Below are 124756 nucleotides of genomic sequence, written 5' to 3' on the forward strand. Positions count from 1 at the left end.
TGCTCGTTGGTCTTTGGGAGACAGTCCTCTGTCCCTTACAAAACATCTTGGAACTGACCTTGGCGGTGTTCAGCTTCCTGTATAGCACTCTGGTCGGGGCCTCGGTCTTCCTGTGGACGCCATGCCTCTCGGCTGTGGAGTTTCTGGCCTCCCTTGGCCACATCTTTGTCAGCATTTTCCTGTTGAATTTTTATGGACTGTTGTTCACGGTGGGTGTCGTAGCGAGCACCACGATTTACCTGAACCCCGAGCTGTCAAGACAGCAAGCCAACCGCCTCACCCACTACATCAGCACAGTGCCCTCCCTTCGACATCTGCAGGTGCCTATCCATCGCTTGTACGTGCTAGAGAGAAACCTGCGGCAGAGGGTGGCCGTGTGGCACGGCAGCCGCCACCGCTTTGGCCATCGGGCAGTGCGGACAGATGGGGACGGGGATGCGGGGCAGCCGGAGATACTAGCGGAGCAGAGGGTGCCTGCTGGGAACGCCGCTGGTGGTGACGGACAGCCCGCGCTGGGCCTCGCACGCCGACCCCTCGCTCACCAGCCCCCGCCACCGGCCGGTCACTCTTCCGAGCGCCTCTTGCCGAGCTCCAGCACGAGCAGGCCGCTGCAGACGGCAGACGAGGGCAGCAGCCTCAAGCCGTGTCCGTCTCCAGAGGTGGACTCCAGCCTCCTCACCATGCTGCAGGAACAGGAGGAGCGCAAGAAGTGCGTCATCTGCCAGGACAGCTTCAAGACGGTGGTGCTGCTGCCCTGCCGCCACCTCTGCCTGTGCCGCAGCTGCACGGACATCCTGCTCACCCAGCCCGTGTACCAGCGCAACTGCCCGCTCTGCCGACACATGATCTTCCAGACCATGGATGTGTATCTCTGATGGACCAGTGGCCTCGGCCCGCTTTGCTTTGCGTCTTAATGCCAAGCGAGATCTTGCTGTTGAGAGCTTTCTAGGGTGTCGAGTAGCAATCTCAGGCTATCAGCTGATAGTGCAGGGGCTTGATGAGGATGGATCACACACTGTGGATTGTTGGCACGTCATTCTTGGCCTTTCCGCACTGTCAGTATGAGCACTGTCTTATTTGAAACCAAACAGACGTAAATGTAAACAAACAAACAAACAAAAGAAAACCTATGGCCAACTTTGTATGATGTGAATCTAGCCTACATATTTTGTACCCATAGTAATGCTTGCAATAGTTTTATACTCCCTGCGTGGTGAAGGACTGCATGAATAAGGGTCAGTGTGAGTGAGAACTACTCCAGTGCATATACACTTCCAAACACATATGCACAGAGGATTTATTTCTTAATTTGTGCTTCTTTCTTACAATGGCATCATTTATTTTTGATATTATGATGTGTTAAGATATTCCACTGTTATGCATTTGTTTTTCTCAACAATCAGATTTTCATGTCACATGAACGGGTTGACAGAATGTTGGAAGTGGTTTTGTATACCTCTGATCAAGGTGTTGTTGTTGTAGGGAACACGGCGACTGTGAAGATATAGTATAAGTATATATACTCTTGGTGAAATGCTTTGTTTTCCATGTATGTCCTCTCAGTGCTTAATAGTATTCCTACATTCTTTTGAAAAATTATCAAAAAGGTGAAAAACAGAATATGAAATCAGCTGTTGATATATGAATATGAGAGTGAACCTGTTAGCCGTTTTCATTTGCCTTAAGAAGCATACGCTACCTGACGAGCAGACAAAAAAACATGCTATCGTGGCCTAGCAGTAGGCTTTGGTCGTTTTTACTGCTTTGGTCAATTCCAGAAATTGAAGTTCACGGTTCCGACTCGCAAACATCACTGGTAATTTAAAGTGGGCAACCCTTGTTTACATTCCGTTGCAAGAGACAAAATGAAGAAAAACATTTTTATTTTAATTGTTTACCTATCTTGTGTACTATAGACAAAGATGGACATATTGGTGATCAAAAAATGTTAAAATGAGAGACATCCATGCTTCCAAACACTATCTAATACCAGTAGTAAACACTATCTAATACCATAATTTCTCCTTGAGGTATGGTTTTATATAGTTACAACATCATGTTCATTTCTTGCTTAGTGCCTTGACATTGTCAGACATTTGAGGGATCATAATTGTATATCTGCTTCTGGTGATTACAATGACGGGTTCAATAAAAACAGAAGTTTGTTTTCTGGGATCAGGGACCTTGAATACAGCTTTGAGCTGTTTATGTATTTTTTTGTATTCAGAAGGTGTGAAGATGATGAGAATGTAAGTGATGTGAGAACACTCAATAAAACATGTCTAGATTTCAGACTGTTTGTACTGCTTTCCTTGCAGCCTCCACATTAGTCTAGATTATTAGATGGGATTACAAGTCAGTTAATCCTTACTGTACATATTCCAATTGAATGCAACAATGGCTGTCTAAAGACATACATTTGAGACGGGTTGGTAGCCTACTTGCGCATACTATAGCAATTTGATGTAGCAGATTCACATAATATTATTACAAAAAGACAACACAAAAATGATTAGATTATCTGTGAAGATGGCTATGTATATTTTGATTGTTCAATATATTCTTCTGTGTAGAGCCATCAGTAAAGTTTTATTATCTGACAAATGCAGAGTAAGGATGGATCCAGGGAGCAGGAAAGGGGTTGTCTGGGTGAATGCGTAGACATTACATGACATCATAAACGTACAGGAAAAGTTTTAGTCTGATGTGTATATTACAATGGAATACAGCTGCTCAACAAATTAGACACAATAACTTGTCCAGTCATCGCAACATTGAGAGTTCCCCCTAAACACTCATCTTTCCATTTACCACTTTCTAACAATATCACAAAAGGTCTTCTCATTAAAGTAACATGGGATTATTCAAGGAAATGATGTGAATACTATTAGCTACACTTTATTAGCTCTTATGACAAGTCATTTGTGAATCGGCTGTAAAAACAGTATTTTAGTAGTGAATTCAATAACAAGATCAGGGAACTGACTAGAATATGGTTTGACAGAAGAACACAATTTTCAGGTTGAATGAGAGAGAAGCTTCGCATATGCTACTCTGTGTCTACCAAGTATTAGAATTACAGACATTGTTAAGGTTTTACAGCTGGCAATTATACATCCACCCTCAATTGCTTTATTGCAGTGATCCTCACTATTTTTTTCACAAGAGCCACATTGGCAGTGCAAAATCAAAAGGAGAGCCACTTTTACGACAACATACTAAGTCACCTTTGCAAATGTGCATTTTTACATATAAATTGGACATCCTACAAAAAAGAAATAACACAGCCAATACATTTTCATTTAAGACCAGATTTACTTTAATACTGGGATGAGCGGAAGCTGGCATGCATGTCTTTGACTTTCTTCATGCTGTATTTTTAGTATTAGTAGTAGCAGGTTTGACAATACCCCAATTAGGAAGCACCATTAAGGCTTAATAACTTCATTTCACCTTCAATACTGTATTTGGGTGAAGTATAATTCAGATGTTTGCGTTTTTGTAGTGCAATATTGTATGTTTATGAAGCACATTTGAAACAATGTATTGACTGTTAACACATACAGTGAGTCCCATTTAGAAGTGGCCACTTCATTCGCGCTTTTCGTGATTCATGCAGCTGTGTGAAATGTATTACAACTTATCGCCACAAGGTGGCAGTTTAAGTCCGCTGTAACATTTGTAAACAGGGCAGCGGATTGCATTCAAAGGCGTTGCAGTGGCAGTGAGATACTGTAAGCAGAACGAAACTTAAGATCACCTCGTTGAAGTCATACTGTAGACTAGGCTAAATCAGAGCCTACTTTTGTTTTTATCAAGCTGGGGCCAGAGATGATGGCCTTTGGCGAACAGTTTAGGCCTACTCAAAATGAGTAAAACCAAATTTGGCGAAATCTGCGAGCCACCAATTATAGCTTGACGAGCCGCATGTGGCTTGCGAGCCGCGCAATGAGTAACACTGCTTTATTGGCTCGATTTCAAGAGTGCAGCCAAACAGAGCAGTATTTCAGTGTCTCTTCTTGCATAACTGTGGGATGGAACCAAGCCAACTTCAGCCTGCATGTCTAACTGACCACCAGTGATCCTCTCAACATGTCTTTCTGCATGAACATAACAGGAAGTGTGAATAAAAGTGTTCAAACATGACCATGGCCCAGCACTGAACTGTATGTTTTGGCCTTGATGTAAACAAAAAGCTGTACAGTACAAAGATAATGGCAATCAAAGCATTTCATTGATTAAATTGAAAAGCTGTTGAGTGATTAACTCACTCGAGTTATCTCCAGATAATGTTTATTCTGACCTTACTTTGCTTTCTGCAGTCTCATGGTTTGTGCCTTTCAAGTACCTTTGAAACAGAACCCAAAGATGTATGATCACACTCAGTGCCAAAGTATAGGCTATAACATAAACTGACACAATAATGCATAATTGTCAGCCAATAAGCTATGCAAACACAGCCGAGTTTTTCCAGTCTGAGTACACCAAGAAGCCTGTGAAGGTGCTGTCTGTTTTGGGACTGGAATAGAAGCCGTTGTATTCTCCCAGGGCCATCTGAACCCAGACTTTATCGCCAGGAATCAGGTGCGTCAGCGTTCCCCCCGACAGCGACGCCGGTTTGGACCAGTTCCCAAAGAACTGAAAATAGGAGGCCAGCGCGAAGCCGTTCTTCATCAGGTCGAACTGCAGGCTGGCGCGGTAGACCGTGGCGTGGACGGTGAAGTAGTACACTCCCGGGACTCGGCAGGTGAACACGCCCGTCTCGGCGTTGTAGTCGCCCTGCTCGTTTAGCACGATCCGATCGAATCGTATGGCGTCACTCCCTGCGACCGGTACCGCCTTGGCGTCTGACAGCTTGGCGCTGAAGGCGGACTTAGGGGCCACAGCACACTCCCCATCTTTTCCCTGATCGCCTTTGGGCCCCGGGTCACCATGGTCCCCAGTGAGGCCCCTGGAACCAGTCTGACCTGGAGGACAAAGGAGACAGTACAGTCTCAAATGGGATGGCATGAGCGTAACCTGTAATAGCCTAGTGTCAATCACAAATAGAAGATACACCTGCAGTCGTTATGGGAAGGTTTAAGAGTAACATACAAATAGCCTACTGTCAATCACAGATATTAGAAAACAGACCTGCAGTCATTATGGGCAGTCGTTATGGGAAGGTTTGAGAGTAACATACAAATAGCCTACTGTCAATCACAGATACTAGAAAACAGAGCAGCAGTAGTCATGAGTGAACATACTGCCATTCGCTGATGCAAGAGGACACACCTGCAGTTATGTGTTAGCCTGGGGGCTGTGTGCTTCTGCCATTACAGCGTTATTTATACTTGACATCTGTGTCACAGCGCCAATTCCTCCTCCAGTATACACAGGCTTTTGCTAAAATGACTTTGCCATCTGTCTTGCTTGGGTGCTGCAGTTTTATGGGTTTATGTGTTGGCAGTGCGGCGGCCAGACGACTTCACCTGGTTCCCCCCTGTCTCCTTTCTCCCCTGGTGCCCCGGCTTGGGCATCACGCCCGTCTCTGCCATCCCTCCCTGGCACACCGGGGCTGCCGTGCATCCCGGGGGATCCTGGGATACCTGGACTACCAGAACACAGGCTGGGGATCTTGTTGTCGTCAAGCTCGTGCGAAACACTGGCCAGCAGCATGACAAGCAGAGAGAGTGACCACTTCTCGGAGGGCGACATCACTTGTAAGCTCCAGGCGTTGTCTGTAGACTCTGCAGGAAAAGGGACAAGGAGCATGTGGGGGGAGGGGGGGAACATGAATCATTTGCAGCTGTTGTTTTTTAAAGTAACCTGACGAGTTCAATGTTCATGAGTGCGCTTGGGTTGAACCAAAACAGACTTCAGTCAGTCTGGGAGTTAATTCTCGTGCAAAGCAGTGGTATGCAGTCAGCTGATGATGGGGAAAGCACTCAGGATGTTACATAAGCTCATATCTATCCTATTAGTAAGACCAAACCACAGGGGAATTCAACAGCCAATAACAACTAACAATCAGGAATATGCGGCAATGATCCTTCTCTTGTCATGATCGTTCCATCTTGATTAACTTTGCAGAAGTTTATTATTAGATTATTAACTCTGCCTCACACACTCGGCGGGCTGGAAGGGGATTATTAACTCTGCCACACACACTCAGCTGGAAGGGGCACTGAAGGAGAAATGTCCTGGACCGTCCACATATGAAAGTAAACACATCTGTCCTGAATGATTCTTAGATGAGAAAGCGAGAGCTCACACATTCACACACACACTCACACCTTTGGCCTGAGGCAATGCATTTCTCTGAAGTTAATGCCTCCAGGAAAATCAGCTTTCCTTTTAAGCTACATTTATACTTTGAAAAACAGCTGTCTTTTCCCCCAAAGCTCCTTTAACTGTCTGACCAAAACGACTCCATTCCCATCACCAGAAAGGGCCGTGATTTGGTGCCCTTGTTTACTGGAATAGCTTTAACATTATGCTGTTACCTGGCTCCAGAAGCACTGGACTCCTTCAGCGTCTGCATCTCTGCATGAAAATGTCTGACTGGGGAGTTAAAGGAACCGCTCCCCTGGGGAATGTGTGCGGCGCGCAGACTAAATAGCACTCCAGCACGGGGCCATCTGTCTGCTGCCGGTCTGCCTGCAGTCAGTAATGTCCTTTCACCTCTCACTCATCTCTTCTCCTGCCCATCCCCACATTACCTCCCCTTACTGTCCTCACCTTCGCCACTTAAGGTCTTACCGTCTTTGCTGAAGACAGATGTAACCTTTTCCTATACTGTAAAGGGCTACAACGGAATACATCTAAGGTTAAGACACATTCAAAACAACAGAAATTCAAGTCACAAACTAACTCAACTTCTGTGTTTTTTAGTCCCTGGTGTAGTCTGAACTAACTCAACTTCAGTGTTCTTGTAGTCCCTGGTGTAGTCTCATTGTAGTGAGCTCCATCAGTCATGTTTAGCGGATAGAGGGCAGTAAACAATAGAGTATGCAGTATGAACCTCTGGTCTTTGTTCTTACTTGCACTGTTCACCCAATCAACTACTTCCAATATTTATAGTGATGTGAGCCATGAACTCCAATAGACTGATAGATTCTGAGTGCAATAAACATAGTAAAACCAGACATAGTAAAGCTAGAGACAGTAAACTAGATGTAGAAAAAGTAAATTAGATATGTGGGTTTTAAAACCCATGGTTTCTATCACTGCCACTTGAGCTTGAAAGCTGGAGAAGTTAGATTTAGCAAAGCTGGAATGTAAAACCTACCTGTACCAGTTCTGAGCTTCACTGAGGAAACAGCTCAGGTCCGTCCAGGGCAGAAAATAAGTGTAACGCTGAACTTTTCTCGCTTGTTCAGGGAGTCTGGGAAAAAGTGATACTCCCCGTCTTGGAAGGAAATGGCAATGAAAGCCAATTAGGGAGCAAGAGAGGGGGAGAGAGAAGAGGGAGGAGAGGAGGAAGACAAAGGAGGGAGGAGAGAAGGGGCAGAGGAGGGAAGGAGGGATAGGGAGGCAACAAAGACGGAAGGACCAGGAATATTTGATGCTCGTCCAAAGAGGATAAAAGGTGAAAGGCGAGCCTGAGAACAAATAACAAGCGATACTGGTGGAAAAGGAACAAATAGTAAAGCTTCAGTAGAAATATGTGGGGAGTGGTGGCGCTCGGGGAGCAAACAGCTGCTGAAGGAGACGAGGAAGCTCCTGACAGGGAGCCCATGTTGTGAGGGAGGGGGGACGACAACTGTGGTCAGAGCCTGTCCCAAACTCACACAACATCAAGGAGGAACAGCTCTGTGCAACCACAGCCTCAGCTTCAAAGCCAACTGATACAAACCATACGCGTACAATAAACACGGTCTCTTGGACAAGACCCTTTAATAGCCTTTTTCTCTTGTGGAGGAAAGAAAAGCCTTAGTCATCAATATAGCTGCCCAGATGGATATTCTTTTGAATAATGCCACTAAAATAAAAGAAGCAGTTCTGTTTTTCGCACAGTACCACATATTGCTCAATTTACTTTTATAGCTCTAGATGTCCTTAGGCTGCAAAGTAGCTGTACCACTAACTACGGACAGCTGGGGTTTCAAACAAGGCATTTCTAACTGTAATGATCAAATTAAACTATAGTTTCTACATTAAATGAAATAAAAAACAATTGATAGCAAACTGTAAATAGTCATTTGCACAAAATATACATTCACAACTTTAAGACATTCAGATAACATATGCATTGCTTTCTCTGCTTTGTGGTTTAAAGAGTGCTATTTGTCTGGTGGGGGGTCTATAAAATTCCCTCTTCTCTACTTTTACTTCTCATTACTGGGCTGCCAAGCGGCCTATTAGTGCACCACCAAAGGAGAGCTGGGGGCCTCATGCAGCCTCCCAAACCCTGGAGGGCCACGGCTAAACATGTGAACGCATCCCTGGCAAATATTAACACATTGTGTCCTTTTCCCTGTAATTCAGGGTAACCAGGCCAGCCACTTGTGCAGGCAACAGCTCTAATCATTTGAGCAATTCAAGATTGATGTAAAAGCTCTTAAAAACATAATGCCCCTCAGCTGTACCCAGTTAAGTGTAAAGATATTAGGACACTGGAACACTGGAACAGTGACGGAGTCATGTGATGGAGGGAAAGTGGAGCGGGTGGGGGAGGATGGGAGGAAACTGGGCCTGTCTGTTGGACTTTAAAATACAGATTGTAAGTGTAGCTACTGTAATCCACTGGGCCCCACCACACACACACACACGCACACACACAAAAATGATGCACCTGAGTCACTGTGAGGAGTAAAGGAGACATGTTTATTACTTAAACTATCACTTAAATAAAAAAGGTGCATAGAAAATAAACATGATTAGAAACTTTCCTTTTTACACTTATGTACAATTGTATTTTTTTTCTCATTATACATTCATCCTTAGTAGTTTGTGGTTTTGCGATTGTAATTTAACTGTTTTGTTTTCCTTCATTTCTGTGATATTGGTGAATACTGGTGGGCAACTCAGACAAGAGAAAAAGAAAAAAAAGAAAACCGACTTTCTTTTTTCTTTTTAGCGTCAGTATTAAAATGGTCATTACTGTCTGTGGTTTTCCGTTAAGTGCAGTACACGTGTCTGTGTCCATATCCTCCCAGCATCATCATCTACAAGTCAGTGGAGCTCACACACACACAACACTCCTCCTATTACAAATACACTCCCTTCAAAAAGGGAAAAAGGCTTCCAAATGCTGATGAGGCATTATCCCACCATCTTGACTTGCGCTAGAGAGGATGAGGATGTGGACATGCAGATCATTATTTTTACGGATATGCCAAAGTTACATACAAAATAAATAAATTAAAAGGATTAAAAAATCACTATCACTTATTTAAAAAAAAAAGTCAGAACAAGAACAACTCAAGCTTCAAAATGTTAGAGAGAACAGTACAGGACACTTGGGTGGGTGAAGAATAAGAGCATTATTCTTTTCCTGGCCTTGACAAACCTACTTCTACCATCAGTCCAAATCCTGCTTCAGAATGTACAGAGCAAAAATGAAACACTTTCACTACAACGATAAAAACACAGGAAAATAAAACATTTGACCTCAAGAAGTTTACAACTACAGAATACATTTACATTTCGCATGATTATTAATATTGTTCCTTTCTAGAGAAGAACAAAAAAGAAACGAAAAGGAAAAACGGCAATGCACGGGCACAAATTAACAGATACTGGATGCACATTTACAAAATGAAGGTTAGTTACTCTGAAAGGTTTCTGAAACTCAAAAGTTATTATTGAGTACATCAAACATGATTATTAACCATTAAGAATCTGTTGCTGCTATTGTAACTAAGTTTGTCTGTCCATTCCATATAGTGAAGATATTGACTTACAAAATGTACTATTTATACATTATGCTCCTGTATGCATGTACATGTGTATGTATATATTGGATACTGTAATTACATGTCAAGTTGTAATACCACTGAGAAATGATGTCACGGTACGAAGTCCAAGGAACAACTGAATTGGTCTGCCTCTTTTGAGTTTTGACCAACTAACTAACTGATTGATTGACTGACTGACTGACTGACTGACTGCGTTCACCTGTTTCGGAAGCGTCTCATTCTAAACTAACATGAAAAATGGAAAAAAGCGGCAAAGCCCTTGGGATAGTTATTCCTCATGTCCTTGTTTCTATTTTCTTCATCACCGTTCCAACATATTATTTTTCTGTGACAAGACTTTCCCTAAACAACTCATCCCAGCCTTTCTTAAAATACTAACATTAACACCAAACAAATGCGATAAGAGTCAATATAATTCATATATATATATATATATATATATATATATATATATATATATATATAATGTGTGTGTGTGTATATATACACACACACACACACACACCGGTGTATATATATATATATATGAATACATTCAATAAGGGCCAAACTGCGGCTGAACTGCGGGAGTTGACCCAAACGTAATCTTTATCCCTGAATTAGACGAGAGGCCACAGGCTTGACAGGGCCCGGCAATGTGTGTTCTTCAGCCGACCCCCACCTGAGTTCTGTCCGTACTGACCGCCGTGTGTGTGTGTGTGTGGAGGGGGTGGGGGGGTTAGGGTCAGAGGGCGCAGTAGAACTCTCCAACCTAGAGCTAGAACTTCTGGATGAAAGAGGGAAAAAAATAAGTGAGATGTGTGCTCAAGGTGCCTGTCCTGACCTTTGCTGGGCTTTGCTTCCAAAGATAAACTGCTCTAGTCTTCCTCCCCACGACCCTAAGAATGTGTTGGTCAATTACGGTTTTCACTGACCAGCCAATGGAAGGGGGTCAGGGCTCAACTGCCTTGTGTTTATACTGTTAGACGGCAAAATAAACTAACAAACAAACAAGTCAACATACAAAACGTACAGAATATGAATAAAAAGTACTGGCCAAAGCGCTCTGTCTCTGTAAAGAGTAATTCATTGCATACAGCAGCAATCTAGAGTTTTTGTTCTGAAAGATATGCATAGTACCCATGTCTCTTACAAATCATCCAATTGCTCTGAAACCGACCCGTCTCCTCAGCCACGAGAAGGAAAAATAGAGATTTTTGCCTGTTTACTTTGGGGAAAAGGGAATTGAGAGGTCAACAACGGGAAGCCAACTGAAGGACCGTTGATCAAAAAGAAACCAGCAGACCCAATGCCATTTGAACAAACACCCCTGTATGCTATAGTCAGTGTTAAGGCCGTCACATCACAAAGATGAGAAGGTACACCACTGGTAGCCACTTGACCATTTCTGCAACAGCAGGTGGATGTGGGTAACTGCTTAGGCCCCGGTCCATTTGTGAAGTTAACGCTGAAATATCTCAATGTCAGATAAGGCACCTTATTCCTACTAACAAGGACCAAAGAGCATTCAATGGGATATTCAATGGGGTGTCTTGTAAGTTCAAGCTCGATATTTCTCTGTGTCTGATAATATCTGGTGGAGTGAAACTATCCAGAGCACAATGAGCATGGGGTGGTGAAATGGAAGCAGGTAGGCTGTTCAGTGCCTGGGTAGTTAGGAAGTCTTGGAGCAGTAGTGCTTCATGAAAACTCTTGGACTGGGCTAGCCTTCATAGCCCTGGGGTTTTACAGTTACTTTACGAAAATAATTCTTCGTGATAAAAAAATACACAGAACACTGGGGCATTTGCTTCATCAAAACTTTGGAAATCTTTCGGATATAATAATAGTCTTGGGTTTTAAAAAATAGAATCGAACGAGACCAACTAATACAAGAGAACAAAGACAGAACTATGCTTTATGTCTATGAAAATAGAGTCAATGAGAGACCGCATACTCTGAGGGAATTGGCGAAGGGGCTGGCTAAGGGTGAAATAAGCGCATATTCACTCCCGACCCTTTACAGCTGACCAGCGCTACAAGTGGTCACAAATACAAAAGACGCTTGCTTCAGAGTGGCAAATAGGAGCTACTGGTGGACTGCACTCTCTTGAGACAGTAACTGCTTCAGTCTGAAGTGTTAAAAATGAAAAACTAAACCGAAAGGAAGGCAGCTCTACAAATGTCAGACCAAGCATTAGTGTTGTAAACCTCTTATTTCCTACAAATATGTTGTTAAAATAAATACAATGTTTTATTAAAAATATAAATACCATCATTAGGTGCTATTCACTAGTGAGTGCTTTTCAGTCTTTCGTATATAAAAATATACATATTATTTACATATTGAAAGAAAACGCCTGATATCGTAAAAAGATAAAACTTCCAACGCAAAGCAGACATCATATTTGTTTTACTCAATTGCCAACATTAATTATTAAAAGCAGCAACGGGAGGATTTTTCTCATATTGGTCTAAAACAAGCATAAAATAGATCAACATATCACGTTTGCTCAGCTCAAGTCAATTATTTATCCTTAAATCCAGTCATCATGGACACAGCCATAACATGCACACACGTTTGACTCTTTCTTAAGAAAGGATGGCTCTGCAATCATTTTGTCCTCCAACGACCACCTCACAACAGTTACCAGACCTACTCTCTCTTTCCACGGACTCGGACAACCAACCGCTCGACCACTCTACTGTCCCTCAAGTTGCCAGGCTGTCAGTCCACCAGGATCTCAGTCCTAGCCAATCACAGGCCGTCTCCACCCCACTCTGGACCAACTCAGCATAAGAACACGAAGCATAGGAACGCTTACAAATATCAACATTACTGCAATCAAGTTTGGAAAAACAACTGATGAACATAATCTAGTCATCCCTACTGAGTCAACACAAGATTGCAGGATATTTACAGTGTCTCGAACATGGACAGGCTTCGCCTCAGTAAGAGCTAATACGGCTGTCTGAAGGCTTCAGTATACATTCAGTGATGGAAAAGATGTGTTGAAGAATGCCATGCTTGGAAACAAAAATACATAACAATAATAATAATAAGGGCTTTCATTGATCACTTTCGTTATTTCAGTTTGAGCCTGATTTTTTTTTAACCCCTCCCCTGAAAGAATTGCACTTTGGTGTAAAATGGATCTAACAACGTGGCTCTTCTTGTTTGTAGAGATCCATCACATTCTGGAAGCAGGGGCAAATGGGATTGAGCATTATCAAACAAACAGTATCAGTATCCTTACAGGCCATATCCTGAAAAATTAAGGTAAAAGTGGTGATGTAGAGATTTAAAACCTATGGGGAGGACCTACACAAATGTCTTGGGCACTAGTTTTTAACCATTAAGCTAAAAGAAAAAAACAAAATCAACAAAAAAAAAAAAAAAAAAATCAACCTTACATTAAAAAAAGGCCTGAATTTCCCCAAATGAATTGCTCTCAGATGATGACACTGAAAACCAGTCAACGAAATGTAACAAAAACCAAAGAGGCACAGTAATGTCATCCTTCCGGAAAACACAAGCACACACTGAACAGCTCTGACGAACAACAGAAGCCCATCTCAACGCATGCTACCTCTTCAGCCCTGTAAGTGTCCCACACTACAGGAAACGTGGAACTGCTGTGGGTCACCCACAGCAAGGTGCTGCCGACATCGCCCTGAAAAGTGCTAGAATGCCGGAGTTAGTTCAGGAACTTGCGGCACTTTTTGGCTCCGCAGTTGCAGGGCAGCTTATTCCCAGGTTCCTCGATGGGGAACTTGTAGTCGTAGGTGAGTTCTTCTCCTCGGTAGACCTTGCGCAAGGCGAAGATGACTATGTGCTTCTGACTGTCCACAATGATGACACGAGAGAAGCAGTTGGGCTCGCAGGAATGGTTTATGAAACGCGCTGCGTTGCCATGCATCGTGGCGTCCACCACCTCATAATCATCGATGCGAAACATGTAACAGCCAATCCCCTGGAAAAGATGAAAACCAAACTAAACTAAAACTCAATGGCAGGGAATGTATACACACAAAAAAAGCATATGTTCCTACAAAACTATAAATCATATCTATCTACCAACCTACAAATCATATCTTTCTACAAAACTACAAATCATATCTATCTATAAAATTACAAATCATATCTTTCTACAAAACTACAAATGATTCATCATGAGTCATCCTCACCTTCTCGTCATAATACTTTTCCCGTTTGTCAGTGAGGACCGAGCGGACGATGGTGCCAGAGTACTCGATGATCATCTCTCCTGCGTCAATGTTTCGCTTGCAGAACAGACCTCGTCCGTGAATGGCTGACCTGGAGCGGAAAAAAACAGCCCAATCAGAAAAGATGATGAAATCTTTTTAATTCTTTCTTTGCATGGATTTGAACCCCACTTCATGTTAATTATTCTTGATGTACAAGAAATAATATGTGTACCAAGTATGTGCAACACACACTGAAATAAAACTACAACTACAGAATCAGGAATAGAGCATCAAAGGACAGTGAATAACAATGTCTTTAATTTTGCCCCTGATTTATAAGTATCTTAGCTCAAGTACCTATACACGCCTACTGTTTCCCAGGAGGTTTTCTTCAGGTGTCGGAGTCTCTTGGACATGGGCAGGTCCAAGCTGATGGCACGGCTGTGAAAGGAACAGGACAGAGCGCGTGTGAGAGCCCGCAGGCACAGGGGTGATGAAACACGCATGCATGCCACATATGCAGAGACAGCTTGTCCTACCGAGCGGACTTCAGCAGCACCTCCTCCTCCTCCTCCTCCTGGGGGTTGTGCTCCGGAGGCTGCCGGTGTTTGGAAGCCAGGAAGTTGAACATGTCGAAAACGGACCTCCTGCAGGGGGTGGGTGGGGCAAACCGCATGTAAAAACAGGATTTGTGTCCAAGGATGAGTTAGTTACGACAAATTTCTGATATGAAATTGTAAGGGATGTCTGGCAATCCTGTCCTATCCATAAAATGGACTCATTTATGACAGTGTATGTTCAGTGCTTAAAGCTCAACAGCAAAAACAAATATATAAGTGAGATGCCAACAATATCTATTCAAGAATCTTTCCCTTTTTAAAACAATAGTCAATAGTGACCTAGTGGTTAAAACAAACATACGTACAGGGAAAAAATAAACTATTTTTGAGAGCTGTCCCTCACTCCTTCACTACACGGGCTACTCTTTAAACTGCATTAACTTGAGTATTATGGTACTATAACTCTGTGGCTATGGCTGTGGACAATGTGGAATTAATGGGCTAGTCTAAATGTATGAAAGCAGCATATTCAGTCTTCTTAACATGTTTCCAACTGATGAGTTTCAGTGATATCAATATAACTCACTGCAGGTAAAGCCCTTACACAATCAAGTGTTTATTAAGTAAGGGATAACGGCTGCCGATGTGTCCTGTTATACGGAATTAATGGACGAGGGCGAGAGGCAAAGAACTCCCCGACGCGCCGTTTATTAATTCAGTATATAACAGGACACCTCAGCGGCCGTTAATCCTTACTTACTAAACACTTGATGGTACCAGATCTACTTCATAGGTGTCCCAGAATTAATAGCCACCCCACCAGCCAATCAGAAAAGAGTATTCCTTCTCTCTGGTTGATCATCTGCATTAATACACACTCATGCAGATAAATATATATTTCAATTACTTGCGCAGAATTCAGAATACTTGTCATTTAGAGAACAAGACGGTTGACAGGGATTCTTTGAACACTGGTCGTTTAGAGTACAAGACGCTTGACAGGGGTTCCTTGAACACGGGTCGTTATTCCATACCTGTGGTGCAGCTCCACTCGGGCGGAGCCGTGAGGGTTGATGGGGGGCTCGTCGCACTCCTTGGGCTTATGGAAGCGGAAACTGTAGTTCCGGCAGTATTTGGCACCACACAGCTGTTCCAGCAGAAACACCACGGTGTGGTGAAGAACGCCGAGCATCCTGAGCCCGTTAACTCCTGAGGCGCCAGACATAACGACGAGGATGGCAAGAGACACACAAACATATTAACAAACAAGTTAACAGGGGTTTCTGTGTGTGTGTGTGTGTGTGTGGGGGGGACACCTAGATGAGATTCTCACCCTCGAATGAAAGTTCCTCGAGTTTGGCGTTCGACCGTGCCTCCTTGACTTTATCAGTCAAAGATTTCCAGGCCTCTGTGGAAGAGACAGTTGCAGGGATTTAATAAATGACGCTTGTCAAAATTCAGCCTTAAAGTCAAAGATGCGTCCTTTGTTGGATGATAAAACATAGGAAGTAACTAGTAGTTGCTGAAGCATGCAGTGGATAGGGAGTAACATTCAGATTTTCCCCGTCTTTTGTACCTTCAATGCTCTCACAACGGATCTGAAAGCCATCATCACTGGATATTTCAAACATGAGGCCTTTCTTAGGCTTGTAGTGAGAGAGGAAGTCCCTGCCTCCCTTGTCATCCTCCTGCTCTGATGAAGCCAGTACAGTGCCAGATCCTTTCCCACTGTTCTGAGTAGTAGGACCTGAATGAATAACAATGTTAGAGAAGAAATCCTCAAAGGAACCACTACTGCTAGTGAATTATTGTTTGGTTTTGTTTATGTAAAGCACATTGAATGACCTCTGTGTATGAAATGCGCTATATAAATAAACTTGACTTGACTTCCAGTGAATTTTGCTAAACTAGGTGTCAGACTGGGTTATTGCATGCATAGAGAAGAGAAGGGTATGTATCCTCTTATCCAAGTAAGGGATAATGTATAGAGCGCCGGTCATTATTGGGAAAATAATATAATTATTTATTACTTATTTTCCCAATAATGACCGGCGTTCTATACATTATCTCGCTTATTGTACGGATACTTGCCAAAACGAAAAAATAAACTCCACGATATGTCTCTTTACATTTATTTGTTACCGTTTCGTTGTGGCTTTTGCTGAGCAACAAATAGTTCGCAACACACACTGAACTTGAATCAATCGTTCTTTAGAACACAGCTGATCAACCGTCTGCCTTCACTTTTGAATGAGATGAACAATGGAGCGTTCTACCTGCATTGTGAAGAGCCGGCAAATAAGCTAATTTGCCATGTTCCTTTAACATTATTTAGTGAATGAGATAGGAGGTTTTACCCAGGTCTAGGACACTCACTTGTGGCTTTAGACTCCTCATCACACAACTCTACTGACACCTGGTTGATGGGGGACGCTTTGGTCACAGGAGCATCACTGCAACTACATTAGGAAAAAAGAAACATATCACATGTGGATCAATATGATTTATTCAGCCCTTCATGAAAAGACAGACCGCACTGGACATCAGCCAAATATTACTCATAAAAAAAAAGAGGTGATTTTTAACAACTTGGTCTGTTACCTTTTATTTGAATCTTTTTCCATTGGTTTTCCTGTGTCCATAGGCTCAGGATTGACTGGCTGCTTAGTCCTATACAAAAACAAACATAATACTATGAATATAACAAAAAGCAATGTATTAATAATACAAGTCTGTGGGTTCAGAAACGTTTGCCAAGTTCTTACCCTGAGGATGACTGCTGACCAGCAGAGCTCGCATCTCCCTTGGATGATAGCGGAGACTCTGCCTGCAGTCCCTTCGGTTTCTTCCCGCTGGCCTTCTCTGGAGTCGACCGAACCCTTTTGGCCTTCTGTTTCCCCTTCCCACCTGCTGTGGGTGGTGCAGCGGACTTGAAAACTTGCTGCTGATTTGTGTGGAGGGTGATGGGTGTTGTCCATGAACCTTGGGTAAATACCCCAACCACTGGCTTGCTTGGGTCCTGGGCCATTAAGCTTGGGGCAGGACCTATGGATCCCGCAACATTCCCACTCTGATCGAGTGCTTGTGGTTTGTCTGCCAAGATTCGACTGACTTGCTGGCGATGCAGGGCGCTCTCTTGGTCCACTTGCTTGCTCACAGACATGCTGAGTGTTTGCTGTGGTGGAAGAACGCATATACTACTGGCGATAGACGTCTGCACAGGGTGAGTTAGCTGCGGCATCATGGCCCCTCCGGAGTGGAGAACCATCTGTTGGTCTGGAATGGTCAGATTATGTGGGCCGGCTTTGAAGAGCAGATTGCTGAAGGCCCCCGTAATCTCAGTGGAACTCAGGAGTCCAGGTGTGCTCAGAGAAACTGAACTCGCGCCGAGAATGTTGCCAGCTCCGCTAGGTGCCACTGAGACAACGTTCAACACCTGTTGGTTTGGATTGAGCCCTGAAACAGTACATGGCAACAAGTGGGTGGACGTGTCCTGCCCCAAGATGCCAGGCTGACCGCTGGATGTAATGGGCATAGGCTGTGGCACCAGCATTACCCCTTTTGGTCGTTTAATGATATTGGGGATTTTGCGATGGGACGTGGTAGTGGCTGTGGTTAGGGTGCCCAGTTCAACTAAACCAGACTGAGTGGAAATTCCAGCTGTGATTTGAGGAGACGACAAGTTTATAAGGGTCATGTTGGGTGCCACTTCTGATGGCGCTAACGGTGGGTGGCTTCGGGAGCGAGGAGGTTTTTTGCTTTTGCGTGGCAGAAGCCGGGTTATGGGCCGTTTCTTGCCATGTCCTGAGGAAAGCACAGATGAAGAGGGAGACAAGGATGGTGCACTGGAGACCATCGTGACGCTGGGTGCCAAATCAGGTCTGCGTCCTGCTTCAGACACGATAATCTGGGAGTCATGGGAGGGGATGCCTATGAGGAGGCCTGATGTGGTGTTGGGAATGACAGGTTGGAAACTGGCCTGAGTTGTATTAGTAAGAGTATGAATTTGTGGGTGGTGAGACATGGGTAATAGGCCCTTTCCACCCGCAGGAAATATGGGCTGATTGGGGAGACCTGCTGTGAGAGTCATGGAGCTCAACACAGAGGGACTAGTGCTCATGACCCCTGTCGTACCAACTGAAGGTGTGATTTGTATCTTCTGTGTCACTCCATTGGGTAGAGTCTGCAAGACGTAGAGAGGCTGCATTCGCTGATTCACAACAATCAATTTTTCCGGGGCAGGTTTGAGATGAGAGGAAGGGGTTTGAACAGCAGTGCTAGCAACCTGAGAAGGTCCAGGGCTTACAGCAGTGACAGGTATGTATTTCTGACTTTGTAGAGGCAGCGTAGGAGAACTAGGTAATCCTGGTGTCCCAGAGGTCCTGGCAACGTCCTGGTTATCTGGTTCAATCACCTGACTGACTTGATTGGAAATATGCTCGCCCTCGATGCCCGTTATGAAATGCTTGGGTGTCAGCTGATCATTAGTTACCTGTGAGTCTCCACCTCCTTCCTCAGACACCTCGCTCGTCCTGACCCCTGGCTTGTCTCCAGCTTTCTCCACAGTTTCATCAGTAGTCAATGACAGTATTGTGCTCTCCGAAGCTTCCGGAATGAGAGTGTTGTGATTCTGGTTGCTAACGGAAGCTTCCGGAATGAGAGTGTTGTGATTCTGGTTGCTAACGGAAGGGCTCCGCGTGGTCAGAACTGAGAGGTCAGAGGGCAGGCCCAGCTGCAGGCTGTAGGACTCCTCGACGGAAATAGTCGAGTTGCTCTCCCCAGGCTCAGTGCTAGGCAGTGGTATGTCAAAGAGCAGCGCAGAGTCTTTCCTCCGGTTGACGTCGACCCCGTACCCTTCACCTAGCAAAAGTTCCGGAGAAGATGACTCTGGCTGTTGACCCAAGGCCTGCATTGATGGCGTGTTCAACACAAAATCCATGATGTCAGAAGGCAGGATGTTGCCACAGTCATCACTGTAGTTGTTGTCAGAATCAGACTTGAGCAGGTCTGTGGTGAGGGACAACTGTGCCTCCAGAGGGTCTTGCCCCTGTGACTTGACGTTCCCCAGAGACAGACAAGACTCCTTCTGGTTCTTCCTGCTCTCTCGACTGCTGCCATTCCCCCCTCCAGCGCTGCTGTCGGAGTCTTTCCCTGAGCCTGCTGCCATCCTCTCCGCCCGACTCTCACGGCTCTTCCTTTTCCCAGAGGTTTTGTGGGTAGTGGACGTTGTGGCAGTTGTGGTGCTGCTGGTACTCAAGCTGGCGTCGCTCTCAGAGCCATCATCGACGCCATCCAGCTGGCCAATTTGGGGACGGCCCAGACTCAATGGTATGGCTCCAGATTCCTCCATGTGATCTGTACTCTCTCCTGCATCTTCGTTCAGAAACCTGCCAAACTGTGACCCTCTTCCCACTCCCTCAGGGTGTAATCTGACGTTACGGTTGATGATGGTGCGTGTAAAGTTATAGTAATAGGAGTCTTTGTTTGGACACGGCCCCAGTCCAACCTCCTCGTCTTCCCCACTATCCTCTGACAACGAAGTGCTCATATCATCTGCCCCATCGACTTGCCCCTCGGCAGAACGCTTGCTCATTCCGGACCGCTTTTTCCCAATGACCTCTCCGCCGCCATAGAAGTCGATGTCTTCCTCGCCATAGGAACGCACGCCATAGAAAGGCGTCAAACCAAAGATCATATTGGCGCGAGCCCGTGTACTACGCCGCGGGTACCTTCGCTTGGCTGACCCCGAACCGTCGCTGTCTTCCTCGTTGTGCTTGTCGATGCTGCCTTCGTCCTCCATGGAGGGATCTTCTCCGTCCTCAGCTCCCTCTCCCTCTCGCAGATGTTCTTCACAGTCCTCTGGGTGAGCTTGGCTCTCGGACTCTGAGCTTTCTGAGCTGGCAGATGGCGAAGAGAAGAGGACAGGTGGACAGGTGGACCTCCTCTGTGGACCCTGACTGACCGGGGTAACTGCAGTCGACAGATTTGTATCCGAGCCTGTACTGATCACTTTGGTCCCATTAGGATCTATTTTTGGAGATATTAAAGATGCTTTTCCTGTAGGCTTCTTTTCCCTTTTGATCAGCTCCTTGCTTGCTTTGGTTTGATTGAGCGCAGCCCTAATACCTGCATCTGAGCCCGTCTCTGGCTGCATTCCCTCTAAACTGGAGCTGTTCTTGCTCTCAGAACTGAACCTCTCCCTTGACTTTAGTGGTCTATTCCCTCCTTGACTGTCATGTTTATCAACCGCATTTGTTCCGGCTGCTTTGGTGTTGCTGCTGTGTACTGCAGATTTGTTGTTACTGTTTTGAAAGTTTTGGTCTTGGCCGAGTGTTTTGATATCACTGCCCTTTTTCTGAAGAGGGGTCTTGATCTTTTTAGTAGTTTTCTCCCTCTCCTTCGATGCCTCGATGCTTCCACTGAATCCCATTTTGGAGCATGTCTCTTTGGTGCTGGAGGTCCTGCAACTCGCGGTTACTGCTGGTGTTGCCTGAGAGCCGCGTTTAATGTCCTCCTCTCCCACGGTAGCTCCAGACGACCAGCGGGGTTTCATGGCAGCAGCAGGGGCAGGCCCCGCCACATAGTCATGTGACTTCCTCCCTCCGCTTTTGTGGTATGGTGGCTTTGGGGACCCCGGTATCCCTGTGTCTTTTGCGGCTGGTGTGCCTTCCTGGATGGGGTTGCCTCCATCTTTGGGTAAAGCAGCTTGGGGCTGACAAGACAGGAGAGTTGATTCGGCTGGAAGGTCTGAAGTGTCTTTCATTCCTTGCTGCTTCCCCTTCTCGCCCTTAGTGCTGCTGCTACTCCTCTGGTGACTCGTAAGGACGGCCGTTCCCAAAGGTGGCGACACCTGGTTCATCCCCATCATCAGCGGAGCAGACAGATGCATCGCCTCTCCCTCGGACTGCTTTCCAGGTGGTTCTCGGCTGCAGTCACCTTTTTCATTGACACCTGACTGTCTTTGCTGAGATCCTGGACTTGAGGCGCTAACCTGACAGTTCTGGGACCTCACGGAAGCAAAGGGCCGACCCTTTGTGCCGGAGTCCCTCTGTGCGCGGTCCCATGTGTAGGAAGAGAGGGATAAGGGAGTAGTTGTAATGGAGGAACTAGAGGATGCTGTGCTTTGCGGACTGAACAGATAACTGCTCTGCGCTGTGGGTACAACTGTGTTTCTGGATGATTGAGGTGAGAGCGAGGAAGTGCTGTGTCGCCGGGATCCAATTCTTCCGAGACAGGAGCTCAGCAGAGGGTCACCCACAGTCACAATCTCATGTGCTGAACTGGTGAAGCCTCCTGAAAAAGAACAAAAACAGGCTGACTTATTTCAAATGAGTTAATTATCTCCATTTGTAAACGGTGTAGAGGCACAACTGAATCATTCACAGAGTATTGTATTTTGGTATCTTTTCAAGTAACCGACATTACATCATGACAAATTTCAGGGGACATAAGACACATTGCTTAACTTCAAAATCTAATAATGTTTTTGAATAACACTCAATTACTGCTGCACAATTCAACAGCCTACAGGCCTTAGTCACAGCACAGAAATGTTATGAGTATAATTCAGAAATCTTTGAATTCACTACATATACTGTAATAGCATTTATTTCCAAAACTTAGACAATCCTCCACATGCCTTAGTTCTGAGATCTTTAAGCCATGAGCTTTGAAGAGTGTAGATACATGTTTATTTATGTTTTTGTTTGTTTATTTGGCTGACCCTTTTATCCTGAGCGACTTACAGATGTCAATTAACCCCCTGGAGCAACTTAAGTGCCTTTCTCAAGGGCCCAACAATGGCACCTGGGAATCAAACTCACAACTTTTCAGGCTACTGCATGCAAACTCTTCTCCTAATCCATTTCACTACAAATTGAAAAGCCTTCCTATAGTACCTGGAGAGGGAAGTGGTCTGGAGATGGGAGACTTGTGGCATGGTGGATAGCTGGGGTGCCTGTTTCGGAAGAGCATCTTTGGCCTGGAAGCTGCAGCCACTGGCTTGGAACAGGACAGCTTTGCTGAATCCACCAGCTGAGAGGATGTGATCATCTCCATTTCTGTTTGAATATTAACTCTCATCAGGAAAAGGTTTTCACTCAGACTCAACTTCTTGGTGAGATTAGATCACACATCAAGAAGGTTCAAAATAACATTTGAAATATTATTGAAAAAAGCACAGATAGATAGATAGATAGATAGATAGATAGATAGATAGATAGATAGATAGATAGATATCAGGAAGGTACAAAAGTTGGAGGAGTTTGTGGCTGACCTGGGACTGTGGAGGGGCTGTGAGCAATGGTAAAGTTCTTCTCACAGGAGACTGTGCTGTCAGTGACTGTTTCTACCACTTGGGGGCGATACACTAAGATCCTACAGGTGTAAACACACCGCTTGCGAGCATCAGTGGTGCTCCAGTAGACTCTCGAACACCTGCAGGAGTGAGCAGAAACAGCATTTATTCAACAACACCTTTTTTTCAACATAAACAATGTCATTGCATTTTGATTCCATTCACAAAGTTGCTGCATAAACATAGGTCTCACTTACTGGTAACCGATTGGGAAAAGATTCCTCTCACAATCTGACAGGTCCGTCAGCATTCCAAGACAGTCTATGGTCATTGAGCCTACGAAAAGTTAAAGGACACGATTCATCTTCAAAGTTCCAAATGAGCAACATCAAAGTAAATCAGCAGTAGTTCAAATGGATTCACAGTACAAACTGAAATGATATGAAAGGTCATGAACTCTGACCTATCATCATATGGATGTTGTCAGGAGGAAGCCCATTGATGAACTTCCGCCGAAGGCTGATGCCCTCTAGGTCCACCAGAATCCTGCGTGTTACCTCAAACCCAGAGTCTGATATCACCTGGTTAGCAAAAAAAGGAACAAGAATATGTATTTAAGTAACGAAGTATTCATTTATATAGCTTACTTATATGTCCACATTAATTTCAAGTGAACAAGTGATAAAGTCACAGAAGCTACATAGTGCACAAGAAAAGCTTGTTATTTATAGAACAAAATAGAAGCTACACACACACACACACGACATAGTCCATGAGCATGAAGCATAATTATGTCCATCATAATATGTGTGTGTGCAGTGTTTCAGGTTCAAAAGCTTTTGACCTCTGAATGCATCAGTTCTGTGCATGGGCATAAGGCAAGACTGGTAATCAAAGAGATGACCTCACTCTCAGGACCTGCCCTTTCCTTACTTCTGGTTGGCAGTGGCCAAAACAATACTAATGTGATGACTTTACACGCCATCTTACCTCGCCCTTGATCAGGTCCTTGTGTCTCTGGCAGTAGACCTTCTTGTCCTCGAGGAAGACGCAGCGTCGCTGGCGGGCGCACATGAAGTGGTAGTTGCTGTTGCAGGTGGTCAGACAGCAGCCCACAGTCGCTCCAGGTCTCTGGCAGTTCTCACATCGCTGCGAGGGGCACAGAAAGACAATAGGGGCTAGTCAACAACCGGGTTAGAAAACAACAACAACAGGGCCTAGTCAACAACCAGGTGGCTACTGGTTAGCGCTTCGCACTTGTAACCGGGGGGTTGCCGGTTCGAACCCCGACCAGTAGGCACGGCTGAAGTGCCCTTGAGCAAGGCACCTAACCCCTCACTGCTCCCCGAGCGCCACTATTGTGTGCAGGCAGCTCACTGCGGCGGGATTAGTGTGTGCTTCACCTTACTGTGTGTTCACTGTGTGCTGAGTGTGTTTCCCTAATTCACGGATTGGAATAAATGCAGAGACCAAATTTCCCTCACGGGATCAAAAGAGTATATATACTTAGTGTTAATTTCGTCAGACGAGACGAGAGGAAATATGTTCATCAACGACCTTTTTTTTTCATGACTAAGACGAGACGATGACGAGACAGCAGTAATGTCCTGAAACACTGACTAAGACTATCTTAAGATGCATTATTGTTGACGAAAAAAGACGAGACTAAAATGTTTTGCACGAAATAAAAACTAAGATAAAATCTCTCTTCATTTTCGTCTACAAAATGATAAGACAGAATATCTAGCTGTTATGTTTTCAAAATATTCCGAATGAGTTCGTACGTTCAGCTTTCCTGTAGGCTAGTCTACGTACTGTTGCTGCAACCCTGTGGCTGCAACACGAAACTACATGGAACAAGAACACTGCAATTTCTGCCAGAGTTAGCAAGCTAACTACCTAAGCTTTATGCCACAATGCTACATACCCAGAAGTTGAAGCTTCTCTCATACAAATTAACATCCCCCAGAATGTCCATACGAAAATGTTCATCATGTAATGTCAACTATTTAACTAGTTAGACTGATGATGCAAAGTTTGCTAGCAAGTAAGCTAATATGGAAAGTTCGCTAGCAAGACAGCTATGGCCAGAGCCCGTCTACGGAGAGCCTTGCCACTCCGTATTAAGTCCCATTGTACCGAATTTTGGATGCAGTTCCACCAGAGTTCCACTGGGGGCGATCGCCATGAGTGCAGAATGAATGGGAGTCAATGGAGCTAGACAGCTAAATTGGTCTCTTTCACCTGATTGTCGTTGACAAATCTCAGATTTGATTGTAGTTTGTATAACTTCAACAAGGGTTATAGGTCAAAAGTTGAATGAACGAGTACTAATGTCCTTTTGATTTCTTACAGGTTGGGTCGTTATTGCACATAACACGCTAGCATTGTGCTAATGAATGACGTCATTGACACATTTGAAAGGCTTTTTAGAACAATTAAGTGACTTTAAAAAATATAATACTCAACCAAGTGTATTTTCTTTGCCTCCCCTTTCAAATGCAATACTCAAATTACTTGAAAAAAATTTATATCCCAAGAAAAGTGGATTTTGAGGGGTACAGCTCCATAGACCTCCATGCATTCTGCACTCGTGGACGAGCGCCCTCATGTGGAACCACAGAAGGAACTGCAACCAGTTCAGAAACCGGAAGTTTTCTGAGAGTGGCAGTTCTCCCCTTATTAGACATTCTTTGCTATGACTAAGATGGAGAGTCTGTTTGGGGAATGTGTTGTGTTTGGGCGCATATCACCATCTAGCGAGGCACACAATAAGCAAAGTGCAAAGACAATAAGCAAGGTGGTTCAGTGAGTAGGCCTATTGTGTAGACTAATTACAGGCGTAGACTAAGTGGTCCTGAAACTGAAAAAGTTTGAGAAACACTGTCATAGGCCAAAGTATTGTGCTTAAATCTGGTTAGCATCATAACCACGCTGCGCTAATTTGTTAAAAACTGTTGCATTCAAGTTAATTCTGCAGACCTACCACCACAAATAGAATTAAATTCTGTGGGAAACACTGATGTGTGTGTGTGTATATATATATATATATATATATATATATATATATATATATATATATATATGATTTGCAGGTCTTACTAAAGTACTTACCAACTGTTTGCCTCTTATCACTGCCATGTGCACATTCTTCAGGGAGCCGTCGTCATCCTCAAACACTTCAGCAGACCACAGGGCACAGTTTACATGAGTCCACTCATTCTGGCCAATGTACAGGAGCCGTCCGCCCTCCTGCAACATGGATAGATCAAAGACCACCAGTTTAAATCAATAATATCTCAATGAACTGACTTAAATGGCAGAGAAATGAGTTTCCCTTAGCTCTAAATGGGTATCCATTACCTTGACATTTGACAAAAAGGGCAATTCCTACACTTTGTCACTGATAGTCTTGGCTAAATAGACATCTATAAATACATCTAAACAAACAAAGTAAATCGAGTCTAATGTATTGTCTGCTGTATAAGTTTCTTATAACTCTGAAGGTGTGAAAATGTTCTGCCTTTTGTGCTTTTCATACTGTATATGCCATGTGTTGACTTACGTTGGTATTCTCATCCCCATACTTGAGACAGAGCACACACTGCCTGTTGTCTCCTAGACCAGGTGGAGGGAGCTGCTCGGGACTGCCCTCGGGAGAGAGCTCTGAGAGGAGATAAACAACAGTCAACAAACAACAAACAAACAACTGAGGCCCAAGGATCTGAAACCATCAGCCAGGTAAAAGCACAAGAGAAACCCAACAGACCCCTCGGTCCACTGATCTTTGTGTTGAGAACCTCAACCACAAAAACCTTCTGATCTGAAATCACCTCTTACAGAAACTATTCACTTAATTCAAGAAGTTTTGCAGAGACAAGTCTGAAATACACTCAGACTGCGCATTAGGGAAGCATTTTATAATTACAGAAGTGTACACAAAAATCCACATGTGCATACAAACCCTAATCCTCTCAAACCCCACACAAACAGTACAAAAACCTCTTGTCATTCTGGCAGGGTTCTGAGAAGTTAAAAGCATCTCCTTAGTATGCTCACCATGGATGACGTGAGGGGGTTGGGAGGGAGGCGTGGCGGGGAAGTCCGGCTCCCCTGGGGGCTTGTGGGTCGGGGCAGGGATGATCTTCACCAGCGGAGGCCGCTCGGCACTGCTCTGCTCCATCCGGTCCTGCCACTGCGCATAATTATGATCCAGGAATGGGGGAAGCACTGCGTTGGGAAGAAGCCCGCTACTGCAAAGTGAAGCATGAAAACTTGCAGTTAGCCGATTAGAGGGCACTTTCATGGTCGGGTGAAGTTGGATATTCTCCATTTGCTATCCAGTTCCCTCTAATTTCAAGCTTCCCCCTCAGCATAATTAATGCCACAACCTCCCTGTTGTAGACTAACAGTGTGACTTCACCATTTGAAGTTTCCAAAAGACAACAAGTAATAAACCCAAAGATGTGCAGTCAGGATGGTAATGTGACAGACAGTGCAGCCTTTTCACTTTCTTTTTAAACACAGCGAGGACACCTGCGGCCCTTCTTCCTTATCATGTTTGTAGCATCACCACAAAACTGATCCTCCAAACAGCCGGGTTGACCCTATGAATATTTCACACTAACAAATTATGCGGACCCACAGTCCAACCGCAAGCCAGCCTCACAAGCTGTCAAAGTTACGCTTGAGAAACGCGACACCGCTCGTGCTGCCGCAAACAGCCCAACGGCGCTGAGCTGCCCGATCTTTCCATTGGAAATCTGATCGTGTGGCACACAAAGAGCCAGGGGCAGATGTCCAGCAGCTGAGGGTAAATCCACATAATGCCCCCGTCATTCGCTCACGCTGCTGGGTTGGCGTGTGGCTAAGTCGGTTGTGAGCAAAACAAACAGTCTATAGTAATGGTTGATAAGGAGTGGGGCCCTTAAAGGGCGGCGGTGTGAAAAGCTCTGTAGGATTGGAGTTGTCCTGAATGTCTCTTCCATGGGGCTGCATTCAATTTGATGCAAGTCCAAGGATGAAAAGTCATATTACCATCCTGATTGTATATCTTTGAGGCGCAAAGTGGTAAAACCTGTGGTGGATATATAGAGAGACGGCTGGTCTCAGGCTAGTTATCATATTAACCTGTGGTGGATATATAGAGAGGCGGCTGGTCTCAGGCTAGTTATCATATTAACCTGTGGTGGATATATAGAGAGGCGGCTGGTCTCAGGCTAGTTATCATATTAACCTGTGGTGGATATATAGAGAGACGGCTGGTCTCAGGCTAGTTATCATATTAACCTGTGGTGGATATATAGAGAGACGGCTGGTCTCAGACTAGTTATCATATTAACCTGTGGTGGATATATGGGCAGCACAGAGCATAGGCATCTTAAAATGGCTATTCCTTCACATTCTGTTGCCATTTCATTTCAAGTCATTTTTGACTGTTTTAATTTAAACTAAATAAAATTAAATATAAATAAAACCCCTTTAAAACTGATGTTGATACTTACTTTGAGCCCTTCTGTGCCTCCCAGAATCTCGACTCCTTCACCTTGAACCAGGGGAACATGCGCTCCATTTTCTGGGGGTGGGGGCAACAGAGAAAGGTAGTTAGCAGCTGAGCTAGCAAGCTCTGGGGAAAACCTCAGTGAATAGCATGCAGGCCTTGTAATTCCACCCACCCGGATGAAGAAGGCCTTGACCATGCTGTTGGCCCTCTTGTTCTCTGGTTGCCCACCGTCTGAGTTGATGGCGGTCTGTATGATCTTGACAATGTCATCACTGAACTCCAGCTGAAACAAAAGAGCAAAAGTGAACGTTTAGAAAGGCACAGCAAAGCCATACTCGGCCGTAATGTGCTTTACATAAACATAAGCAATAGTAAATAAAAGCATAAATGTGAACATTGTTTGTTTTTTTATTTATTTATATTTCATTTTATCTAGCTGACACTTTTATCGAAAGCGACTTACAGACTACAGACACAGTCTGAACAGTCACCCGACAGCAACTAGGGGTTAGGTTACTAGGGGTTCACTCCCCTCCCTGAAGGACATTTACACCACCCACCTCACCCGCAAGGCGACCAAAATTGTGAGTGATGCAAGTCACCCCGCTCACAATCTGTTTGATCTACTGCCCTCTGGGAAGAGGTACAGAAGCCTGCGCTCCCGCACTACCAGACTCACCAACAGCTTCATACACCAAGCTGTAAGGATGCTGAACTCTCTCCCTCCTCTCCCCCCTCCACCCTCAGCTACATAACATCCTGGACATTGGACCCACAATGGCCGCCTGCACTACTCCACTTGCACACTTGCACACTTGTACACTTGTACACTTCACAACTTGTTGTTGTTGTCCTGAAAACACAACACTTCTGCTGCTCTTACATAACTTGCACCACTATGCCACTTTCTTTCTTACTTCGGTCAAACAGAACTACCCAAGCCTTTTATTGGCCTGACTTTGCACTAGTATTTTATTGACTGTCTATGCACAATTTCAACCAAATTTTGCTGCTCTTATTTTTTCATTATTATATGTGCCCTCTTATTTACTTACTTTTTTGTTTACTTGAATGTTATGTTTGTCTGTGGACTTAAATTGGTAAAATATGTCTTGTCTTCACCGTGGGATAGTGAGAAACGTAATTTCGATCTCTTTGTATGTCTGGAACATGTGAAGAAATTGACAATAAAGCTGACTTTGACTTTGACTTTGACTTTGAGGTGCCTTGGCCAAGGGCACAGCCGTGTAGCCAGGAATCAAACCCACAACTTGCTGGCTACTGCATGCTGGCCCAGTTCCTTAACCACAACACCACAAACATCCCCACTAACTGGTCAGACTAGAGTTGTCCCCAAAGGCATGTACGGAGGCTCTATAATGTTAGTATAACATAAGGCGTGTGCTCAGGCTCTATAATCTAATATAAATTAAGGATAATATAAGGCGTGTACTCAGGCTTTATAATCTAATATAATGTAAGTATAATATAAGGCGCGTACTCAGGCTTTATAATCTAATATAATGTAAGTATAATATAAGGCGCGTACTCAGGCTTTATAATCTAATATAATGTAAGTATAATATAAGGCGGGTACTGAGGCGTGTAATGGAGCGCTATAATCTCACCACTGATTTGTAGCGACCCAACTCCATCTTTTTCTCCACGGACTCAAGGTCTGGTGGCGAGTCAGCGTGTGGTGGAACCTCGGTCAAGACAGGTGGGTCAGGGCCTTCAGGAGAGCGACGAGAGGGCAGGCTTTCCTCTGTCTCTGGGTTCAGCTCGGGGGGCTTCATCACAGGCTGAGAGAGAGAAAGAGAGGGAGAGAGAGAGGGGAGAGGGAGGGAGGGAGAGAGGGGGGGGGAGAGAGAGAGAGAGAGAGACAAAGAGAGAGGGAGAGAAGGAGAGATAGAGAAAGAAAGAGAGGGAGCGAGAGAGAGATGGAAAGAGAGAGAGAGAGAATTTTAAAAACACTAAAACTATTAACAAACATTCAAAGTATTTCCAGCCCTTCCCTTTAACTTCTTTTGACCCTGTCCAGGTGGGCTTACCTGTCTGTAGCGGAGCAGGTGCATGGAGGTGCGGGAGTTGAGCAGGGCGGTGAGGACCTGGTGCACGGAGCTCTGGAGCTTGTTCTTCAGCGCCGTCCTCCACTCCGCAGGCTGCTTCTCCGTGCACTTGGTGCAGGTGTAGGCCACCGGCAGGTTGGGCAGGACTTCATACATCTCATCTTCACAGAGGGAAAAGAAAGAAAGAAAGAAAGCTCCCTGGTAAACTTTCTGTCACATCCGCAACTACCTACACATCAGAATATCCTTGTTTTTAACAAACATGTTGTGTAGGAGGGAACTCTATTACACCTAAAACACACACACACACACACACACACACACACACACACACACACACAGACACACACACAGACACACACCCCTTGAAGTGGAGATTTTGATCACAACAGTGCTCCTTGAGGCCTCTATATGATATTGCAGTGATTATCTGAACCGAAGGCTGTATTACCAGATTAAAGTGCTGAAGTACTTCCTGTATTACCTGTGAGGCTTTCACATTTGGCATGCACCCAGCGCCTGCAACTCCTGCACTTCATCATCTTGCTCTCATAGTCCTCGTCATCATGGCATTTATCACAGAGGGGGCAGGAATTCCCTGCAAGGAAGCACAATTCAGAGTCAGTTTATTCATTCATAGTCACTCACACTCTTTCTCTCTCTCCTCCAACATCTTTGTATCCGTCTCCCCACATTTTTCTCCACCTCCTCACTCTCTTTGCACCTCTCCTGCTTTATTTCTCTCTCTCTCTCTCTCTCTCTCTCCCTCTCATTTATCTTTCTCCACCTCCTCCTGTCTCACACCTTTTTGTTCTCCTTTTCTCTATTTCTATTTCTCCACCTCCTGTTCTGTGTACTTGTCTCTCCGCATTCTTCTCTCTCTCTCACTCCCTTATTCACTCTTTTGCTGGCTTGTTCTGTCGCTCCCTCATTTCTTTGAACAGCATGTCCAGTCCAGTGAAATGAAATCCACACTGACCTTTAGCGACTAGTTTGGCACAGTCGTGACACAGCGAGAAGTCGTGTGACCACTGGGCGTCCCAGGCCTTGCCAGGTTTGGTGGCCCCACAGCTCTGACAGCGGACACATTTAGTGCAAATCTGAAGGGGGGAAACAGAAGGGATGATGACCAAGCTTTTGGTTGAACTGCATTCATGGTCTACTATCCAGAAGTACATAATATGCCTTCAAGACTTTAATCCCATTTCACAGACAGACACAGTTTAGCAGCAGGTTAGCATATGTGAATCTGTGGGGAAATTGAATTGAGAGCATGAATTGGTTTCTGATTTCTCACCCAGTCGTATACAACACGCCTATACATACATTTAATCACACTTACAAAACATTTCTCTGAATGGGCATTGATTATATCAACCTCCAAAAGGATCTATAGATGCTCTCCCGCGATCACATGACAACAAGACACACAGAGGACAAAAGGCCTGCAAGTGGCCGAGCCCATACGCACCCAGACTCTCTTTTTCTGTGTGGGTCTGGTGGGGTGATTAGGGCCCAGGCATTCAGGGTGATAACTGTTCCGGCATTTGTCACACTCCAGCAGCTGCTACGGGGGAAGGGATGGGACAAACAGTGCAAAAAGACATAAGCTCGGTGAGAGAGTGACATAAGCCTCAAGTCCTGTTGGGCCACCTTTTCAGTACCTCTGCAGGCTCTCTCTTAAGGCAACGCAGGGAGACCAGACTTCTGTGAGGGCCGTCCAAACAGGATTAGTCACAGTAGTTTTTCATTCAGAGCTGTCTAGATATGGCCACTTCAAGATGACAGGGGAGAAACAAATGCTACCACAGAAATGTTTTTGTTTTAGGAGTGGACAGCTGACTCACTCCAGAAACATGACTTTCCCATTAACGTTTTTTGTGATTACAAGTACAGTTTTCAGTGCACTTTGCTGGACGCATTGAATGCTTTTGATTAAAGTCCTGCTTATTTTGCACACTTGCCGTGTTACTCATAAGAATGTAATGTGTACTGTACTTGGTGACTCTCAACCACAAACACAGATGGTTTCTTTTACCAAAAGGCGGCACGCTGAGAGTGACTCTTACTTTGGTGTTTTGGTGCGGGTGTCCGCAGATGTGGCAGAAGCGGCACCTCCGGCAACACCAGTTCTCCAGCTGCGCCTCTAAGGGGCGCTCCGACTCCCCCAGGCAGAAGAGATGGAAGGCCTCACAGCAAACCTGGCAGAACACAAACTGGGATGGGGGGGGGGGGGGGGGTTATCAGTGAGGGACTCTTGACTTCATGGGTTCCTTATTATCTCAAAGCTGTCAGCCTGCAGTCCTCTTAAGCACTTCAGTGCTGACAGCTGATTTGGACAGAGCCAGAGCCACGCCTTAACCGTCTGCTGCAGTACAGAAGAGTTGGAGGCAGTGACAAATTATACACACGTCAAGAGATTCACATTAACATTTATCTGAAGAATAATTGCCTGATCTCAGTGAGTGGGTAGCGTTTTGCAGGCAGTATTTGAAAATACAACAGCTGAAATATTGATCAAGGCCCCCGGATGTCACAGAGAAGGCATACATCCAGTCTGGGACGGGAGGGAGCGAGACAGACATGCCGTCAGAGGCCCTTATGATTTCATGCAGCAGTCGACAGAATATTCAAGCACTTTTCAGGGCTCTTGATAAATGCCACGGACTTGAGTCCTTGAATTTGTTTATCTAAAAGTCAAGTACTTTCCACACTACTTTCAAGGAGCGTAGAAAACCACTGGTCTGTTTAATTCATTGCAGTCTTTTAGGCTTTCAAGCTGGATCTAATGTGATAAACTATGAAGACTGTTTGAAGGCTTTCACTAATTCCTGATTCAAACACAGGTGCCAATCCACAAACAGCTGAACGGCTGACAGATAATACCTGAAGAACGCCTATTTGACTGTTACGGAAATGACTGCACGTCAACATACGGACTATCATATCTCTTATAAAGCTCTGATATGGACAAGTACACAGGGTGAGAAGACGACCAAAGGCCAATTCAGGTCAAAAATTTGTGACAAAACATGTAAACAAATCTAAATCTGGAGAGTTCCCACCGCTGGGACTACTTACAACAGCACCAATGCTGCCACGACAACGCCTTTGTTACACCACTCATTGTAACCAGGAGGAGCCATGAGAATGAAATAAGTTTCAAAATAAAAGCGATTCATTTTCTACCACGTGTGCCTGAAGAGACACATACTTGTCCTAGGGTTAGGACATCTTTTAATGATATCATGGCCTCTACAGACACCAACTGATGGACATTCATCGTAGCGACGGAGAACTTTAATCCCTGCGCTGACCACTCGGCGGCCAGCAACGTGAGCGGCGGCCTCACCTCCACGTTCCCGCTGCTGGCGCAGAGGAAGCACAGCACACGCGGCGTGATAGGCACAGATGTGAGGACGCTCAGGCCGCCCATCTCCCACACGTTGTCGATGTCATGGCTCTCCTTGAAATCCACTCTGATGCGTCGCACTCCGTCGCAGGGCGCCGTCTGCTGCTGCTGCTCGGTCCGAACCCCAGTCGAGGGAGTGCTCAAGGAGTTTAAAGTACCGCCGTCCGGTTTAATGGCTACCTGCTTCTCCTGCTGGGGGGGTAGTGGCAAACACAGGACATCCGTTACAGTGGAAAAGTCAACAGAAACTTCCTCGAGACAACAACAGTGGCTCTATGAGAGGTCAGAAGACGGAGAGCAAAACTCAAACCCACCTTCTCCTTTAGTTTGGGCTTGGGCGCTGGTGCACAGCGTGCAGCGAGTTTCTTCAAGTGTTTTGTGTCGGGCCCTGAACAGGTGAAAAGGCAGAAAAAAAGAGTGGATGAGACATTAAAGCAAAGATGCTTTCACTCACATCATGATCATTCAGCTCAACAGGGTCCAGGCGCAGGAGCCAGCACTGACCTGTGTCAGGCACAGGAGGCTGGGACGCTAGCTGCTGCTGGGGCTTTTTGCCATCAGAGGGGGGTTTGGCGAGCGGCTCCTTCTTGGAGTGGGGGGGGTTCTGAGGGGACCTCTGGGGGGGTGTCTGGCCTGGGGATTGTGACGGGGTGGGAGGCGATGGGGAAGGGTCTTTATGGCCGGACTGGGGAGACGTGGTGGCCTGCTGCTGCTGCTGCAGTTTCCGATCCTTCCTGGAGGGAGCGCTGCTGAGCAGCGGGGGCTGCTTGGACTCCTCGGGTGTGGGGGTGGAGGGTGGTGATGAGGGATCCTCCTCCTCGGGTGGAGGACTTGGCTCAGGGGTCGGAGAGCAGTCCTCTTCCTCCTCCTCCTCCTCCTCTTCCTCCTGCTGCTGCTGCTGCTTCAGCTTCTCCTCTGCTGCCTTGGAGGGCAGAGCATCGCTCTTCTTCTGAGAAGGGCCCTCTCTCAGCGCAGGCTTGGCCTCTGGGGCAGCTGTGCTCACCGAGTAATGCAACTCCTTTTTTTCAGACATTCTGTTCTTCTTCTTGTCCTTTTTACCTACAAACAGAAGACATTGGGGGGACAATACAGAGTTAAGACATACGAATGGATTGATGTCCAATCTTTGGATAAGAAATTAAAGAATTGGGGGATTGATAAAAGGATTGATTTTTTCCCCCGACACAGACCTTTCACTTGCTTTTGGATAAACATTTTTGAAGGCATCCACTGCAAGTTCTGGCACTTCCTCATTCTGCAATGACAGAACCAACAACAATGACTTTCCAACAACAATCACAACTACAGTCAAGAACAACAACAACACATTGCATCTATATAGAGCTTTTCAAGGCACCGAAAAGCACTTTACAGTAAAAGGGGAACCTCACAAACCACCACCAGTCACACACACACAGAAAATTAATCAATCAACTGAACAAAACAAAAACATTCATTCTGCTCCAGATCAAAGTTAATGCCTGCCCTTCTACAATCCCAGACGGAGTAAGACATGTACTGAAGGCCTGAATTAAGGAAGAAAAATATATTTAAGATATTATGATACTTTCTCCTTCAACTACACTTTGACTAGCACTTAAAACGGCTGCACTCTCATCCTCTGGTAATAGTATTGATTGATGTAGTATTGTTTGCTACCTAAGGTCTCCTCTGTACTGCAGCTTGAATGTTATTCCTCATTTTGGATAAAAGAGACTTACAAAAAAGCGTTTACTAAATGAATACATGTAAATGTTTATAAGAATCTGCAGGTCCAGGGGACCCAGACTCACTTGCAGCACTGTTTCTTGATGTTGCGTCCACCAAACTTGGGCTTGTCCAGGCAGTTGGTGCAGACGCCACAGTCCTCGGGGACCTGGCATCCAGGACACTGCCCGCAGCGCCTGGACCGCCGGCCCTTCTTGGGCTGGGCTTCGTGGATCGGCTTTTGCCTCGTCACTGGCTTAAGGGGAGGGGTCTGTGGCTCAGCCTCCTCCGAGCCTGCCACTGACGATTTGTCTGATAGCAAACAAACAAAAACAAACAATGTTGTCATGGACTGAATGGCTGCATATAGTGATAGGAGTGGAGGCATGTGCACTGTTGGTCATGTGGCTGGTGTAACGAGGGGACTGTGAGAGAGAGAGAGAGAGAGAGAGAGAGAGAGAGAGAGAGAGAGAGAGAGAGAGAGAGAGAGAGAGAGAGAGAGAGAGAGAGAGATGACCACTGTGTGTGTGTGTGTTGTGACAGAATCACGTTTCTGTCATGTAAAATATTTAATCCACCCAAATATATTTATTTACTTATTTTCACTACATCACACTTTTATTATATATTACTTCCTCACTATTGTCACTTAAAGTAGTTCGCTGGCTTAGTGACCTTCTAATTGACTAGTAAATCAGGTGTGGTGGAGGTCATGAGCTGGAGTCTGGCTTTAAACAAAATAGGAAGTGAGCTGTCAAACAGGCGGGGAGTTGAATGTTCAGTCAATGCGTTGTGTCGGAGGTTGCGGTAGCTCGGTGGAAGTTTGGAAGCGCTTTGATGGAAGTAAACTAAAACCTATGGACCTATTGGACTACTGGAAGTAAACTAAAATCTATGGACCTATTGGACTACTGGAAGTGAACGTGGATTTTTGGAACAGACGTGTGGATTATGAAGGTACTGTGCTATTGGATTAGTGTGAAGTGTTAGGCTATACCTCCCTAAACCTCCTCCAAAAACTTTGGTTTCAACTAGGCCTCCGTCGTTTTCATCTCTTCCTTGCTGCTCTCCTCCCGGGACACACACACGCTCATATAGGCTACACACACACACACACACACACACACACACACACACACACACACACACACAGGAACACTTGCTTGAATTTCCCCTGGGGATCAATAAAGTATCTATCTATCTATCTAGCCCCTCCTAGGCCGCTCGTTTTCATTTGTTTGTTTTTTGGTTATTGTTTTGTTTGTGTGAGTCACCATAGACGTAGCATTTTGTTAGATTTATTGAACTGTTGTCGACGTGGCCGACGTCCTGAACTGAATGCCATTTTGTTTAATACACGGCATCACCTGCTTGAAAACCATATGCTGTGTTGTTTCTTTTGTTGTCAACTTTAAAATGGGAAGGGTGACGTGGTCTTAATGACACGGCAGATTTAACACTGCCTGGCGCCCGACATAATCATTTCCTTTTCTTGTGTCAGAGACCACCGTTACAGTGTGTGTGTGTGTGTGTGTGTGTGTGTGTGTGTGTGTGTGTGTGTGTGTGTGAATTTGTGTGTATTTAGCTTTTGCCAGCTAGATGTTTTGGTTTTGATTTGCATTGGGAGTATATTGATGAGTTGGTGCATTTGCTAAAGGACTAAAAGCAAGGTCATTTTGATTGAAATTTGAATGTGTATATAGGTGATATATTTTTTTTCGAAGTAAATAGTTAAACGTATTTGTGTTTGCCTTTTGAATAATTCATGTTGGTTTGGTAATTGCTAGTGCACATGTTTAATGACTTTAAAAGTGATGTTGCATGAATATTGCATATAGCTTATTTATAAGGTTGATTATGCTAAAGCAGTGACCTGTATTACCTCCAGAGATACAGTTAGTGTTAAGTGCATAGTTCACACAGAATTTAATTTTGACAAGTCTTATTAGTTGAATAGGCCTACAGTATTATACTAGGTCTTAGTTGGTAGTCACTTGAGTGATATAGCCTAGTGTATTCTGTTAAGTGTGACAGGATTCATTATCTGTTTAGTACAATTTAAAACAGTGGTTATAACAGAAGTGTTTAAACATTAGTGATAATTACCTATTTATAATACTGCATTAATTAAACCTTAGAGAAAGAGATTTCTCGCAATTTAAAGAATTCGGGGAGCGCACTCCAATTAACAGCAGGAGAGGTGGGGGATGCTACATGTGTATGGACGTGTGTGTGTGTGTGTGTGTGTGTGTGTGTGTGTGTGGGGTAGGGTGAGAGAAACACCACTTCTATCCCATGTCTCACCATCGTTCCCCATGGAAGACAGGATCTTCTCCCTCTCCTCCCAGGGCAAGGCACTGAGGGTGGGCATGTCGTCTGGGAACACGGCCCGATGTCGGCCCAGAGCGACCGCGGCACGCCGACACACATGCTTGATGCGGGGACCGCGCACAGACGTCTCCGAGGAGTCACTCTCCTGACCCTTTCGGAAATAGCAAGCAAACAAACAAACAAACATGGTCAGGGTCAGAGATCAACACACTATGACCTCTAACTTTCCAAACACACAGTAATACAATGTAGGAAGAGACACTGCACTACAAGACAATGTAGAAAAAGCACACTTCATATCTGTGAAAGCAGCAGCATTCAGTAACCCTCCCCCATTCTGATCTCACATCAAAGACTAAGCTGAGAATTCCCCTGGTGCTGTGACACCCAACTATGGACTTTCCCAAATTTCATTTTGAACTTTTGAGAATGTATTTTATGTGATAGTGACTCATTTCATGCCTTTCGACAACACTTTTATCCTGTCTTAGCCGAAACCTTGTGCTAAGAGGCAAAAGACCCATCAGAGGGGGAGGCTCGTGCTACACTCTGGGGGCATGAACATGGGGGCTCATGAACAATGCCCCCAGAATGTAGCACTGTAGCTGCCTGGCAGCTCTAGCTGTTGGCTGCAGCAACTTGAGCAAGGTAGAACTATGAGAGATCTATGTGAAAAATTCTCCTTTAAGACTTTTTAAGACCATTTTGAGACTATTATGAAGGACATTTAAGACTGATTTCATTCCCATACTGGTAAAACATATCTCAACATACTGGTAAAACAGAATCATTTGCAAAGTAAATGCAACAAATACAAGCTACAAGTAACTTTTTAAGGCCAAAAATTAATATTATTTTAGAATTCTTTACATTTTTTAAGACCATGCGGACACCCTGGGGAGATGTGCACCACCTCACCTGCACTTTCGGCTGCTCTACTGGCTTTAAGGACTTCTCAATATTATGCAGCTGTGCTTTCGCCTTCTTCAGCAGCCCGGCCAGTTGCTTGTCGGCCACCGGTTGTTTCTCTGCACGGTTCAACACGGACTCCAGTGTAGGGTTGGTGGTGGGGGCTTTGCCCGTTTGCCCTGGCGGTAGCGGCATACTCGTCTTCTCTTGATCCTCCTTTTCTCCTCCTCTGTCCGCGTCTGCATTCCAGTCAGGCGGCCGGTCTTTCTTGGAAGGCCGGCCGTTGGACGAGGGCGTGCTGCTGACAGTGTTGCTATCAGCTGGGGAGGCCTCAGCCCCGGAGTCGGCCGACACAGATTTCTTCCTCCCTGGGGTCTTTCTGTGGGCAAGCGTCGGGACTGACTTTTCCAAGTCCTTCCCATCCATGACGAACAAGCCGGACGCCGAGTGGGAGGACGTGTCCTTCCCCTTGCGCTCTCTGTCCTTCCTCCCCTCGCGCTTGTTCTCCTTCTCTCGCTCGCGGCTCCTCTCCGACTCCCTGTCCTTCTCCTTGGTGGACGCCTCATGTCCGGCTGAGAGGTTCCTCTCACGAGTCGTCTTCCCGCCGCCCCCACCCCCGCCGGGCCCGAAGAGGGGAAAGAGCTGTGACGGGGAGGACGATGACGAGCCAGCCGAGTTGCCGACGCCGCCCAGGCCGCCCGGTGCCGCCGCAGAGGAAGCTTTGCGTCCATCGGTGCCACCGTGGCCGGAGAGGCCCGCAGCGCCTGAAGACAAGGTGCTGAAGGGAGGCTGGGTTAAGGCACTTGGAGCGAGTGGGCTAACGGCCACCCCCGTCAGGGACGTGGAGTTACTGGCGTTGCCGCTCGAGCTGCCCCTGTGATCGGAGGGACTCTTGCCCATCTTGAAACCCGGCTGACTGCTCCTCCGGGTCATGGAGTGCGAGGGAGACCGAGGTTGTCCGCTCACCGGTGCTCCTAAGGTCCTCCTCTTCCTGTGGCGCATGCTCCTACCGGACGGAGAGGAGCCTTGCAGGGGGGATAGCGAGCCAGGACTGCTGCCGGACGACGCGGGGAGGGTGACCGACTCGAAGATACGCGAGTGGGCCTCGCTGGGGGTGAAGCGCGGGGCGCGGAGCAGCGGGCTGCGTTTGGGGTACGAGCCCTCGAAGCGGGAGGAGGTGTGCTGATGGTGGTGGTGGTGCAGTGGAGAAAAGAGCCGGCTGCTCGATCCAGCGCTGCCGCTGGGGGAGGCCGTGAACCCGGAGGGCGGCGCGCCTCCGGAGACCGAGCCGGGGACCAAGCCCACGTCCTCCGCGGTCAGCGGCGGGGGCCGGAAGTTGTCGAAAACGGGCTTGCGGATGAGGCCCTCCTTGGCGTACTTGGCCGAGGAGAAGCACTCGGGTTTGTGGGAGGGCGCCGACGACCAGCGGAAGGTGGGCTCGCGCAGGATGGAGCGCCGCTTGTCGTGGCACGCCGCGTGCATGGCGGGGCCGGAGAGGAACGGGGCGATGCTGCGCGGCATGATCCATGAGGAGTGGGGGTGGTGGTCCCCGCCGCCCGCCGCACTGGACGAGGAGCCTGGCGGCGGGTGCAACTGCTGAGGGGGAGGAGGGGACGAGCCCGAGGAGGCCTGGTGCGCGCCCACCTGCGAGGACGACATGAGGATGCCGGTGGCTGGGCTGATGATGGTCTTCTTCCTCGGCCCCATCAGGCCACTTCTGCCCCTGCCCACCAAGCTGGCGCCGCTCCTCACGCCCTGCCCACGCCGCCCACGTCGTCCTCTCTCCAGCCGCCTCGTGTGCTCCCGCTCGTGCTCGGACGGCGGCGAGGTCGGGCGTGAGGAATGCATCAGTGCGGCCTCCTCCTCCTCCTCCTCCTCCTCCCGCTCGTGGTCGCCCTGGGACGAGCCCGGCGAGCGGTCGGGCTCCTCGGACAGTGCCTGCGTGCCCTCCGAGGCCTGCGAGTCGCAGGACGAGTCGTCCAGGCTGGGGCTGCTGGAGCGCGAGGACTCGCCGGACGAGAGCTGCGAGGAGTGCTGCGAGACGGCGCTGGAGCCGCACGACGCCGCGCTGCTGCTGAAGCGCCCGCCATTGCTGTTGCTGTTGTTGCAGCTTCCGCCCGCCGCTGCGGCCATCGCAGCGTTGTTCAGGAGACCCGGGGGGACGCTGCCGCTGTTGGTGGGGACAACGGACACCACGGGGGGAGGGGGAGGGGGAAGACTGTCCACGGCGGCGGTGGTGCCGGCGGCAGGACCCGCAGACGCGGCGGACGAGGGGGAGGAAGTGGCTGCCAGCGTGGGGGAAGGCGCCGCGTTAGGCTGGGAGGCGGCCACTGTCGCCACGGACGCCGAGACGTACACGGGCGTGTCCAGGCGGGACACCTTCTGGGGAGGTGGGGCGCTGAAGCTGGTCTCGTCCTCGATGAAACGCTTGGGCGTCTTAATGATGCGCCGGGACACGGTGCTCACCACGGGCATGATGAACTGCCGGATGTTCTTGAGCGGGGTCCTCCGCCGGCGCCGGATACCCGTGTCCATGCCCGGCGGTCCACCGCTGCCAACGCTTTCCTTCTCCAGGAGCTTCTTCTTCTGGGCACCTTTCTTGGCACGCTGCAGTAGCTGCTTGGCAATGGTGGCGTCCGTGCGCTTGGAAGGGGGCACGATACGCACGGGCTTGATGTGGCGCGGGCTCTGACGCAGCCCCAGGGGCCTCCCGAACTTCGAGGAAGGCGGGCTGTGGGGTTCCGTGGGGCTGTCGGGTTGCGAGTCGGCGTGGGGAGCCCTGAGCTTGGCATGTTGCTGCTGCTGCTGCTGCTGCTGCTGGGCAGCCTGGAGGTCCAGCCCTCTGTCCCTGCCGCGCACCCTGAAGGCCTTCTGTTTGACGGTGCGTGCGTCTGGAAGGGACAGCTCGGCGAAAGCAGTGGCAGCGGACGAGCCTGAGCGAGCGGCAGCTGCAGCGGCCTCCGCTTTCAGGCGCTCCGCTGAGGGCGGCCTCCCCCTCCGCCGCCTCGGCACGACGGGCACCGGCACGCCCTTCCGAGCCACTGCCTTGAGCCGCGACTTGAGCGGGCCCATCTTGGCATCCTGCAGCCTCTTCAGCTTGGGCACTTTGCCCAGCTTGGACATCTTACCCCCCTCCCGCTCGTCCCCTGCGTGCTTGCCGTGTTGGGCTGCCGTCGGACCGTGTTCGTTTGCGCCGGCCACGCCTCCGGCCGGTGCCTCGTCCGATGACCCGTGGCCGCTCTGGTGCCAGCCCCTGTGGCTAGCGGAGGCTGGCGGGCGGCCTCTCCTCTTCTCGCCTGACCCGGGAGGCCTTCCCGGAGGCCGCTTGACCTTCTCTGTGTGCGAGACTGTGGCATCTCTGTGGGGGAGAGAGGAGGGCACAGAAGGCGCAGGCACGGGGCCAGTGGCGCTGCCCACTCTGTGTGTGGCCTGTGCCCTGGGCGGACGCCCCCTGGGCTTCTTCTCTGGAGTTGCAGGAGCTGATGGTGGGACTAAGAAAAAACAAACAAACAAACAAACAAAAAACAAAATAGAGAAAAAAGATGCAGGTTAGTCATCAGTATTCCAAGAGAATAATCTGTGCTGATTTTTTTTAACTGGTTAATTAGTCAACCTCACTAGCGTTTGGCTCACCTGAAAAGGTCCTTGCAGGACTATGTATTCTTCTGCCTTCACTGACTGTACAAAAGCCACCGAACGCCTCTTCCTGTAAACAGAACAAACGTGCTCATAAAATCCATCTCATTGTACGACTACAACAGACATCGCAGCAGTGTGACCACTTTTGGAGTCTCTCCTTCCTCCCCAAACAGTCATTCTCAGACTGAAAGGCACTCAGGACAGAACCCTTTACTCATTTAGTATGATCATTACGTGCATCATAAAGGTGCTTGACACTCTGGGACACCCAATGTGTTTCACAGCCTCTCAAATTGAAACCATAATTAGTCACTGAATACATTAAGTGCAAATGCAGACGATAATGAGGCTATTGCACTTCTATTCGAGCTGACTCTTCTGCTGAAGAAGGTGTCAACACTTTCCACTGAGTGGCGTAGTGATTTAGAGAGCATGACAAAAAAAGTGTGACAGAGAAAAGGGGAAAGGGGAGCCAGAGAGAGAGAGAGCCAGAGAGAGAGAGAGAGAGAGAAATTCTCTCTCTCTCTGCCACCACATCCATTAGCCGCATGAAATCACCACTCACTACCTGCCACTATTCACAGGCCTGCTGCACTGAGCAGGTAGAGACACATTGAGCACATTGCCTTGAAGGTTTCAGGAAGAGGTGAGTCACTCGTATATAAAATGACCACAGGTCCACTTAGGAGCAGCTGTTCCTGTGTTGCGTGACATGGGCCGAGTATTGATGCTATTGTGTGTGTGGTGGAGGCTAGTGATAGAATCCAAGAAAGGTGTTCTGACTCATTTGACCCTGTGGGTTTGACTGATTGCTTAACGTCAGAGAGTCTGACTGGGACCCCCGAGGTGACATAACAGAAACAAGAGACATTACCACTTCCCATCAGAGGTCAAAGCCATCAGGGGCATTATGGGAAATTCACTTGTGACACATTGTGTAACTTTCAGCCCCTGTGCTTTTCCCCTGGTGAACTGACTCCTAGCCACAATTTGCAAGTTTCTTCCCAGCAGCAACACGACCACATGCGTTCACTTCAGTAGACGCTGTTATTAGGCATTTATGTTGAAACATACCATCAGCATCAGAGAACAAAACTGGGCCGGAAACACACTACAAAAGGTACACATTTCAAGGGTATAGACGCTAACGTAGATAAACAACATGCAATTGATGTTGCAAACTGTCAACTTCACAAGAAGGTCAATTGCTACTGACCGCTTTTTCATTTCCACTCACGAGATCCAGCAGCATGATTGGCCTATCATATCCCTTTAACGTATGGATCCAGCAGCATGATTGGCCTATCATATCCCTTTAACGTATGGATCCAGCAGCATGATTGGCCTATCATATCCCTTTAACGTATGGATCCAGCAGCATGATTGGCCCATCATATCCCTTTAACGTATGGATCCAGCAGCATGATTGGCCTATCATATCCCTTTAATGTATGGCAAAGATAACAGATATCGGACCACACAATTGATGAAAATTACAGCACAGGCGGGGATAGCTTCAGACACTATTGTTATCAAGACAACCCAGTGGTTGTTTCAAAGACTGAAAAGTTAATTTACATTTCATGTTTCTCTGATGCAGTTGCCACATCTGCTCCTGCATCTAAGGAGGTGACTAATATCTATCCTGGGTACAGTACTACGTATGTGTCTAGATTGAGCGTTGTGTTCTCTAATAAACTGCACAGGCAGTGTGTGTGTGTATGTGTGTGTGTGTGTGTGTGTGTATGTGAGTGTGTGTGTGTGCACGCGTGTGTGTGCGTGCACGCGCCTGGGAAGCATCCCCCTGTGACGACACGCCCAGAGGCAAATCTGACGAGAGCGAACGCCGCGTAGGTGTCCTCTGAGCTGTTCTGATTTGGCACGAGGCACTGGAGGATAAAACTTCACTAAAGGAGTGTGTTCCATGTGTGTTTCTCTGCTTCTGCCAACGTTGCATTACATACAGGTTAGGACCAAGGTTGTATGACAGGCCCAGGCTTGAGTTAAGGCTGGATGAGGGGCATTTGAATCAGGCAGCTCTGAAGTGAGCAGTCTGGGCCACCGTAGGCAACACTGAAGTGAGGGCTCAATGTGGGATGTTCCAATACTCCTGAAACCTAAACAGCACTGATATGCACCTAATGACCACAGCAAAGTTACCTGTATCCACCAATGGTATCAACAAGCATCATCCTTTCTATTCTCACAGCTCGTCCAGGACCTTTAAAAACAATCAAAACTGTAATCAAACTGAGGTCTATGATCTAATCTATCCAGTGAGGAGTAGGTGATGGGCCCATGTGCAGCAGGTGACATCAGCTGTGCTCCACAGAGCAGTGTGTTTCCATATGGATGGGGGACGGATGATGGAGAGAATGGACAGCATGCGTGAAAGGGCAGCACTTCTTTTGCCTCTAAATAGGTCAGGTGCCCCACCTGGCCAACCCAGCCACCAACCACCCGACCCCCCCCCCCCCACACACACTGAACGGGGGGGAGGGGGGGCACTACTTCAATGCTGCTTTCAGCTTTCTGTTTTTAGAGATGCATTCTAGCAGTTTATTACACCCATACGTTTTTGGACCAGGATTACTTCTGTAACCTCATAATGCAGGTGGACAGTGGTAGTGTAGTGGTTAAGGAGCTGGGCTAGAATGCAGTAGCCAGAAAAGTTGATCGGGGGACAATGTAACAATGCCGTTGTACTATAATTGACATAAGTCGCTTTGGAAAAAGTGTCTGCTACATTAACACATGTAAATGTAATGCCTGAATCAGCCCACCTGGGCTGTGACTGATCGGTCGAAACGTAGATCCGAAGTAGAAATCTTCAGCAATGACATTGACTGCTTATTTCACTCATGATATGTCTTATAAAACATAGCAGACACATTAAAAAGGTTTCATTTTTTGTTTATATTTCAATGTTATCTTCCACATTCAGTATTAGGTGCTTGGCTGGATAGCTATCAGCTATAGCTATCTATCACAAGAGGAGGTAGAACCAAGTCTGGCAAAACTCATCAAAAGGCCAATCGTTTGGCTCTGAAGTCATCGCGTGGATAACTGCACAGTAGAACTCAACACCCCAGCTCTGGGGAGCACTCTCGTTCACACACTCCTCTTATTTGCATGCGTAGGTGACACCCAAACCCCACCGTACAGGTCAGGACTGTACAGCAGACTCGCTTCCGACATGTAAACAGCATCCTGCTAACGTCAGAGATCAAGGCAAAAAAAATAAATGCAAATTGTAACATTCAACTCCGTGTTGTGTGCTGTTAGGGCAGACATTAGGGTGTGTTAACGTTCAGCAAGCTTTTTAAAGCTGGGGCGGCATCCGTGAATGGCTCCTCTTCCGTCCAACTGTGAAACACATGAACACATCCCACGCCACCAGGCAGTGAGGCATGCAAACCCCAGGTTGTTAAACCACATCCTGCACTAGTTCAGAGCTCCAGGCCGTGTGCATCATGTAAAGAACATCCCACAGCCTTGTCGAAGAGGGAGTCCCTAGCACACGAGAACACCACAGAGAAGCCACAGAGAGGGAGACACTCCCACATTCAAACACACAACAGCAGGTCAGAGAGAGAGAGAGAGAGAGAGAGAGAGAGAGAGAGAGAGAGAGAAGGAGAGAGACAGAGGGAGAGAGGGAGAGAGAGAGGGGGAGAGAGAGAGGGAGAGGGAGAGAAGACCCTGCAGCATGTCAACATCAACATCTTGTGATGCCTGGGAACAGTGTGGAGCACACAAAATGTAAACAACCAACTGCTGCTGATCTGAGACTGTGATCATCGCTTAAAACGGAAAGGGGGGAAAAAAACACATCAGTGAAACAGCACTCACCTAACATGTCAGAAAGAACCCATTTAATACAAACCACATCCTGCACGGCGCCACAGAGTGAGCCACTAAGACATGTAAACAACACCATCAACTTGTGCTTAGTCACAGAGAACAGTGCTGCATCGACATGCTACCGCTGCATAGTCTTACTGCATTTGAAGCCATGAAGATGTGATGTCTACTGTGATGTAAGAAAGCAGTGGTGAGAGAGTATACTACGTAGCGAGAGTGTACTGTAAGTACTACAGAGCAAAGTGTAAAACAAAAGTAAGTTGGGGAAGTAGCACTGCACAAAAGAAAGACAACAGGAAACAAATCTGAGCATATTTATTTTTAAAAAAGGACGAAAGACTGTGTCTATGCATGTGTGCAATGTCTGTTACAGCCCTGAGTCATTCAAGAAAGCTTGGAGGCAACAGGAGTGGGGGGGAAGAGCAGACACAAGCAGAAACGAAAGAGACGGGGAAAAACTCTGATCAGATCACGGAAAGACTCCTCTCTCCTCTCTGCATCACAAAGGGCCGGCCAGCTCTACATGCCTTGGCCAAGCACATGGCCAGCACCTGGGTCACCAAACAGCCTACCACTCAGAAAAAAGGGACAGGAAGGGATGGGGAGAGAAACAAAGCTTTCTATCAGGGTCAGTCATCCATGGGGCTCGTAAAACAGCAGCATAGTCTACTGCAGAATGGCAGGGCAGGCTTTTCTCACACTTTTCCTCCTGTAAAGTAAATGAGCCCTTCCACTGAGCGGATTCAACCGCAGCAAAGTTGGTGGTTTTAGCAATAAATCTAGTTTATTTTGTTTAATTTAGTCCATTTTGTTATGGTTTAGTTACTTAATGTGTAGTAACAGGCTTTAATTTGTTTTTGTTTTCTTCCGCTGGACCAAACGGCTATTATTCCATCAGTGACCTTTGTGGGGACTGTTTGAGTACACCTTTAAAAGCATGTGTACAAACAAATCGAGGATAAAAGCAAACAACTGCTCTACACAAACATGACCATTTGCTGGGATGCTGGGCGTCTGGTGCGGCGGGCGGCGTGCGCCTCAGAGAGCTCCACATAAGAGACCACCCCTTAACCATATCAAAGAAAGGCCCACGGCTGCCTCGGCTCGGCGTGGTTTCATAAAGCCATAATAAAGCCCTGTGGATGGGAGGGCCCCACGAGTGAGCCAGCCTCCCAGGGGAGAGGGGTGTGTGTGTGTGTGTGTGTGTGTGTGTGTGTGTGTGTGTGTGTGTGTGTGTGTGTGTGGTTGTGAAACTTGCCCTGCACCCTTTGATATCCGCATCTGCGCCAGGATAGCCAGCTTGTGCCTCACAAGCCGAGGAATAAAAGCAGACACAAAGCTTCCTGCTCCTACCCCGTGTGCCGTCTGGGAAGAGGAGGAGTGGGGTGGGGGGATGTGGGGGGTAGGGGCTGGAGCTTCTTTAGAGAAATGGGGCAAACACCTGCTGGACTCTTCTCTGCCGGCTGAAATCAGTGGGGCAGAGCAAGCATGTGCTCCATCTATTCAGCGTCTCTGCCCCCACCCCCCTTCCATTTGCATTTGCTACTGATTATGATCCTTTGAAGAAAAGGGAGATCCTTTTAAGATGTGCAAGCAGATGCCGAATTGTAACAGTAGCCTAAGCCGCAGGCAGACTCCATACATTTCCTTGCATTAGGACAGGGCTGAATGCAACAGCTCCCAAACAAATACAGTTGATTTTAAAAAGAATCTAAACACTCAAGTTGGTCCGTAGTATACCAAAGTGTTCAAACCTAATCATTCAATCTTTTTTACTTAAACTGATAGATAAAACTGTATGGATAAAGCTGTTTAATCAAGTAATAAACAGCTAATAATTTAAAAAAAGAGTTGTCCCAATCTTTTTGTCTGGGCAACGCTTCCAGGACTGAGCCTAGCAACCACAAGTTCAGATTTCCCAGCCCCGGCGCAGGATGCTCAACTGTAAAAACCATCTGCGAGACCAGACCAGACCACACAACACACAAGTTCAGTCAGCTTTGTGCTTTCCATGCTCGTCAGCCACTAAGGAGGGGCGCTGCACACGTTGGCCTCAGGATGCTCCCTGAGCTCAGCAGGCTACGATGAGCCACACAATCCGACCCAGGCGCAACAACCCCCTCTGAATGAAATCACAAAGCTGCGTCTGCAACTTTTTACAAGCTGCAACTTCCATGAGGATTTTGGACTGTCTGTGCCCTCGCTTTGCAGTAGTATTCATATATTTCGGGTGGCAAACTTACTTTAGATAGATATAGATAGATAGATACTTTATTGATCCCCAAGGGGAAATTCAAGAATTCTTTAGTTTGGGGACCGGGGTTTTTATTTCAGACCACAACTGTAGAAGTGAAACTTAGCCCTAAAATGAGCCAGTTTTCAGTGCAAGAATCAACTTGTTTCCCTCTACTACAGCCTGGCCTATCCATTTAGTCCCTTTTCACAATGTCCTAACACATGACTGCTCAGTGTTAAGGATGCTTTTTACATCTTAGCATAGATTAACAAATTCACAAGTAGTTATCTAAATTAATGGAATTCTATTCTACAGCCCTTAGTTAAAACGTATCAACACCGATTTATAAACTTTGAATCATCTGCAGTAAAATAACCTACACATACTACAGGTCAACAAAGTAACTGTTGCGCACACGTGCTTGTTGGCTGTCCTTTATTACATAGAAAACAAAACACGTTTACAAACTGTCAAGAGGGACACCTTCAGAATAAGCGCCTTTTTAAAATAAATCCAGCGTATTTTGTTTCACTATTAACATCCCTTAAAGGTTTGGATAACCTCACAGTGTATCCTCATAAGAGATACAATGTCAAACAGCACCGCCTTGTGCTCCTACTACAGCGTATGATGGCGAGAAGGGAAGATGGTTGTAAGCTCAGCCGTAACACACCCCCACATAATTGTGTCTCTCAAACGGCGCGGTGTTATTGTAACATTGACCGTCAGACCGCTTGCTTTCAAACTACTGCTTTCATTTGTCACAATAAAAAACGTTTCCATCATAATTTCACGCATATAGTAATAGTTTACATGCCTGTAAGACGATTGCTCATTCACATTCTCCTGTGTGGCCATCTCTGAAATTATTTTGGTACTACGCACTGAGTGAGGACGAAAAAAACATGTCCACCTCCCATTTTCCTATGCATCAGCAATAGCATGGTAGCTAACAGTTGCTACGACACTTCGCGTGATACATAACGGTCCTTAAGAATGGGCCAAGTCTAAGGAAGAAACCGCAGAGGAAGCTTATTAATCATACTCAAAATATTCACACTTATAAATACTCGCTATGTATAACAAAAACGCAGCGAGAGTATTTCATAGTAGCAGATTGCTAGCTAATGATGCCAGCTAGCGCTGTTGCCCGTAACTCAGAAGTCATTCTGTCGATAGACCTAGCTATCTCATGTTTATAAAGACACATTTGCTTGAACTGCTACGCGGTGGCAATATTAAAGCTTTAGAAACATTGTGGAATAAACACCCGTGGCAAATATATCTACCTACTCCAGGCTACTCCGATAAAACCAAGTTAAATGTGACATCAGCTCAAGACTAAACCCCAGACAGTTTGGCACGCACATATAAACAGCATACAACTGTCACGGACATATTTCTTAATAACACAATTTTCATGTTCGGAAACCTAGTATTCAGTTATCTGGAATGTTTTGCGTTGAGTGACTTCATCTGACTAGGGACACTTCTCTGAAGCGTACTGTAGCTAGCTGTGAAACTGAACACGCAGTCCCTGAGTAGCTTGTTAGCCAACTTAGCTTACGCACATCAGGTAACACTTCCAGCTCAATCACATTTCAGAGGGTAACGTTAGGTTTCTCTATCAGTTGATCACGCAAAGCCATAGATGCGGTTTATACTACGATGGCAGATGATCTACCACAAACTAAGTGGTCAGTTAGCTAACTTTGTTGATGCATTGCATAAGCATGATTAGCTCAAGACAATGCTGTCAAAATCAAAGCACTGACAAATAACGTTACAGCTTTCCTAATAATGCTCTATCGCGTGCAAGCCAAAGAATCAGTGTCAAGACAAAGTTTTCATGTTATGGTATGTTAACTTGGACATACATATGTAAGTCTAAAACGAACTTACAATTTAACTTACTATAATATTAGTGAACCTGAGGGTAATTTACTGTTCTTCGAAGAGAGCAGACCTGTCCTTCATCAACGTAAGTTAAGCTAACGTTACACGATAACGTCGGTTTCATGTTATTCACTGACTGTTAACCCTCATCGCTATCATAAAGCTAACATTATTACCAGTGTTAGCCAATATTGGCTAGCTAGATAGGCAGATCTTGCTTAGTAGCAAATCAGCCAACGTTGCTTTGCAAACAGCCCCAGTCCTCACTGAGCAGAAAAACAGCACATGGATGAGCGCATGTTACTACATTTATGGTTACGCTAGGAAGGTAAAGCCGCAGAAGTTGTTACAAGGTAATAAAGCGTTACTGCTGACAAGACTGTGTCCTAGTACGCTATGTATCTGAATAGCTATGTGAAATAAAAATCACAAGTCAGCTAACGTTGGCTAGAGCTGTAGCTAGCTTAGTTAGCTGGGGTCTTGCTTACCTCCCCGCTGCTGGACCCGCTTGACTCCCCCAAAACATCCCGAAATTTCTGCAGGTTGCTCTCGATTGCAGCGGAGACTTGCACCGCCGCATCGAAACCGGCCTTTGGCCCAATTGAGTTCGTATGAGCCCCAGTATCATTTCGGAGGGACGCGGTGACCCGGATTCGGCCCGCTCTCTTCCCGGTGCCCGAGTTGGTGCTCCCTCCGGGCCGAGCAGGGAACCGCCACCGACAGCTGTGCGCCATTTTACACTCTGCCTGCCTGTCCGAGGATCAGGGAACTCAGTGGGCGTTACCCGAAACCTGCACTTTCAAAAATCTGACACAACACTCAATACAAAATTATGATCTATCCATGTTTTGGGGTGGAAAAAGTGTAAGCCCCGACTACGAGTTTCTTCACGCTCTTGTTCCAAAGTACTCTTGCTAATATCATATACATGTTCCAGGGCAAGGCCCGGGAACAAAGATAGAAGTGGCAATATTGTAATTTATAAGAGCGAAATTATTTGCGTGTAGCAAAGTAACGTTCAGATCAAATGTATCATCATCACTGCTACTGATTAACAAAGTACCTGAAACACCATTCATGAAAACATTATTTATGCTATTTTTTCCCACTACATGCTACAAAGTATTTTCTTTTCTTTTTTTAATTATTGATTTAGATATTTTTTTCAGTCTAACTTGCTGTTTACAGCAGATCATAAAATAGGCCTAGACCTTAAAAAGAAAAAAGGCTTCTAGTGGATGGAGTCTGTAAATAAATTGTAAAACTAAATCCAGTTGACTGAAATCTGTAGACTAATCAAACTTATTATAGTCTAATCTGGAGAGTTTTCAAAATAATCAGAAACGTGTGTTACTTTGTATGTGAATGCTTTTTCCTACTGCATCCTACTGTTGGTTGCAATGCTGTGTCATGACTGGGATTGTGCTAGTGAAAGTGCATGAGATCATAGGTGTTAGTCATACTTAGCCATTGTCTCTGATCCTGGCACAGTTGCATAGCCTACATTATAAATGTCCAAATGTCCATGTCAAAAATGCCAGTGCCTTTGGTCCCTTTTCATTTTTTTTCTCCAAATCATGACACTACAGTAATCTTTTATGAATTTTATTGTGATTTACATATTTCAAATATTTTGACAGCTGTTTCTTTCCCTCCCTCTCTCTTCAATAACGGAATCCTGACTCAACCCAAAAGGAACGGCTGAGGACAAAAATGCCATTATAATTACTTTACCTGTACATAATTACTTAGGCCTATGTCTCTCCCATTTGATCTTTCTGCCTGGTGCAATAACTAAACTTACATGTTAAACGTCCCTTATTCATTTAAATCATTCTCATGTCAGCAGCTCAGGTATGAAAGGCTGTGGCACAGGTGATGATCTCTTTGTACCTGCATTTTTCCTTCAGGTGGTTTCTAGTTTGTTTGTTGGTAAATGTGGTTTTGCTTCAACCCATGCGGTTATAAAGACATTTAACTTCTGGTGTCTCTGACTGTTACATGTATTTTCATGTTGGTTTATTAAAAGGTAATTACAAGATCTATTCATTTGCCATTACAATTCATTTGTATTGAGAGCCTTATAAGATCTCTGAATGTACGTGTCTGGCCTGCGGCAAATGGTTTAATGAGAATTTGATGTTATACTAACAATAGAGAAATGGTTTGAGTCCTCAGCTGCTAAATCAAATGCTAGACAGTTAATGTTGAGGGATTCTGTTAAAAAGTATCTTAGTATTGTGAAGTGCAGCACACAGGGCAGCACAGTAGTCACTGTGGTGTGATAACCAGGGATGGACAGTATTTATGATACATGTATTTAAAATACGTTTTTCATATTTGGCTTTGTATTTTGTAAGCAAAATACTTAACTCTAAAAAATGCTGGGTTGAAAACAACCCAAACTAGGTTGTTTTCAACCCAGCCGCTGAGTAAAATGGGGTCCAACACAGCATTGGGTTATCTTAACCAAGCAAATTGGGTTACTAAATTTAACCCAACAACTGGGTTGAAATTTAACCAATATGTTGGGTTATGTTGACACAACTGTTTAGTGAAAGTTACGTAATGTTTGGGTTATGTAACCAAATCCCCAAAAACTACTGGTTGATTTTTAAAATACTCTGCTGTTACAAACTTTTAATAACTCAAAGTTTGTATTTACTTACTTGAAAGAACACCTTCTGTTAACAGCTTTAGCCATGGTATAAACAGTCTATCAAATGGCCATCAAAAGCCATGCAATGAAATAAAACAGTTCGACACAATTATTCATTTGATAGTTTTCTTTATTTTTGAATAGATAGCCTAGTATAAAATGCATGTGACACTTCCACGAAGGCAGGCAGATTCCAAAGTCCGTTTTGGGGGTCAGCCCTGTCAATCAAAGAAAAAAAGAGTGCATTTTAATCACTGTTAGCCTACAGCACTTTATATCAAGCATAGACTGTATAGAACTTCTAGTTCTATATATACAGTCTATGATATCAAGACTTGCATGAACCATTACCAGTGAATTATATTGACAGACATAAAAATCCACCAGGAGACAAATTATTAGTGCAACACACTCGGAAACCATGACCACCTAATATTACAGAGTTGTTTTAAACATAATACCAGTAATAGCCTACAAAACGTGCGTTTATGTCAGATGAGCTTGATAACACTAACATTACCATTCGCTTAACATTAGGCTGACAAACACAAGTTCAGCAGTGCTAACGTTAGCTAGCTAATGTTAACACATTATTCAGTTAGTGAATCCAAGTTAATGTTACCACCAAGAACCACCCAGTAGGTTACATGGCTATAATATGAGGCTACCCTGAATGATTTAATAAGATGTTTTTTGGCATGATTATTATCGTAAGTTACGTGTTGTGAAGAGACTACTTCGACTGTGTTAGCTAGTAGACAAACGTTAGCCACGAAGCATATTTAATTAGCATAAAGTTTCCAAGTCTGCTAACGTTACCTACCAGCTGCTGGTCTGATAATTGTAGTTCTATGTAAAAGTTCGTTTTGTTTCTGTTCAACAGTTCCTACCCAGTGAATACAGAACTATGTTTTTATGAGTCTGTACTTAATAGTAGATTAGTAGATTTAACATTAACAATAGCTAATATTAGCTGGAATGACCCCTGCTAACCTGCTTGAAGCTGAACGAAATGGAAGGCATAATATTCCTTGATATGACAAAGGGTATGTCTCTGGGTGGACTTTTAAAATCCGTCTGGATAAAAATAAATAAATAAAAGCAGATACATACCTTCCGAAATCACCTGATTTCCATTGCATTTTGACAGCTGCTGGACTTGACGGTTGAAAGAATATGCCTGCCTGCCTGCCTGACGATTTTTTTTCTCAACCTTCAAATAACTATGCAGTGTTGAAGTCACCCTGGTGCTGGGTAGTGTACTCCACGTCAGGTAGGGGACAGGAGGGAGCACAGCCCTAAACTATCAACCCAGCAGTGATAAACTATCAACCCAGCAAGCTGGGTTACAGAAATGACCCAATATGAGTAAAAACAACCAAACAAAATGACCCAACAGCCTCAACCCAGCGTTTGGGTTGAAAAAACAACCCAGCATTTTTTAGAGTGTTATAGGTATGTATTTTAAAGTTTAAAAATACATACCTATAAAAATATAGGAGTTTAAAAGTACTGCCAATTTGTTTTGGTAAAACCAATACTATTGGTGATCATAAAAGTGCAAAACAATGAATGTAGCCTCTGACAGGTGCTGACTTAGTAATTTGCCCAGACTTTGTGGGTTGTGATCAGAAAGTGCTGATCCAGTGCAAGATGAGTGACGTGCAGGTTGCTCACACACACAATACACTCACTCTCACACCAACCTCAAGTGTCTTGAGAACTTTAACCATCAGTTTCTTGAGAACTTAATCAATTGGAACACAAGGAACTGGTTATGTTGTTGCCCTGAAATATTGCTCAAAAAGTTGCCCCTGCATGTAACACCTAAAGCAACACATTGAATAATTCACCATTTAGCGCTTACACAGTAACTGTACCCAACTAAAAGGGTCATGCTCTTTCCTGATTAAAAGCGTTACACAGTGCAGTATCAAACAATCCTGGCGAGCTTTAACAATGTCAGGGACCTGTCTCCACTTTGTACCACTATGACTTCTTATGTTCTTTCTCACCAGCCCCTCACACTCTCCACCACCGATGTGTGTGCGGCACTGAGCAGGACTAATGCACATAAGGCTGCTGGTCCTGATGGTATCCCCGGACGCGTACTCAGGGCCTGTGCTGTGCAGCTGACTGAGGTTTGGACTGACATTTAATCTGTCACTAGCCCAGGCAGCTGTCCCCACGTGTTTTAAAACCACCTCCATCGTGCCGGTGACAACGCACTCGCCGGTGCCGGTGACAACACACGCAACAAGCCTAAATGACTTCCGTCCAGTTGCACTGACCCCCATCATCATGAAGTACTTCGAAAGGCAAGTCCTGGCCCATCCCAAGACCTGCTTACCACCCTCACTGGACCCCTTCCAATTCACCTATACCGACAGAACAGGAGTACGGAGGATGCCATCTTAACGGTCCTTCACTCCGCTCAGTCCCACCTTGACAATAGCAACACCTATGTGAGAATGCTGTTCATCATTCAGTTCAGCATTCAACACCATCATCCCCTCCAAACTGATCACCAAACTCAGTGAACTGGGCATCAATACCTCCCTCTGTAACTGGAATCTGGACCTCCTAACCAACAGATCTCGGTCTGTTAGGTTAGATTACCAAACCTCCTCAACCCTTACCCTGAACACCGGTGTACCACAGGGTTGTGTGCTGAGCCCTCACCTTTACTCCCTCTTCACCTACGACTGCACACCTGTACATGGCTCTAACACCATTGTCGAAGTTTGCAGACGACAACAACGGTGATTGGTCTCATCCCACACGCAACGCAACAACGCAACAACGATGAGAGTGCCTAAAGGGAGGATGTCCAGCACCTAACAATGTGGTGCACCAACAACAAGCTGGCTCTCAACACCAAAAGAACAAAGAGCTCATTGTGGACTACAGGAAGTCAAAAGCTAGCACACACACCACCATTCTCATCAACGGGACTGAAGTGGAGCTAGTCACCAGTTTCAAGTTTTTGGGTGTCCACATCTCCGAGGACCTCTCTTGGACCTTAAACACCACCCTGATCAAGAAGGCTCACCAGCGTTCCTTCTTCCTGAGGAGACTAAAGAAGGTAAAGCCGGAAAGCACTGTAGAGGGCGGTGAAAACTGTCCAATCTTCACCGCTTCCTCACACCCCTCCATCCAGGACAAGCTTCTTCCCTGTAGCTGTCACCCTACTGAACACCAACTCTGCACCTCGGTGACAACCAAGCAACTAAAGGGTACTACATACTCGCCACTCCCGACCGGTAGTGTGACAATGTGACGTCAAAATTGCGTAATTTCCTTGTGCAAATTTAAGCCTCGCGCAGGCAGGTTGTGCACAGGAGACCCCCCCCCCTTGCCTGTTGAGCTGCACCACGACCAAGGAGCACTTGACAGGGTCAACGAGGAGGTGTCACTGCACTACCCTATCCCACCCAATAGCATTCTATTTATTTTACAAAATGTGCATACTGTAACTACACATACATACCAATATTCTACTGCTCTTATAGTGTTAAAGTTATCATACTTTACAGTATACTCACACTTACTTGTACATATCTGTACTGTTAACACTGCCCATAGTTATTTTTACTACACTTATGTTACTGTTAATATGCTGCATACCTGTACATATCTGTCTATATTGTCCATACTGCATATCAATATTTATTCATGCTCTTATAATGTTATTGTTAATACATTGCACATATCCATACTCTGAATCATGTCCCTAGCTTAACTGCATACTAGTGTTCACACTGCACTATTATGTCATTCACTGTTTACACTGCTCTACCTGTATACTGTTCACATTGCACTATACTGTTTACACTGCTCTACCGGTCTATACTGTTCACATTGCACTTTTCTGCATTTTTGCACATCTTGTTACACGCTAACTGCATTTTGTTGTCTCTACTTGTACTTTGCACAATGACAATAAAGTTTAATCTAATTTTTTTTTTTTTTTAAATCTAATCTAGTACAGATAGCTTTTGGACTTTGTGATTGTGGAATTGGTCCAGGATACAATATATTTTTGAATTGAAAAACAAAGACAACCACCAGAGTATATTATACATATCTTTATTCCACTTAATTCATGAACAGTTACTTTTTTTACACAACACAATTCAGACAGTTTAAAAGGGACGCCCAGAATCAATCAACCAATAACTTTGAGATGAAATGTAAAAGAACTGCCACCGAATTGCACAGGTTAAAATAATTAGATCATAAAGTTAAAGGGCAAATTGTATAACTTTAAATACAATTGACTTTGTGAGCTTAATTTCAGACAAGAAAATGCTGTTATGGTACTCGCTGTGTTACTCTGCCTACAGTCAGTAGGTTCCAAAAGATTAAATGAAAAAGAAAGAAAAAAAAACACTTACTCAATGGATCTTCAAGCAAACGTACCCATCTTTCTGCTAAAAAGACATTTCTTGTTAAAATTACTGTTCTGTGGTACCTAACGTTGCTCTCGTGTTTTGAAGAGAAGTCACATTTCATATTCAAATCCACAATCCAAATGTTTTTGAGAGCACAATGAAGCATAACATGTCCAATTTCCAAAATACCTACATCAAAAAGAGACAATTCAAAACTTCAGCATCGCTTGGGCATTTAGGGAGAGAACTAAAATCAATTAAACCGCCAGATCCAAGTGTAACCAAATAGCACTTGATGGGCAGAATGACTGATTTCAATCAATTCAAAATATGAACATTACAAATTCATTTCCATGAGCATTTCAAGAGCATATTGCTAATAAAAAAACCCTAAACCAAACTAGTTCTGCGAGTTATAGTTCCCCCAAGTTCTCAACACCGTCAGTGGGAGTTGGACTAACCAACCATTTGTCCTGTCCATGGTTCAATACTTTTTTCTACATTTGTACAGATAAATTAGCCAAAGAACATCCCTATTTTATTGCATGTGTAACAGCATGTGTAAGTGTTGCATGTTAAAGTGGTGCAGAAGTAATTATTGTACACATTTTAATTTACAGAAATGGGTAGCTGGCAACTGCCCTAGAAACATATGCCATTTTATTTTCTTCTTCTTCTTCTTCTTCTTCTTCTTCTTATGTTCAGTGTATGATCAACACAACTGTAATTCATAATGGGGAAAGAAAACTCCAAAGGCAAGAAGTAACTCTTCAAATGCTACTTTCTCCAGAAGCACTTGTAGTGGCTTGACTAGGCAGACGGTGTTTTTCCATGGCAAAAAAAAAAAACATTCAGGCAGTTGAAAGTTGATGTGAATCCTTGTGTTCTCCTTACTCCTCACCGTGGAGGTGGGTCTCCCTTTCATAAAAATCTGTATTTTTGCAGAAACCAACATACAAACCTTGGGCTCGTTTTTTATTTATGTTTTGTTTATAATTGAGCACATTTTCGATCTGTATGGCAAGATGTTGTCAAATATTGTTGGAAATCTGAACCAGAGGGCGCATAGCGGAGTCAAGTGGAGCTTGCATGCCAAAGGAAGGGAGAGAGAGAGAGAGAGAGAGAGCGAGCGCCAGAGCACGGGGGCGGTGGTGTTCATTTTGGAATACTTGACACCTATCCACTGGGCCCCATCTGTTGCGGTTCTCGCTTGTGTTCAGCCAGCCACTGCAAGATCTGTTGTTTGAGCTCCTCATTGGGACGAATCTGGTCCATAGTCAGATGAGTCCGATTGAAGGGGTCGGTCTGATCACTGTGTGAACACAGGAGTTTGAACAGCCAGTTAGGTTCAGCATTAGGGTGGTTGTGGAATAAATATGTATAAAACATATTGTGTATCTAGGTCACAGGGTATACGCTCAATGCCCTTCACAATTCCAGATTTGCTTATACTGGCAGATCAATTTCCTGGTTACATTAATATACTGATAGATATAGCCCTATAGTTTTCTATAGCCGTTGTCTTCAAGACCTACCTCGTCTCACGGTAATGTAGAACGACTCTTCAAAATCATGTGTGCCACTCCCTCCAGCAAATGGGAAATAGGATTTAAACTGTACATTGCCAGCTACTGTACAATGACAACTATGAGTAGCTAACATTACCATGTTACATCTTAACCAAGCAACTGATATTACTGAACTGGTTAGATAAGTTAAATTTGCTCTAAGCGATGCTGGGTAACGTCACTTCTGTTGACTTTCAAACAAAAAACAGAGAGCTAGCTCGCTACTTCCTCCCCCTCCCTCCCGTGCTGCTCCCGTGCAATTGAAACTCTCCTAAATGCGCATTGCGTCTGTGATTTGCTGGAACAGTTTGTTATGGTTTTATGGGCTAGGTTTGCCCACGTTGTTTTTGTTGCCGTTTTTTCGAGCCTGGGCTGTCCACAGAGATCGTGTTTTTTACAGTGTATTCAGGACACACAGCTAGCGGTTGGTTAGGTGATGTTTGCAGTAAGTGACATAAAATGTTTTAGCCTTAAAAACGCGTGGCATCGCTTAGAGCACCTTTAATGTTAGCTATTTTGTTTGACTAGCAACGACTACTCTATTAAAACCAACAGACCAGTAATCTATCATTTTCTGTCATAGCCAACAGTGTACAGCGTAACCAGGAAGTTGACCTGCCGGTATAAGTGAATGACGTGCATAGAGCCCAGTACAAAATGGGATGCTGCAATTTGGCTAAACAGTGAGTACTGAATGTATGGGTTCTCCCGCTGATTTAAAAATAGAAACTGTGTGTGTACCTATTAGATAAGACTATACCATCAAGCCCTCCTGTGAGGTCCACTTTCAACTGAACAGAATAAGTACATCTTGGCGAGTTACCTGAGGAGATGCCGTGCTATTGTGGAGCGATCCACTGTGACGTTTGAAGAGGGAAGTACCACTGGGTCAAGCATAACAGTGGACATGATTGGGTCTAAAAACTCGTCCGGAGCATCGGAGTACGTCTCCTCCTCCTGCTGATGACGGTCTGCCAGGGACTACAAATAAATGCAATCCACAGAAAAACCCAATAAGTCACTCAAAGAGATAATGACAGATGATGAGACTTTTTTGTTTTGGACAGTACCTTAATTTTGTCTGCTAGAAGACTGAAAGACACAATCATGTCCCCAGGCTTGTTTATCTTCTTAAGGACTCGGACTGTTTGGCAAAAGAGTGTTGGAGAATAGGAACGTCCATCCTTTGGGACACTTGCACAAAAGTTTTCCTCGTTTCTGAAAAAAAAAAAAAAAAAACACACCAAAGGAAAGTTCCATTATAAAACCACAGCACTATTTTCTGTGTCCTGATGTCAGACGTTTGAAATGCACCAGGCAGAGGACATTATTTGTGGTATTCATTCAACTGAGTTGTTTTAAAACTGCACTTTTCAACAAAGGACCAAAATGACTACATGTGGAAGAGATGTTACAATCAGTGCTGAAAATCAGAAAACTTGGAAAGTGCAGACGTGACTGCTGCAGAGGAACGACCAACGGTATGTGCATGTTCTCTTTGACCAAAGTACACCTATAAACACTGTAATTCACTCTGAAACAGCTGATTCATTCTTGTGAGAACTCACCCCAGGTTGAGGTAGATGGTGCAGATGTCGGAGACCAATTGGTGAGGTTTGAAGTCAAACTCACTGAAGTCTTTCACCTTGAGGGCGCCCATCTTAGGTCCTACTAGGTGCTGAAGGAAGTAGTTGAGCATGGAGATGATCCTCTCAGCCAAGAAGGGGTGAACAAAAATACCCTTTATTTCTGAGACACAAAAGAAAGAAAGAAACAATGGTTTAATTTCTGGTACCGTCAAACTGACCATAAACAAATATATTCAATATATCCTCATATTCAATCCTTTGATCACAGTTATAGTCTGTAACATGTATTTCTGCAAACTATAATCTGTATATTTAAGCTATAACTGGTGTAATAATACAACCTAAAGATGACTTGGACTGGACATGACTTGACAGCAGTTAGACAACAGTATGTCTAGTATGTCTACAAATGCTGATTCTAAAACGGATAGTTCCAGTCCTTGATTGTGATTGCCTGAAACCCATTCAATGCCTTTCTGAAACCCAACTCAACCATTCACATTGACCACATTTCCATCTGCATTATGATTATCTGTGAATACTTCTCATTGCTGTGCCTTTATTTTAAGAAAAGCAATAAAACCTTCAAGGCTGTAGGTTCCAATGATTTTAGAACCGCCAAGGGACATTTTTAGGCCTAGAACTCCCTTTAGCTGTTCTAGAACCATTGGAATCTATGGCCTTGAGGGGCTTATTGCTTTTTTTAAATGGTTACTACATATATCTGGCAAGACTTCTCTTGGGGCTTATTGCTTAAACCATCACTAAATATTCCAACAAAAATGTTTTACCCAAAATAAAGCATGCATCCCTCGCATCCTCCCTCATCTCGCTCACCTGACGTAAGGAAAGCCAAAGTGCCGATGGTCTCGTTGGACATGATGTTATGGAAGCGACCAAGCTGGCCAAACATCTGCAGGCTGGACTCCTTCTCTCGCCGGGCGTCGGGTGAGAGGTCGTCCCAGGCACCGCGGTCTCGCTCCAGCTGCAGCACCTTGATTTTGCTCAGGAACTGAGAGCGGGCCAGCGGAGAGCAGACACCATCATCATTGTGTCGTTAGCTAACGTATTCATCACGTTGTTAGCTAATGAAACGTGAATGCAGGCAACTCGTTCCACACATTGTTTTCATTATGATTCTTGCTTTAAAGTGTTTTTTGTCTAGCCAGATCTTAGAATAGAAATCATCAATGTATAAAGTGAGACACTTCTTTTATGGTCACTGTTTCATCAACCAGCCATGATACAATGAATCTGGTGATGAGAAAACTATGTAAGGAGGTGAGAAACTCTGTAAACTACTTATTTATCAGAATAAAAAAATCTGATATAATATGGAGATTACAATTTTTGGCTAATACACAATGAGTACAGAAGGCATTTCTCCGTGGTGGTTGTTAAGGTTGCACAAGGAGGGTAAGTGCTTGTTTTGACAGTTTCGGGCACTTTTGCAAATGACGGGAATGACTGGAATGGCTGGAATGTTTACGGCTTCCACAGAACTCAATAAAACATCTGTGGAAACAATTGCTCACTAACTAATGGCCCAAGGGCTAATGTTTGTTCAGACGGCCTTTTGAGACACCACCACATTATCCATAGGTGTTGGATGCTGAAACTCTCTGGGACCTGAGAAAGACCGCCAGCGGCAAACGCTCCCCTTGGTTCCCTACCTGGATGGCCTCATCGAGCAGGAAGATGGCATCGTTCATCAGGAGATTCAGGAACCGCAAGAAGAGAGGGGGATTCATGGCTTCCAGGTTTTCAGATGCATATGTGGCAAGATGCTGTAATCACATTGCATATCATGATGAATCTAACAGAGCTGTAATTCCCTCTCAGGTCCTGGGAAGGCCTGAACTACAGGATCTCACGTGTGGCGTCTCTCACCTTGATGCTCTCTCTGTAACTCTCCGTGTTCCACATGTATTTCAGAATAGAGTACATCGGCCTTCTGTAATTGAACTTCTGTTCAAACTGGTGTGGGTCACCTGGAGGGTTAAGAAGCAAACAAAGAACGAAACCATAACTCTCTCTATAAAACTATGAAAAATGAACGTTACCATAATAACCACATCTGCTATCAATTGACATCAATAAACAAACAATATTCATTGATAAACGTGAACAATGATAAACTTCTACAATGACTAAGACTCACTAATAATTGTGCACAGCCACTCACCCGTAAATTCAATATCTACAAACACAGTGATAAGTGCCTCAGCCAGACGGGGTGCGTGGCAGTACGAGCAGAAGACCCGCTGGCGTTGGAACATGATAGGCAGGGTGGTGCCCGCTGCGGCAGCCTCCATGTGTGGCATGACGGCCTCAAGAACCTCTGCCAGCTTGGCGCGCAAGTGTGGATTGGACATTCTGTAAACACAAGGGCAGTCAGTGTTACAGCAAATGGCCACAAGAGGGCAGAGGGCATGTCGAGCCAAATACTTTCTAATGACGAGACACAGCACTTAAAGAATCCTCCATAGAACTGCATGGGGTTAGTTTGAAATGGCAATATGGCAGTTGTCTACACATATCCCGCCCCTTCCTGTATGCCTCCCTATTCACTTGAATAGGAAAATAGCTGCCCCATAACTGGCCAAAGTGACCAAGATGGCTGCCAAGTGGTGGGGGCTTGTCTGTAAGGACTTTGGTTGAGCTTTGCTTGTGTCAACAACATTGCTCTGTGTTGTCTGTGGTATACAACATCTTTGCTACTTCAGCAGCTAAAGTGATTATGAAGAATACAGTTTAGAGCGAAACAACTCAGTGTCCTGGTTCCTTACCTCTCCACCGTACCCTGGTTCCTTACCTCTCCACGTTGCCCATGAACATGGTGATGAAGTTGAGGACCTGCTCTAGACTCTCGGCTGACGTCTCAAGAACTTCATCAGCAAAGCGCCTCAGGAAGATGAAGAAGTCTCCCAGGTTGTCCACAAAGAATTCTTCACAGACAAGAAATACAGAGAACAAGTGATGACCAAATAGTAGTGTATATCTTTCCTTTTTAAATGATTCATAACAGATACTGTCCATGATCTATGAAAATGTGCAAGAACAATTCTGCTAAGCCTCTAACCATTTGACACACCACTTTGACACACCATCCCCTTCAAACAATTCAGTCCAATTCTAGTATTATTTGACACTATTCAGCTCATCCTTATGTGTAATGTAGATCAGTGGCCTAGTACACAGAGACCTAGCCTCGCCTAGGAGACACTGATGAAGGCCTAATGGCTGAAACGTTTGTTTGATATCCCTTGTCACTATTAAAGGAAATATTAAAAGAAAACAAAAGTTCTTGGAGTGCAACCTTTTTTGATTTTGTATATCAGTGACAAACAGCCTATCTGACCCCATTTGGAGTGCTGTGGGAGGAGTGTGCAGGTGTGAGGTGTGTGCAGGTGTGAGGTGTGTGCAGGTGTGAGGTGTGTGCAGGTGTGAGGTGTGTATTGGTGTGAGGTGTGAGGAGTGTCGTACCTGGTACGTGACATAGCTGGTTGTTGTTGAGTGGGGGTAGGGGGAAGTGCAGGGGCATGTGTTCGGAGCCCTGGTTGTTGAGGCCCAGCTGCACGAGCAGCGAGGCACAGGCCGCCTGCAGGTTGAGGCAGTTCTGCAGCATGGCGGGCTGTGTGGCCGCCGCCTTGGTGGACAGGTAGACGGTCATCAGGTGCTCGAACTGCTCGCGTAGCTGCTCGGCGGCGGGGCCCCCGCTAAGCTGCGTCTCGCGCCACGAGCCCTGCAGCCGGTGTAGAGACTGGTTCATCTTCACCATCTGATCATGGAGCCTGCCAATCAACACAGGGACAGCGCTGAAGGGGACAAGGAATAGGACAGCACTACTACACTTACACAACCACTTTGGGCCAGATGCCCTTCTTCAACATGCACTGGCCAATTCACCCTTAACAGACATAGGCATCACATCACCAATAAGCCAGAGCCAAATGTTTAGATGGCACATTGGGCTGCAGAGGGCATAGGCTAATACTGGCATGTAAGTATTGATTCATTTACATTCATTCATTAAGCTGATGCTTTTATCCACAGCGAGGATAAACATTCCAAACAAAGAGAATGCACACTAACAATGTTGCATTCACAAATTCTACAACAGTGGGGTAAGGAGAACAATTAAAGAGAGAGGCTTTTCTGAACAGATAGCTCTTCCAGACTGATGAGAAGCAGACTGAAGAAGCCTTCACCTGTGAAAGCCTATGTGTAGAGTGAGCTGTGTGAGGATAAGGTTCTCCGTGAGCAGGCTGTAAGACTGGGCAAAGCCCGCGCTCTGTTGAGGGGGCAGAGGGATCAGGCACGTCTCCTTGTCCAGACCTGAAGAGGAGAGAGAGAGAGAGAGAGAGGGGGGGGGGGGGGGGGGGGGAGGGAGAGAGAGAGAGAGAGAGAGAGTTGGCAAACCAGTAAAAACATGCTGCATCTACAGCGTTAACATCCTGCCAAAGTATTTGTACTCAGTTGATTCCACAAATACCAGAAAGAGGATTTAGAACTTACGTCAATCAGTGGTCCAAAGGTTTAATGTAATGTTCATGAGCCCCCATGTTCATGCCCTCAGAGTGTAGCACTGTAGCTGTCTGGCAGCTCTAGCTAGGTAGAAGCGAGCTCAGTAGAACCAATTGTTTTTTTGTTTTGTTTTTTCACACCAACAGTACTCGGTGACCACAAGAAACAGAGATTGATGTGAAAAATCGCCGGAATTCTCCTTTAAAGCATCACTATGCAACAAATTGCTTTTTTAAGAGCAAATGCTTGCAATCACCTTAATGAATTTAGATGGTAACTGATCATGTGAACGAGAAATAAACACACATGCTATTCCCACTAGCTGCCCAGCCTACTAACTATGTGGCCTACTAACTATGCAGCCTACTAACTATGTACCCTACTAACTATGCAGTTCAATGGTCTGGCTCAGAACACCAAAAAAAATCCTTCACAGCATGACCAACAATATCACCAAGAGTTTGTTTGTAAGCAAGATTTGATCTGTGCCATCTGAGTTGCAGATTCTATTTTGGCTTGCTTTTTTGTAGCTTGCTAGCATAAACTAAAAGGACATAATGCTGCTTTAAAGGGGGACTGGCGAGAACAAGGTGATGATGCATGGGGCAACTTTTTGAGCAATGATGCTGGGCAACCACATAACCAGTTCCATGTTTTCTGATTGGGTGATCTTGAAATTTTGCGTACTGGTTATTAAAGTTCTTTTGGAAAAAAATGTTGGCCATTATCAATGGGAACATGCCAGAAGCACAATATTCAGGAAAATCACTCAAAACGTTGTGCACCATCAGCTTTAGACTCTCAGTACTCACTGATTCATCTAGCACACATTTAGCTCATTCAGCATTTCTCCACACAGTATGTGGCACATAATGGAGAGAGTGGACAGATGGGACGTCTGGGCACCTCTGGCATGGACGTTCCTGTTCCGCCTTTCCTCCTCGCTCAGCTCGCCCAGGGCGCAGTAGGTGGGGTTAAAGGTCAGCAGCTTGGCCGAGTTGGGCCGGCAGAACGGCTGGCACAGCTTGAGCAGGGCCGCCCCCAGGTTGAGGAAGAAGGCATCGGAGGCGTACATCTGGAAGAAGATCTCGGGCATCTGGTTGGCCCAGATCTTGGTGCGGCCCGTGTTGGCCTGCAGGCAGCCACCCAGCCAGGAGAGCAGGAGGTGCCGAGTCTCGCTGGACTGCTGCAGCAGGTTTTTCAGGATGAAGTGAAGCTTGTCATGAAACTGACCCATGAACTACAGGGGGGAGAATGGAGGTAGAGTATGGATGATGGAATGCAGAAGAAGTAGAACCAGAGACGTTCTAATGAGACACAGCACTCAAAGAATTTCCCATAGAAATGCATGGGGTTAGATCGGAACGCAAACATGGCAGTTGTCTACACATATTCCGCCGCCAAAAGTTGACGTGAATACATCGTGCCAATCATGTGTTGTGATCTCGTAGCTGGAGCGAGGTTGGTGTGTCGTGATTCGTGAAGCACTGCACACGCGCAGTTCTACCCAAAATAGATGCCCGATAAGTACCCAAAAACCGTTGCAATATGGCCACTGAGTGGAGGAATTTGCCTAAAAGGACTTTGGTAGAACAAGCTGGCAAATAACTTGAAAATAATTTAAGTTAAAGATTCTGTAAGCAATCTCAGCCCTCCCCTCCCCCCAACCATTCAAAACATATGTTTTTTTGTTTTTTTTTTACCAACTCATACACCATGTATAACCTATACATCTATAACAAATCAAATTAAAGTCTACTACAGGTTTGTCTGTTATGCTTTATGTGTTTGTATGTCAACTCATGTAGCCAGTACCAACGAGTGCACTTACTTGGTGGATGTTGGACTCTTGAACCTTCATTTCTTGTGGGCTGGAGCGAGACGGGTTGAGGAAGTAGCCGTGACTCTCCACCACGCCGGGCGTTTTGAGGAGACAGGAAATATTTAGGATGGTGCCCAGCAGCGTCTTCTGGTACTGCAGTCCATTGCTAGGGTCTTTTGGCTGAATGTGCTCTACCAGAACCTGATTAAGACCCAAAACAAATAAGGAAACAAAAACACATTGTGCAAGACAACTACTAACATAATCAGGTTTGGAACAATTGTGCTATATCAAATTTGAAACAATTTCATCAATTAGATGATCGACATGCCATGCTCCATCATCAGTTCAGTTGAGTTTCATAACTTCCCTCCAGAAAGACAGACAAATAACCAACTTCAATTTGCTACTGTTCTACACTATTATGTCAGCGACTCTCTTTCACCTTTGCGATGTCCTTCTGTTGGCTGAAGTAGAGGAGCACTTCCAGGTAGGAGTACAACAGCAGTTGGCACAGGTCCAAGTCTTTGACGCGGCCTTGAAAGATATCAAAAACTGGCACCATCACCTCCCCAAAGGTACGCACCTCCTGGTCAGCCAGCAGGCCAGCAATTACCTCCTCTACAAACTCTGCTACCAGCTCAAGCTCTGTCGAAAAACACATAAGACAGCATACACAGTTACCACAGAGTAAGGGTGTGTTATTATCAAACACAGAGGATAACAAATAAGTCATGTTTTGAGAGGGATGTTACTACCGTAATTTCCCAACTATATGCCGCGGTTTATACATTGATTTTGCTAAATTTCTTCAGCTATGAGATTAATGTACGGGGGTAGTTAATATGGTATTAATTTGTTTTTGTTTTTTTTAACTTGCATAAAACACTGTAATGCGGTTTATACACAATGCGGCTAATACACAGGAAATTACTGTATGATAATATGACCAAGAATGAGAATGAAGGGGAGAATAAAAACGAAGTAAATCTCGATGAGGCCATCGTCTAGTGTGGCACTGGGTGAACCCAGACTAGAAAGGAGCCCACTGACATCCGTTCGTCTGGGTTCATCCAGGGCTGCGTTTCCCCAAAACCATAGGTGCTAACTAAGTTAGCAATTTCGTTGGTTGCAATGCAATTTCCCATTGCCAACCAACTAAGTTGCTAACAGGTTAGCACCTATGGTTTTGGGGAACACACCCCAGGCTAGTACTGAGGTGGTGAGGCGGTGAGGCGGTAGTCGACTTACGTGCACTGCTGACTCCATCCAGGAAGAGGTCAAGCAGCTGTTCGTAAACATTCTGGTTGACGTAGATCTCCGGGGTGAGGAGGACCGTGCGAGCGTTGGACACGGTGAGGTTCTTGCAGCGCACGGCAAAGGGCAACAGTTTCTCTGGCACTTTAGTGACCTGTAGGGGGCGCAAGCACCAGTTATTTTGCCTCAAACTCCTTTTGAGCCAAAACCGTTTACCAGAAATTTTAGCTTAAGGTGTTACCTGGTAAGTCTAAAACATAACATTCACTTTATTTTAATATCGGATCAAACTGAAGCCACTTGAAATTAAATAGAAAGATGAATGGCAAAACAACAAATGTGTTACTTTAAAATGCAAACCTCTTCTTTGGCTCTTTGGTAACAAGCATAAAGGTATGGTACGGCGCACTTCTCGCCAGCATCGCGGTCTGCGGACAGGTTCACCGCGCTGCAGGAGGTCATGTATATGAGGTGGTTCCCAGGCTCCAACAGCAACAGTCTGTTGAATAAAGCCTGCGGAGAGGACAGACCATCACTGTCAGAGCCCTCACCAGTTCGAATGGTTCATTAGTGTCCTCTGGAAGAACAGCTACCTGCTCAATACTGTCCATGTCAAGCCAATCCTGTCCATCAAGATCGGCAGCCATCTCCTCCAGAAACACACAACGTGAGGGGATGCCATTGCCTCCTCTGAGACTTGGGTCACCTTGAATCAAATACAGATGCAGGGTCTATGATCTACCAGCATATCCCACACATTTTTGCAGTTATTCATATTAAATGTTAAAGTTAATAAGTTAAAGTTGACTGATATTTACAAATGCAACATTAACTGCCTTACAATTTAATATAGAACAATTACTTCTTACTTCACACTAGAAGGCCACACTATTTTGGCACAAGCAAGTAAAGCATAGCCTACACAAGAACAATTCATGCGTATGAACTCTCACACTTTTCTGGGTAGACTGACATGTAATCCTCCTCATCCCATCTGCTGATATTGAGCCTCTGCCTCTCCTTTATTTAGTCACCTCCATTATCTGATTTCACTGTTGTAAGTGCCGCTAGCAATTTTTGGCTAACCTAGCTAGGACTCTCCCACTTAAGTTACTGCTCCCATTGACACATGCTTTCTCTATCTGAGAACATCCTTGTCACTGCCTATTATGACTCTCTCTATACACCAAACCTTGATAGCTGCACAGCACTGCACACTATGCAAACAATAGCCTGTATTTATTCTCACGCGGGGAGTTAAAAATTAGGGATAAGGTCAAATTGTTTAAGACAATTGCAAGACGCAACCCAAATGGAAGGAGGGCACACAGTAGGACTCACTGTTGTCGAGTGTGATGAGGAAGATCCTCTGGATCATATGATTGACATTGAGCTGTTCGCAGAGCTCCTGCCTGGAGCGGAACGACCTGCTTATCTCCGCCACCGAGTCATCGTTGTCCTCGATGCTGTCCGATACAGAATTCTCCGATTCTGATTGGCTATCCCCCGAGTCTTCCGCTGAAACATAGGATGAGAACCCACTCAGTTCACCATCCACATAAAAGGTCAATGCAAGTCAAGGCAAATTAACATAAAATAAAGAGTTACACATGATTAAACAGTTGACTAATAACACAGAATTCATAGCAACATCACATGAAAACTATAATACAACAAAAATAACGGTCTACTGGTCTCAGAGAAATTGATTTGAATAAAACCAGTGCTCTTCAAACAAAAAACCTCTGTTATCTGATTAGCTGCCCTGCATTTTTCTAACCGATGCCGATATTTGTTTCTTTGCTTGTTTACTTAATTTTTGATGTTGATCGCACAACTTAGTGGCAAATAAAAAAATATATTTATAAAAACTATCATTTTTTTCAACTTTATCAGGCGTCCATAGCTGCATCTCTGAATGTCCCAGTCCAACACAACATTTAGCTAGTGCAGACTTGATGCAACATAAGAGATATATATCAGCCACTGCCATTATCATATACATTTGCTGATAGCCAATATCAGTGACCAAAGCTGATATGATATCAGGCCCATACCGATGTTGGGCTGATACAAAAATGCAAATTGTGGGCCGGGCAGTAGACTGAAAGTCGGTTGAATGGGTAAATCAAAGCCAAATCATATATGGCATTATATACAGTGACAAATTCTTTTTACCATATTGCAATTGTGAACTGTTCTGGGGCTACGTCAACAAGAAAGCTCTTACTGTACATTCTTAACCAGCTTAAACATGAACAAAACACTAGTCAGCTTACAGTTATTGGACTGGTTTTGAAATATCTACATATTTTCACGAACTGTGTTTCAGCGTATATACTGTCTTCTTGTGAATTGCACATTGTCATAGAAAATAACACACCAAAATACAGGATCTCAACAGGATAGAGCTGGTTGAGACTGAATGATTACACATTCATCTCTCAGAATTGCAAGTAGCCTACACAGAATCACATCACATCAACTATGTGCATAACTGCACATCACATTCTTAGACAAGTATGACATCATGACAGAGGGTTGAAACTCACATGGTGGTTTGCTGTGTTCTTGTTGCTGACCCAATGCAAACTGCTTTGCATCTGCAAGGGAACTGAAGAGGGCTGCAAATGGGTTTCTGGAGATGTTCTGGTTATTATTGCCCTGGTCAGTCATCTCATTGGAGCATATACTCCATCCACAAACAACAACCTGGACAACGATAATAACATTGTGTTAACTTTGGAACCATGGCAATCCTACCACTTCCCACACTTCCTTCCGCCGAAATATGTAATTGCGTAATTAGTAATAGCAAAGCCAATCAGTACACAGGCCATCAGTTCGTTCTTGTGACAGCTAACTTACAACTGATTTGTGTCCATGCAAACTTAAAGAAACAAACACCCGGATAACTTAAGGTTACTTAACCAGCTATAGTGCTATAACGTTGAAAGATAAATTCCCTTAAGTTGCATATTTATAGGAAGTTATTTGGGAAAACAGCGTATTGGGACAAGCACCGCTTACGCCGTGTAATGTCACTAGCTTGCTATGCTAAGCAATGACTTCCCCTTGCTAACGTAACAGCAAGGCATTAAAGGGATCTGCCATATGGGTCGGTGCGATCAAGGGAGGATTTCCCTATCTATAATCACGTTTTCGTCAATGTACTGCACTCATTCCCACGACACTTGATAAGGAAGGTACCACGCAAAAGACACCACCGATGGCACATATTTAAGCCTTTCTTATGCCTCAAAAATAAGGTTTCACTAAGTATCGTACTACGGGTTTCGAGCTAGCTGGAGAGTTAGCTAAGTAGCTAGCTAGCTATCACATCAATCTAGCTAGTATTTCTTTACGCAGTTGCTGTTAAAACTGTATATTAACACAGTCACTATGTCTGTGTATATAGAGAAAGGAATGACATCAATTGACAAAATTAATCCACGTTAACTCACCTCGCCTGAGTCAACAGTGCTAGCTAATGAAATCGGGAATATTCCTCGGCTACTGCGGTTCTCATAAACATAGATGCACAAAACGTCATCAGTAAAGGACGAGGTTACGGAAAGAGCAAAGGACGTGCGCAAATAAACCAGGAACTAGGAAGAACTCCACGTAGCGAAGAGGCTATCTGAACTACTGGCACTAAGTTAGTCTATCTAACACTGCGATCATCATAGTTGTATAACACGTTATCTATCTAAAAATAAGCATTTCATGATATTGGGCATTCATACCTGAAGAAAACAATGGCGGATTTAGGAGTCGTTTGTAAACAGACGAATGTGTCTGCTCTCCAAGATGAAACAATTGCAGATTTGACGGAGCTCGAGGATCTGGAAAAGGTGTATTTAAATCTTTGTAATGAAGAGAAACAGGTCCAAGCATATCTACAGGTACTGGGAGAACAGCAAGGAACCATTGAAAACAAGATGCAGTTGCTTCAGAGGATGAGACCAAAACTGCAGCTGATTGAAGGAGATGCCTCTCAACTTGGTGGAATGATCAACTTTACCTGTAGTCTGGCTGAAAATGTTAGCAGCAAAGTCAGACAACTGGACCTCACTAAGAAACGATTGTATCAGGCTATACAACGTGCGGATGATATTCTGGACTTGAAGTTCTGCACAGATGGTGTTCAGACTGCCTTACACAGCCACGACTATGAGCAAGCAGCTGCCCATATCCACCGCTACCTTTCACTTGACCAGTCAGTCATAGAGCTCAGTCGACAGGGAGGAGAAGGCAGTAGTGTGGAGACGAGCCTTGCGTTGTTGAAGGATGCAGAAGTGGAGCTCAAAGCTCTGGTGACCAAGCGCCTTGAAGAAGCAGTAGCTGCAGATGACATCACTCAGGTGGAGCGCTTCTTCAAGATCCTTCCTCTGCTACGCCTGCATGACGAGGGCCTTGCACTATTTGCTAATTACCTCAGCAAACAGCTGGCCAGTAAAGCGCAGGACAATCTGACACTGGCAGTCACATCGGATGTAGGAGAAAGGAGAGCACCCATGATCTTCGTAGACACTCTGACACTACTGTTGGAAGGAATTGCCCGTGTTATTGAGACACATCAGCCTATTGTGGAAACATACTATGGCCCTGGGCGATTGCATACCCTTATCAGTCACCTTCAAGCAGAGTGTGACAAGCAGGCCCAAAGTATTGTGGACAAATTTATCCAGAATAGAGACTATCAAAATAAGTTTCAGGTGGTACAGACAAGCATGCTGAAGGGGGTGTCTACAGATAAAATCGTGGTCAGGGAATTAGATGCTGTCCTATCCGAAGTAACTCTTATGAACTCAAGAGCAGAGCTTTACCTGCGTTTCTTAAGGAGACGCATGACGGCTGATTTTGAAGTCGCAGATGCCAACGCCGCTGATGGTGTCCCTCAGGAGCATCAGCGGTGTACTGAGCGCCTGTTGAAGGAGTGTGAGTTGAGCTGTCGTATGCAAGAACTGATTGGCTGCTACATACCCATGGAGGAGTACTACATGAGGGAAAACGTCAACAAAGCTGTTGACATGGACACATGGGAAGTGGGACAGATGACGTCCAGCATGGTGGACGACGTTTTTTACATTGTGAAGAAGTGCATAGGCCGCGCTCTGAGCAGCCAGTCTTCTGACTGTGTGTGTGCTATGATCAACCACGCCACAAGTCTACTGGAGCAGGAGTTCAGAGAGGTGCTTGTGGGCAGGTTGCGGATGGGTTATCCCAGTAGCGCGCTCGCAGACCTGCAGAGAGGTGTGAGCAGTGCTGTTAGCCTCATGCAGAGCAGTCTTCAGCAAGGTAAATTACACACACACATCGAGAGCCAGGAACAGGCCAAGAATGCCTTCCTCATGACCCTCAACAATGTGGACGTGTGTAGTGAGAACATCAGCACCCTGAAGAAGAGCTTGGAGAGTGATTACGCAAAACTTTTAAGTCAAGGGGCAGCATCTGAGCATGCACAGGCCAAGATTGACAGCTGTTTAATGGACATGGTGACTACATCCAGCAAGTTCAAAGACCTGCTTCAGGAAGGTTTGTTGGAGTTGAATAACTCGGCCATCAAGCCTCAGGTAAAGCCGTGGATCACCAGCTTCCTGTCTTTCTCGCATAACATTGAAGAGGAGGAGTTTGGGGAGTACGAGGCCAATGACCCGTGGGTGCAGCAACTCATCGTCCAATTAGAGCAGCTCATGGCGGAGTTTAACACCTCTCTTTCACCAGCAATTTTTGACACTCTCACCAGCTTGATGATGAATTTCATCTCGACGGAAATGGAGAAGACCGTGTTCAAGTGCACCTTCAGCAGGCTAGGCGGCCTGCAGTTTGATAAAGAACTGCGCTCTCTCGTTGCATACCTCTCATCTGTCACATCCTGGACCATCAGAGACAAATTTGCTCGACTGACACAGATGGCTACCATCCTTAATTTGGAAAGGGTGTCTGAAATCCTGGATTATTGGGGTCCCAACTCTGCTCCACTGACATGGCGCCTGACCCCCGCTGAGGTGAGGCAGGTGCTGTCCCTCCGCGTGGACTTCCGAAGTGAGGATATAAAGAGGCTACGTCTGTAACCGCCTGTCACAAAAATAGGCATTGCTACGCTATGTTGTTGTACATAGAACCATTGGTGAACTATAGAGAGCAGTCTGTGTTTTAGTTTTGCTCCGTTACAATGTGTTGATATTTATTGTTAATTTTAGTCAGCAGTTCAGCCAGAAAGGCTGAAGCTTAACGTTGGACTATTCCTTATAAAAAAAACAAGGCAGGGGGCAAAGAGTTAATATCAAATCTGTTTTTCCACTTTACATAATATTGTAAATGTTTGTGATTCTGGTTCTCTACTCTTGGGAAATAAATATGTAATTTGCTTGGCTGCTAATTGCCCATCTTTTTTCTTTTTTCTGAATTGCTAAAACACTAAATGTCATTGTTTGAACCCAGTGCTCAGTGGCCTGAAGCCATCTAGTGCAGTGATCACTATTTTGACAATATCATAAACATCATTGAACATTCCAGTCTTATCAATGTCCCATTTACAATATTTTATTGTCTCATTTACTGAACATTTTGTCTTTTCCAGTACCTTTTCCAATACTTTATTTTCACTGAATGTACAGTAAATGCTGAATCCACGGAGTTAGGAAAACGTTTTTATTTTTGGATATGCAAAATGAATTTACTGTATTGTTATGAGTAAGCACTATGTTTTCAATGACAGCTCAGTAGTGTGTTTTTCTTTTCATTTTGACTGCACAGTTAAAACTGTTTTAAGGCGATTCCTTGATTTTGCAAAAAAATGTCAGAGGTTTTGTGACTGTTGTTTGGGAATGAGGTTTTGTGTTAACAATCTTCAGGAAATGGTAGAAGGTTTAAAAAATGGTTTCAGCAATTGTGAAAAATTCTAATATAAAAAACATTAAAGAACAGTAAACAATGAGCCTTTCAGTGTGTCTGAAAAGCACTGGGCTTGATCAGGGTGGGTTAGCTTTACTGTAGAGTTCATGAGTTACCATATGTACCATGTGTGGTGTGCTATTTTACAACACAAATGTAAAAAATAAAACAAAATAATACTGATTTCTGGGATTGAACAACGTCATTAGCACAACACACCATAATTATAACCACCACTTTAATAACTGAACATATGATCTTCAAATGTATGTTTCACACCTTATTTCATCAAACAATATATTGTATGCATATATACACAGTTTGAATCCTTTGAATAATTCCTCTAGTAATTCTTGTGGGGCCAGAGTGTTTGCAAATTGTGCACATCTCTGAGATGCTGCTTGTAACATAAAAGCAAGATCACAGTGCATTATCAGGGCTGAGAAGGTGTGGTCTATTAGTTCATAGCAAGTCATTACAGAATTCCAATGCTCTATGTCTGTTTTTACATACCATTATGCAACAGTATTTGTAGAAATGTGAAATGTTGCTTGCTTAATCATCATGTCTACTCACATAACCTGCAGTATATGACTCCTTTAATGCTTAACATATTGCATACTGTTAAACTCTAACTCTGTACCCCCGTCTCATAGTTGTATACATTATAGAGTATACATTTCTTCTAGGTTGTTTCAAAATCCCAATGAGAAAACCAGCGTAGTATTCATTATAATCCTCCAACCTCATTGTAGACTTCACATTCCTGTCATGGTATATTAGATTAGATTAAATTAAACTTTATTGTCATTGTGCAGAGTACAAGTACAAAGACAACAAAATGCAGTTTGCGTCTAACCAGAAGTGCAAAAAAGCAGAAAAATGCAATGTGATATACAAAGTATAGACAGGTGGTGCAAAGAACATGTTCTTGTCATGAGTGTTTTTGTCATGAACTTTGCTGTGGTAAGGAATGTACTATGTGAAACTGCCATTACACACTAGGTAACTCCTGTTACCATATTTTTGGCTGGGCTTTTGTCGTTACACTATAATCACTTCCTGTTTACTGTTAAAATGTAATTACAATAGCCTCCTCTGCATTGGCAATACACTGAAGCAAAAGAAACAGGTGCAAATCCACCCACAGTTCTGCTGTGAAAGGTTGTTTGGTCTGCAGTCATTATCAAACATGTTACTGTAGGCCCTTAACCTTTATGCCATAGCAAAGTGCAAGTGGCAGCTGATACTTGAATTAATAAAAAGAAATTCATTATAACGCTGGCATTCTACATTTTTCTATAGAAAAGCGCAGAAAAGAGCACACATTTCATTGAATGTTTTACAACATGGAACTGGAGGACACAAACTATATGAATACGCATGAAATGATATACCAAATGATGAATTGTTTTGAAGGAATCGAATGCCAAATACCATTTCCGGTACAATACACATATAAGCAGTGGCCAAGACTGTATCATCTTCTTACACAAAAGAGTTGTGCGTTGGTTCTGAATCCTGCAAAGGGATGATTGATACACACATTCACTATAATACATACATTAATATTATTTTGATTGTAATATTGATTTTGTGTGCTTGAATGAGAGTGGGTTGTATGTGTGCTCTTATGTCTTACCTTGTTGTTGCAAAGGACCATTGCAGTGTGAGAGTTCTTATATCCAGACTTGTCCATGACCAGCATCCTGACGGACGATCCACCACACATTATGATCCTCACCACTTCCTTCAGGTGTTCCCTCTCCACCATCTGTCCATTCACTTCGACCACCACATCGCCTTCAAAGAGACCGGCTCTCTCAGCTCCACTCCCCGCTGACACCTACAGAGGTGGACAGGTAAGGACAAATAAGGGACAGAGGTGGACAAATGAGAGAACAATCAAGGTACTAGGACAAGTTAGTGCATGAATAAGTAAGTACTACTTGCATAGAACAGAATGACAGTTCAAGCGAAACCACACTGCAGACACAAGTGCTAATATGGCCCACCTCCTGCAAATGCTGTCATGCCATACATTGGTCTAAAGTTTGGATCGCCCTAATTCAACTGAGATTAATACCAAAAATTATGATCATTCATGATTATTTGTATTTTTTGCTGCACTGAAATAAAATAAAGAAACATCCACATGTGTGTGCTCTGGTGAATCCTCCTTCATACATGGTGTTTTGTAGTTTATTTTGATACACTTAAAATTAGGGTATTTGATATTTCATTTTAAAATACATATTGATGTATTTTTGCCTATCCTTGACAGTAGTAATACTGGTTTATTGTTCTCTATAAGGCTATAAAAGAATGTATAATTATGATACATTGCTTCTGGCGTGGCGTCTGTAGTTCTTGGCAAGCACTTACATATAATCTTAATAGTAAAAGTCAAGTTCAAAGTCTTATTTGTAATTTGAATCCCATTTTAAGCATCTACAGTATGCTATTTTATGCCTATATAGTAGACCTTGATATAAATCTGAGCAGATGGCGTCCATTTACAAAAACCTTTGTGTAAAAAGGCATTTTTTTTGTTGTTTGCAGATGGGATTTTAACAAGAGCTTCGTAAAATCTGTTGCTAAGGCCCAATTGTGTTTCAAGGTCACATCAGTGATAACAAAAAGAGATTACAATGCCACTGGTCCTATCGTTATCTGCGGTGGGATGAGTGTCCTACCTGGCTGATGAATGTCCCTGTTTCATTTTCGACACATCCTAAACTGAAGCCGAAGCCCGAAGCTTCTTTGTTCAGAACACAGAGCCGAGGGCAGGGGGGCACTGAATGGTCACTCCTAAGGTCCTGGCCTCTCCCAATAACACGGTCCTGTCTGTTGTCTTCCCTTCTGTCCACAAGATCTTCTTCAAAGAAGAGGAGTGGAGACAGCGCTATCTGTGACACAAGACAAATATCATTTAAGGAGGAATAAGGCAGCCTTTATAATAAGTGATAATAATAGTAATAAAAACATAAACAGACACACTCTGACAAATGTATGACCGTGACGCACCTTCTCGTAAAACTCTCTCCCAGTGAGCGAGATACAGGTGAGAGTGACCCGCTGGCCACTCTGTCGCACTAAGCTGACTATGTCCTCGTGCTCAGCCGCCTCGATTGGCTCGCTGTTCACTGCCAGCAGCATGTCTCCATCCTCCATGCCTGCCTTTTCTGCTGGACTGTCAGGGTCCACCTCACGCAACAGATGAACTGAAGGGCACAGTATTTGCAAATTATATAGATAGATAGATACTTTATTGATCCCCAGGGGAAATTCAAGTGTGTTGATATAGTCTTATTAAAGGAAAATTACGGTTTTTAGCACTTTAAGGCCCTTTTCTGGTTTGTTTTGGATGAACTAGAGTGGTGGACACCGAAATTTTGACGATTGGTCCTGTCTCGACTTTTCTGACCACTCGGTGAGTTGCACAGTTTTGAAAATGAACGTTAAGGGTTGTTTTAGGACATGTTTGAGTAGCCTACAGTATGCCTGTTGGCAGCCACCCTGAGCAGTCAAAGGCGATTCAAAACGAGTCAGAAAAGTCGAGACAGGACCAATCGTCAAAATTTCGGTGTCCACCACTCTAGTTCATCCAAAACAAACCAGATAAGGGCCTTAAAGTGCTAAAAACCGTAATTTTCCTTTAAGGTGTTTTGCGCGTGATGGTCTTTAGGGCCCCCACCGTCGACTTCAAGGCAGTGCTGCCACCGTCCACTTCAAGGCACCTAATCCTAACCCTAACCTTAACTCTTGCATAGCGCCTTCCAAGCCTACCAATTAAGTCGACAGTGGGGGCCCAAAAGATCCTATAACGTGTTTTGCACACTGCCCCAACAAACACCAACAAAATCAAACAAGCACCAACAGTTGGGTCAGTGTGCACCATCAGTCTGTGTTTGTTAATGGAGCTGTTGACATGTCCAAATGGTATTCCTTTCAATTACTGTCTGAGCAGTGTGGAGCTGGAAGTTGTTTCTCTGAACATCAACAGATACTGAGGTAACAAGGGAAATCATTTCACTGTTGTGCAAAAAGTTATAGTTCTATTTTCTGCACACATGCTAGTTACAAGTCATGTATTACAAGTTATGTATTACAAGTTATGTATTAAGTTAAGATAAAATATCTACAAAATGAGTTTACAATAAAACAAAATGCTTACAGTAATTTCCTGTGTATTAGCTGCATTGTGTATAAACCGCAGGACAGTGTTTTAGGCAAGTTACAAAAAACAAAACCATATTAATACCATATTAACTGCCCCCGTGTATTAACCTTATAGCTGAAGAAATCTTGCAAAATCAATGTATAAACCTCAGCTAATAATTGGGAAATTACTGTATTTCTTTCTGAGTTAGGCATATTGCACAATTTATCTTGAACTTATTCCAAAAGAAAAATTGAGGATGTGATACTGACCAAGTTGTCTTGTTGGCAGTTTCTCTTGTCGCAGTAGAAAGCCATAGCCATGTGGGCCCTGGGTAAGGTGCATTGTTTTCGGCCTGTGCGGTAGATTGTGGGAACCAGCCATAGTGGGCAATAAGGGGATGTTTCGCTGGCGGAAGTGCTGCTCACTTTGGGCCTCAATCACCAGAACTGTTAAATGATCTCCACATTTCTTGACCTATAGAGGAAAAAAATAAACATTGTGAACAAAATAAATCAAAGAGCAATGATGAGGTAGTTCTGTTATGCTTCATGACCCATAAGAGGGACTCACTATCTTGGAGAGAGCTGAATGTGTGAGAGTTGAGACCGGACTCCCATTGATCCACACCAGACGATCCCCAGTGCAGACTCCTGCTCTCTCAGCAGGACTCTCACTCACCACACTCACACGGTAACTACTCTTCACACCTGAAAACATTTATTTTACTCACAAAGCTGAGAAATGTACGTGTGTTTTATATGTGTTTTATGTGTGTTGTGTTGTGTTGTGTTGTGTTGTGTTGTGTTGTGTTGTGTTGTGTTGTGTTGTGTTGTGTTGTGTTGTGTTGTGTTGTGTTGTGTTGTGTTGTGTTGTGTTGTGTTGTGTTGTGTTGTGTTGTGTTGTGTTGTGTTGTGTTGTGTTGTGTTGTGGTGTGGTGTGGTGTGGTGTGGTGTGGTGTGGTGAGGTGCTGTGTGGTGAGGTGCTGTGTTGTGTTGTGTTGTGTTGCGTTGCGTTGTGCAACATTATGTCATTATGTACAGTTCAACAGGCAATGTCCTGTTACAACTTATACCTTCAATGGGCATTATGGTAAGACCCAAATCATGGCCTGGTTCTCTGGTGATGTGGCAAAGCCTAGGTTGGGCAGAGAGGCCGCCGTGATGAGCACTGACAAGAGATTTCAGGTCCAGATTTTTGGACACAGCCCTCTCATAGTCTTCACTGTTCACTGCAAGCACATAGAGCAGCAGCCCTGACTCCTGGATCTGTCGAACCACCTGTCAATCAAACCCAGAGATAGCTAGAGTTAGCAAGAAATACCATCAAAACAGAACATTTCTTGGCAAATGATTTCTAGATGATGCATGGATATCAAGCTTATAGAACATGTTGGCAACAAAGACAGATGAATGCAACCCTACACTGAAAACTTGCAATCTATAACTGTATTCTACGTAATTCTATGTAAAATATACAATTACGCTACAACTTTCATTCCAGTTCTCATTTTTGCTGTGGAATTACCATCAAAGACAAGAAGAAGAAGCAAAAGACAGCTGAAAAAAGCAGGACAAAAAGGGCTGAGGCGTAGAGTAGTGGGGCTGGTCACCTGGGCATGTGCCTTGGTGTGCACAAACTCTCCGTTGACCTCCACGACGTATTGCCCTTCCCTGAGCCCACTCTGCTCGGCCGCACTCCAAGGCTCCACCCGTCCGATGCGGTGACCCTGGACGTCATCCCGCCGCTGCAGATGGAAGCCGAAGCCCTGGCCCTTCTCCTTCTTCAGCCTGCACAGCTGGAGGGGCACGTCTGTCTCTGGGGCAACCACAGAGGAGACATTTAGAACATTCAGGTTACCATAGCCACACATCTGTCTCTGGAGCAACCACAGAGGAACCATCCAGAACACATACGTTACCATAGCCACACATCTGTCTCTGGGGCAACCACAGAGGACACGTCCAGAACACTTTACCATAGCCATACTGTTAAGGTATCTCTTGCAATTACATAGGCAACATTCCTAAGAGGATGATCTAAGGCTAATCTATTTTACTATTTACTTCTTCTCTCTCCTAGCAACACTCAGGATATATGGATTTGTTCCAATAGTATAGTGTGATATCTAAGGATGGTTGTTACTTTATGTTTATGGGTTAAAACCTACCTGTGTCATCTGAAATGACCAAGGCTGGGTTATCAATTCCAAGTTTTGGGTTAAAAGTAAATTTCCTAAACACGAAAATAAATTGTGTAAATGGATATAAATACAACAAGAAGAAAAAAACAACAGGAGAACCACCACAAAGGCTGTGAGACTTACAGAGGAATGTCATGGGTCTTCTCTGGTTCTGGGAATAAAAAACAACATCCATGCTGGTTACAATCTGGCTGCCAGTTTAAAAGAATTTCCATGAATGTGTGAACCAGGCTGCAGCCTTCACATGTGAACATTAACTTAGACACTTCATAAGTGGTCTGGTCTGTTTAGACCGTAAGCCATGTGTTACCCATTGGCAACCTGCAGTAATATCACTGTGATAGTCCAACACCATAAGCCCAGAATCAGCAATAATAGTAATTGTTTGAACAGTTTTGTATGAACCATTAGGTTGCCTAGTCGTACATTGCCACGTCAAGTTGGTTTCAATCTACTGGTGCCAAAAAGTACATTTCCTTTGGCACACTCCAGTAAAGTATAGTGTCCAGCATTTTAAACTACACAATTTAGCCTTAACCACTACACTCGTGTCCAACATTTAAACCTACACAATTTAGCCTTAACCACTACACTCTTGTGTCCAACATTTAAAACTACACAATTTACCCTTAACCACTACACTCTTGTGTTCAACATTTAAAACTACCGGTACACAATTTAGTCTTAACCACTACACTCGTGTCCAGTATTGCAAATTGCACATAATACTCCCAATCCTCACCCTTATCCCAAGTAGCTCAATGTTATATACAAAAGTATAAGCAGAATACAAACAAAACGACTCACCTGTTATGTATCTCATGTTGGCGTTTTGCTATTCTGGGTCTCTAGCCCTACAAAAGCACTTCATGAATCAATAAATATTTCATGTAAGTTTATATTGCAATGTCCCGACCAGAACTTCTACCTGACTTGGTTTGTGTTGGTGTGAAGGTGCAAGGTACACATCTTGGTAGAGCATTAAGAATGTTTTGTCAGCAACCCACCTGTCCAAGAGAGCTGCTCCTCCTCCACAACACATTCACCAGTTTAATGGTTAATCTGTATGCAGACGGCATCACGCCACTGGGACAGCCTCTCAATGGCGCACTCACCTCGGGAATGGGTGTTTACATGTTGCTTAAGAAGTAAAACAAACAAACACACCAAAAGAAAACTACACAAATATTAATATTATATCTTTTGGCTTTATTCTTCAAAGCACTGATAAGGCACTCTCATTTCAGCTCACTTGAAATGTTACATATTTCCCTTTATTGTCGTAAAATGTATGAGATTAGCAATCTTGTATCGGCCTGTCAAATAGTTTCTTCAACGACACAATGCTACATCAAACACTATGACAACAATGTTAAATGTCGGTGATTTAACAAACATCCACCTAAATGTGAAATGTTTACCATCTAGGGATCTACTGGATCAAACAGATCATGTTACAGTCAGTATTGGTTCTGGCTGGTGCCATGGAATTTCATATAGTCTTGGCACTTGCTACTTTCCGCAATGCAAGACAATGTTACATCTGACCCTACAATGGCAATTCATTGTAAGGCTTTTAGTTAATTGTTAATACAGCAACTAGTATCCTATGTAGAGGATAAAGGACAATGAATGGGGATAATGATATGCACATGAACAACATGCGTTCAGTCATACATGATGGAAGCACAGTAACAGCATAAAAACAGATTTGGAAGACCAGTCTAATTTCTTTGACTGTGTGCAGCGCTCTCACATTAGGTGTAGTCAGTTCCATTGATAATAGTGGAAGCTAATTGTTGCAGCTGGCTTCAGTCGCACGCCCAGTTGTCTCCCCGCTGTGGAAACCGCACAGCTGTGTGAAGAGATTCCACCATGTCTGCGTGTCCCACGTCATTCCCCAGCATTCAAGGGAGCGGTTAATGGCTGCTAGTCCCAGAGCCGATGGAGCTGGCCTTCTCCAGCAGGAGCAGGGTCTGTCTCACGCCACTCTCCACGCGCCGGAAGTGCAGCCTCTTCCACAGGCTCTGCTGCTGCTGCCGGCCCCACTCCAGGTCGCGCAGGAAGACCAGCAGCTGGTCACGCACGCGCTCCCGCTCCCACGAGACCGAGTTCTTCCCGATGATGCTCAGGATGGGGTGCCAGTCCTCGGAGATGTCCGAGCCCTCCATCACCGACGCCAGCACCCTCACGTGCCGGCCTGAGCCCCCCTTCTGCATGTTGTAGAGAGACTGCTTCCCTACATCGGTCAGCTGGTTCAAATACAGGCTGTGAATAACACGAGACAAAAATAGCACGTTTTTACACAAATAAAGTTTTACATTGATATGAAGTACAATTCAGAGGTCTCTAGCTGTTTCGCATAAGTGTAATGCAGATATTGTCTTCATGGTGAACATACAAAAATATAAGCGCTTGTGACATGTGCAAGCATGTGACTTCAACGTGTATGTGCAATGGCACAATCTGTACACAAATATGTAGGCATAAATACATGTTCTTGAATTTTCGATGTATGAGTCTGACCCATCCCAAGCTCAGCCCTAGTGCACGGACACCTACTGTACTGTGTGGATGGTTGGATGCTCTCTGCAGGCGTCCACCAGGGTGACTGCTGCACTGTCCCCGATGCTGTTATAGGCCACGTTGAGCTCCAGCAGACCCGCGTGCTTGCCCAGCCTCTCAGCAATCTCCAACGCAGCCGCGTCCCCAAGACCTGTGTGCATCAGGGATAGGTTCTGCAGGCTCTGGTTCTCTGGGAAGCTGTCTAGCAGGGTTCTGACCCCTGTGTCCAGCAGGTTGTTATCACATAACCTGTGTAGGGTGAGGGATATAACCCAGTTATTACACCTGCTTTTTGCAACTGATTCTGTCACAGAAAAGGTTGTGCAGGCATAGAGGTTAGCAGAGATGAACACCTCAGTGAGGGCATCCAGGTTAAATACACAAAAAAACAGCACTTTGAATTTAGTCTACTGACTAGACCAAACTCTGAGTGAATTAAGTCTTCTCAGCTAGGTATCCAAAACAAATAAAATAAATAATAATAATTTAAAAATCACACAAATAAAGTTACATACTCACATGTCCATGTGATATCTACATCAACTCTTCATTAATGTACCACCACTACTTACCTTATCAACTAGTCACAGGGAGGGAGGTCCTTGATGGCATATTACATCTTAAATACAGAAGCTAATCAACGCTAATGTAAGTGCGGAGTAAAACAGTGTCTTACTGTAACGATCTAATGGTACAGTTGGGTTCAAGCAGGAGATCTCTCAGAAGGGTGCAGGACTCTGGACCGAGATGGTTAAACTGCAGACTGAAGATAACAAAAACACGCGGCACGCACACGCTTGCAGTTAGTTTGTCAACTTTAAGTTGAAAAACTAATCTTAAAAATTAGTACATGTCGTTAGGATAACCGCCACCCAATTCCAATTCTAATCCATCAATATGTACAATTCTTTAATGCATAAAATCACAATTATGTGCAATTATGCGTAAAGTAATAATTAAAGCGATATTTTGCATTACTGGTATGAATATGAATAAGCCTATAGACTATAGATTACCATGTTAGTTCAACATGCATGGAAAATATTACAGCATCTGTAATGGCGGATGGTGATTGCTGAATGGTGGAGTGATAGAATGGAATTGAGTAGCTATTTATGACCAGGCATTTATGCTGCTGTTGGCATAGATTACTAATTGGTTTATTATTAACAATCTGATAATGACAGCCCAATTCAGAATTGTTATGTAATTCTGTCAAAGCACATTCTCACACAATAATGTCATGACACAGGTCCACTGCAACCAAAGACACAGTCCATTAGTCTTGTTGTTTAGCACCTACCTTTCCAATATTAAAAAAAACAATGTAACAGTGACATAATTTTGATGGAAGGTGGTTATCATATTAGACCTCTAGAAAGTTGCAGCTAATTTCAAATATACATAGGAGAAGTGTTAAGTTCCTTGTGCTACAGGCAGGGAATTTACCACGGTGGCCAATCAACAGCCGAGTATTAACATTACAAAAACAACAACACTGATCTAATGAAAATTACATAAAGTAATATATTGTCTAAAACAGATGGCAAGTTCATGATATGACAACTTGCATTAATATAAAAAGCAACTTGATGGAGGTTTTCTCTATGTTTATTGCCACTGAGAGAGGAAACATTCTAAGGGCTCTATCTTGCACTTTAGCGCAGTTGACTTTGCGGAAATCGTGGGTGGATCTTGGGTACTGTTTCTATTTTACCAGCAGGATAATGACTGTTGCGCCCGACGCAAATCTAAAATGGGGTGGTCTGTAGTAGCTAAATTATTCATGGGTGTGGTTTGGGCGTAACGTGCAATAAACCAATCAGAGCGTCATCTCACATTCCCTTTAACAACAGGCACGCTTGTTCCATAGCGGATTGCTATTATGATGGCAGATTTGCCAGGCGCAGTCAGGAGCGGTTCACAGCGCTATAGTCAGTTGGGAACAGTTTGCTATTGATTTTTCCTCTTGACAAAATGTAATACAGAAATGTCACTTTCCGATGTTTTGGGATCACTCTCACTGAATCACGAGGTTATGAACCCATGGTGATATTTTTGCAATGTAATCTAACATTAGCTCACTATAGACAATGCAGATCTGTCAGATAAGCTCTCCTCTCCCGTGCTGCTGCTGGGGCATTTGGGTTAAATGGCATCGGCATGCAGTTCACGTCTCATTAAGTCCACTAATATTTCCTAATTTATGTCATCAACACATCCGTGATTCGTGGAAATGTGTTCGCTAGATTTATACCTGTTTTTTCACATCGGACACTGATTTCCCTCGTGTAGCAATATTTGTCCTTGTAATTATGTATGGTTTTGAGAAATGGCAACTGCGTCGTATAGATGAGAGGTGCAAAGTGCATTGTGCAACACAGGCGCCCAAGCAAGCGCTCCGGCAGGTGTAAGCTACGGCTGTACTTTACCAACAGGCAACTCAACAGGGAGAAACAGTTTCCAAGTTGACCTAACTTTCCAACTCTGCACAGTATTCCATTAACATGACAGTAGACTATTTACAATATTTATTTTATGTAAAGTAGAGTTTGTAAACACGTTATCATCACATTAATTCACGCACAACTTTTGTTTGAGCAGGAGAGAGAATAACAATGAATGGACGCAGCAACTACAGAAATTGCAGCCAAGGCTACTTGCTGCTTTCTTTTACTGTCTATGGTTGCTGGGTAACAGCACATAATAAGCTTATTTAAGCGAATTCACAAACTCAAGACTTCAAGGCCATCATGGATATAAAACGTTTTTTGAAAACAAGGAAAGGATGGAGGGAACATAGCAAAGTTTGGAGTTATTTCAGATGGGCTACAACAAGGTAGGCAAAATTGTGGTGCTTATCAAAACCTTAGCGCAGCTGGAATAATGCTTATAGGCTGATGTTAGAGTGCACAAGATGTTTAAAGCCATACACAAAGGTAAATTGGAACAAAACTAAAGGTAACTTTAGCCTTTATAGGGCTGTATAAAGTTGTCCAAATTAATAGGTCGTAATTAGGCGTTGTTGTTGTAAAGATATTGTATGTAGATGTACTATATAGGCTACTAAATTTTTAGTTGACCAATGCACGAACAAAACCGGGAAACGGACAAATATTATCAAGGCTTTGAATGTTTCCATCTGTGCACAGGGTGTCTGTAGATCGGTGTGCATAGCATTCATTTCTGCAGGCCTGTGGCCATGCATGCACCCTTAAAATAGCATCTGAATTCGCGCCACTTACTTTAGACCAGGAGGTTCCTGGTCTGTGGCAGAATTGTTTTCTGAAACTGCAAAATATCAACAGGGACCGTTTGCGCCGGAACACGCCCTGACTGCAGAATAGGAAAGACAAAAGCGTGAGTATACAAAGTAAATTGCGCTGGTGTGCAAGATAGAGCCCTAAATGTCTAATTCTATTCCCAAATACTAGACCACGTGGGAGAAGAGCAAGCTCTCACTTGAGGCTGCGCGTGCGTCGGAAGGCAGGCCAGAGCAGGTGCAGCAGGTCTTGCGTGAGGTGGCAGGAGGAGAGGATCAGGTCGTTGAGCAGGAACCCTGGGGCACAGCAGCTCAGCACGGCGCTGAGGACGAAGCACTTGAGCGGCGTCATGCGCACGGTCGACAGGTTGATCGTTCGGATGGACTGCAGCACCTCCGCCGTCACCCGGGGGTTCTGAAACTCGTAGAGCAACGTCAGCAGGTCCATCATCTCCTCCGGGGGCTGCTTCTGTCTGCTCTCCTTGATCAGCTGCTTCTTGAGCGTGCGTGTGATCTGCGACACGGTCTCGCTCTTGATGCTGCAGCCCAGCTGGTCCAGGAGCCGCCTGTTGCCGTAGTGCAGGAGCCCTCCCATGAAGATGGGGTAGAGCTCGAAGGGCCTCTTGTCAAGGTGCTGCTCTGGCTGGGGTCCGTGGACTCCCAGCAGGCTCTGCTCCACCTGGTCAAGCACGTCCTCGTTGTAGCTGTCTTCCGAGCGGAACATTTCCGCGGCCATTGTGCGAGCGATGTGCCCTTTGCTGTTCCGACTGATCTTTTCTAAAAGGCTGGGGAACAGCTTCAAGAGGTTGAACACGGCAAAGATCTTGAAGGGTATGAACTTGGAGAGGATGCTGAAGAGGGTGGTGACTTCCTCGCCAGTTTGACCAATGGTCTCAGACACCTGCTTGGTAAGTTTCTCCAAGGCGGTCTTGTTTTCACCAAGAACAACGTAGAGCGCGGCGAGGTACTCCTGCATGGCAGGGACAGCGAAGACATAGCGCTTCACATCAGTTTGAGCGCGGTCATATGAACGCTTGCTTTCGACACAGGGGACCAGGAAGAAATCCAACACATCCGTGCGGAACATGGCCAGCTTTTGCAACTCTTCATCTGTCTTTGTTTTTCCACCGACCCATTGCTCAAGTTCGTCCTCGGAGAAGGACGCTCGTTTCTTCGTGACCCCATCAAAGGCCAGTTTCCCAACGGTCTGGACAACATACAGCATCAGAGACGTCTGCTGCTGGTCCTGGGAAGACACACCGCCACCTGCTTCAAGCACTTCGCCTCCAAAATTAAGCCGCAGGAAGCTTGTGTAGATACCGGTGAGGGTGCGGATGGGCGCTTTTTCATCTGTGAAATGCAGGAAGTGCAGGGTGGCACAGGTGAGCCAGCAGTATGAGGGCAGGTAGCAGGCGGCCGCCAGCTGACTCTCGTGCCGCAGGTTCAGGTAAAGGAGCTCAATCAGCTCGTCCTTGCGTGACTCCTCTCCAGTCTGTTGCAGGAGCCTACTTGTGAAGTATGCTCGCTGCCGTGCAGGGTCATTGAAGCCACAGATTTGTGCATACCGGGTCACGTACTTCTGAGGAACCCGTTCAAGAGCAGACAGCCTTGTGGTGACCAAAATGCTTGCCTGGGAGGAATAGAACAGGTAAAATCAATAAACAAACACCTAATTCATTATTTTATTATTACTAACAGAAAGTGAATTATCTTTTTACTTCAGGAAGAAGATATTTCCTCAGCAGATTTACAACAATGGCTCCTGGTGGAAGAGCTTCATTTGGATCGCTGCACAGTTCGGTGGAAGCCAGGCGGAAGTCCAGCTTCATCCTCTCCATGCCGTTGAAAACAAAAAGCACATTTCTTGCCTGGTGAAGCTCTCCACTCAGCATTGGAGTCTTCCGGAGGTGCACATACTTCCTGCCCACAAGATCTCGCAAGGAGATATTTTTGGACATCTGCGAGAGGTCCTCACAGGACAAAGGTACGAGCAACTGGAACTGAGAAAGTGAGGAACCAGAGCACCAGTCCAGCACCAGTTTCCGCACGACCGTGCTCTTGCCTGTGCCCACTGCTCCATAAAGCAGAACATTGACCCCTTGGTCTCCGGTGTTGAGGGTTGTCTGGAAAAGCTCTTCGACTGTGGTGGATACACCTTTGTTTTGGTGAGTGTTAAAGGGACCTGGCTTATCCTCAGCTGGGTGCCTCTCCAGAATAAGAGGATTGATATGCATAGTCTCTGGGGAGAAGCTGCCTCCAAATTGCTTCTCTTCTTGAGGTAGATGGCTGAACCATAATTTCAATTTCTGTTTGTGAGTGTCAAGTGGATCTATGGGGGCTAAATATAAAGATAATAATTATTATACTATAAAATATAGTATAAATATATTGCATTGAACAAACCACTGATTAGGTAGCTGAAGAGAAAACTTGCCACCACGGTCATCATAATTATCTGATTACACAGGGCCAGATCGTTAAAATATGTAATTTAATTTCAATCTATTGTTTTACTGTTTGAATCAAGCCCACTTTGTCTTTTGCTCATAACCAAATTTGCCCAAACCAAAATTGATTATGGGGGTGCATGTAAGGGTGTGGGTATTGAAGTTAGATTGCAACATGCATATACTTGAGCACACTGCACTACGTGTCTTTACAATAACTGTTGTTTCTTCTTTCCTATCATAATCAAATTCCCCCAATTATCCACAACACCTTCTACTAATGGAGAGAATTAGACAAACCCACTGCCACATGGTATTGGCACACAAATATTATAGTATTTGTTTATTTTCAGTGTTTATTTTCATTAGGCTTTTGATTGTATTGACATTATTGTTTATTATTGCTATTCTCCTTAATGTAACCTTTCCAACTTTTTAAACTGTTCACTGTTAATTTAACTATTGCATTGTTTTATCTATAAGTTGCTTTGGACAAAAGTGTCTGCCAAATCCCATAACCATAACCATAGCATGGCATTAGTTTATAAAAATGGCAAGAATAGCTTATGGCGATCAGTCTAAATGGTGTCTGGTCTCCAGAGGGTCTGTTAACCATCTACACATCAAGCTTGGCCCATCACTGCAGCAATACAAAGAAGACAAATGAACAGATAAAGTAGAGTCAGCACTTCACCTGAATGACATTCTCTCTTGCACGTCTTCAAGTAGCAAGCAACTGATGGATGAGCAGCAGACAGGCCAAATACTGGAACTTTGTACCATCTGCTGATGAGTCGTATTGCTGTTAGGGATCTGTTCACTTCACTGAAGACATAATGTTATAATGGGCTGCCTTTAAACAACCCTTCACTACCTCACCTTGACAATGTGGACACAACCAATCTTCTAACACTTATCATATCAGTTGACATGAGCTTGAGGTAACCGACATCTAAAGAAAGGCAAAATCAAAACAAGACGAAACAAAATCTATTTGTGATCTTATTGTGGATATATGAGCTGGGACTGTTTGTAACACACAATAGGCTACAGCAGGTGGGAGTAACACAATAATGTGCACTGCACTGCACACAACAGGTGAGAGTTACTGACTTACTTTGTCCGTAGAGAGGAAGAAGCTGCTTACTAGCCTCCTGACTCCTCCACCAAACCATCCGTGCCCTAGGGCCACATCTTCCAGAACACCACATCCTGATGTCCCCCTAATGCATTCTGGGAAAAAAAGAAGTCCTCCATACCTTATTTAATCTACTGCATGACATTTGACTTTTTATGAATTAACAACCACCCCTCACAAGGTGAAACTAAATGTTAGACTAATTCCAAATAACACGATGAATAGGGTCTACAGTTGTTGACTCTAGGTAGGTATCGGACTGTGGAAGTCTGTGAGGAGTTGAAATATAACATGAATGTCAATTTACATTAGGACTCTACAATGCTATACAGGCACAAAGCTGACGGCCGAAATAATAATGGGGCATAGGTCTATGTTCTATATAAAGCCAAAGCACCTGGACAGCTGTGTCTGCTTTGCGTGACAGCAAGAAATACATTCTGCTCCTTCTGAAAAACATTTGATCATCATGGTTCTAATGCCAAGGTCACTGACAAAGACGTGCTCTTGGAATGAAATCTCTAGGCTACTTTTTATTCGTGACAAATAACGTTACAGTCCCCACTCGCCACACTGATTAGCCTACACTAGCCTACCACAGTTGGCTGATAGGCTACGAAGCCATAACATGCCTGGACACGGCAACATGCCTGGACACTAACCATAGGCTGGAAAACGTCATATTTTGTATTCACGGCGACTCAATGTAGTACGTAGGCTATACCCTACTCCACGTATGTAGGCTATACCCTACTCCCAACCGTGTAGACCTGGCTACTTACTGCCTACTCCACCAGAAAATCAACAAGCCATGTTAGATCAAAAGAAGATATTTCCTGACTCCTGACACATCAAACAAAAACTGTGCCGACATATTTAAGCATGCAATTGAAATAGTAGGCTACCCTACCCTACCTACCTAACTCAGGTCTTCTGTCCCGAATCCAACCCAGCTTGCCGTGTAAGACATAAGACATTGGTTAATGTTTTTACGACATTTCAACCGCGAGAATATCAGCTCCCCGACGACTATCACTGGTGGTACTTGCATTCAGTCCCAACTTAAGACTTCCTGCTTGCAACTCCAGAGACAACCTCTAGAGGCAACACACTACGTGATGTATGGCTTCACGGAATCACGCACGTTTTGTAGGCCTACAGATGGCTAACGAATGACAAGAATGAACAAAATGTATCCAGAATGAATTCACAGTTTAAGATATGCACCGTATACTAGGTACAAACAAGTTTAAGTTCAAATTGTGATTACCTCTATAGAGATTAACGGGAGGTTGGTATATTCACACAGGTCACTAAATGTTTTAACAACAGGAATAATGATAATAATAATAATCATCATCACCAACATCATCAAAATAATAATTAATATCAACAATTGTAATAATAAATGCTGCAAAGGAAATGAATAGTTGTTTTCTACATTTGACTATTTTAATTTGCTTAATTATTTAAAATAGATCAGCTACACACTACTGCTTACCTGAAATATTTCAAGTTTGTGCATCGATTGAATTTTGCAGCAGCCAAACTGTAATGCAGTGACTGGCCACAGTGGGTCCTCAGTTGTTTAGTAGCCAATAGTGTTTTAGGGGTCGTCATACCTCATATGTAGGCTATCAATCACGCATAATTGGTTCACCTATTCATAAAGTTATGCAGTTGTGTGAAGTTATGTGTCTTGCTTGTGAAACATGCAATTAGTCTGGTAAAACTAAAGAACAGAATTATTTTAAACTATGTTATTGTAAAGTTAATAATAGCCTGATCTACTTTTCCAGGGAACTGATATGACTACAGCCACTAGGCTCGGCTACCTCATACTGAGGCTGTATCAGGAGTCACTGTGCCCATCAGAGACTTTCATCCCTTTTCTGATTTTTCCAAGCAAGACCACACCCTCAACCTCTCCCAGACTTATTAAAGTCTTTCCTTGAACCATTGCCAGGTCTGTTTAGTAAAGCAGAGACGGTTGATAAAGCCTGTGCTGCTTTATCTATATAAGGATCTTTGAGTAAAGGTTCTATAAAAGTATAGTACAATCTGATCTACTCCCAGCGCTGTGAATGGAGGAGAACCAACAACCTCCGCCTCTCCCTGCCCTGTTAAAGCCTTTCCTTGGACAATTCCAGGCTTGTTTAGAACTCGTTTTGGATCATCCCAACCACTCCCAGGTCTGTTTTTGAAAAGTCCTCGTAGGACAATCCCATCCTTTCCCGGCTTTCTAAAACATTCTTCTAGTACAACCCATCCACCTCAAGGCCTCTACATTCCCAGTGCAGTAAGGATACACCGTTTTGTAATCTGTATTCATTATCTTCATGTCCACAGAACAAAATACATTATCTTCAACCAAAACAAAAACACGGAAAACATGGTAATGTGTTTTATACAGATAGCATATAAATGGCCACACAGTGTAGTTCATTATTTTTTCCATTAAGTATACATAGCAACATTATCAACATTATTGATGGGATTCAAACCTGCACTTTGCAATCAAGTGCCATTTAGTAAGTGTGACTAAAATAAAAACTGAGCATTAAAGGCTACTGTTTTATTTGATTATATGGTTAATGAATGACTAGAATTAAAATATCATATAGTTAACATATTGTGTTTTCATAGCAGTAATATAGCCTGTTAAAGTAGGCCTATGAAGAGGGCTCTGACTCTGAGGGTTAGGCATTGTCCCGCTGTTTGACCATGCATTTGACACCATTCAGTGGCCTCAGAGTGCCCAAGTCCTTAATCTCAAAGGACTGTCCTGGCACCAGGCTGAAGTCGAACCTCTGCACCAGTTTAGCCAGTGCAACCTTTGCCTCCAGCTGTAAACAAACACATAATTTATGACTCTTTCAAAAGCCCTTAGATAGTGAGTCAGAAATTATGATCTCATTATGTAATGTTTGACAGGGGTTAGGCTAATGTTACTGGTGACCTTTAAATTAAATTACAAACGGCAGTGTCTTTGTTTGTAAGTGTGTTTGTATGGGTGTGTGGTTTTCACCTGGGAAAAGTTTTGCCCAATGCAAGACCGTGGGCCCAAGGAGAAGGGGTAGTAGCAAAAATAGGGCCTTGGTGGGTAAAACATAAAAAGTAAAATTTTCAAGCTTGGCTTCACATTTTGCACATATAAACATGTGCAATATCATTGTTGTAAACAAATGAATCAACATAATGTAAATTGTTGTCTTACTTAGGAGCACTCAAATTAAATCTCTCTGGATCAAACGTCAGTGGATCTTTGAAGAATCTTTCCATCCTTGAACACACGTATGAAAGTAACTAAAAAATTGAAAATTAAATTGAAAATTAAAACGTCAAAATCAGTTTAAAATGGTCCATGCAATATGCAATTGAAAGATCAATTTTGTCTTCCAACCATACTTAACTGCTTGTTGAGCATGCATGATACTTACCACAACCACACATCCTCCTGGGATCTTCATTCCATTGATGACAGTGTCATGTGGCACATAGCGACTTGTACCTGGAGCGGTAGGGTATAACCGCAGAGTCTCTTTCAGCACCTACAGACAGAGACAACATTCAAAGACATCAAGTGGGGGTTCTCCTCAAGGTTCCTTCCTGTTAAAGGGTTGTGTTTTCATTGCCACCTTCCCCTAAGTGTTCCGTCTTGTGAGTTCAGTCTCTGGACTCTGTAAAGTTCATTGAGATCATTTAAATTATTATTTGCATGCTATAAATAAGCAAACTGAATTATTTAACAGAGCTAGCGGAGCAGATAAAATTTTGTTGGAGCGCGTTTTAATTTAGAGGCCGGAGAAGCCGCTCTGTTCCGCTCAAATTTCGCTACAATATCGCTCACACCACGAGTCTGAGGCATGCCCAAACAAATCCAGAATTCACGTCCTCCTAATAAAACCAATCTTGTGCGTTGTATGGTGTTGCACTATCTTTTAAAATAAATGTTCTATGAGTGAAATATATTGCCGTTGCTCTTAGTTCTTTGGGATTTAAGTTTTCTGTTTAAGGTGATAAATCGGCTCGTAGATTATTTCTCCCTCTTTTAAATTGGAGCGAGCGTGGAGCGATTTCACTGGGGCGGAAGGATTTTTAAGTGGAGCGAATTTAAGCGGAGCGACCTGACGCGACCTGATGCGAATTTGAGCGAAGGAGTGGCCGATTGAACAGCCACCTGAGCGAGGAGCGGGATATTCGCACCGCTCAGCTCCGCTCACTAGCTCTGTTCTTTAACACAGTGTAAACGACCTGTGTTAGGTAGGTGAGGTTTCCCAAGTCCTCATAGCTGATCTCCTGTTTCATCCCAATAACTTCATCCACCTCCTCCTTTAGCCTGGGATTTAATTAACATTCATTTAATTAACATTCATTTGTCTTCATTTGTCAATGCAACATTTAAAAACTTTGTAGGTACATCAGCACATGCAACACTTTATACCTGTTTAGTATCTCTGGATGTCTTCCAAGTTCCATGATAGCAAATGAAAGCTGATTAGCGGTTGTTTCTTGACCTGGATATGTGGTCAGCTGGTTAATGAATAACAGCATAAATAATTACATTGACCAAGCCAATTCATTTTCAATGTCATACCTGCTATGAAAAATGTGACAAAGTTGTCCAGAATTATTTCTTCATCATCGTGATTGTTTTCCTCTGTGAAGATAAAATAACTTAAAGATAAGTTTTGTTAAGATCCTCAATCGTTAAAGGTGATATGATTTTTAGATTTTTGCATCCCTGTTAAGTATATATACTATATATATATATATATATATATATATATATATATATATATATATATATATATATATATATCTTCTCTTCATCCTTTCTCTACTCCGATGACCGAGAAAAAACAAACCAAACAGTCTTTCAGAAGACTATACCCTCCTACATCCTACATACTGTAACCCTTCCACTACTCATTTTTCCTAGCGTATATATTATGTGAGGGATAACGGCCACCGAGGTGTCCTGTTATACGGAATTAAAGGAGGCAAAGAACTCCCTAACGCGCAGCCGCCCACGTCCATTAATTCTGTATAACAGGACACCTCGAAGGCCGTTATCCCGCTTATCACCCGGTTGCCACTATAGGCAATAGTCATGCCTTTATAGCACGCAAAGGAAACAAGCGGTTCCATTTAAAAAGAAGCGGACTTGTTCTGTTCTGCGAACTTTCTTTGGCCCTATAACGGCGATAGCATGGACATTTTTTTTTTACCAGATCTACTTAGGTGTCCTGTTATTCAGAATTAATAGCCACCCCACCAGCCAATCAGAAAAAAGTATTTCTTCTCTCCAGGTGATAAATACTTTTACTGTATGTATTGAAATATATGGTATGCTGCTGTCTGTCTGAGGGTCTGTCTTTATGTACAGTTGAAGCAACATACCTGCACTTTTAAGGATCTGTGCAAGAATGTCCTTGGGCACATTCTCCCCATTCTGAATAGCTCTTTTTCTCTCATTGATCCAGGTCGCTCCAGTATCTCGAAGAAGCAGCATGGCTTCCTTTATCTCCTGCACAACCTTTTTGTTCTCAGACTTTGACTGGAAAAGGGGAACAAAACAACAATGAGTCTTAACCAGGACTTTTCAACTCATTTCACTTCCTCTATCCGTGCAACTGGATCACCTCACCTCAAATTGTTGGTCTCGGACATGATGGACAAAGCCCTTGAGACAGAGTTCAATGGCACGTGGGAATGGAGAGTCACTTTCATTGAATAAATCTAAATCTACTCCAAAGGCCACCTAGATGCAAACACAACCATTACCATCCATATTACAATATTAACACATTACAACAAAACATTAGGTTACACACACTTCAAACATAAGTGTCTACATGTAAGATAAAGCCATCATTGTCATCATTGTCTTAAGATATTTTGTGTAATACATTTTGAATTATAATATACCGGTACAGATTCCAACTCCCCGGATTCTTGAAACAGTATAGATCTGTACAGATACAATTGTAATAAAGAGCCAATTGATAGAACAGTTCGTCACTATATCTTTTCTATAGAACTTGTGCAGCAGTGACCTTTGTAATCACGTCCAGGGTGAAAGTGTTCATTAGCTTGTCCATTTGAACAGGAGTCTGTCTCTCAGAGTACTCCTCCAGTTTTTCCATGAGGCGCTCTGCTCTCTCATTGAAGGTACCCATCAGACCCCTCAAGTATCTGATTGAAAATCAGAAAAGCAGAGGCCAGAGAAAGCACTGTCATTCTGTAGATCAACTAGTACAAACAGTGAAAAACGGTGCGGGGTCGGCCTAGAGGCTGTTGCAAAGCTCTATCTCAAAATCTTCTAGAGGTACATAAGTATAGGGAAAATAGGAAAAGAGAGTTTGTCACATTTATTAAACCATAAAACATTAAATGAAAGAAATTCATGTTTTTCTTTCAAAGAAACTGTTATTACGTTGAACTGGCATATCAGAATCCATCAGAATCATGTCAGGTCAATGTGACCCACACAGCAGTAGACTCCTAGGCGGATCCGCCTTCAAGTCGGCAAACCCGCGTGACTGTCGCATTCGTTTTGGTGCCGCACAGAGGATCAGCTCCGCCTTCAGGCGGCCCCGTAAATTCTACTGTCAAACAGCGGATCCTGAGTGGACCCATGTCGGATCCGCGGGCGCGGACGCGCCTATACTGTAACGGTTGAACATGACTGTACACCAAGAGCCAAGAAGAGTCATACTAGTGGATATTTTCTTTGCTGGGACATGGTTGCGCTGAACCCTCTCGAGTAAGTGATATTTATTAATATATTGCGACATTCACAATAGCTAAACATTGGCCTTTGTGGTTTTATAATCATCATGTTTATTGATTGTAATGACGTTGTTTGATATTAGGACTAATGTTAACGTTAGTGCAACCAGAGACGTTTGTCATTTTGTGCAACAGTTTGTGCAAAGTTAACGTTATTGTTAGCTGTGATGCTCATATGAGTCTGTAGCCTATCTGATTTAAAATGGGATAGCAATTTCGGCAGAATATGTTATGGTAGTGTGATTTAAAAAACACACATTGTTATTTAACATTAGTCTGGTCTTGTCTGTTTTAATGTGTCGCTGTTGTCCATATAGTGCTACTATGCTAGCGGCATATAGCTGCTAGCTAGCATGCTGCTAGGCGCAATTGCATAAGTTATTGCTAATGTCTATTAGTGCTATACATATATTGAAATCACGTTTGCGATGCAAACCTTGATTAAGGTGATACTGGCACTGGTATTTCAGTCAATGAAGTCAGTGAAGCACTCGTCTGCTATGATAGCTACCTACAACTTCAGCATGTTGACTCACTGATAATGGTTTAGCCCTAACCTCTAGCTAGCTGTGCATTAACGTTTGCATTTTGCCAAGTTTGGAATCATAACATTACGTAACTTTAGTTTCTATCTGCCATCTTTGTAATGAAAGCCTCGGCATTTTAATCACTGTTTAAGTCGGTTCAGACAACTATTGGCATCTGTTTGTGATTTATTATGCTAACGTAACTTAACTGTATGGAACGTGGTCCCCATCTTCTATTTTGTTTGTTCTGCAGCGTCAACTTTTATCGGCTGGATTCTAGCATCTAACGTTACGATTGCCTCTGTTGGGTTTGCTTGATCAAGTAAGATACTTTCTGGGTTGTTAAAATGTAATGTGAACACATTCCCGTAGCATTCCAAAATAGACCAGAGATGCTTGTACTATATGTATATTTGGAAATTTTGGGATTGCAATAACCATAATGATATCGTTATGTAACAGCCATCGTTTCAGGGACTCTGATGACAGTGAAGAGCCAGAAAATGGTGACTTTGCATCTCTGAGGTACCTTCCAACTCGCCTGGTATATCAGTTGAAGCCTCAAGCCCAAGCCTATTGCACTGGCAAAGTAAGTAATACTCTCTTAACATTGAAATAACTAAATCATAATATTAATATTAGAGATATGGTTAACATTCTTAGTGCTAGACATTCCCCTCTCTTTGTATCTATTCCTCCAGCTCCACCATGTCGCCGAGTGCCAGGCAGCCGAGTCACTACCCCTCAACCTGGAGAAAACTGTTAAGGTAAAGACTGATCTCTGAAATAATATTGAATACAGTGGCCCCATCTATATTAACACAGCAGTAGTCACTCCATTTCAGATCAACAGATTGCATCTGCATTACCATCTCAGATTTTCTGCATACTTTATCCATTACTTTCAAAATCTCAGCCAAATATTTTGTCAGTTAAAACATCTGCATTCATGCAATATTGCCTGAAAAGTTCATTCATTATTATCAGATTGTATTGAAACACATTGATTTCAATATCAATCCATTCATGGAGTTGATATAGATAGTGCATACCAAAATATTGAAACATACAAATTCATGTCCAGCATGACCAGAGATTTGATTTTGTTTGCCATTGTTTGGCCCTGTAGCTCTCAGCCTACCATGGTTAACAGATCACAACCATTTATCTCCCTTAGCACCTCACCATGGGGCAGGACCGCAACACTCTTCACCACCTCAACTCCCTGCACCTGCACCTGCATTTAACATACGGAGAGTTACTCAAGGTAGGGACTGATCTCTGAAATATTAGTGAATAGAAAGGCCCCATGTGTATTATCAGTCATGGTTAACAGATAACTACCATTTAATACAATTTTTTTCCCCCTCTCGCACACCACCCACCTCACTATGGGCCAGGAACGGCAGTCCCTCCTCAACTCCCTCCACCCCCACACCAGCCCTCAACGTGCAGCGAACAGAGGAGCTTTGTAAGTCATGTTTCTTTTTTAATTTAATCTCCTTAATACCTATCTCATATATTGTATTGTGTAGGCATACTTGGCTTTGGATGCTACATACCATAAACATAAACATATCTGTCTGTTTGATTACAGGTGCTGTGAGGAAAAACATGGTGACACGGTCTGCCACGGACACTGAGGTCACCAAACACGCAATCAGGTGTTTCAACCGGCGGTGGATCGGGCAACGAGGAGATGTGTTCCGCCTCCATCCACACAAATGGAGTAATAGGAGAAATAAGCATTAAACAATCTTTTTATTGAACTTCTTGTCATTCACCAGTTATTCATTTTCTGATATTTTAGCTGTGCATAGCGCAGTATTTCATTGAAGTTGTAGCCTATTAGATAAAATATTTCATGTCTGCACTGACCTAGGCCTATAAAGCACTAAATTAGGTTTTGACCACAAAATGAATGTAAAGTAGCCTGGGCAATGTAGGCTACTTAACAAAAACAGAATAGCTTATAACCTGTAACTTTCCATAAATGTCCATTTTATATTTCCATTGAGTAGTGATCACGTTTGTACAGTAAATTGATGTCTTGACTTAAACCTTTTCTGTTAGGTTTATTGACAGTATTGTTAAGTTAAAAATACGAGGCAATGCAGATTAATCGTAGGCCTATATTGCTGTAGTAGCCTAGTGATAGTTTTACTTTTATCCTATAGTTGCCTAGTTTTATCCTACAGCAAGAACAGAAGGAATTTTGAAAATGAGATAAACGGGTCCAAAACGGACCCGGGCCAGATGAGCCTTTGAGTCCGTTGCGGGTCCGCGGCGGATGTATGTATCAATTTGCGGATCCCAAACGGACCCGCCGCGGAGGTAAGGTTTTAATCGCGGATGCGGAGTGGATGCAGTGCGGAGCCACGGCGGGTCCGCGATTCGCCTTCGTAGCGGATCCGTTCCTGAGAGCATCTGGACTCCGATACGGGTCCGTTTCGCAAGGCGTCATACCTCCGCGGCGGATCCGCCGCGGAGTCCTTTTGCTGTGTGGGGAAGCACCTAAGTATTGAACCTTTAAGGTAAACACGAGCCTTTTCAAGAACACTGAGATAATCATGCAGCTAAAAGTGTTACAAAAGTTTTCACATGAATTTCTTTAGTTTTTTAGTTATGGGTTTTGCTTAGAGACCAGTAGAATTTGGAGCCGAGTTGTATCTAGCCGTCTGTGTGGAACGTTGGTAAACCTCAAGGGCTCTATCACATTGTACACGGTATGTGTACACTCGCCGCTAGGTTGCTCTTCGTCAGCTCTTGGACGTCTCAAATATTTTTGTCGTGCTTGCCGCCGGGCTCAGCGCAAAATACCAATGACAGCGCGCCGCGGTCAAAGTTCAGCATGATTGACCGCTTTGACTTTGACCGCTGCACGCGCAAGAGTGGCAAAATGCCGCTTGTGCTGACGGCAGACCACAGTCAAAGATGGTTGATTACGAAGATACTTCATGAGAGGCCATTTCCTGTCCCTGGAAATGTATGCAAATAGGGTAGCAGTACACGCCCCCGCACATTTATGCAGTGATCGGGCTCTCTTTTTAACATTGAGGTCTATGGCAGAATCGAAGAATTTTCCAGAATTTGTCAAAGCCTTATTTTTCTGAGCAATGGATGCACATTTCGGACACGGTATCATGATCTCCAAACCCTCCTCCCTATTTCAGTAGAATGTCGTGATAGTATGACCCTCCAGTCGGGAGAAAATCAACATTAATGAAGGTGTAGGCTACACCAAGTTTATTTTGTACTCCGGCTTGTCTGGCGTTGAACCGAGGCGTTCAAACGTAAGTCATACGTCAGTGACACGCCCCTGTGCAGGCGGGAACTGAACCAGAGCCCGTCTCTGACTGAACTCCACTTTGCCCTCAAAGACATGAACTAGGACGACCCATCTTGCTACGCATTCATTATCTTTGCCACGGTTCTTGTTTAAGAAAGCCATTGACAATAATGCATTTCATAGCGCATACTGCCTGTAATGTGATAGGCTTTTCACTCCCTGACGCCTCTGGCATGCAAGTTAGTAGTCTGGTCTTTTAACTCAACTGTCAGCATGCTCGCCTCCTGATCTGAGGTGCTGCTGTTCACGGGTTCGAGTCCGGGCGCTGAATCGCACAGGTTCAATATAACGCAGGCAGAGGTGGAAAGTAACTAAATACATTTACTCATTTTACTGTATTGAGTAGTTTTTTTGTGTATTTTGTATTTTTTAAGTAGTTTTTCAAATTAGTACTTTTATTTTTACTTGATTACGTTTTGAGTGAAGTATTGTACTTCGCTACATCACAAATCCCATGGGTTACTGAGTAAAAGAACAAAGTTAAGACTAACGACAACCGAAAGGAAGGGGGGAAATTGCACCCGGAACCACTAGAATGATCAGCATGTATCAAGCTGGCACCAAGTCTTTCTGAAAGAGATGGAGATGGAAGTGGATCACGAGATTACCTGTTACCTGTGTAACCGAGGAAAGTGTATTTTCCGCTCTTTCAGTTCTATTGCGGAGATATTCAAGCAGTTTAACACCATTGGATTTCGTGTTTTAACGTGTGTGCTCACCTTTCTTCGGAAAAGAAGTTTATTAGCATCTGTTTCCCCTCATTTTCATCTCTCTTTTTCTCGTTTTTGCCTTCGTTTTTTGGTAATACGACTTGGTTTTCTTGGAGAAAGACCAGCAGCACAACAATTAGCTGTCCACTACTAGCGATGCTCAACTACGTCAACAAAATGAGATACCTTATCAATCGTTGTGCAGGCGGACCAAACCATTTTGCGCTTTAGCAAGGGAGAGTGAGAGTGACCTTTGACCTTGTCAAACTCATATTAGGTAGTGGGCCGGATTTGTTGAAATGAAACCTCGTTGGGGCAGCCGTGGCCCACTGGTTAGCACTCTGGACTTGTAACCGGAGGGTTGCCGGTTCAAGCCCCGACCAGTGGGCCGCGGCTGAAGTGCCCTTGAGCAAGCCACCTAACCCCTCACTGCTCCCCGAGCGCCGCCGTTGTAGCAGGCAGCTCAATGCACCGGGATTAGTGTGTGCTTCACCTCACTGTGTGCTGTTTATGTTTCACTACTTCACCGATTGGGTTAAATGCAGAGACCAAATTTCCCTCACAGGATCAAAAAAGTATATATACTTACACTCATTGTCATGGTTATTATAATTTTTCTTCTGTCATATACTGCTCTTTCTCTCTTGAAATGCCCTACTTCGATGTTAGTTTTTCTGCTAATTCCTTGCTGAGGATGGTTTGTAGTGCTAGGTTTAATCAATTTGTCATATCATAGAAATATTGCTTATAACACATTGTTGAAGACAACTGGATGTGAATTTCTTTTTTTTTCTAATTTTCCCTTCTTACCAAAAACATCTGGGGTATGAAACCTGCTGGCGGGCCTGATGTTTGACACCCCTGCCTTATACAGTCTTCACTCTTCACAATTTTTTTGTTTACAAAATTTAGTCAGTCAAACTTTACATTTCGTCTGACATTCATTTTGACATTTAATTTGGAAATTAAAATAAGATATACTTCAGACTTTTCAAGGGCCTTCTCTTCCATTGGGGCCCTGTAATCAGTCCCAGTTTTCCCACAGTCCGAGGCCCTTGGATCTGCTGAACTCCTTTACAAATAGAGTTTCTCTCAAACTCAACATGGGCCTGCCTGCCTCAGATGCCTGTGAGCAGCTTTTCAGTTGTGCTGGATTACTGTTCACTGCAAAGTGAGCAAGGATGAGCACAACTAATTTTGAAAATCAACTGCTGCTCAAACTTAAAGGAGAACTCCGATTTTTCACATACTGTAGATCTCCGTTTCAGCAGCTAGGTAGCCAGGCAGCTACAGCGCTACACTCTGGGGGGCATGAACATGGGGGCTCACGAACATGCCCCCAGAATGTAGCGCGGTAGCTGCCTGGCTACTTTAGCTGCTGGCTGCAGCCACTAGAGCTGGGTAAAACCGATTTTTTTTTCCGCCCCCCCAAAAGAAAAATAAACTAAGTAACTTTTACTTAAAGTACATTTTAAATTAAAGGGGTGGTTCAGGATTTTGGACATAAGACCTTTTTTCCAAGTAAGCAAGTGTGATATTTATCAGTGGAGACCGTTTTCAGCACGTTTCATTCAGTCCTTCTAATTGCAGAGTTCGCAGGTGCTAGGCTAGCGCAAGTCAACGGTATGTGCTAGCCTGCCACTAAAGACAGTCTTACCCACTCCAAAGTACACCTGAGGCAAATTCCAGACAATCGATGTAAATGTCTGTGTTGATAGAATAGTGTAAGAAATACAACTACCCTTGCATCGCGTTGCAATAGTTATACTTTGGTCCCTAAAGTTGTTAGTAGTCATTTTGCAACTCAGCGGCGGACTGATATACCAAGGCTACTACTAGGTATCCCCATTGGAGTGCGCTTTACTGTTTACTTTTCGGCGCAGTACTACTAACAGGAGCAAGTATAATTCCGCCGCTGCTAAGAAACTAGTCCCTCAAAATGTAATGCGATCGTTGAAATGCAAGGATAGAATAACGTTAGAAATAACACTGTCAATACAGACATTTACATCGATAGTCTGGCGTTATAATATATTTGCCTCGGGTGTACTTTGGAATGGGTAAGACTGTCTTTAGTGGCAGGCTAGCACATACCGTTGACTTGCGCTAGCCTAGCACCTGCAAACTCTGCAATTAGAAGGACTGGATGAAACGTGTTGAAAACGGTCTCCACTGATAAATATCACACTTGCTTACTTGGAAATGAGGTCCTATGTCCAAAATCCTGAACCACCCTTTTAACTACTTTTTACTTTTACTTGAGTACATTTTCAGATGGGTAATTTAACTTGTACTTGAGTAATATTTCATCAAAGCTTTGGTACTTTTACTTGAGTACAATATTTTAGTACTTATTCCACCTCTGAACGCAGGTTACATTAGTGCCGTGACCCAGATCGGGAGTGAGATTTAAGGGCCTTATCACATTACACACGGCATGCGCTATGAAACCCATTATTTTCATGCGTGCGCAAGAACTGGTCTGGCGCTGCACTAGGCAAAGCAATCATGTTGAACTTTGACCCGCGGCCCGCTGTAAGTCATTGGTATTTTGCGCTGAGCCCAGCGGCAAGCACAACAAAAATCTTTGGGACATTACCTCAACCTCTTTAGGCCTACTCAATCGGAATGACTACTGGAACACAATAAGGATGTGTTTCATTCAAAACTATATTGTTTCATGTTATTGTAATGTAATATGGTTTGATAAATTGGACAGCCCTAACTTTGTATTTTTTACAGTGTACAGGGTACAGTGTTTTTTTTTTTAATAAAATCTTATGTACATTAATAAAAGGAAAATAGTGTATTACTCACAAACTGCTAAAAGCAGGATCCATAATTCTCCGCTGTTTGTACCACTGATTGTGATCCAAAGTACTCAGTAGACCATTTCCAAGAAATCTGACAAATATCAGGTAAGATTGTCTTTAAGAGAAGACTTGAGAGGCTGAGAGTCTATAAGTGGTTTAAGTACATCATACATTTATTTGTTTGTTTCCATTCTATTCAAGGTAAAGGAGATGACGAGAACTGAATGTAGTTTTTGCCTAGAAGGTGACTCATAAACTCATAGCATGCGTTTAAACAGTACAACAGGTGAACACAGACGTAAATCAAGTCATGTATGGAGTTTGGGATGCCTTTTCTGCCAAGTCACAGTTCTAAATTGTGACTCCAAACTCCAGCTTGGGAAAGTTAAGTAGGCCTATTATTCATGACCATGATTAAGATATGATCCAAGTCTATTTCAAGACAGATTAGAAAAATGTAAAAAGAGTTCACATTCTGCATTAAAATAAGAAACTGTAAAGGTCTATTCACATCAAAGATTCGCGATGAGATGAGCTGCAACATTCTATAAACCAGCAACTTGCTGCAACATTCTAAAACCTTGCAACTGCGACTAGACATGGTGAATGTTTCGCGACGGCTTGCAACGACGCGCAACATCTAATTCACACCGCTGCAACTCCTTTCTGCAACGGTTTTGTCTTGTTGCAAATCTTTGGTGTGAATTGGGCCTTAAACTCTACTATACTTTAACTAGTTAACAATTTAATTACCCCCTTAATCAAGGAATCCCTGAATTAACACCTTAAAATAAAATTAAGATATTTTAAGATAAGTGTCCTAAATTACCCCTTACACACAACAAATAAAGGGAACCTCTGATATGACATCTTAAATGTAGATTAAGGGGTCGCACCTTAAAATGGCATTTTAAGGTAAACTTAAGAGCCTGTTTTACAAATGAAGGACCACTTAATATAAATTAGTAATTAAAAGTGGTTTTGGTGTTTTCTGGGGTAATTTAAGATAAATTTGAATACATCACATAGTGAATGGAGCTTCTGTTAATGTGAGTGAGAGGCTTTTCACAGGGCAAATAAATCTGTATATTAACACAAGATATTACCTGACACCAAACATGCTAGAAAGACGCTTGCACGTGTATGGATCTTTACTATACTTTGGTGACATCAAGAACTCCTGTAAGAGCAAGTAGACAATTTAAGGTCTGGTTACAGGAGACAAGAGAGCCATTATTAAGGGAATTTAGGGGCTTTTATTTACCTTGGTTGCCTCAGGGCAGGTCACAATAAGACAAACAGCATGGTAAAAGTTGAGTCTGCAGATAGGCCCACTTGCTTCAGTGGCCCTTGAAACACATTAAAACAATGAACAAAACTACGACAGAACAAAATACACTTAATTCTATAATTCTGGGTACATTTCAATTGTAGAAAGAAACAAAAAAAAAAAATGTAATGAGTTTTTAAATCATTACACTTTTTTATAGTCATAGAACACACTTCAAAGTTAACATGACCTATTTGCTGAACTTAACCTGTAAGATTTCAAGTATTAATTTGAAAAATTAATTTCAAGCATTTATTTGAAAGTCTGTCAACTCTGTTAGAGACAAACTCGGTAAATGTGTGTGTGTGTGTGTGTGTGTGTGTATGTAGGCTGTATGTGTGTATATATATATATATATATAAATTAAATTGTTTACTGTTAAAATTTAACTATTGTATTTGTAGGCCTATGTTCCTTTGGACAAAAAAGCGTCTATAACCATAATAACCATAACCATATGCATGACTGAGCATAATTCAACGACTTATGGAGGCCTACTTGTCGCAGTGATTAGTTGTACAGATCGTAACATCCGTAGAATAATGTTCGTAGTAAACTTACCATTTCAGAAATGTGTCATTAACATTACGGCCAGATCTTGTGTCTTCCAAAAAAGGTGAAAAATGTCCAGACAGGAAGCTGCGGATAAGCCAGCAACAAAAGAATTGAGACCGATTAGAATAAGGTAGGCCTATAGCATACGGTAGGCCTAAAGTAGGCTACGGTAGGCTAAGGTAATTTATATTTGGCGCATTTTTGTAGGCTATAGCCTACAAAAACCAAAAGCGCTCCACACATAAGACATTGACACATAAGGAGTTCACTTTGTCAAAGGCAAAGCAATAAACCCTCTATAAGCCACAAAGGCTTTCCCCATGAACTAACATGATTATGTTTACCTAGACACTTTTATCAGTAAATGATATAAATATGTCTGATCATCATTGTGTATCTTTTAATATTGTACTACATACTCCAAAAATTCATCCCGAAATTGCAATCAAATCGCGACTCTTGGACATTAGAGCAGAACAGCAGTTCATAGCTCTTATAGACTCCATAAATTTAGATATTTTACATCATCCCATTGATCAAATGGTAGAGGCTCTCAATCGTGAATTAGGCGCTCTGCTTGACAGAGTGGCACCCTTAAAGACTAAAAAAAGGCCCTGTAGCAAACTGACACCTTGGATGAACGAAAATATCCATGATCTAAAAAGATCATGTAGGAAAGCTGAGAGAACATGGAGAAAAACTAAGTTACAGGTTCACCGTGCCATTCTAAAAGAAAAAATTGCAAATTATAATAGAGCTATTCGGAATGAGAGGAGGAACCACTTCTCTAAGGTAATTGCTGAAAACAGTGGAAACTCTAGGGTGTTGTTCTCTACCATTGATAGGCTATTGCATCAAACACCTTTTGATACACTCAGTCAGGCATCCTCTCTAAGATGCGAAGAATTTGCAGACTTCTTCAAAAACAAAGTCATTTCTATAAGGGAGGCTATTGGTAACACAAGTAATATGTTTGATAGTACACCCAAAAACAGCCCCCCAAAATTAAGGTCCTTTAGCACTATTACTCAATCTGAGCTTGGTAAAATTATAACTCAAACCGGCTCCTCAACATGTGTTTTAGATCCAATCCCTACTACATTCCTCAAAAAAGTATATGATGGCTTAGCTCCCTTTTTTCTCAAGGTAATAAATACCTCATTAGAAACAGGTATATTTCCAACTGCTTTTAAAACCGCTGTTGTGAAACCTTTACTTAAAAAGTCAAATCTTGACCATACCAATCTGAGCAACTACAGGCCTATATCAAATCTATCGTTTTTGAGCAAAGTACTTGAAAAAGTTGTTTGTAATCAGTTAAATACCTTCCTCAACGAAAACAGTATCCTTGAAAAATTCCAATCAGGTTTTAGATCAAATCACAGCACAGAAACGGCTCTAGTAAAAATAGTCAATGATCTCAGACTAGCTACCGACTCAAACAAAGTCTCAATCCTTATTCTTCTGGATTTGAGTGCGGCATTTGACACCATTGATCGTAGCATCCTAATTCACCGCCTTGCGAAGTGGGTGGGTCTCTCTGATAATGCTCTAAACTGGTTTCAAACCTACATTACTGGCAGAGATTTTTATATCAGTCTAGGAGATCATGTATCTGAAAAACATGACTTGCCTTTTGGTGTGGCCCAGGGGAGCTGCCTTGGTCCCCTGCTATTTTCTCTATATATGCTTCCATTGGGAAACGTCATAAGTCAACATAATGTAAACTTCCACAGCTACGCAGATGATACCCAATTGTATCTTTCTGTTGAGCCAACTAACCCAGATGGCCTTTGCTCCCTCACTGCATGCCTAACCTCCATTAATCAGTGGATGAGCAAAAACTTTTTGAAACTAAATGATGACAAAACAGAGGTACTTCTGGTTGGACCAAAACTAAAGCGAGATATTATTCTTAGTAATCTGGGGAACTTGGCACACCAGGTCAAACCAAAAGTAACAAGCCTCGGTGTCATCTTAGATGCAGAGTTAAGTTTTAAGCCCCATATCAGTAAAGTTACTCAGACAGCCTATTTCCACTTGAGAAACATTGCCAAAGTGCGGCCCTTTTTAACTCAACAAGATGCAGAAAAACTAATTCACGCCTTTATCACTAGCAGGTTAGACTACTGCAATGCACTTTTCACTGGTCTTCCCAAAAAACATCTAAAGAAATTGGCACTCATACAGAACTCTGCGGCTAGACTTTTAACTAAGACTAAGAAGAGAGAACACATCACCCCTGTGTTGGCTGAACTGCACTGGCTCCCTATTTCCTATAGAATTGATTTTAAGGTTATGTTAATTACTTACAAAGCTCTGAATGGCATAGCACCTTCATATATCTCTGAGCTTTTAATATCTTATCAACCACAAAGGAAACTTAGATCATCCAATTCTAATCTTTTAATCGTACCCAAAGTGCTCCACAAACAAAGTGGAGAAGCTGCGTTTATCCATTATGCCCCCAAACTATGGAACACCCTGCCTCTGTACATCAAGCAGGCGAGTTCAGTAAATATTTTTAAAAAAGATCTGAAAACATACCTGTACAGGAAAGCTTTTAGTTAACTCATCTTATCCTGTAGACTACATTTTCAGATTATTCTACATCTGCTACTATTGGAGGGCGCAGCCAGCCAGAAGCAGATGGGCTCCCCCTATTAAGTCAGGTTCTGCTCAAGGTTTCTTCCTGGAATATGGGAGTTTTTCCTTGCCACAGTTGCCATATGGCGTGCTTGTGGGGGGTAAGAGGGTTAAGGCTGCCAGTCTTATGACGTCATTTTCTATATTTTTGATATGTTGCTGAGCATATCATAAACAGCAAAGAAAAGTGATTGATAATGACTGACTGACTACTATTGTGTTACATGCTTCAAATGTAAAGCACTTTGAGCTGCATTCTGTGTATGAAAGGTGCTATACAAATAAAGCTTTATTATTATTATTATTATTATTTTATCCAAAGCGACTTATGACCATTTAAAGTTAAAGAAAGTCGAATAATATTAGTATAGGCCTAATAGACAAATAATAGGCTAATAACAATCATACTACGTCTTAACAACAACAAACATAAACATTCAGGCTACAAAGATGACTCTAAAATAATGATAATTCAGTTATACAAGCGAGCCTAAATAACAGTTTTTGAACGTTTCCTTCTTAAAATTGTGCCTACTGATTTCTTGGTGGTCCTGGGATATGATCAAACTTTCGATGCACATATTTTATGTAAAGAAAGTATCCAAGAAACAATATGAACGCCACCGCGACTCCGGTAAACACCAGATATCCAGTCCACACTGTAATCGTATGAATCAGTGCCATTTTTTTGACTTCTAAGGAGCTTATAATCGGTATGGATATTTGTATGGGTCATAGGTCTACTGGAGAACTTCCCATCTGACGTGATAGGCTATTAATGAGATATGTGACAACCATAGATAACAACCGGTGACAACTCCGCTTTCATTACTTCCTCCTTTTACGTTGGCCTAGGCTACGTAAAGGAGGAAGTGGTGTGAAACCTAGCGTTCATGGAGAGGGAGTTAAAGTAAAAGTAGTAGAAGAAATGGGAGTGTAATGCAGTTTTTCACGTCCAAAATATTGCATTTCCTGAACTGTAAACAATTCCTCCAAAACTGCTGTTTTGACACTTGAAATAGTGAAGTTATTTTTGTAAGGGATGTCAAAAGAAACATGTGAGAAAACATATTGACCATGGTGGTTTAGGCCAGGGGTTCCCAAACTTTTCCACGACAAGGCCCCCCAAATACCACTAGGTTCTGTTCAAGAACCCCCTTGACGTGTTATTAAACCCATCGACAATACTACTTCAAATGTAAAAATACACTAAGCTAATAATTATTTTAGCCACAAGCACTTCGTGATGGAGCATACCGTGTGTAAAAATTGCATTTGGGGCTTTCTGCTATATGAGAGCTATTACTCTACTATTAATCTCAGTCATTATCATGGAAAATATAATGTTCAGATATATGCGACAAATTATTATAATGGCATTGTATAACAACCCTCATAGTAGTAGGTATATATATATATATAGATATATATTTTTTTTTTTTTACATCAAATGTATTTATTTGTTGCTTTTATGTTTCCTTACAATTTGCTGAGGCCCCCCTGACACCCCCTTGCGGCCCCCACTTTAAAAACCACTGTTATAGGCTACAGGCAACACTACTGCTGCACTTCCCGTTTTCAACACCTAGATGGCAGCATGAGGTTGGAGGAAAGGAAAACTAATAGGTAAAAAGTTTCAGGAGCAACAAAGAAATGTGTGTGTGTGTGTGTGTGTGTGTGTTAACAAGAGAAAATTCAGTTAAGAGAAAACACATAAGCCCCCCCCCCACACACACATATGCAACAATTAGTGGGGGGCCCTTAATACATCTGGGCCCAGGGACCCAAAAGTTCATAATCCATCCATGTGTCAGTGTGTTTAAGCATTCTGTCCTGCATGGGCTACTTCAGTGTGTTAAGCATTCTGTCCTGCATAGGCTACTTCAGTGTGTTTATTATAGGCTACTTTTTTACAATGAAAGGGACAGCTGCTGTCAGCTCAGCTGTCTATGGCAAATACTTTTAAAGACGTATTAACCTCAATCTTAGGCCTAATTCGCCAAATTCATTGCAAGTCACTGGCAGCCTATTCATTACGGAATAACAATACAAAAAAACTTGAAGCGTAATTCTGATCTGTTTTCTGCATCCTTTCTAGACAGAGTTGTTCAGTGAGCCAGGTTACTGTAACTCTGGAGCGGAAGTCAAGGATCACATGTCTATTTTCTCTCGGTTAGTCAGCCCGAGCAGCCACCTGCTCCCATCAATCACAGTAGAGGACATCTGAGTTTTTGCCATTCCTCCAGCATGGTAGCTGAAGAAAGCGACTCACCATGAAGCTCCTAGTTTCTCTGTTTGCTGTATTTGTTCTTGGCTTGGCTCCAGGTAGGCTTACTCTAAATCCACGGATACACTTCATGCATGATTTTATGATTGTTGAATGAAAAAAAATTTGTGTGTGCATTTCGAACATAATGAAAACATTTAACAACCAAGTTGGTTACAGGCAGCAGGAGGGTGTTGTTTTGTGATAGTGGCTTGGCAGAATATTTTGCACTGATAACCTAGTGACTTGCCTGAGTTAGAAGGCAATTTATTATGTTATGGTGCTCTCAGGGAATCCGTGTGTGCATTTTGTCTTGTGTTGGTTTGTGTATAGGCCTAGGCTAGGCTATGTCATGAGGACAACATAACAGGTTTGACTAAGAGGCCATTATTTGCCCAAAAGGGGGACGATGGAGTCTAATTATGTGTAAAATATTATTACTACTACTATTACTACTTTTGGATCATTCCACATCAATTCAACCAGGGCCCACGCACTTAGGTCTCAAAAAATTCTGAAAAAATGACCAGGTGTACCAATTGAGATCAATGTTTTGTATAGAGTTGCCACAAGTTGCTTTATACAACCACAGGTGGCTCTGTGGTAATAAAACATATTGATCTCAATGGTGCATTTTGTCCATGTTCAGGGAGGAAAGTAAGATTTGCATAAGACAAATCAAATTGATGTTTTTAAAAAGAAGGGATCATGGAAAAAAATAAGGGAACACTTACAGTTTTCCATTTTTTGAAACCTTCCACCCTTTTTTCATTCTCAAACTACATTCACAGAATGTCTGACAGTTCTTGCAAAATTAAACACTCGCCTCAAAAGTTTTACTAGTGCTCAGAGCCAAACAGTGTCAGAGTACCGATCCAGTGGATGATTGAAGTGTTCCCTTAATATTTGTCTTTGAGCAGTATATGTCTTCTGAAGGCCTAAACAGAGCCCAGCCAAAACTCCAATAACATTTTGATCAACTTTGAGGGACAGCTATGACCATGCAGGATCATCCAGACCAAACATGACGATTTTGCTAGATACTATTCCTATTTATGTACCAGCATGCAACATTTGAGCCTCCTACATGGTTTAGTTCTTGTGCTATGGGCTTTGACAAAAAAAAGAGTCCGAACAAAAGACACCCCCCTCTCCCCCGTAAAACTGGCTGTATCTTGGAAAGTATTGATCTTACATAAAATTAATTTCACAGTGGGTCTCCTGGGTAACATAGGTACAGCTGGTAATTTTTTCAGAATTTTTTGAGACCTAAGTGTGTGGGCCCTGGTTGAATTGACGTGGAATTGACCCTTTTGTTTACGTGACTATTTTGCAATCAGTTTAACTCTTTTAATTAGAAAATGGCCAGTCAGCAAAGCCTTTCTCTTTCACTGTTTTTCTTTTGCATTTAATGACAGTGAATTCATGAGGCTTTTAGTTTAGTTGTTGAAGAGAAAAGTAAGAGTAATTGTTTGGTTTGTTCAGTGCTGGCAGGCTTTGTCTCATTGAACAGCAGAAAGTCTATAGGGCAGCCATAACCACCAACAAATGTAGAAATGCTTGCATGACCCCTCAGGGATCAGACTGGACCTTCATGTGACTTGCATGTACTAGCCGCACTGTGTCTCTGATTCAGCATCCAGACTCACAGTAGAGGGGCAAACTCTACCCATTCCATTATCATTCGACTCAAGCGCTGTACTACGTGTGTGTGTGTCCATCTTGTGTTTCAGAGTGCCAGGGGCGGAATGAAGAGGAGCGCCTCATTAACTTCCTGTTCAAAGAGCGCCGCTATAACAAGGAGCTCCGCCCAGTGGAGAAAAAAGACGATGTGGTGCCAATTAACCTGGGCATGACACTCTCAAACCTCATTTCCCTGGTATGTCAAAATAGCCATATTTTTAAACATAAGTTGTCCTGTACTTCCTTTGTATAAACGTTAAGACAATTATTTGACATTTATTATATTTCATACATTCATTATTTGCATTTTGCACTGAATTGTCCGACATCAAAGTTCCATTCACTCAGCACAAGAGAGCGGCAATTTCATAACATCACATTTAACAGTTACTGAGTTGAGTACATTGAGTGGAGTAGGGGGGATTTTCAGACTAACATGTAATGTGACGGCAAATGGGTGTACAGATTCAATTGTAATTTGATGTTGTGCATACAGCCGAACCACTGCCATGAGAATATTCCTTATCAACCCCACTCTCACTCGTGTCATATTACTATTCAGTACCTCTCTCTCTCTCTCTCTCTCTCTCTCTCTCTCTCTCACACACACACACACATAGAGAGGTCTTAATGTCTGAATAATTTAAGATGTGTATGTCTTTGTAGAAAGAAGTAGATGAAACACTCCTGACAAATGTATGGATGGAACATGTAAGTAAATGCACATTGTGTATATATGTACTTATTCGGTGGATTGTTGTGATTCTCACCACCTGCTGTTTAGGTCACATCACAAAGCTGAATAGCAGTGTGATAAACGCTCCTTCCCAATTTAAGATTGCATTAAATCACAGCTCTCCTTGAAGGCTGCCATTGTAACGTTCTGCTTTGGACCAGTGGTTCTCAAAGTGGGGTCCGTGACCCATAGGGCAGAGCCCACAAAATAATTTGCTTTAAATGATGAAGCTGTGGATTACCATTAAAGTTCATATCTACAGATGGCTACCATTATTTGTCAGCTACCTAGCTGAAGAACCTGAAGAAACGTTTGAATCAGTCAACGTTGTGAAGTGATGCGTAATCCAAATTTGACAAAATACCACCCCTGCCATAAAACATGGGATAGAGAACCTCGTCACAACTTATAAATGGCATTTGCTTAATTGTTACGATTATGAGGGGGTCCTCGGAAAATGTTGTCCCCCACAGGGATCCTTGGAACCAAAACATTTGAGAACCCCTGCCTTAGACCACTCACATGTGTCTGTTTCCTCATGTACAGGGGTGGGATGATCCAAGGCTTTCATGGAATGCATCAGAGTTTGATGGGATTGCTGAGCTGCGTTTGCCCGCTAGTATGGTCTGGCTGCCAGACATTGTTTTGGAGAACAAGTAAGGCATTCTGCACATTTTGTTTCCCATTTTGGGATTTGAATGGGCAGTTGATTCACACATTGAAACTCCGAGACGAATAGTTCTTATAATCTAAACCAACACAATCTTTGTAAGTACAGGTATCTGTAGGCCCTCTACTGTATAGTGTTGACAGATGCAGTAGTAATTCTTAGCTAAGTTCTCCTCTGCACTGCAGCGTGTATGTTATTTTCTTACTGTCGTTTTGGATAAAAGCGTCTGATAAAAGCGTAAATGAACACATGTAAATGTAAAATAGGTATCTGATTTGTTTTCTCCATCTTCTTCCCTGCAGCAATGATGCCCAGTTCCAAGTGGCATACTATTCCAACGTAGTGTTATATGAATCAGGGTTCATATACTGGCTGCCCCCTGCTATATTCCGAAGCTCATGCACAATCAATGTCAACTACTTTCCCTTCGACTGGCAGAACTGCTCACTTAAGTTCAGGTAGGAGAGCTTCGACTGGCAGAACTGCTTACTTAAGTTCAGGCAGGAGAGCTTTGATTGGCAGAACTTCTTACTTAAGTTCAGGCAGGAGAGCTTTGATTGGCAGAACTGCTTACTTAAGTTCAGGCAGGAGAGCTTTGATTGGCAGAACTGCTTACTTAAGTTCAGGCAGGAGAGCTTTGATTGGCAGAACTGCTTACTTAAGTTCAGGCAGGAGAGCTTTGATTGGCAGAACTGCTTACTTAAGTTCAGGTAGGAGAGCTTTGATTGGCAGAACTGCTTACTTAAGTTCAGGTAGGAGAGCTTCAACTGGCAGAACTGCTCACTTAAGTTCAGGTGCGAGAGCTTGACTGGCCCTCGACAGGTATGAGATTCAAGTCTTTTAAGGTAAGTATCAGACTTATCACACTCATTTTTTCCCCCCAGCTCTTTAACCTACAATTCCAGGGAGATCAGCATGCATCTGAAAACAGATGTTGATGAAAAAGGCAACAGTTACACTGTAGAGTGGATTGTTATCGACCCTGCTAGTTTTACAGGTAAAGTCGGCTATGCAAGTGGCACGCTGCTCACTCCTGTAACAATGTCAACTTTGTCTTAGCGTGTCTATTTACCTGTTACTTCATTCAATCTCTCTTCCTACTGCCCTTTCTATCTCTACAGAGAATGGAGAGTGGGAAATCATTCACAAACCAGCCAGGCGAAATATCTACAGCAACATCCCGAAGGAGAGCAATAAGCATCAGGATATTACTTTTTATCTGATCATCAAGCGCAAGCCGTTGTTCTATATCGTCAACATCATCATTCCCTGTGTGCTCATCTCCTTCATGGCCTCGCTGGTCTACTTCCTGCCTGCGGACAGTGAGCGACTTCTGTTAATTTTGAACTTGCAGACATTAGTAATCTGATGGGGGAGCGTGATGTGGCTATACAGTAAGAGCAGGGTTTGCATGCAGTGCATGCCTGATAGAAGAGGAGAGCAGATGACTGTCCATCTCTGTTGCCTTAGGTAGTGAGAAGATGACTCTGTCCATCTGTGTTGCCTTGTCTAGGTAGTGAGAAGATGACTGTCCATCTCTGTTGCCTTGTCTAGGTAGTGAGAAGATGACTGTCCTGTTTATCTGTGTTGCCTTGTCTAGGTGGGGAGAAGATGACTCTGTCCATCTCTGTGCTTCTGGCCCAGTCTGTGTTCCTGCTGCTGATCTCACAGCGTCTGCCTGAAACATCAATGGCGGTCCCCTTAATCGTCAAGTAAATGACAAGTTACTCTGTTTCTCTCTTTGTAATCTATACCTTTTTTTGTTATAAAGGTTGTAGGCAATGCAGAAGTGTGCTATTATGTACAATAATGCTTAAACTAAAATATTGTAGTTCTTTTACTTCAGGCTTCAAACTCATTTTGATGATACACAGATGTACGATATGTAGAATTGTGTCTCTGTGAATATCGATGAGAGCCCGGTAGCCTGCTATTGCACTATATACTGCTGAGAGCCCGGTAGCCGGCTATTGCACTATATACTGCTGAGAGCCCAGTAGCCTGCTATTGCACTATGTACTGCTAAGAGCCCAGTAGCCTGCTATTGCACTATGTACTGTAGCTTGTTGTCCGAATCAGAAACATGACCCGTTTCGTCAGTCTTCAACAAATTTGTTAACGCTTTAGTGCTCAAGGGGTTATAAATGTGGCAAAAGGAGGAATTTGTACATTGTGTTACATTATAAAATGTCATATTATATGAGTGTGGTATTCAGATTAAGTGAGTATCAGTGTGTGCGTATATATTTTGATAAGTACTATTCAAGTACTCATACAAGAAAAGTTCTGATGTGTTGTTTTTTGCATTTGGGTTGTACAGATATCTAATGTTCATCATGGTGCTGGTTACAGTGGTGGTGCTGAACTGTGTCATCGTGCTGAACCTCCACTTCCGCACTCCCAGTACTCATATCATGTCTGAGTGGACCAAAGACGTAGGTGGAGAGGAGTACACACACACACACACACACACACATACACAGCCTGTATCATGGACTGCATCTTTAAGTAAGATTCCCAATCCTCTGTCCTAGTTCTTCCTGGTGAGGCTGCCCCGCATGCTGTTCATGTCCCGTCCTGCTGACGATGAGCCCAAATGGGACGGTGCCCTCCAGCGGCGCTCCAGCTCTGTGGGCTACATCGCCAAGGCAGACGAGTACCACTGCGTCAAGTCCCGCAGTGACCTCATGTTTGAGCGCCAGTCAAAGAGACATGGCCTGGAGACTCGTATCACACCCTCAAGTAAATAAATACGTGTTTACCAGATGGCACCAGCAGTAGATATTGTGCAGAGGTTCTTCAAAAGACCATGTGTAGCCTAGTGTATCCGACCATGACATTCAAAGAAAATACTATAGCCTTCTAATAGCTGATACTTTTTTATTTTATTAAAGCATTAAAATCGACCATGCAAAATACGGACGATAGACAGTCCTCTTTCTGTTGTTGATTTGTATGAATTAATTAACAGATTGTCAACTTTGTCTGTGGTCTGTTGTGTTAGCTGTAATTAGATTCTGTATGGTCCATAGGGAGAATACGGTTTACAACTGACTTAGGCCTACTAATTGAAATTCTCTTTCAGTTTCAAAACCTGGTGATGACGAGGTGACCCAGCAACTCTTCACTGAGATTAAACCTGCCGTCGATGGAGCCAATTACATAGTCAAGCACATGCACGACAAAAATGACTACAATGATGTAAGATCCCACATCAGCAAATTCAAATAATTTTCACATATTTCATCACTTCTAGATTATGTTGTGTAAGGATTTGCATACTACATTTGGACATTGTGAATGAAGGAATAGCTTTGTCATTTACATGACATACATAATTTAATAATAATAATAATTTACTTACATCTCTCTTGTTTTTAACATGTTTGCTATGCATTTCAGATTTCTTATTTGTCCACACACCTTATTTTATAGCTATCCTGCTGCTGATTTTCCCCCATTTATTTTTCTAACCTCCTCACAGGAGAAAGACAGCTGGAGTGGGATAGCCAGGACAGTGGACCGTCTCTGCTTCTACCTGGTCACTCCGGTCATGACGGTTGGGACCATCTTCATCTTCCTGACGGGCATGATCAATCACCCTCCCCCACTGCCTTTTGAAGGAGACCATCATAACTACCTGGAGGAGAATAAACGTCTTATATGAACAACCTTTCTCCTGCAAATGCATGAGTATTACTGGCAGGTTAAACTATTTATCATCAGTTGGTTTTAAAATTGTGGTGAATTGGTAAATGCATGATGCGTTAAGTTGGCACAAAAACAGCGAGCATCCATAACTTGCTGTTGATAAAAACGACTTCTAGTTTTTAAAGTAGAGTATTGTGTTTGTTGCTATGTGCCAAATATGCTTGACAACACTGGTTTATAATCTGTAGTCATCAGGACGACGTCAGTTTTCAAGTAAGTCAAGTTTAGTATTAAAGCCTCGAAGTCTTGATATATATTTTGAAAATATGTGGCTTTTTTGAATATTTTGAAATGAAGTTATAGCTATAGGTTTCAAGTACTTTGTCTACATTTTGAAGTAATCGGTAACACTTTTTATTACACGGCTCTTACAAGTAGAACGCTCCATTGGCTTGAATGGGATTTTCCAAAGTTCTACGGTAAAATATATTCATGTAATTACCGCTGCAAACATATAATTACCGCTGTCAATGGCAACGGGTTTTCTGCTTCTGATACGTCTTTCATATCACTAAGCAAGGACTGGAACTTCATTCAAAAGTGAAAGCAGACGGTTGATCAGCTGTGTTCTAAAGAATGTTTGATTCAAATTCAGCGTGTGTTGATGCGAACTATTGTTTCTCAGCAAATGCCACAAAGAACGGTAACAAATAGGCTAGGCTATGTAGGCTAAAGTCATATCGTGGGGAGTTTATTATTTCGTTTTGGCAAGTAGCCGTGTAATAAGCGGGATAATGTATAGAACGCCGGTCATTACTGGGAAAATAAGTCCCTTCAGGGCAGAACAAGACCCCTCCGCTGCGCGTCGGGGTCCGGTTCGCCCTGTCGGGATATATTTTCCCAGTAATGACCGGCGTTCTATACATTATCCCTTACATAATAACTACCCACAATTCATCATTTATTAAGCCTTTGTTACTTATTAGTTAATGGTTTGTTCATCATTAGTAATTTCTTGTTCATACATAATTTATCATCAGTAAAGCATTTGTTCACACATTTATAAATGGTTTGTTCATAGTAATAAGCCTATCCAAAAAAATATGTTTGTAAGTACATGATTTATACTTAATAAGTAATGAAACAACCACTTATAATGAAATCATTTTCTTATTATAAACCAGTTGCAAACTATTACAAAATGCTTTGTTCATCATTGTAAAGCATTGTTCCTATGTTAATTCTCATAAATAAAGTATTTGTACACACAGTTATAAATGGTTTGTTCATAGTAAATAAGCCTATATCTAAAATATATTTATGAATTATTGTTAATACTTAATAAATTATGCAATATACACATGCACTAATGATTAGTTAGGCTGAGGATACATATTTTATAAACCACTTCCTAATACTATAATTCATGATTAACTCAGGGGTTACAAGTGGTTAGTTAATGATATTTTGTGAGCTTATCTAAAGTGAGGACTTTCTATGCCTTGCAACACATTTTCAAATGAGTTGTAAAGATTACATTCACATTTATTCATTTAGCAGACAAACGATGTACACATGTCAATTAAACTGAAGGCCATTGACATAACAGTGAAAGCCGGGAATCAAACCCCCAACTTTTCAGGATACTGCATGCTAGTCCAGCTCCTTATCCACTACACTACCTTGGCCCAGATAGAAACCCATACAACTATGTAAGAGTTTCTGTTTTCTTCTACTACACACTGTTATACCTGTAAACTATTATTAAATTCTGTATTCTTCATTTGCAAAGCATTATTTCTACATCAATTCTCATCTGTAAATCATGTTTACACACAGTTAAAAATGGTTTGTTCATAGTAAACACACATATCTATATTATATTTTTGAATTGACTGTTGTAATACCATTGGGCAAAGGTAGTGTAGTAGTGGATAGGGAGCCGGGTTAACATGCAGTAACCCATAAAGTTGGGGGTTCAAACCCCGGCGTCCACCAATGTGGCCTTGCCCTTTAATTTCATTGACATGTGTAAGTCGTTTTGGGTGAAAGTGTCGGCTAAATGAATAAATGAAAGTGTAAACTTTATAACTCATTTGTAAATGTGTTGCAAGGCATAAAACATACTCACTTTAGATGAGCTCACAAAATATCATTAACTAACTATTTGTAACTCCTGAGTTAATTATTAATTATAGCAACCTGTAGAGAGAGTCACACGTTTTAAATACCTTGGTGTCCACATTACCTGGTAGGAACTCCACAGTTAGAGATTGTAGTACTCTGCAGAGAGTAGTGCGCTCAGCTGAATGTACTATAAGAACTCAACTCCCTGCTCTACAAGATCTATTCCAGAAGAGTACTCCTAAGAGCCCAAAAGATTCTGAAGGACTCTTCTCATCCTAACAATGGATTATTCCTACCGCTGAAATCAAGAAGACGCCTATGTAGTCACAAAACCAGAACTGAGAGACTCAGGAGAAGTTTTTATCCCCAAGCCATCCAAACTCTGAACTCACACTATACTGACTTTGCACACATTCACTCCTCAGCACTCTCAAACATTTACCAACTCTGAACTCACACTTCACTGACTTTGCACTCATTCACTCCTCAGCACTCATGACCCCCCCCCCACACACACACACCTACATGACTTTTAGCACTTTTACATCCCTCTCCCTATGCTACAGACCTTTTATTTATTTATTTTCTTATTTCTTCACACGTCAAAACACACACACACACACACACATATGACTTTCTTCAACTTTTGCACATCTCAACTTTTTATTTATTATTTTTGATTTTCCTCTATTATTTCTTCCCCCACCCCACCCCCATCCCCAACACACACACACACACTTACATCATCTCTGTCTTCACCTCACATACATACAGCACACTGCTTGCTACAGTAAGCCTCCTCTACATACTTGCTGCACACTGCCCCCCCCCCCCCCCTACATACACAGCACATTGTCTTCAGGATCTTCTCCAACACACATCCTCTACATACTTACAGCACACTGCCCCCACCTACCCACACTGTTACATTAATACACAGGATCACAAACACAAAACACAAAACAAATTAGCCAGTTAGCTTAGCCTGTTAGCTTAGGCCCCATCCCAAACACAAAAAAAATTAGCCAGTTAGCTTACGCCCCATGCTGCCAAAAACCTGTTTCGTTAAGTTAAAGGTTAAACAGTTAGCTTACCTTAGCTTGCGCCCCAGGAAGGGTAACTTCTCCTTACCCGCAACCAAGACAAATGAGCCAGTTAGCTTACCTTAGCTTGCGCCCCAGGAAGGGTAATTTCTCCTTACCCACAACCATTCGCTTGCCCGTTCTGCTGCTAAAGACATGTTACTAACCACCTGCCTTAGACTTCGACCACAAATGCCCAATTCAGACAGCAAGCCAATAGCAGATCTGGCCACAAACCCACGTGCACCGATTTCAATAGGCCTTAATCGTGCACTCCAACCTCGCTTAGTTGCCTCCTCTGCTATCTCAGTGTATTTAGCTCTCTTCAGCTCATTGGCCACTTCCACTCTGTCTTCCCAAGGAACAGTGAGTTCAATGAAGTAAACTATCTTCTCTGAATCCGACCATAGAATCACGTCGGGTCGTAGCTTAGTACTCACTATATGTGGAGGTACCGCCATCTGCTGGCCAAGATCAACCTTCATTTCCCAGCCCGCCCCATTTTTCAACTGGCCGGTTTTACACCTGGCCTTCGCGGAACAAGGTTTATCCCCCTGACGTACAAAGTTAATTTGCCTTACCCCTTTACTAGCTGCTAATGAATTGACTTCTCTCCTTTTATCCTCTGTCAGACTAGATATTGGCAACTCTACAATACCCTTCCCATACAAGGCTACACTGCTTAAGCAGCGTGGGACTCCGAGCCATTTTCTGACAAAGGAGTTGATCATTTTTTCCAACCTCTCTACCTTTGACAGAGGAACTTCATAAACTGTCAATGGCCACATTAGCCGAGGCAACAAACCAAACTGCAAACACCACAGCTTGAGCTTACCTGGCAGCCCCGACTTGTCAATTTTTGCAATACCTTGCCTAGTGACCTGTCTCAAGTCTTCAACCTGTGATTTATCACTAAGGCTTGCATCATACCACCTTCCCAGACTCTTCACTGGTTTCTCCAGAACTGTGGGAATCACCTCCTCATTTATAGCAAACTTCTTATCTGTTACCTTCCCTTTAACAATTGAGAGACTCCTAGACTTACTTGGTTTCACCTTCATTCTGGCCCATTGCAGATTACTATTTAACTTACCCAACAACCTGTTGGTGCATGGAACGGTTGTCGTCAAGGTTGTCATGTCGTCCATGAAAGCCCGAATCGGGGGGAGGCGTGGCCCTCCCTGCAACTTCTCCCCACCCACTACCCATTTTGAGGCCCTAATGATGACCTCCATTGCCATTGTAAAAGCAAGTGGGGAGATGGTACATCCGGCCATGATTCCTATCTCAAGTTGTTGCCACCCTGTGGTGTAATCAGCTGTAGTAAAACATAATTGAATATCCAGAAAGTATGCTTTTACTAGGCTTTTAATGCTACCTGGGATTCTGAAATAATCAAAGGCCTCCCACAACAGACTATGCGGCACAGACCCAAAAGCATTAGCCAAATCCAAGAACACAATGTGCAGGTCTCTCTTCTCACGCTTTGCTAATTGAATTTGGTGCCAAATCATGCTGGTATGCTCTAAGCACCCGGAGAAGCCAGGAATTCCAGCTTTTTGCACCGTGGTATCAATTAGTTTATTCCTTTCAAGGTAATTTGTCAGTCTCCGTGCCACCACACTGAAGAAGACCTTCCCTTCAACATTCAGTAGACTAATTGGCCTAAATTGATTAATCTCCACTGCGTCCTTTTCTTTGGGAATAAATATTCCCCCAGCCCTCCGCCAAGCCTTGGGAATACTCTGCTTTTTCCAAACTATCTTCATTAATTGCCATAAAAATCTTAAAACATCTGGTGCATTCTTATACAACCGGTAGGGCACTCCATTAGGTCCCGGGGCTGAAGAGGCCCTTGCACGTTTTATTACTTCTTGCACCTCTTTCCACCTTGGTGGACTATCGTCGCATTGGCTACTTAATTCACCAATAGGTGGGATATCAGCAGGAAGTACCATCTCTCTGAACCTCTCCCTATCTTTGTGCACTCCCTCTAAATACTCCTCAAGCTTCTGCTTAGGTTCCAAAAGACTACCACTCTTCTGCATTACGAATAAAGACTTAACAAACTTAAATGGGTCTTTATAGAATGCTAGTCGAGCTCGTGATTTCTTCTTCCTATTTTTCCTAATATTTTCAGCTCTTCTTAGCACTACCAACCGCTCCCTCACATCTGCCTGTAGACAGTCAATACCTTCCTTCTCATCATCTGTAGCTTTTCTCCACTGCTTCTTAAGCTGCCTCCTCTCCTTGATAAGTTTATCTATCTCCTGCTGGCGCCTAGATTTAACTACCTCATGTTGCCGTTTTGTCCTTCTCTCAATAGTCCCAAATCTTTCCTTACCATAGCTATAAATAATGTCTCCCATTTTCTCTAATTTGCTTTCAGCCGTCCCCTTGAGCTGACCCAGGATACTGACCAAATCACTATTAACATCTTCCCACATTCTACATTCTGCTGCGCCTGGCCATCTAACCCCAGGCCTATGACCATTAATCTTCTCCGTCCTTGGCTGACTGGCCTCTCTTTCTGCCTCAGTGCTAGAACTTTCCTCAACAACAGGGGTACTGATGTCCTGCGAACTGTGGGTTTCTTCCTGTCGCTGAACTTCAACCGACTGACTTGATGCACTTCTTAAGAAATAGCTATCAATGCGGGGACCCTGTGTTCCCTCTACCAAGCACTTCTTTTTTCCTTGATGAATTTTCAGGCCCTTTAGACTTGTAACCTTCTGCCAACCACACACACACATCTGCAGCTTTTTCTCAGTTTTCTCTGAACTAGTGGCTTCCACAAACATGTTTTCCTTACTC

General features: G+C 43.6%; 9 protein-coding genes across 17 annotated transcripts in view; 3 read left to right on the forward strand and 6 right to left on the reverse strand.

Annotated features, from left to right (window-relative positions):
• Positions 1–2292, forward strand: part of rnf26 (ring finger protein 26) — a 3485-nt gene extending 1193 nt beyond the window's left edge. For both annotated transcript variants that reach the window (XM_042067873.1, XM_042067872.1), the window contains exon 2: positions 1–2292. This exon is cut by the window's left edge and continues 557 nt beyond it. In XM_042067873.1, the coding sequence (XP_041923807.1) occupies positions 1–875 (875 nt within the window). In that variant the 3' untranslated portion in view covers positions 876–2292.
• Positions 2293–2882: 590 nt separating this feature from the next.
• c1qtnf5 (C1q and TNF related 5) lies at positions 2883–7398 on the reverse strand. Its single transcript, XM_042067874.1, has 3 exons — positions 7271–7398; positions 5472–5729; positions 2883–4967 (listed from the first exon to the last, which is right to left on the reverse strand). The coding sequence occupies exons 2-3, from the start codon at positions 5695–5697 to the stop codon at positions 4447–4449; spliced, it is 747 nt and encodes a 248-aa protein (XP_041923808.1). The 5' UTR covers positions 5698–5729; positions 7271–7398; the 3' UTR covers positions 2883–4446.
• A 1389-nt stretch (positions 7399–8787) lies between these two features.
• kmt2a (lysine (K)-specific methyltransferase 2A) lies at positions 8788–51271 on the reverse strand. 3 transcript variants are annotated; one of them, XM_042067862.1, is made up of 35 exons: positions 50998–51271; positions 42511–42583; positions 38887–42368; positions 37942–38119; positions 35724–35949; positions 35121–35185; positions 34435–34989; positions 34245–34318; positions 33871–34119; positions 32588–32734; positions 31990–32085; positions 31498–31618; positions 31003–31116; positions 30501–30679; positions 30078–30251; positions 28622–28732; positions 28451–28521; positions 27006–27199; positions 26512–26612; positions 26061–26198; positions 23937–24095; positions 23410–23527; positions 23204–23282; positions 22926–23086; positions 22549–22710; positions 17416–21943; positions 17252–17320; positions 17027–17109; positions 16227–16397; positions 15984–16058; positions 15685–15859; positions 14630–14737; positions 14448–14531; positions 14070–14199; positions 8788–13855 (listed from the first exon to the last, which is right to left on the reverse strand). In XM_042067862.1, the coding sequence occupies exons 1-35, from the start codon at positions 51241–51243 to the stop codon at positions 13580–13582; spliced, it is 12972 nt and encodes a 4323-aa protein (XP_041923796.1). In that variant the 5' UTR covers positions 51244–51271; the 3' UTR covers positions 8788–13579. The 3 variants fall into 3 exon arrangements, with proteins under 3 accessions (XP_041923796.1, XP_041923797.1, XP_041923795.1); XM_042067863.1 differs by having other exon boundaries at positions 31990–32082; positions 33871–34122; XM_042067861.1 differs by having other exon boundaries at positions 33871–34122.
• A 5970-nt stretch (positions 51272–57241) lies between these two features.
• Positions 57242–72190, reverse strand: ube4a (ubiquitination factor E4A (UFD2 homolog, yeast)). 3 transcript variants are annotated; one of them, XM_042068776.1, is made up of 20 exons: positions 72072–72190; positions 70878–71037; positions 69667–69843; positions 68919–69031; positions 68686–68838; positions 68320–68479; positions 67514–67716; positions 67078–67269; positions 66153–66486; positions 64931–65057; positions 64206–64513; positions 63535–63667; positions 62905–63095; positions 62610–62710; positions 62393–62506; positions 61557–61731; positions 60699–60879; positions 60201–60348; positions 59954–60111; positions 57242–58874 (listed from the first exon to the last, which is right to left on the reverse strand). In XM_042068776.1, exons 2-20 carry the CDS (start codon positions 70999–71001, stop codon positions 58739–58741), a joined length of 3228 nt encoding a protein of 1075 aa, XP_041924710.1. In that variant the 5' UTR covers positions 71002–71037; positions 72072–72190; the 3' UTR covers positions 57242–58738. The 3 variants fall into 3 exon arrangements, with proteins under 3 accessions (XP_041924710.1, XP_041924708.1, XP_041924709.1); XM_042068774.1 differs by lacking the exon at positions 72072–72190 and adding an exon at positions 71790–71906; XM_042068775.1 differs by lacking the exon at positions 72072–72190 and adding an exon at positions 71794–71876 and having other exon boundaries at positions 70878–71040.
• cog4 (component of oligomeric golgi complex 4) lies at positions 72084–75417 on the forward strand. The gene has a single exon (XM_042068780.1). The coding sequence runs from the start codon at positions 72084–72086 to the stop codon at positions 74400–74402; it is 2319 nt and encodes a 772-aa protein (XP_041924714.1). The 3' UTR covers positions 74403–75417.
• Positions 75418–75449: 32 nt separating this feature from the next.
• On the reverse strand, positions 75450–82546 carry pdzd3a (PDZ domain containing 3a). The gene is made up of 11 exons (XM_042068783.1): positions 82398–82546; positions 81714–81741; positions 81558–81622; positions 81000–81205; positions 80463–80667; positions 79961–80097; positions 79660–79864; positions 78253–78449; positions 77922–78134; positions 76868–77071; positions 75450–76746 (listed from the first exon to the last, which is right to left on the reverse strand). The coding sequence occupies exons 1-11, from the start codon at positions 82411–82413 to the stop codon at positions 76714–76716; spliced, it is 1509 nt and encodes a 502-aa protein (XP_041924717.1). The 5' UTR covers positions 82414–82546; the 3' UTR covers positions 75450–76713.
• Positions 82547–82778: 232 nt separating this feature from the next.
• On the reverse strand, positions 82779–92329 carry nlrx1 (NLR family member X1). 3 transcript variants are annotated; one of them, XM_042068777.1, is made up of 9 exons: positions 91922–92326; positions 90982–91097; positions 90744–90816; positions 90559–90650; positions 89136–89755; positions 87618–89047; positions 84832–84918; positions 84153–84404; positions 82779–83858 (listed from the first exon to the last, which is right to left on the reverse strand). In XM_042068777.1, the coding sequence occupies exons 2-9, from the start codon at positions 91073–91075 to the stop codon at positions 83510–83512; spliced, it is 2997 nt and encodes a 998-aa protein (XP_041924711.1). In that variant the 5' UTR covers positions 91076–91097; positions 91922–92326; the 3' UTR covers positions 82779–83509. The 3 variants fall into 3 exon arrangements, with proteins under 3 accessions (XP_041924711.1, XP_041924712.1, XP_041924713.1); XM_042068778.1 differs by having other exon boundaries at positions 90559–90647; positions 91922–92325; XM_042068779.1 differs by lacking the exon at positions 84832–84918 and having other exon boundaries at positions 91922–92329.
• Positions 92330–93391: 1062 nt separating this feature from the next.
• On the reverse strand, positions 93392–110531 carry LOC121688862 (cholesterol 24-hydroxylase-like). 2 transcript variants are annotated; one of them, XM_042068782.1, is made up of 15 exons: positions 110263–110529; positions 107088–107165; positions 106461–106545; positions 106303–106376; positions 105201–105287; positions 97062–97200; positions 96653–96766; positions 96406–96562; positions 95600–95662; positions 95447–95519; positions 95257–95341; positions 94443–94553; positions 94220–94308; positions 94031–94097; positions 93392–93848 (listed from the first exon to the last, which is right to left on the reverse strand). In XM_042068782.1, exons 1-15 carry the CDS (start codon positions 110409–110411, stop codon positions 93702–93704), a joined length of 1518 nt encoding a protein of 505 aa, XP_041924716.1. In that variant the 5' UTR covers positions 110412–110529; the 3' UTR covers positions 93392–93701. The 2 variants fall into 2 exon arrangements, 1 of the variants encoding a protein (XP_041924716.1); XR_006024708.1 differs by having other exon boundaries at positions 93775–93848; positions 94220–94285; positions 110263–110531.
• Positions 110532–111847: 1316 nt separating this feature from the next.
• chrnd (cholinergic receptor, nicotinic, delta (muscle)) lies at positions 111848–118857 on the forward strand. Its single transcript, XM_042068773.1, has 12 exons — positions 111848–112052; positions 113727–113872; positions 114343–114387; positions 114959–115068; positions 115385–115540; positions 115967–116079; positions 116204–116404; positions 116683–116794; positions 117403–117517; positions 117617–117824; positions 118168–118283; positions 118567–118857. The coding sequence occupies exons 1-12, from the start codon at positions 112001–112003 to the stop codon at positions 118747–118749; spliced, it is 1557 nt and encodes a 518-aa protein (XP_041924707.1). The 5' UTR covers positions 111848–112000; the 3' UTR covers positions 118750–118857.
• The last annotated feature ends 5899 nt before the right edge of the window (positions 118858–124756 follow it).

This window comes from Alosa sapidissima, chromosome 17 (assembly GCF_018492685.1).
Source record: "Alosa sapidissima isolate fAloSap1 chromosome 17, fAloSap1.pri, whole genome shotgun sequence".
Classification (NCBI taxonomy): Eukaryota; Metazoa; Chordata; class Actinopteri; order Clupeiformes; family Clupeidae; genus Alosa; species Alosa sapidissima.

Bases quoted from the DNA above. Each gene is read 5' to 3' on its own strand.
- nlrx1 (XM_042068777.1), bottom strand. From the start codon at position 91,075: ATGTGGTGTTCTGGAAGATGTGGCCCTAGGGCACGGATGGTTTGGTGG. The intron at 90,817-90,981 runs GTAAGTCAGTAA...GCCTTTCTTTAG, and splicing joins TCTTCCTCTCTACGGACAAA to ATGTCGGTTACCTCAAGCTC. The intron at 89,756-90,558 runs GTGAAGTGCTGA...CTTTATATTTAG, and splicing joins CAAGAGAGAATGTCATTCAG to CCCCCATAGATCCACTTGAC.
- chrnd (XM_042068773.1), top strand. From the start codon at position 112,001: ATGAAGCTCCTAGTTTCTCTGTTTGCTGTATTTGTTCTTGGCTTGGCT. The intron at 112,053-113,726 runs GTAGGCTTACTC...CTTGTGTTTCAG, and splicing joins TGTTCTTGGCTTGGCTCCAG to AGTGCCAGGGGCGGAATGAA. The intron at 116,795-117,402 runs GTAAATGACAAG...TGGGTTGTACAG, and splicing joins GCGGTCCCCTTAATCGTCAA to ATATCTAATGTTCATCATGG.
- kmt2a (XM_042067861.1), bottom strand. From the start codon at position 51,243: ATGGCGCACAGCTGTCGGTGGCGGTTCCCTGCTCGGCCCGGAGGGAGC. The intron at 30,680-31,002 runs GTAATACAGGAA...CCCTCTGTGAAG, and splicing joins CAAATGTGAAAGCCTCACAG to ATGAGATGTATGAAGTCCTG. The intron at 17,110-17,251 runs GTAACAGACCAA...TTCCTAATGTAG, and splicing joins GAAAAAGATTCAAATAAAAG to TTGCAGTGATGCTCCTGTGA.
- c1qtnf5 (XM_042067874.1), bottom strand. From the start codon at position 5,697: ATGTCGCCCTCCGAGAAGTGGTCACTCTCTCTGCTTGTCATGCTGCTG. The intron at 4,968-5,471 runs GTGAAGTCGTCT...TTTGTCCTCCAG, and splicing joins AGGAGACAGGGGGGAACCAG to GTCAGACTGGTTCCAGGGGC.
- ube4a (XM_042068776.1), bottom strand. From the start codon at position 71,001: ATGACTGACCAGGGCAATAATAACCAGAACATCTCCAGAAACCCATTT. The intron at 63,668-64,205 runs GTACGACACTCC...TTGTCTGTGAAG, and splicing joins CCAGCTATGTCACGTACCAG to AATTCTTTGTGGACAACCTG. The intron at 60,112-60,200 runs GTACTGTCCAAA...ATTTATTTGTAG, and splicing joins TTCTAGCAGACAAAATTAAG to TCCCTGGCAGACCGTCATCA.
- LOC121688862 (XM_042068782.1), bottom strand. From the start codon at position 110,411: ATGGCACTGATTCATACGATTACAGTGTGGACTGGATATCTGGTGTTT. The intron at 106,377-106,460 runs GTAAATAAAAGC...TTGCTCTTACAG, and splicing joins CCTGCCCTGAGGCAACCAAG to GAGTTCTTGATGTCACCAAA. The intron at 96,563-96,652 runs GTGAGGTGATCC...CCCCTTTTCCAG, and splicing joins TCCGAGACCAACAATTTGAG to TCAAAGTCTGAGAACAAAAA.
- pdzd3a (XM_042068783.1), bottom strand. The intron at 80,668-80,999 runs GTGACCAGCCCC...TTTGATTGACAG, and splicing joins ACACCAAGGCACATGCCCAG to GTGGTTCGACAGATCCAGGA. The intron at 76,747-76,867 runs GTAAGACATAAG...ATCCCTTTGCAG, and splicing joins TGGTCCTTTGCAACAACAAG to GATTCAGAACCAACGCACAA.
- cog4 (XM_042068780.1), top strand. From the start codon at position 72,084: ATGGCGGATTTAGGAGTCGTTTGTAAACAGACGAATGTGTCTGCTCTC.